General features: G+C 33.4%; 7 protein-coding genes and 1 long non-coding RNA gene across 20 annotated transcripts in view; 4 read left to right on the top strand and 4 right to left on the bottom strand.

The window, feature by feature from the left end:
- Nucleotides 1-20,188, bottom strand: part of LOC130629385 (uncharacterized) — a 22,914-nt gene extending 2,726 nt beyond the window's left edge. For 2 of the 4 annotated variants that reach the window (XR_008981951.1, XM_057442545.1), the window contains exons 1-9: nucleotides 20,026-20,187; nucleotides 17,851-17,979; nucleotides 17,656-17,736; nucleotides 9,873-9,964; nucleotides 8,425-9,685; nucleotides 7,627-7,895; nucleotides 4,655-7,163; nucleotides 3,974-4,240; nucleotides 3,844-3,875 (exon numbers count right to left, since the gene is read on the bottom strand). Coding sequence is in view for 3 of the 4 variants with exons in the window: in XM_057442545.1 (XP_057298528.1) it covers nucleotides 3,844-3,875; nucleotides 3,974-4,240; nucleotides 4,655-7,163; nucleotides 7,627-7,895; nucleotides 8,425-9,674 (4,327 nt within the window). In the remaining variant the exon portion in view is untranslated. Of the gene's footprint in view, nucleotides 1-3,843; nucleotides 3,876-3,973; nucleotides 4,241-4,654; nucleotides 7,164-7,626; nucleotides 7,896-8,424; nucleotides 9,686-9,872; nucleotides 11,993-17,655; nucleotides 17,737-17,850; nucleotides 17,980-20,025 lie in introns of those variants that run through there. The other 2 variants (XM_057442548.1, XM_057442547.1) reach the window with 2 other exon arrangements.
- Nucleotides 20,189-22,724: 2,536 nt separating this feature from the next.
- LOC130629396 (uncharacterized) lies at nucleotides 22,725-26,896 on the bottom strand. Its single transcript, XR_008981955.1, has 2 exons — nucleotides 26,799-26,896; nucleotides 22,725-23,238 (listed from the first exon to the last, which is right to left on the bottom strand). It is a non-coding gene; the product is annotated as an uncharacterized LOC130629396 (long non-coding RNA).
- Nucleotides 26,897-51,559: 24,663 nt separating this feature from the next.
- LOC130629393 (splicing regulatory glutamine/lysine-rich protein 1-like) lies at nucleotides 51,560-52,349 on the top strand. Its single transcript, XM_057442568.1, has 3 exons — nucleotides 51,560-51,663; nucleotides 51,935-52,048; nucleotides 52,246-52,349. Exons 1-3 carry the CDS (start codon nucleotides 51,619-51,621, stop codon nucleotides 52,330-52,332), a joined length of 246 nt encoding a protein of 81 aa, XP_057298551.1. The 5' UTR covers nucleotides 51,560-51,618; the 3' UTR covers nucleotides 52,333-52,349.
- Nucleotides 52,350-53,871: 1,522 nt separating this feature from the next.
- LOC130629390 (splicing regulatory glutamine/lysine-rich protein 1-like) lies at nucleotides 53,872-66,928 on the top strand. Of its 8 annotated transcripts, none has more exons than XM_057442563.1 (16): nucleotides 53,874-53,967; nucleotides 54,059-54,168; nucleotides 54,665-54,680; nucleotides 55,136-55,213; nucleotides 56,049-56,084; nucleotides 56,721-56,753; nucleotides 56,932-56,958; nucleotides 57,345-57,392; nucleotides 57,676-57,702; nucleotides 58,206-58,253; nucleotides 59,052-59,087; nucleotides 59,364-59,429; nucleotides 59,611-59,697; nucleotides 61,401-61,519; nucleotides 65,784-65,825; nucleotides 66,691-66,925. In XM_057442563.1, the coding sequence occupies exons 1-16, from the start codon at nucleotides 53,903-53,905 to the stop codon at nucleotides 66,774-66,776; spliced, it is 924 nt and encodes a 307-aa protein (XP_057298546.1). In that variant the 5' UTR covers nucleotides 53,874-53,902; the 3' UTR covers nucleotides 66,777-66,925. The 8 variants fall into 8 exon arrangements, with proteins under 8 accessions (XP_057298545.1, XP_057298546.1, XP_057298548.1 ...); XM_057442565.1 differs by having other exon boundaries at nucleotides 53,875-53,967; nucleotides 55,088-55,213; nucleotides 65,784-65,853; nucleotides 66,691-66,819; XM_057442559.1 differs by having other exon boundaries at nucleotides 53,876-53,967; nucleotides 55,088-55,213; nucleotides 66,691-66,921.
- Nucleotides 66,929-69,179: 2,251 nt separating this feature from the next.
- Nucleotides 69,180-89,377, bottom strand: LOC130629384 (uncharacterized). Of its 2 annotated transcripts, XM_057442544.1 has the most exons (10): nucleotides 89,254-89,377; nucleotides 89,059-89,139; nucleotides 80,224-81,610; nucleotides 79,408-79,676; nucleotides 76,387-78,943; nucleotides 75,707-75,973; nucleotides 75,577-75,608; nucleotides 70,875-71,353; nucleotides 69,858-69,918; nucleotides 69,180-69,769 (listed from the first exon to the last, which is right to left on the bottom strand). In XM_057442544.1, the coding sequence occupies exons 3-9, from the start codon at nucleotides 81,597-81,599 to the stop codon at nucleotides 69,904-69,906; spliced, it is 4,995 nt and encodes a 1,664-aa protein (XP_057298527.1). In that variant the 5' UTR covers nucleotides 81,600-81,610; nucleotides 89,059-89,139; nucleotides 89,254-89,377; the 3' UTR covers nucleotides 69,180-69,769; nucleotides 69,858-69,903. The 2 variants fall into 2 exon arrangements, with proteins under 2 accessions (XP_057298527.1, XP_057298526.1); XM_057442543.1 differs by lacking the exons at nucleotides 89,059-89,139; nucleotides 89,254-89,377 and having other exon boundaries at nucleotides 80,224-82,046.
- Nucleotides 89,378-91,419: 2,042 nt separating this feature from the next.
- On the top strand, nucleotides 91,420-93,570 carry LOC130629383 (uncharacterized). The gene is made up of 3 exons (XM_057442542.1): nucleotides 91,420-92,007; nucleotides 92,208-92,306; nucleotides 92,416-93,570. Exons 1-3 carry the CDS (start codon nucleotides 91,686-91,688, stop codon nucleotides 93,474-93,476), a joined length of 1,482 nt encoding a protein of 493 aa, XP_057298525.1. The 5' UTR covers nucleotides 91,420-91,685; the 3' UTR covers nucleotides 93,477-93,570.
- A 642-nt stretch (nucleotides 93,571-94,212) lies between these two features.
- LOC130629381 (uncharacterized) lies at nucleotides 94,213-98,715 on the bottom strand. 2 transcript variants are annotated; one of them, XM_057442540.1, is made up of 3 exons: nucleotides 96,011-98,715; nucleotides 95,819-95,937; nucleotides 94,213-95,044 (listed from the first exon to the last, which is right to left on the bottom strand). In XM_057442540.1, the coding sequence occupies exons 1-3, from the start codon at nucleotides 97,895-97,897 to the stop codon at nucleotides 94,690-94,692; spliced, it is 2,361 nt and encodes a 786-aa protein (XP_057298523.1). In that variant the 5' UTR covers nucleotides 97,898-98,715; the 3' UTR covers nucleotides 94,213-94,689. The 2 variants fall into 2 exon arrangements, with proteins under 2 accessions (XP_057298523.1, XP_057298524.1); XM_057442541.1 differs by lacking the exon at nucleotides 94,213-95,044 and adding an exon at nucleotides 95,445-95,604 and having other exon boundaries at nucleotides 95,777-95,937; nucleotides 96,011-98,714.
- A 3,425-nt stretch (nucleotides 98,716-102,140) lies between these two features.
- On the top strand, nucleotides 102,141-122,691 carry LOC130629380 (mucolipin-3-like). The gene is made up of 14 exons (XM_057442539.1): nucleotides 102,141-102,286; nucleotides 111,836-112,106; nucleotides 112,912-113,073; nucleotides 115,178-115,373; nucleotides 115,821-115,914; nucleotides 116,258-116,351; nucleotides 117,301-117,406; nucleotides 118,185-118,300; nucleotides 118,879-119,028; nucleotides 119,259-119,363; nucleotides 119,856-119,978; nucleotides 120,625-120,831; nucleotides 121,921-122,084; nucleotides 122,471-122,691. The coding sequence occupies exons 2-14, from the start codon at nucleotides 111,858-111,860 to the stop codon at nucleotides 122,481-122,483; spliced, it is 1,779 nt and encodes a 592-aa protein (XP_057298522.1). The 5' UTR covers nucleotides 102,141-102,286; nucleotides 111,836-111,857; the 3' UTR covers nucleotides 122,484-122,691.
- The last annotated feature ends 968 nt before the right edge of the window (nucleotides 122,692-123,659 follow it).

Below are 123,659 nucleotides of genomic sequence, written 5' to 3'. Positions count from 1 at the left end.
TAATGCGTTTTTATAAACCAACCTAGTCTAGCACTTTCGTTCCCAGGGATTTTTTATCTATTTCTTATGCCGGAAAATAACAAAAAGATAAATCTGGGCTAGATCTGGAAACGAGGCTGGATAGTCTGCTTATTTCATGAATCTTCAATTAGCTTTTTAAAACAAAGGAAAAATTTTACCAAATATTAGTATTGTCTAATCTAGCACTCTTGTCCCTAGGAATTTTTTATCTATATGGCATGTGGGAAGACGGCGATGAATCCCTAAAACCGAGGCTGGCTAGTATGCTTATTCCATGACTTTATTTAGTTTCTTACGAACAAAGAAAAAACTTCACTAAATATTAATATTGAACAACGCTTTTTCAGATTGTATGGAGAAAATTGCAAGACAGAGCATAATCTCAAGCACGCAAAAAGAGTTTGTTAGTTTTTTCAGTTTAAATTCTAAAAAAAAATTAAAATTACACAGCTCTTAGTAAATACTCCGTTAATTGTGAACAGACTTCTCATGAATAAAAATAATGTATAATAAAAACTAGCTACTGCTTTTATCAAAATTAAATTTTCTCTCACCTCACACATTTTATCAACATTATTTGCTGAATGAAACATATTCGTTTTGGTTGAGTATGATATAGTGATAAAAATAGAACAAATTGTACTCAATATATTCGATTTCGTCTGCACGAATATTTTAAAGATTGTTTCTCTGACACGCGATCGGTTCTTTATAAGAACAAGTTCTAAAGAACACGAGAGTTAGGTACACAGCTCTTAGTAAATACTCCATTAATTGTAAACGGGTTTCTCATGAATAAAAATAATGTATAATAAAAACTAGCTACTTCTTTTATCAAAATTAAATTTTCTCTCACCTCAAACGACCAGTTTCTATCAACATTATTTCTTGAATGAAACATATTCGTTTTGGTTGAGTATGATATAGTGATAAAAATAGAACGACTGTACTCAATATATTCGATTTCGTCTGCACGAACATTTCAAAGATGTTTCTCTGACACACGATCGATTAAAAACTGTGCGGGTTTCTTTATAAGAACAAAAAAGAGCACGAGCCTTAGATATTGCAAAAATTCAAACTCAACAGCTTTAGGAAAAAGATATTGTTAAAACAAAAAACCAACCGAGTCTAAATTTTACGATGAAATGACTTTTGATTTGCTTATGATTGTTTTTTTCCCGCCGGATGGTTAGTATTAGCAATAATTTTTAAAAAATGTGGAAAACTTGAAAACGAGGTTATTCATTACTATATTGTAACTAAATTGAAAAACAGGCTTTCCCTCTGCAAATTTCTAATGTAATTTTTACAAAATCAAATCACATAGAAACGAGGCTGTAGTCGTTATAAGAGTTTTGCTGTTAATAGTAAGCCATGCGAGTTACAGTGAGAAATCGCATCATATAACATTGACCAACTTTGTACAAAGTGATCAACTTCAGGAAAGCCACTTTGTATGGAACAGTAAAGTGGTACGAGGCATCTTGCTTGAAAAGTATTCAGCAAAATTTAAGTATGGCCGAGAGCCATGTGTTCAAAAACGAAAGGTAAATGTAAATAGTGTTTCCGAACTTGGTGCAAAATTCGGTATATTAAGCCAGCTTTAGAGTATGTGTTGGAGTAAAATTGAATCTATGATGTATATTTACAAAATATGCGCTTTAAATATCAAAATCAACTGCCTAACACTAACTCAGACTCACACGCTACACTATAAATTTGGGGAGTTTGTTCGTTCTAGTCAGAACAAGGAAAGAAAAAATCAGTCTAAATTTTACGACGAAATGATTTGATTTGCTTATGATTGTTTGTTTTTTCTCACCGGGTGGTTACTATTAGCAATATTTTTCAAATGTGGGTAACTTGAAAACAAGGCTTTTCATTACTAACTTGAATAACAGGCTTTTCCCTCTGCAAAGTCCATATAACATAGAGACGAGGCTGTAGTCGTTATAAGAGTTTTACTGTAAATAGTGCGCCAAGCGACTTACAGGGAGGATTCGCATCATACAACATTGTCCAACTTTGCACAAAGTGATCAACTTTCAAATTATTATGCGAAATTTAAGTATGACCGAGAGCTAGCTACGGGTTCAAAAAGAAAAGGCAAAAGGGAATAGTTTTTTTAAACTTGGTGTGAAATTTGGTAAGTCAGCAAGCTTTAGTGTTGTATTGGAGTAAACTTGAAGCTTGAAGGTACATTTACAATATATACGCTTATATTCGTTACAGCCTGAAATGTTCCTTATTATAACATGTACCGGTAAAAGTAGTTTTTATTTTGTTATTCATTTCAAAGATTCATAAAAACATTTGCGATTGATTCTGCTAAAATTTCTTTTTGCCAAATGTATTTCTCTCGGGAGTAGAGAGAAAATTGGTGTTTTAGTCTTGCCGATGTTCTTATTTTGTTTTCTTTTCCTCAGCCTCATTGTTTGTATTGCTAAACGAGTTCGCCAACTAAATATATCTGAGCATGCAAAGTTTTGTTTGTTTTGATTTTGCTTTGAAAAATTCTCTTCCCCGAAAAGTAGAAATATTTTATAAAATATCTTTTAACCAATAAGAAAACTGTTTATTTAGAATTCAAAATAACTATCCGGTTTTTAATACCAGAAAAAGTGCTTACACTCAGAATGTTAAATTGGTCACATGTTTTTTTTGTTTCCCGTGAAAATCAAATAGATATTTCGCTGGTAATTAGCCGCCGAATTCGCTATTCCCAATTCGCTTCGTAAAAATATCCCTTTTGCAGGTAAATGTAGGTCTCAAAAGGACGTTCTCACTTTGCATACACTTGTTGAGCAGTTTATCTTTGCTTCTTTAACTATGCCCAGCAAAGTACGATATAGCCATAAATAATGCGTGGTTTGAATTTAAATTTAAGGGAATTGCTCTACATTTGTTTGCGTCTAAACTTTCGTTTGAGAAAAACTGAATTAGATATCCGAGAAAAAACTTAGCTAACTAGGCTAAACTACACCAGAAATTATGCAAAAAATATGTATTACTTTTAAATTATTAATAATCTATACTAAACAAATGATTTGAATAAATCGAGCAACCACGAGATAGTAATAAAATTAATGGCAATATTTGAACAAAATTTTTTCTATTGACAAAGTTTGAAAACTTTATTAATACCAAGTGAGAAGTTTTGTATCACTTTTATTGACACAACAGCAACATCAGCACACTACATTTTAGCGGAAGTACTTTTGCCTTTGATGTTTTGTCACTCCAAAGCCTCCTTTTAGGATATATATTACCAATGTGCAGAGTAGATTTATTTTTACTTGATAACACTTAGTTTCTCTTAATTAATGTCATATGACCGAGAAACAAAACATTGTCGAAATTTTACAAAAGGAAAACAAAAACGTCTAATAACCTCTTACGTTTTTAGTAAAGATCTGTTTTAAAAGCAACACCAGATGGAAAAAAAATTCTTAAAAGGTTCTAGGACTAAATTTGTTTCAGACAATAGTGTCATTAAATTGACTTTGCGTGTCCCATGGTATAAGTACAGTAATAAATTAAATGTTTAACAAATAATTAGAATAATTTGTTTGTTGTAATATGGGTAACGAAGAAAGCAAATATTTAACTATTCCGCATTCTTTTTGTAACAGGTAAATAACAACATGAACAAGAAAATTTTTTAATAAATGTTAATTTTTTTAAATCACACAATTAGTCAACACTTATTTCTGTCTATTTTGTCAAGCTAATTTTTTTATGCCTATTTTGTGACAAAGAGTGTTGTGGTGATTTTCTAGCTTAAAATTATGCTGATAAAACGATAACTATTTCTCTTACCTTTAAATTGGACACCCATGACGTTTGGAAGTCTAAAAAAATTGAGCACATGTTAATATTCCTGAAGCCTGACATACTTTTTAACACATGGCTATAAAATGTTTTTAATAGAAGTTGAATAAAATCTTACTCGTGACGATAAGACACAGTGCTGTCATCAGATACACCAAGATGATTTTTAGCAACAACACAAAACTTGCACGATTCACCAATTTCCATGTCATCAACGATGTATTGATTGCAAGAAATGTTAGTTGCTAAGTTATTCCAGGTTAAACTTTTACTTTCTTGTCTACTAACGGTGTATTTATTAGCGTGCTGTTGCCATCTCAATATACATGATGTACTTGACAAATATGAGCAAATTATATTGCTCACTTTTCCAGGAGGATAAAGGCTAAAATTATTAATATTGCATTTATATCATATTTTTTAACAAAACTAATGACTTTTACTTAATAAAATAAATTAAAAGATGATCAAAATTTTGTCTAATAATATTTTTTTTTTTTCATGCTTAGCAGCAGGTTAACATTTTTAACATCAGAAAACTCTTACAATGTTTTTATTAAGTACAGAATAGGTCCTGATACATATGTCGTGATTTTTTTGCCTCTCTAGAACAAATTTCACAAAAGAAAGGAGAGAGGATTGCGAATGATCACACTTTGGTCATCTCGTGGGGTTTTTTTTATTTTAATATAACACAACCCTTACCATCCAATTCTTTAATATGAATCACTGAATTTAAATTTTTTAAAGAACTATTCAAAAGAGAATTTGTTCTCTATTGTTTAAAAATTTTACTTACTTTTTCATAACGATCTCATGCGCATTTAGGCGTTCATCCGTTGCCTGAAAACCAACATGTTCCAAATCTTTTATCATTTCTTTGAATTTCCAATATTGTGGTTTAATGTTAAAAACTATTTTATTGTTACTTTTCATAGACTTTTTGAACGGTATTTCCGTATCTTCATCGTTTGAGACTTCTAGATTGTATTCAACCAGATGTTCAGTTAACAGTTTACTGATGATATGACCAGTTGATGATTTTACTGTACCTGATTGGTAAACGTTGGACGTTGAAACAAGGACTAGATTTTGTGTCGCTCTGGACATTGCTTCTAATGTCAAATGTTTTAACTTGCAATCATTGCTTTCAATTATACAGATGCATTCGGCTGCTTCAACTCCACGACTTCCCTCGATAGTAGTGAGCAGGTTATAATTTTGGCTCTGCAAGGGATTTTTAACTATGATATCATCACAATTTAAAACTTTCCAGTCAGTGTACTTGTCGTAGTGAAGAAAATCAATTTTTAACAGTTTTAGTAATCTGTAAAAAATATCCTTTTGAGGGAATGTGTTATATATGAACAAACGTTTAGTGGCATGATGTAAACATACATCTTGTAAAACAAGCGCTAACATCGGTATAAACTCTTTGTCTGTTGTTGGAGTATTTGCCGGATGTATCAATAACGGTTTTGTTCCTTCGATATTATGACCGATTGAATACGCTGTATTAAATTTTAATGAAATGTCAATTCTAACATTACCCGAAAGATCCCCATCTTGTATTGAAGCTGCAACGACATCAATATCAACCGGTGTTTCAAAACTTTCTTCTTCTCCTTTTATTATCGGCGTGACATTGCTACTGGTAGTTTGTCCTTGTTGTTGCGGTGGTGGTGGTGGTTGCTGCTGTCGCTGCTGCTGTTGTTGTTGTTGTCGCCGTTGTGGCTCTTGCTGCTGTTGTGGTTGTTTGGTGGACAATCCTTCTTTTGATTGCTGATCGGGAAGCTTCATTGTTACCTTGTTTTGTTCTACTTCATTTTCAAAAGCCTTTAAAAACTGAAAGATTATCCGTGTTGTTCTCATTGCTCTGTTCAGTTTTAAAACTTTCATTCCTGTTTCTTCATACTTGTACTTGTCATGTATTGTGACTCTTTGGTGTGAAATTAATGTTCTATGTTTCTCAATGGATTGTGGGAAAAAGATGATGAAAGAGTTATTTAATTTGTCTTCAGTTTCCAGATAGTGTTTAAGCAAAGATGATTCTTCCTTGTTAAATAACTCTCCATTTAATTCATCAATTATTAGATGCAGGTTTTGGTCAACATGTTTCTTAACCAATGACTCTAATAACTGGTATGGTGTTGGCACTTCATTCATTTTCAAATCCTTAGCTAACTCGACATTATCCTTTACAACAACTTCGACAGCGGCTTTGAAATTAAATCTTTTAGTATGATTGACAATATCCCGTTTAAGCAATGTGTTGCCGTCCCAAATAACGTAGTATATGACTGATCTATTCTCAGAGCGCTCGTAAGCTATTTCCAAATGTGCTAAAGCTAGCACTGTCTTACCACTGCCTAGAGGACCGATTATAATTTTTTTTAAAGAGTTGTTGTATAAATGACGGAGTTGCTGTGGAGAAAGTATTAACGAGCTTATTTGTTCGTGGACGTTTTTACTGAGTGAAGGAACAGAATAGAGTGCTTTTCTTGTAGCCATAAAACACATGACTTTACCAACCATGTTGATATACCGTTCCTTGTTGTCCTGAACATTATTTTGTACTTGTGAGCTTTGCAAAATATTTGAAAAGAACTTCGTCATACTTCTATCCTCAGCCAAAGTTTTTTTGGAGAGTAAGTTGCAGTCTACACAAAGGTGGATATTTTCGATATCTTTGAAATGTGGTGCAGCTACAACATTAACCATTGTCAGGTGACCATTTTTAAGATATTTTTTAGTGATGATAGATAGCTCCTTCAAGTCTTCTTCGCCCGCTTTGACTTCATCTTGTATTCTTACTGCGTCGGTTGTTTCTGTGTATCTAATGTTGACGATATAATTTGGCAACACAAGTAGAATTCTTTTGTTATCAGTAATTGTGCTTTCCAAACTCAAAGAAAATTCTTTATCCAGTTTTAGAAATCGAATATGTTCCTTTGTGTTATAATGAGTAAATATTGTAAACAAACGAGGTTGTAATTCGATTATAACATACTTTATCTTTTGTGCAAATAAGGAATGTGTGACTTTTGGCATTGGGGGTGGAATTTGGAGTGGTTCTTCCATGCATTCTTCATTCACGGTGAAATAACGTTGGATGTATTCCTTTCCAAGTGCTTCGTACTCCTTAGGCTCCATTGTTTGTAGACTACCTCCACATATAAATTCAATATCTTCTTCTTCTATTTTTGCTTTTACAATGCATTTTATATGTTCAGATATTCTTCCACTGTTGTGGGTTCTAACATCAAAATAGCTGGTTGTACACATATGTGCTCGGACCAGTGCAATATCTAATTAAAAAAATTATTTTACTTTGCAACATTTCTACTCAACCAATTTTAATCTAAAGTGCTGTACAAAACAACGCGCTAGAGACGTTAAATTTTTTGTGTAGAATACTAAACGTTATTATTCAAGAATCTTTGCAATAATTTTTATATATTTTTGCGTTCTCATAGCCAAAGTAAAACTTTTGTCGAGGTAAATGGCTTGCATCGTTGAAATGATTGCTATTCTAACAAAATCTTGACAATGTTTTTTTTTATGGTTCGAATAATATTTTAAATAAACCCTTAAGATTAAATTTGTTCTACTTGTAAATATAGCTTTCCCAACTTGTTTAATTGTGCTCTGCCCCCATGCACAGCTACATTAGTAAGTAATGTATTTTTTTGTTCTGTTTTGTTTTTATTGTTCCAACTCCTTATTCATTTTTTCCGTACTAGATAGAATACATTATCTAAATTTACTCACTTTTAATTGGAATCAAATGAGTTTTACTTTCACTGTCAACTAACGTAACTGATAACCCATTAATAGATTCGGCAATGTGATTGTAAATAATCAGGATTAGTTTCCCTTCTTCTTCTTCCACAATGTAATCGTTGTCGACATGAAGTTCTTTTGATTGTATCGCAAAATTTTCAGTAATGATGACTTGTACACTTTTCATAGACCAGTGGGAGCAGCCATCCTCAAATTGTATTAGAAAATCTCCTCGGAAATTTTTTAATAGTATATAACTAAAATAAACATTTAAATATAAATTAGAATAATAAGTAACTGTATGAAATATTGTCCTAAAAAACGATAAAATCTTATTTTTTGAAAGAAAGGTATCTTCTTTCTAGGCCGTTTTAAGTGACAAGTTTTTGAACGACACGATGACAACAAAGGACTTTACTGTTCCCATTCCGTCTTTCAATCATAATCGTTTTGAATGTTCCTAACTCCGTTTTGGTTTTTTTTTACATCAACTTGAATATAAATAGTTCATTCTTTAAGTTATTTAGATTTTACTTAATGTTGTCTTTGTTTTTATTTACTTTACATTTTTGTATTTCAATCAGTGCTGTCATAATTTCAATCTGATGTACTCTTATTGCTGATGACTCTCCTATGCATTGAAATCATTACAGAAAAGTGATTTAGTTACACCAAGATAAAGTGGAATTTAATTGAATGAAAATTTTACTTTACCATATTTGTCTTTTATGTTAAGTTGACAGAATCAATTTAATAATAGAACAATATAGAAAAAGAATTACACACCTGGGTTGTTCTTTTATAGTTTCTTCCAACTGAGAACTCTTCTGATCACATGATGATGAAGAATTAGTTTGCTTTACTATTTCCACTTCGGCTGCTAATCGCTTATAATTCTCTTTATTCTCTTTAATACCATCTTTGTTTTGCTGAATATTGTCTTTATTTGCTTTGATGTCATCTTGATTTTGTTTAATACCATCTTCGTTTTGATGAATATTGTCTTTATTTGCTTTGATGTCATCTTGATTTTGTTTAATACCATCTTCGTTTTGATGAATATTGTCTTTATTTGCTTTGATGTCATCTTGATATTGTGTAATACCATCTTCGTTTTGCTGAATACTGTCTTTATTTGCTTTGATGTCATCTTGATTTTGTTTAATACCATCTTCGTTTTGATGAATACTGTCTTTATTTGCTTTGATGTCATCTTGATTTTGTTTAATACCATCTTCGTTTTGCTGAATATTGTCTTTATTTGCTTTGATGTCATCTTGATTTTGTTTAATACCATCTTCGTTTCGCTGAATACTGTCTTTATTTGCTTCGATGTCATCTTGATTTTGTTTAATACCATCTTCGTTTTGATGAATACTGTCTTTATTTGCTTTGATGTCATCTTGATTTTGTTTTATATTGTCTTGGTTTTTGTTAACATTGAAATTTAAAATTTCAGTAACTGCTTTCATAATTTCAATCTTAAATAAGTCCAAGTCTTTTAAACAACCAGACTTCAAATCTCTAATTTTCGTTATGTCATATCCGAGTCTTCTTAATATACCTTCTATGGCGTTCCACAACCGATTATATTGTGCTGAAGTCATTGCTCTTCCATGCATAACAATATTTCGCTCATTTCTGATTCGAATGATGTCAGCACCGACACTGAAATCATTTGGTTGCGGTGTTCTGGTCCTCCATCCACCAATTGGTGCTTGTATACCGTGACAACAATTAATTAGAACGTCACATAAAATAGTGATGTCAAACAATCCCGAATCTGTTTCCTTATCTTGTGGAAAAACGATTTCCAGCTGATCTCTTTTCAAATGGTTTAAATGTTTCTTATATTGTTTTAATGACAGATATAATTGTTTCTTATCCCTTGGCATGTTGCCACGGGCAGGATCATGTAAAATTTCACGTAAGTGGTCACAACATTCATTGAGAAGCGTGACCAATTTAATTTGATATTCATTGTTTGCAATCAATGCATGGTGAGAAGATCCTGTTGGAGGTACTGCCGTTGCCATGACTATAATATCTATAAGATAATTTCAATTTCAATTCAAGAAATATCAATAAAAGTTTTTCATACTGTTTATCAACAAAATTACTAGAAGTTCATGGAAATTCGCCTATCGCAACAAAGTCGATAGAGATACATTGCATTTGTTATTTTGTGTCCTGTAGCAACATTAGATCAATTAATTAAAAGAACAAAAACACACCCGCGTTGACGTTCTTTCTTCAAAAATGCTCTTAACAGAACGTTTCTTCTGTTTCTACATATAATGTTTATTAGTGCGTTTGTTCGTTGTTTCTACGAAAAAAATCATAGTTTTAATACTACTCACTTAGTTATTCAGTATATAGGTTGTAATACACCGATAAACAATTTGCAAAATGGCTATTTTTAATTTTACCGTATTGCTTTATTTGTTTGTGAGATCTGAAATGTGAGATCACATTTTTTTACTTTCTCTTACAATAATATTAGAGAAAGGGAGACTATTTAACGAATTCTTTACAATTTAAGACTTCACAGGTCCTAATTTGTTTTTAAGATATAATTTTGCGGGTTAAAGTTTTGTATAACTGATTTTTGATTGGTTTGAAAAAACAAAAGATAAGATTGGAATTTGAAGTACGTTTTCGAATTTTGCTCCACTCTACCCCTCTTTACTTCTTCAGTCTGAATGGAAACACTCCAGCTTGTGCTTTAACACCCATGTGTTACCACAGTCTATTTACGCAACGCTATCAGTAAGGAAAACAGCCCAAGGCTTTTAAAAATATACATAAACTTAAATTCCGACATAGTGCGAGTATAATAAGACATTTGGCTATCAAGCAGGCCAGTCAACTGATCATGCAATCATTCAGTTAAGTCAAGAAATATTTCAAACCTTATTGATCTCAGCACAGCATTCGATACAGTTTGTCATAAAATTCTATTATTATGGCATCATAATCATTATCATCATCATTCTCGGCTTAACGTCTGTTTTCCATGCTAGCATGGGTTGGACGGGGTATATTAATGACCCTCTTCCAATCTGATCTAGACTGTGTTAGATCTAAACTCAACTTCCTCTCTATCAAGTCTGTCCTTATAACCTCCTGCCAAGTCTTTCTCGGTCTGCCTCTGGGCTTTGCCCCAGGAACTATCAAGTCTCTACACTTTCTTACCCAATTATCCTCCTCCATTCTTTCCAAGTGCCCCAGCCAATTTAATCTTCTTATCTAGATAACATCTTTAAATACATGATTAATATATTTGGTGTTATATTGAATCGCCGGTGGTTCTTGGATTTTTCCACGGAATGCCAACAAGTGTAATTAACAACAGCCATATTCTGCGTGCATGTCGCAAAAAACATATCGTGTTACGGGCACACAAAGTAACGTGTAACTTAAAGACGGGACACCTCGTGTGTTTTTTATGGGTTAACGACTAGTCTATATTAGGATACTCACTGTGTCAAATGGTAGCTGCAAATGGTGACGGGAATATTTTCGTGGATATTCCTGGCAGATGAATTCTTGTGAATTTTTTCACGGGATAACGACTAGTTTGTAGTAATAAGCACACTTCGAGAGAACTAATTTACTTATTTAATCCTTTATCATAATATGGTGACAGTGTATAAGAAGAATGGGTTGTTTTCATTTTCTTTTGAAGCCGCTAAAACCGTTATGTATAATTTGTTAACTTTATCGACGTTACGTCAAGACGTTAAAGCCTTTTAGACTGCCGTCAATCCGTTATAAAATTAGCGAAGCCATTGCATTGCACTTTTGAGTGTGAGGCTAAAAAAGGGAAATCTTTTAGACGCAACTGGCATCAGCTGCTCCACCCTAGGTAACTGGGGATTACCTACATTTAAAACTTGATTAATTAACCAGCGCTGTTATCGACAAAAAGCAGACATCTCTGTTCACTTTCCCTTTTTTATCACGTCCAACACAAAATTTGATGAAAATTCAAAAGGTGTCTAATAAAAATTCGAAAAATAAATAAAACTACAATAATACTATTTAATAGTTATTATACTGTTCGCATTTCGTGTTTCCGCAACACGACTTTTTTTCTCGCGTGCAAGCAGACAAATAGAATACGGCTTTTATTAAAGAGATCAAAGAATGTTGACATAAATGTCTGTGGTCTGGTGAGTACTCTTTACAGATGACGCATGTGATTAAAATAAACCTTCGCAAGTAAACCACATAAATATTTGTGATAAAAAAAACTTATAGACAGTTAACCTGAAATAGCTGACTGGTAAATGATAAAAATGATCATAAAGCAAAATAAATTCAAAACTAGACTTATTTAACCCTATTCAATCCGGGGTTTTTCGAACATACTATGACCGGGGGGGGGGGGGGGGGGCGGATTCCGCCCCACCCTCAATAACTTTTCATAAGATTGTTCAAATTGAATCAAACTTGGCACACTTATAGTACGTCATAAAAGGAACAAAATGGTGGCAAAAATTTTTTGCTTGCGTCAGCACATTTTCTGTGACGTCATCAGAGGCTTGCAAATTGTTAAAAATGCCACTATCTGCTTAAAATATAATTACTTTTGTTCTAGAGCGAATTTTTACATTCTGTTTGAAGTTTCTGAAAGCTAAATAAAATTTTTTTAACATATCTTCCGGTTTTTACATGGATCGAATAAAAAATAGCCAAAAATTGCCCGACAATCCGTTTTTTCTGGATTTTCGGGTAAAATCCGACAAAATCGGGAAATCGGAATAGTCACGTGTCAAAATTATTCGAAATGATTCTTCTTGATGAAAAAAAGTAGTGTTGCAAGTTTCAAGTTCTAAGGATAATCCTAACAGGAGTTATTATATTTTCCCCATTATAAGGAATTCATAGAGATTTTAGGGGTAGTTTCGAGTAATGGCCAATATCAAAGCCTCTGAAAGGTATGGGACCTAACAATTTAGCATGCAGGTGTCTAATAGATAAATGGTGACACTCAGTAAGTATCATAGCCATATAAGAAAGCAATCAGGAGTTATTAAAAAAAATTTGTCAAGGGGGGGCGGAATCCGCCCCCCCCCCAGACCGAATAGGGTTAAACCGAAGTTGCGCAAAATTTCTCAAAAAGGTTTTTACGCGTTATAAAGGTACTGCCCGGTAAAAAATCAAAACTTGATATTAGTTACATGGAAAAGTAAATAAAAAAGTATTTAAATACAACCAAAATTGTCTTTCATAAAGGTGGGTTTCCATTAGAGCGAATCTTCCTATAGCTCTAAAATTACACAAAATTTTAGTGCGACAGGAGTTCTACGCTGTAAATGAGTTTCAAATTATTATTCAAATTATTATTTGTGCGAAATTTTCTTATGTGAACACACGCATTTCAAGATGGCAGACAGTTCAGAAAAAAGAAGAAGCTGTGGCCTTAATAGTAAAAAAAAGAGACGAAGAAAATCGCCATTTTCTCGTGTTCGTCAAATTTATAGAGAAAGAGAATTGAAATTGCACAATCAGGGCAATAGTTGTCATCTTGGCCAAACTTGGTGATTTTGTTGTAGGGTCATTCTTGTTATTTAAATAATTTCAACCGCCGCCTCCGAATAAGAATCAATATCCTCCTCATCCTCCGGAGCCGTTATATTTGATTTTGTGTCTCTAATTTGAATACTTATCAAGCCAAGACAAAAAACAGTATTCCTTTAAAATTTGACACACGATTCAACGTCAGCCAAACCTGATCCCGATGCAAATTTCCTTCTTAGGTTATTCCTTTCCTTGCTGTATCTTTTTTTAAGTTGTCCCATCTTCGAAAAGCTTAGCCTTAAAACACTTGAATTTAAAAACATTTTTTCTAATTAAGTAATAGAAGAAGCTGAATACGCTCAAGATTTAACAGCGCAAAAATATAGCGCATTGAACTGACGAAAAAGGATAAACTTTACCCTCTTCGCATCCTAATTCATCCTTAACTTTCCTCCAAGCATTTGCCACTCGATCTTTTTTCTCGATACTCCTTTGCAACTTTTGTCGTATAGACATAATAAAATTTCAAACAGCCTCTGCTAAGTACTCATCTTTTCTTTAAGTTGCACCTATTTGTTTTTCCCATTTAATAAAAACTTGTTTTACAACACTGCTCGCTTCATAACACAAACTATTTCTTGTGCTCAACACGTGTAAGCATGTGCTGAAGTTACACTTCAATAGAATCTATTTAATTTCTTTAAAAGGACATTCGATATTTCGTTGAAGTTGCACTTTCGGGCGAAAACTCAGAGCGATAAATATTAAAACTTTGTGATAATTGTCGCTCTAACTATCGCACTGAAATTGGGCGATAAGAGCAAAAAAATTGTCGCTCTGGAATTTCCACCAGTGCGAAAAAAAATCAATGGGTCAAAAAAGCCAGAGCGATAAGAGAACTCGCACTGATGGAAATCCAGCTTAAGTTTAAACTGAATTTGTTTACTTGACCATGCCATTCTCAATCCTCATCTTTACTGAACTTCGAAAGCGAAAAAGGACTGGGTAAAAACATTAATATGCGCAATTTATGCAATGACGTATTCATTGATTTACCCCGTGTAGAGATTGGCGCATGCAGTTAGAGAAATAACGAAAAAATGTTAATGATATTTCCAATAGAATTTTTTTACAATTATCAATCATGTTCACAAACAGAAATGTAAACACAATTGAATTTCAGTTTGAGCCAGAACGACTCAATAACAAACAACAAATTCCCTCTTATAATGACAATGAAGCAGACACACCAGATCAGTGAGTGGTGCCTATGTGCAAAAGTGCGAAAGGATGCCTATAGCTGTTGACTGTTTATGCTGTAACGAGGTGGACACTATAAATTACTTCCAGCTACGCTACCTATAAAATTTGACCTCACATTTTTCTTTTGGTTGTATTATAAATGAGCGCCTGGGTATAAGGTTTCTGTTGTGTTTTTGATAAGAAATGTATAACAGAGCACGAAGATTTCAACGCTGTTGTGATTTTAAACAACACTTTGTGGACAGCGATAGTCGCTCTTCACAATCAGGAAAGCCGTAGACTTAAAAAAAGGACGAAGTTTCTAATAAATAGGTCGCAAGCACTCTTGCTTCCAATCTTTTTTGAAGATGATATTTTTAGATCTTATCGATATGCGGCATACCGCCAATTTTATTGGTTTGTTCATAACCACTTGGGAAAAGGTGTTCGTCGGGTGATACAATCTTGTGTCGTGTCTAGGATACGTAGAGAATATCCAGGTCCGAATGGGGGTGTATACTGGCTTCAAAGAAAGTGAATAAATACCTGAAATTGATTTTTCTCACACAAATTAAGTTGACGACGAGAATAATTGATTGTAAATTAAAAGTAACAGGCTTTTTCAGAAGATGCCATGGCACACGCGTAAAACACGTGCGATGGCAACCTTCGAAATAATTTTTTGGAGACTCGTCAGACAAAATGCCCGCCACATTTCCAGTTTGTTCGGAGATGTCCTTAGCTCGTTTAGAACGTTCATCGGACAAAACGTCGATAGATTTCCGTCTTGGTCAAACACTTTTCATCCATTAGCAAGCCTATTCATAGCCAACCTGACCATCCTAGCTAATTCACCGACTCCTGACTTAGTTAAAAGAACTACGTAGACATGAATCTCTTTTGCCTGACCCCTTCGTCGTTGGTAACCAGGTCTTACACAAGAAATCCAGCCATGCGGTTCTTAACTAATGCGGAGGTGAACGCCGACGAAGCACGGATGAATCAAGTCTGCAAAACTGCACTTACAGGCGGAACAGACATTTTATCATGGATTTAATTGTAGATAATTTCTTCATTTGACAAAACAATTGAAAACCATAGCAAGTCCGAATTTACCGGATTTTTTTCTTCATGCCCCAAGTGTTATTTAAACAATATAAATTGGCAAATGTGAAATGTTGCTACGGCTATTTTTTTAATTAAAAACAACACATCTACTTTGCTTGTTACAGACAGACTAGAACTAGCGTAGTAATGTACTAATTTTTAAACCCGTGGAAGAAACAACGTGCAGAAATTTTTTTTAATTTGTTGTTTCTTATCATAAAAGGTTTGTTAATTCAATGAAAAAGATTTAAACAAAATAGGCAACGTGAATATGTCCCAACATAAATTTGTGACAAAGTATTTACATTCATTGTAGTTACACAACCCGCCAGTAAGATTAAATTGGCAGACAATGAAATTCCTAGCAAGTGAAATGACTTTAATTTTGTAACGTGATTTGTTCTAACCAATCAAGAATGTAAATGGATGTTTTTAGGGGGATGCTTTTTATAGTCGCTTTTGTAGAAGAAATATTCTTACATACAAAAATAACATGCAATTATATATTATTAATGATTATATCTAATTACAAATAAGGTCGTTCTGCATAGACATAATTACAAACTTAAATTTATGGAATATATAGCTTCATCCACGACTAATCTATATTATTAATACCCGTCTACGTCTGTCTGTTACGCAAAATAGACTGGACTAGCTTTAAATAGTCTCTTCACCGAAGAAGGTTTCAGTAAACAATAAAAAGTGATGTCAGAAAGATACAAGATGCCCTGGGGACGAGGTTGCTCCTAGTCAGGAGGTTAGGAAGTCGAACTGGCTTAACTTACATAAAGGCTGAAATGCACGATTGTATTTTAATATCTTTTATTTATTTCCATATTAACATTTGACGTCAATAAATCAATACACGTCCATTTTTATTTAATTACTCTCATTCTCCTATCGCTATCACTTTCGTCTACCTCACATGATATGTCCAAAGTTCATATCGCTCTACTTTTGTAAACAACAAAATCCATGGTTTTAATTAAATCCATGGTTATAATTATCTTCTTTACTGTAATGCTCTGGATAAACGCTCGCTACGTTTACTTAAATTCTTTCTCAATTTATTGTTTTGTCCTTTCAGTATTTTCTTTTAATAAACGCTCATCTAATAAGACCACCGCCTTTTTCTTTAAAGAGCTGTTTCAAACTCGTCCCAGCGCCTTTTGTCTGTTCATTAAAAAAAAGACACAAAAGGCGCTGGGGACGAGTTTGGGGCTGTTTAATAATGATATTCATGAAGCCCACTTTAAACATAGGAATGAAGGAAGGAATAAGATATGATAAATGCTGCACTAGCTTTTAATATAATGATAGAGATAAATTAAAATTGTAAAATTTTATCAAAAGTTTCTTTCTTAAACCTTCATCTCCAGTTCTAAATTGGACGCCCCTAAAGATACACACCCGGGCGTTTTTAAAGCATTGTAGTATATGTATTGAATTCCTTTATATTAGTACTAAAAGTATTAGTACTAAATATTACTACTTAATACGTCGTCGAAGGAGAGATATTATTACAAAGGAATGCAAATATTTTCAAGTATTTATTTATTTAGTTGCACGCATCTTGTCATGAGAAGAACATGGCTCATCATTTTTTACTTGTTAACAGTCTTGCCAAGTTCTATACTTCACCAAAGTTTTTGTCATCAACTCAATTTTTCTTGAACATTTAAGGTTACATCATTAACATTTTCCAAATTTTATCTGGCAATATATATTTACTAGGTATTGCTGTTAACCTCGCTCCAAGGCCTCTAATTGCTGTCCCAGACTTTGGGAAGAAGTAAATTGTCGGATGAGGTTGGTTTTACTGAAAAGGGTTTGTTTGATAAGAAACATGTTTATAAGAAAGTCATATGTGAGTCTTCGTATTAAAAAATTAAGAAACATTTGCTACTAGATTGCTAAATGAAACTAAAGGTTAAAAACAACCTGAGTCAGACTGGAAATTCTTACATCAACATTCTATCTGTTATATAGATTACAAAAATGCAAGTAAACAAACATAATGCAACATGGGAAAAAATAAAAAGACAGGAAGATAAGGAAAGATGAAAACAAACAGCATTATAAAATTGAAAGTATCACCACAATAATATTTAAAAAAGATGAAGAAGTGACTAAACTTACCCGTGTAACGTGATTTTTTGTAAATATATATGTAATTATATTTTCCGTTCTGAGATTCTTTCAACGTTTAATGTTGTTCAACTAAAAAAACCAAAAATCATCTTTGAAGAACCAAGGAGACTAAATATCGATAATATCAGTCAATGATATTATAAACATAATTATCAAAAAAGATGGAGAACTGACTAAACTCACCCGTGAAACAGATTTCATATATAAATATTTGTATCTAAATATATATTTATCTTTTTTTAAAAATTGTGCTGACGTTAAAAGCTGTTGAACTTTCTTCGCTGAAATCTAAAAGTTTATGACAAACCAACCCTAAAATATAATATGTTGTCTTATTGGTAATCGTCATGCAACATTGATTACATATATACTTATTCTTTTGTTCAAAATAAAACAAATTATTTATATAGTCATGGTGTAATACAAAGAGTATTGTAATTATATTAACCAATCATATTTCTTTTCGTGTTTACGTAAGTGTTTTTTCTCTCTCTAAACGACGCAAATGTAATCACATGACTACTTAGTTGCTTAGAGCTTTCACAAGAAACTCTTTCTTATTGTGTTCTTTAATTAGGTCATAACACACTTTGACTGTGTGTTACAAGATGTTTTGATCGTTGCGTTAACGGTAGAATCAGAAATATTCTCTCTTTGTTTGTGTAAAAACTAATATCGGTAGAGAACGATCTTGTAGGTGTTTTTCAAGTAGTAGAGCAAAGCGGATCTTTCTGTCGCGATGTAACGTTACGCACACACTTTGTTCGATGAATGTCCCGGGACAATACTGATGCAATGTGAACGAGTGAAAACACGGCTTATCGGCACCCTCGTGGTTTTTATTCCATAAAATAACTTTGCAAGTAATTGATTGTAGTATACGTTCTCATTATATAGTAGACATTTAATAAATGATTTAGGCAGTAAACAACTTTTTGATTTTATTAAAATACTGCGCTTAAACTTAAACTTTTGCAGTTTTGTGAATAAATTATTCGTAAATTGAAATAACCGGATATGATTGGCTTTGTGCACCGATTACAGTATTTTTGATCTGATTAATTTCTGAAGTACATACCGAATTTGCAACTTCATAGTGATGTAATTATATTATAACAAATACATAATTAGCAACGACATCATGTGCTATATACCGTTGTTAACAAACTAAATAATTTCTAGAATCGGATCTTATTTTATCAGTAAAAATAAGGATTAATATTCCACATGTTTTGTCAACTTTTGTCCGGCTCATTTTTATCGGTACTTTTTTATATGATCAGTTAACTATACTCTAGCTTTTCTAAAAAGCTTATTATTCCAGCTTTATAAATATTTTGAAACTCTTTGTTAAACCTTTTGCATGCAATGCTTACCAACATATATTCAGTATTTTGTCCGTCCAAATTTTACTACACAGCGATGTTTCAGAGCCAGACTTTCACAGAATAAAGAAATTCCAATTAAAGGAGATTTTAGAACTTGATTAATTTTTCGCTGAAAACAATTGGTCGAGCACTTCGCGCACTGATTCTTTTGAAATTAAAAGCAACAGAAAATTCAATACATTTGAAGCATACATAAAATAGTTATTTCTCCTTCTGCCTTTCTTCCTCCAAGATTGTAACAACAATTTGTTGAGAAACATTGCTGGATAAAAATGTTTGTTTTGACGAGCGTAATTATATTATATTTCCTGTTTCTAGAACTTGTTTGAGGGAACCATAGAATCTGTTGTTTATTGTTACGGCCGCAATTTGCAATAACTAATCCAATGTATTGAAAGTTCAAAGTAAACAAATATTTAGAATACTTAGTGGTATTTTATTAATTAATGATACTTTTATTGGTTGATATTATAACAACCAAGGTGTGTAATGCATATAGGGGAAGATTAAACCGCCCTCTTGTAAAAAAATATTTTACTGCAGATTAAAAGTCATTTTCATAATGCCAATGCGGGTTTTACAGTATGTGAAGGTAATCGGGTAGACGTACTAATTTTTCGTTAAATTTTTTTTTTTTTAATTCAAAAGAAATGTTTCGCTTAAACAAAACAATTCACACATAATACACATTTGGATATACTATATAGTCGAGAACACATATTCATAAATATTATGGCGTCATACGTAAGAGACTGCGTGATTACCGGGCGAGTTACTTTATATGTTGTTTCATTAGAACGCACAAAATTTAATTATTGATTCATTCAATTACATAATTCACGGTGGGAATAGTAGTGTAAACCTCTAATTATATCTGGACGCATTTTGACGTACTTTCAAATTTCGCTGCATAATGGGGAAAAATACAAAACAAAAAACAGTAAAATGAATAACAACTTATAATACTTACTTTGCCTTCTTTTTCTGCTTCCTATCTCAACCAAAACCTTTTCCTTAATGGTCGCCTAAACCTTACTACTAGATATTAAACACCTTTAATACGGACATGATTTTTAACAATACGTCTTTTAAAATAGAATAGGACACGCATTATTGACATAAACAATTCTGAGTAAATTGATTAGTTCTCTTATGTATAAGTTATTTATGAAGTAAATCTTATTAAAAACCATCAAAAACAGTTTTTTTAAGCACTTCGGTACCACATATATAGTTAGTTCATTTTATTTTTTATACTTTTTTAAATAATTTGTGGTGAATTATTGAGTGTTTTTTTGGTGAATATTTTTTGTTTGTTCAAGCATTGTTCGGTTCTTTGTGGGTTTTTTCAGGCAAATACCTATTTTTTTTCAAAACGCATAACTCGCCAGAAAACACCCGCACTTTTAACGGTGTATGCGGCTTATCGGCACCCTCGTGGTTTCTATTCCATAAAATAACTTTGCAAAAATGCAAGTAAACAAAGTGGAAATTTTTCCCGGTTGAATTAGCTAAAACGTCCTAATTTCGTGATTTACGTCTTAATTCTGTGATGTACTTTTTTTCCAATGTCAAATATGCTAGGCTCTACATATACATACTAAATAATATAAAAGCTCCTACGCAGCCTATTTCTCTTCGATTTGAAAAATCTCAACAACCTAACAAATGCAAAATCCTGGACTTCATTGGGGATAAATTTGTGATGTAACCAATGATGTTGTTGTCTATAAATAAGTGAAACCTTGTGTTTACAATTATATTTGATTGATGTCAAGACTTTTGGGCTGAAGAATCATCTGAAATGAAAATTTTCAAGATGATCGTATCATCATAATAAAGATACAAAATCATTAGCAACACTGGTAAAAACTTTAGAAATAAAATAAAATGGAATAAAAAATAGAATCAATGTCTGCAGAATGAATTTCCAAAATGCACGTAATTTAGTTATAGCTAGCTATAAGTTCCTTATAATTGATGCAATCAATATGTTTTAAGATAAGAACTAAATACATACATTAAAATCCACGACAAGTAACAACCAACCATCCAACATCCAATACATATGATATAAGACTCATAATGATTGAAAAAATCAAAGGGAAATATGCGCTTTTTCACAAAAATGAATAAACGGCGCGTCATTAAACAACTTTTCGTTCCTGAAGTTTCGTTTCCAAACACTAGCCACCTAAGGTGTGACTCGGTAACTTGTCTCGGAATATGAAATACGTTTATCTTAAGCTAGACTTAACTACACTATAATAAATACAACATTATGAGCACTAGATCTTAAGACATTCTTTTGAAAATCAATGTCAACCCACTTTATAAATAAAACTTTTACCGCCTCAGCTAGTGTCTCATGTAATCTCGCACATAAATTGGCTCCGTGTAAAATATTCACCAATGTGTTCATTTTTTATTCCGAGACGAAGAAAGGCTAAACGAAACACACATTCCTGCGTATGGTGTAAACAAAGAGCAGTAAAAGTCAAATTGAATGAAGGAGTTTACATTTTTAAAGTTCTTTTTGATGTTTTAACATTTTGCAGTGGAAATGGTAAACTTTATAAAATTATATGGCGTGCATGAAAAATGTGGAATGGAACAAAAGGCCTTTATGGCTTTATCAAAATCACATGTTGTGATAACTAATTCACTGTGGTGAAAGTTCAAAGTAAAGAAATATTTGAAATACTTGTTTTTTATTAATTACTATGACAACACGAATTGTTGTTTAAACCCAATTTTCCTAGATGAATTTTCACATATTGATCAATCCTATTTTTAAATTACACATGCGGGCATTGGGTGGTATGTCCCGTGTTGATTTAACAATTTTGTCGCGGTAGAAACGGTCCTTTTTGAGACATTTTATTTGCACTGAATTTGAGTTGATTAAAGTTTTGCATTTTATTATAATCTGAGTTCTTTACAATTCTTAGTGTAAAAATATGCTGATGTTGTTTTCCTGTCAGCTGCGAGAATTGGCTTAAAATTAACTAATCAATTAAAGTATTGTTGTACACACAAGGGTATTATAATACAAAATTGCACAACTAATAGGATTGTTGATGTATACCTGTTGTCATATTTAAAGTTTCATGAGTGATACATGCAAAATAATGCTTGTAAATGGAAAGAAAAAGTTGCTTGGGAACTTTGAATTGGAAGACACTTTGCTATGGCACGTTTTAGACGTCAATTAATGGTTATTAAACGTGTTTAATATTAGCCTACTAAAAAAGATAATGGTATAGTTTAAGTTATTTTGTGGAAAAGCCCGAAAAATGGAAGAAAATCATTTCCGTTCTAAATTTGATCGAATGTAGTAACAAAAAAGATTGACATGCTTTCTTTAATATTCTAAATAAATTGATATTTATCTAAAAGGAGTAATTTCAAACCTTTCTGATAGAATTTACTTTTGCATGAGGCATAACAAAATTACATAGTTTTTTTGTTAAAGATTATATACCTATAAATTTTATGTTAATACTGAAAAAAGTAAAAAGATTTTTTGTAAAACGATTCTTGCTTGACCTAAGAAGACGCTATGAAGAAATTTCACGTAAATCGAACACAATCATTTTTTAAGGCACACCTAGATTGAGCGCTCAACCTGACATGTGATTCAAACCCAGGATCCACTAACAATAGTAGTAGATATCAAACATATATTATCTCATGACTTTTAATACTAATTACAAAGCAGTGAACATAAGAAATCCACAAAATAAGGCTAAACCGGGTATTATAGTGTCCTTTTACTTAAAAGTTCCATACTCCAATATTAACCTATTGACTTGACATTTGGTCTGATATGGTTTTGGGCTGGTTCGATGAAATTTAACCAAATAAATGTTTTGTTATCATCATACTTTCTTATATTCCAGAATTTACCCATTTTCAGAAACGCCCATAAGCTCAGGCTCAGAAAATATTAAAGGCAAACCTTACAGTTATGCCAGTCAATTATGCCATTGAAAGAAAAATTTAAAACAAATTTTTGCTGATTTATTTTTGTGATTAGATGCTCTTGTGGTGAGAATACTGAATTAATCTTTAAAGTTGGTTTGCCATTGCCAATTGTGAGCGCGATGTTACGGTCACACTCTTCATATAGAGGAGCCTTCTGAAAGTAGCCTTGTTTCCAAAATAGTTATGTTCTTCAAATCTAAATATAATTTAACAGGAATATTATATTGATCTAAAAACTTCAGTTCGTTGAACCATTATAAAATTTCGGAAACGTCATAATTATTATGATTTTTGATATTTGAGAATAATGTACTCAACAGTTTTCTGCAAGTAAAGCTGAATTTATAACATAAAACGAAAAAATAAGAGTATAATTCATTAATTTTCACATCGCGTAGGATCGTGTTTTCTCTTTCTCTGCTCTTAAAATAGTTATTACATATTTACATTTATGTTATATAATAATAACTAGTTCAAGAAAAAGTTGTAAAGAATTGTTTATTAATCAAAGAAAGCGTTTGAATATCGTTTATGACTAAAGCTTTTAATGCACTCAATTTTGCATAAAACTGTTTCTAATATAGCAGCTCCATTCTATGATATTTCAAATGTCATATTAATTATCCACCAGGCAAGTGTATTTGTTAGCATATAATGTTTCTCAAAAAGGAATATTGTGTTTCCAAAAAGCTGAATTTTTAATAAAACCTGAAAGCATTTTCTTATACAGTATTCTGTCCAATTAGGGGACACTCTAAAAGGCAAAGACATCTTATTAGCGGACATTTTGCTCATACACTGACCGTTTTATAGTCAAAGACTCATAAAAACTTTCCAAAAAGCGGACACTTAATTAGGGGACACTCTAATTAGCAGACAATATTTTTTGCACCAAAGAGCAAATATGGTTTTTTTTCTCTCCAATTAGCGGACAGTTCAAAAAAAATAAACGATCTCAATAGAGGCTAAAGATCGTCAAGATAAATAGCAGAAAACAAAAAATAATTAAAAACATTTCGAAATAAAATCTGTAATCCTCCGTCATTTGTTAAAATTTGTTTGAAAGACTTTAAAGATCTGTAAAGATTGAAAGTTTGTTTCGTTATAATTATGTTAATATTATATTATAATTTGTTATTTTTCCTTTGTGATAGAAAAATCGGCCTTATTTTCTAATTTGCGGCTTAAAATGTAAAACTTTCCAAACGTTAGACACTTTAATGATTTACCGATGGTGTCCGCTAATTGGAGAGTATACTGTACATCGGTATAAAACATAAAATAATAAATTTGCTCTCTGGAAGCTTCAGGAAATGAAGGTTCATATCTTCAAATTATTTTAATTTTTTTAACAAGAAAAATGAATCGCATGACTTAATCTCGACTTTACTGTTCCGTCAACATATAAAAACTTAAAATTCAGTGCACTCAAACCAATTAAAATGCACTTTTGTTCCTATGTTATATGTAAGGTACGGATGGAATTAAGGGCAAATAATTATTTTTTTTAAAAAAGTTTTAGTTCAACAATTCCGGACAAAATATTATTAAGACTGATTTTTCTGCGTTTCCTTGAAACATTGCAACGCCCGCACTAAAAACAAAGTTCATCCGTACAATGACATAAGTATTTTGCTTTTCTCTTCCAGGAAACACAATTTTAGGCGAATACGAATTCTCCTAAAACATGAAAAAATAGTTTAACTTAATAGTTATACTTAAAAGAAGAATAAATCCTTTTATCAATTAAGTTATGGAAATTCGTGAAGGGCTCTTACTTTAATTGTTACTTTAACTTTTTGAATCTCCTAGCCTTAAAGTAATTGTAAATAATTAAGAAAACGTTTTTCATTTTCTTTAAATGTGATCCAGTAAATACATTTTCTAACAGCTAGCTATATATTGTTTATGAAATTTTCAGACATCTATTTAACATTGTATATAAAAATCCCAATCATTTACGCAAACATGCAGTATATTATTTAAATTAAATCAGTCAAATACGTTTGCGTTTGAATGCTTTTGTCTGACGTCGTAAAGTATTTAATACCCTAATTTAAATTTGGTATAAAGATAATCTGTTATTCTGAAGTGCTCATAAGGTTCTATGGGCTACAAAACAAGCTGCTGTTTTTAGAATACAGTCTACAATATACTTCTTTTTTTAATAAACTTGCTGACAGCTAATTTAGACGCAGTTTCACTTCAATAATGAATTTTTTGACTGCTAACCCAAACACAACAACTAGAATTAGACGCAGTATGTTTTTTTAAAATAGATCAATCAAAATCGTTGGTGTTGGAATTCTATTGTCTGTAATTGTTAATTAGAAATTTGAGATTTTTATCTTTATCACGAAATGTGCTCATCTTATTTTATATTCCTTTTTGAACAGTATCAACTTTGTTAATAAGTCTACGCACAACTTTGTCCCCAGAGGTTCTTTCGTCTTGACTTGGAGACCGGGCGCTAGCTGCTTTGACATATCAGGCAACATATCCAGGGGACGAAAATGGTCCAAGCAGCTGGCTGTTTCTTACCTGTTGGAAGGCCTTTGAAGCAAGAATGCTTTCTGGCACTACTTCCCTTTTTCTTAGACAAGTGTGTTATAATTACTCACAAAAATAAATTTAGTTTCAATAATTTCATCTTCATTTTTTTCGCCAAGAATTGTTTCAGGAGTTTTAGGGCAGTATGTTTATGGTGCTACTTTTTGGAAAACGGGAGATGAAGTCAAACTGCGAATAATACGAAAAATCAATGATCACAAAATGGCGGCTTTTGTGATGTGTAAACACAAAAAAATGTGTCTTTATATTTGTTTTATTGTTTCGAGTTTTACTTTATAACTGTTATGTTACTATTCTTCAGTATAATCAGGATAAGACTGGAAAGTATAGCTACTTCAACATTAAAACAGCCATCATGTGACCATGCGTTCTAAATGAGAGACAATGCGTCAATTTGTACATAACTCACATTATAACGCGAAATTTGTGCAATCTCTATGCAAAAATGCAAAATAATTTCGGATTACGAAACATCGTGACATTCTGTATTTAAATTTTTTAAATAACTTTTTATTTAATTATTTTTAGATCTATAATAATCAATTCATGCTTTCAATGATAACAATCAATTTCAGAAGATGTAAAATATAAATCAGTCTGGGTACGAAATTGTATTTTGACTTCTTCTCTGTTCTTTTAGATTTATTTTTTTTAATTTCATTATAATTTTTTATTTTAAAAAATAATAAGAACGACAAAATCTACGACATATCCAAATATATCTTTCAGCAAGCTTTCGCCAACGCCCAGGTTGGCATGTTCACACACATCACACTTTATCTCTTTTTTATTCCGCTGTCTCTGTTCATTATTTCTACATACATAAAAAATCAAAGCTGTCAGAATTATTAAAACTATAAGTATTCACTATTTTTAACCTCCGCACTTTATTCACTACATTCAATTTGTTAATTAGTTTACTCCGTTTAAAAATATCATCTTTTTCTCATCGCGAATCATTACATCCGTTTTTTCACTATTATTTCTCCTTATTGTTATGAAATTTTAAAAAATAAAACTTTACTCTTAATTTATCTTTTAATTTCTTATACCACGCACAAAAATTTAAAAAAATAAAAACATTCCATACCTAAATATTTATTTAAAAATTTATTTAATCCTTATTATTTTCAAATTAAAATAAAATACAAATTTATTCTTTTCCAATTTATTTAAATAACTTACTTCGTATTCTTTTAATTTTCGTCTTATTATTTCCCAGTTTTGTTTTTTCAACCTCCCTCCAGCACAATCATAAGCTGTTCCTCCATGATTATCTTTGATCATCACATCAATATTTTTCTGACGCAACAAAACGTCCACACATGAGATGTTACCATACAATTCAGCATAATGTAATGGTGTGCGGTTGTTAACATTTACAGGGTTGATGTTTGTTGCATCATGTCGACATAACATATCTAATATTGAGTGACGATCATATGATGCAGCCAAATGATAACTGTTGAATTTTGATCTATTTTCCGCCCAAACATCACTCCCATGTGAGATGAGAATTTCCACCATTGATGTATTGTTGGTGTTTCGTACTGTCCACAACAATGGTGTGTATTCATCTTCATCGCTCTTGTGAACGATGTTAGAATGGATGAATAGTAATTGTTTTAGTTCGAGGATATCGTTAGTCTCTGGATATCTAAAAATAAAAATACTAAATGAATGAATGAAAAAAATGAATTTATAAATTCGTGAAATATGACATCATTAAATACATTTTAATTATAAAACATTTTATAAACAAAGTTAATGTATTAAACATCAAATAATTAATTGCAAAATTTATTTCTATTCAAGTTAATATTAATATGTTGACGTCATCATGTATAGCATAAATTCAGGAGAAAATATTATACTTGTATGAACCACGGAAATGTTTTAGTTAAATTCGAAACTCAAAAATTTTTCGCCTGTTAAAATAATTTCACATGACATTTTTAATAAAAATCTCTGAAGTAAATATAGCTATTCCTACAATTACTACGATAACATAATGCGTTTTTATAAACCAACCTAGTCTAGCACTTTCGTCCCCAGGGATTTTTTATCTATTTCTTATGCGGGAAAAGAACGAACAGGTAATGATCCCTGGAGAATAGGATGGCTAGCTGTTTATTCCATGACTTATTTAGCCTTTTATAAAACAAGGGGAACAAATTTACCAAATATTAATACTGCCTAGTCTAGCACTTTCGACCCCAGTGATTTTTATATATATCTGTTTTTCTGGAGAATAGCATGACCAGCTGTTTATATCTTGGCTTTATTTAGTTTTTCTTAGAAGGAAGAAAAAAATTTCCAAATATCAATATTGCCTTATCTAGCACTCTCGTCCCTAGGTTTTTTTTTTTATCTATATGGCATGCTGCAAGACCGCAAAAAAAGGTGAACAGGAAAAACAAAGAACCAACGGAGTTTAAATTTTACCATAAAATGAATTGTTGATTTGCTTTTTTAAGAAAGAGCAACTTAAAAAAGAGTTTATTCATTACTATATTGTAACGAACTTAAAAAGGAGGCTTTATCTTTGCGAAGTTCTGATGTAATATTTCTTCTTTATAAAATTATTTTCACAATAATTAAATATCGTAGAAACGAGGCTATAGTCGTTATAAGAGTTTCTCTGTAATTATTACGCCACGTGACTTACAGTAAAGAATGGCATCATACAACCTGCAAAGCCGCTCAGTTTTGTAAGGAGCAGTGAACCAGTACAAAGCATCTTTCTTGCAAAGTATTATGGAAAATTTAAGTATGGTCAAGAGGTGCGTGTTGGAAAACGAAAAGTAGAGTCGAATAGTGTTTTTAAATTTGGTGCGAAATTCGAAATCAACTGCCTAACTATTAACTCAGACTCAGACGCTACACTATATTTTCAATTAACTCCTAAATCTTGGAGGTTTGTTGGTTATACTCAGAACAAAGAAATAAAAATCTGACCTAGTTAACTAAGCATTCTTCTTCCAGGTTAATAAAATGAGTTTCTCTCAAACAAAAGCTTAGAGACAAACGAATGACTCAGCGGAAACACCAAGTTTATATTAAACAATGTCCGCTTCAGTGGCCATTTTAATTTATTTGAAAGTTGTTTACCAAGTTTGGTCGCATCTTACTATGGTAAAATCTTCATAGTTTAGTAATGTTTGTTAGGGTGAAAGAAACCACTTCCCCAATATTCGGATGAAATGGGCTATCCCTGATATGGACCACGTGGGCAAAGAACAATAGAATTAGCCAATCAAAAAGCTCGGCCAGTTTCTGGCCGCAAAAAAATCGCTTGAAACCCAGCAAAAGTTTTCCCAAATTAACTACTCCAATTTCGCAGTAAGTCTCAGTTTTTTTTAAAAAATAATTTCCGTATATCATTAAGTTGAACTACTTTTCAACGTGATTTGCTCGTACTTTGCTCTTGATATAAAAACACAACTTAACATTATTAGCCCTATTATTTTTGAATTTTCCTTCTATATATCTGTTATAATAATACGGAGAGTGTGTCTGTGTGTCTGTAACAGGCAAAGTTGATATCGTCATTTTCTTTTGATGTTGCCGAAATTCTTTTTGAAGTCGCCGAAAGAAATATGTCCATTTTGCTAGCTGGTTTACTTTGTCTACATCACGTGATCAAAATGGAACAACTTGATTTGCTGAAATAAATTTAACGGCTTTCTTTACAAAAATGGTGTCCCCCGACACCGAAAAAAACAACAACAAAAGAACGTCTTTTTCTTTTAAAAAACAATCATTTCCGTATATTATTATAGTAAAAATAGCCTCACTTAATATATTGTATTAAGTGAGGCTACTTTTCAACGTGGTTTGTTCGTACTTTGTTCTTGATATAAAAACACAACTTAACTTCATTAGCCCTATTATCTTTGAATTTTCCTCCTATATATTTTGAAGATATTATGACCAGTTGAGGACTGATACCGTCTCTTCTTCATAACTTTTGATAGGCTTTTTCAGTCTTATTACGTCATTTATAAAAAAAGTCATTTATTATTAATATTAATATTATTCCGAATATTTATACAGGATATAGCCACTTCAATGTGGGTCCTGTGTTCGGAATGTATATAATAAGTATACACCGGAATTACCAACCCAATTTCTCTCACATGGCATGGGTTGAACCGTAGCTGTAGTAAACACACTTGCTAAACATTCCTGCCCTGTGGACCGAACAACGGACCTTGCAATTACGAATCAAACTCCATAACCACAAGCTCACGCGCCATCAATTTTTTTATTTACATTAACAAAGTCTGGAATTAAATTACTCTTCTTTTAAAACAAATCTTAAATTCTGTTTAAAGGTTCTGATAACAGGTATGCTTTTTTTCCTCTTAAATAACTGGAATATAAAGATGCCAAAAAGTTTTTCCACGAATTTTGAATTGTAATTAAAGTCGGAAAAATCAGAATAGAGAGGTTATAAAATTTCCTACATTAACGGCAGAATTTTTCTTGGTGAAATAAAGTTCTGTCGCGAGGTTAATTTCTAAAGTTAATATTGAGGAAATTCATTATATTATCCTGATTAAAATTATTTTACTGAAATTTAAGAGGCATTTTGAAGGAATAGCCAATGTCAAAGATTAAAGAGGTATAGAACCTAAAAATTGGATATATGTGTCAAAGAGATCAGCATAAAAAGTCAGTAAATATCATACCCATGCAAATTAAGAAAAAGAAACACGGTGTAACTGTCAATAATTACTTCCCTGGAATAATTTCAGGAAATAAATACTCCCCCATTACTTATATCCTATGAAAAAAGTACTCCCTCTAGGCAATAAGGACTTTTCTGTTTTTCGACTTGGGGAGTCCTTATTTCCTTGGAAAAAAGGACTCCTGCTGTGATGACTCTTCATAGCTATTTCATTCCATCGAATTTTCAAGCAATTTGAATATTTTTTTATGGTAAACTCTCCTTTATGCGCGTTGTTAGTAATCAAAAATCAAAGTGACGAAATATAAATATGTAAAGGTCCAGTGTCTAAATTAACCAGAATCGTTGAAGATCTGTGTCTAAATCAACCAGAATGGTTTGAGATTCCGTGTCTCCACCAACAAGATGTTAAAAATACCGTGTCTCAACTAACCAGAATCTTTAAAAATCTTGTGTCTCAACCAACCAGAATCGTTGAATATCCAGTGTCTCAACCAGCCAGAACCATTGAAGACCCCGTCTCTCAACCAACCAAAATCGTTGAAGCAGTCGGAATCGTCGGATTTCAAACAACAACAAAAGGCATCGAAGAAACATTTTGATCAGCTTCCAAATAAAATAGTTTTAATGATTTTAGAACTAGCAACAAAAAACCAAGATGTGATCACATATAACGCGTTATTGAATATTGTTAACCATCTGGATTTTGCAAGCGGCCAATACGGACTTTTAGGCATTCTGATTGGCTTAGCGCTCTTGACGACGGGCCGGTATGGATTCGTATTGCCCGTCATCCAAAAATGATACCTTATAATGTAAACAATCTCGAAAAAAATGTTTTAAGAAGCATTGGAAATGATTATATATTAACTTCTACAATACATTTGTCAATAAAAACATTTTCATTGGATAGAAACAACAACAATGGTAAGTTTAGCAGTTAAATTAACCAGTTTCAGCAGCATTTCTTCTCGCTGTTCTTCAACATAGCTAGTTAACTAGCTACATTGCCCATAGAAAAGGATGATCTCATACTCAGTTTTATCAAAACTACTAAATACAGGAAGACGAAATTGTAACAAATACAGTCTCCTCACCCTGTAACGCGACGTAGTAAAAAAATGAACCCAATGTTACGCTGCAGTGTACGAGAAATATTTTCCGAAATAAATCCCAGGGTTTTCAAATTATACCTGGAATCTCAAGTACTTCTACTTCATAGTTTGCTTTGCGCTATCTACTATATCACAACGCGAATTAAATGAACTGATGTTAGCCTAAATCTATTTTATGTCAGACTGTTAGCATATATTTCATAGCAAACAAACCCTGACAAGGTTGTTTCTAGTTATTACTATGATATGTCCTTCCGTAAGACAGGGTGTCAGGGTTTATGCGCTAGACCTTATAGCGCATAAACCCTGTCAAGGTTTTTTATCACTGCAGTATGTTTTCTCGTAAGTTTAATTCTGGCGTTTATTTTGGTAAACTAAATTCATCATTTTTTTTTTAGATGTTTTTGATTAGAAGAGAGATAGGTATCCTTTGTACTTATAACTACTGTCCACAAATTTAGCACATTTTGTTACCAACAAGTTGTAAAATGTTGACATTCTAATTAGGCATCAAGCTAAAAAAATTCGTTGAGTTTTTTTAAATCTTCTATACAGTGTTAAGCACATTATTTGTTTTGTTAGCTTGGCGGATTATAGTACGTAAAACTCGTTCCAGTAACAAAAGATTCTGAAGCTATCGCGTTGAACACGCCAGCCTTGTTTCTCTATATTTAACGCTCTGACATAATAAGAAAATTGGCTAGGTCCGCCCCTGCCGTTCATTCGGTTTCTTGGTTACTCAGCCAATATAAAAGTCGTTGAAGCCCATGTTATTTTTGGCTAGCTAGCTAGCTAGTTGAAAGTTTGCTTCAATATTCGCTGTAATTAAATTTTAGTTGAACATTTAACTTTTTATATTCTTCTGTGAGTGTCGAACATCTTATTGTTTTGTTTACAAAGATTTACTTCATAGGAAATTTTGAATTCTAAATAAAATATTTGTTTTTAGACAGGATTGTTTCGAATTTCGACCTCGAGTATTAACGAAAGTAGTACTAGTGGATTATATTATTCTAAGAACATTAAACCAAAATTCTTATTTTTTATTTATCTAACTAAAACGGTTAACTAATACAATAATAACCTATTACCTCGTGCTGTACCGAAAATATCGCCCTCAGTCATTGCATCGAAGTCGCAAGCTCGGTCGGCACTTAGGCCTCCGACGGTATTTTGCAAAGGAAAGGTATATTTTGTCATCCAGGCCACGCGTGTCTACTATTCGCTTCACGCAAGCTTACATGTAAATAGCTAGCTAGAAAGCCGAGCCCAGTATTGTGCATTTTTTAAATGTAGAATAGCATATACACAATAATGCATTGCACACGCACTGCATGCAAGTAGTATAGAAGAATCGCGCATCGCTCTTAATAATTGACTTGGTAGCATTGTTGTACAAATTCTATGTTCAATTTAGCATTATCAGTTGTGATATTTAAATACCGCAATACCGTAATGATCCAAATAAGCGGCTTGAGCACTTATTTAAGTTTTGACAGGGGCGCTGAACCAAGGGGTGTGCTTAAGAACTATTCTAAGCATTGTATAAATTAAGAAAAATATGTACAAAAGATGTAAAGAAAATTTGCGATTTATGCTCTATAGAAATGTTCACGACATAAGATGCATGTTTTTTTATTCCCAATAAAATAGAGAAATGTTTTCTAATAAGCACCTAGTTCCTCAAGGCAGTCTTTGATTAAGTGCCCCCTTTATATGGACTTAATTAAAGAAGGTGCTTAATTGCAGGGCGCTTATTGAACAGTAAGGAAATTAACTGGACGCTTATTCAAGGAAGTGCTTAAAAAACGTTGAGCGCTTATTTAAATCATTACGGAATACACAAGGCAGATTCCACGATAGCAAATTATAATTGTTGAATCTTTCTTACTGGGATATAAAATTTTTCTGTGGATCAGCCTATTTTCGACTTTTTGTGGGGATTAATTCTCTCAAATTATCCTAAGTTAAGCGCAATCATAAAGAAATGTGACGATAGAAGTAATTGGATTTAATCAGTTTTCAGCAAACAATCATGGGGGAAACAAGAATTTGTGAGAATGAACGTAACGAAAATCGGAATATTAATGATGTGGATGAAAACGAAAGTCATGAAAACGAAGATTAGGCGCTATCATACTGCGAAATGTGTGGAAAAAGATGCAAGTCTGCCCGCGGGGTCCTGCAGCATCTACGTTTCCGTAAATCAAGCGAGGTGCATGAATACGAAGTTAGTCAACTTCCACCACAAGCTTCAAGCAACTCGTTGGCGAAATGGAGACTTTCTAAAGCTACTTGCTGAGGCAGCGGCTATAGAGTCAAGAATGTCTAGCAAAAATACAAAAAGCGACATCAACACTATATCTCGGAGGTTTGAAGATTTAATGCAGAAAGGTAACGTGAATGGAGCGATTAAACTGACAACGAACAATATGCCACTAAATAATCAGACTATCGATCTGCTACGGATGAAGCAACCCATAGCAAAAGAGGCTGGCGAAGACGCGATAATGCAAGGACAACGAAAACGGTCGAGCCGGTTATCTATGGCGTGATAGATAAAGCCATGGTTTTAAAAGCTGCACTATTGACGAAAGGTGGTGCAGAACCTTCTGGTATGGACGCCGATTGCTGGAGAAAGATCCTCACATCCAAAATATATGGTAAAGTTGGAAAAGATCTTCGAACTGCATTTGCAAATGTAGTCAAGAAGATGCGCATTGAAGAAATTGATGATGGTACATTGGAAGCTTTGCTAGCTTCAAGACTTGTCTTGTCAAGTCTAAGACCATTTGGAGTTGGAGAAGTTTTGAGGCGAGTTGCAGGGGAAATTGTTATGAGTGTTGTTAAACAAGATGTTGTTGCTGCATCATCTAAATCTCAAATGCGTGGACAAAAAGCAGGTAGCGAAGCAGCAATCCACGCAATGAAAGTGATGTTTGAAGATGATAACTCAGATGCAGTTTTACTTGTAGATGCAGCGAATACTTTTAACAGCTTGAATAGATCGGTATTACTACACAACATTGGAATTATCTGTCCTGAAATATCGACTTTTGTAAAATATTGCTACACGCGACCACCACGACTCTTCGTCATTGGAGGTGCTGAATTGCATATCTAAAGAAGGTAAAAAACAAGGCGACCCTGTTGGTATGGCGATATATGCAATAGGAATTACACCCCATTCTCTATTCTCCGATGTATCTCATTGGTACAGATCATAACAAAACAATGGCTTTTGCTGATGACCTCACCCCATCCGGCAATCTTGAGTCAATACGAAAATGGTGGCACAATCTGACGCGAATCCGTCCCAGTTTCGGATACTTCCTACAACCATTAAAATCTTGGCTGATCGTGAAATCAAGCAAACTTGAACAAGCCAGAAAGCAGTTCGAAGGTACATGCATTTAAAATACAGTTGAGGGTGAAAGACACATGGGTGCTGTAATAGGAAGCGTTGAATACAAAGAGACGTATGTAAAAGCTATGGTGACCAAATGGGTCAGGGAGATCAATCTACTGTCAGACATAGTAGTAACGCAACCGCAAGCTGCATACCACGCAGAAGGCTACAAGAACAAATTTACATACTTTCTAGGAACGATCTTTGGAATAGAAGAGTTCCTGACACCTGTCGATGAAGTTATTCGCACACAAGTTTATCCTTGCGGTAACTGGTGGTCACATCGTTAACGATAATGAAAGGAAACTTTTAGCACTCCCCACGAGGCTTGGTGGATTGGGAATTGATGTGTTTTGTAAAAATGCAACGATCGAGTATTAGAACTCGAGAAAATGACAGCCTCGCTGAGAAATCAAATTCTCCTGGTGAACAATGAAGAAGGTGACAAATCCAAGCAACAAATTCAATCAGAACAACGCAGACGCTTTCAAGAAGATCTTAAAACATTGCGAGCTGAGATGACAGACGAGGAGAAACAAATCAATGAATCTAATATGCGAACGGGAGTCTCAAATTGGTTGACAACGCTTCCACAACAAGATTTTCAACATAACTGCAGACCTTCTCAAGGAAGTATGTAAAGATGTATGAGTAGAGCTGAGTCTTCTTCAAATCAATGGCGAAAGGTTCCAAAAACGCATGGCAAACGACGGAAATGAATCAAGAGTGGATGTGAGTGCACGCAGTTTCTGGATTCCTGACCAAAGAGTATATTTAGACAGAAGGGTATTCAATGCCTACGCTCAGAGCTACAGGGATATGGAAATAAGCAGAACATTCCAGAAAAACGAAACGGTAAATAAGAAGTATTCGCGACAAATGGTGCGATGGGTGATGAGTGCAAAGCCTTCTTTAAACGTTTAGTCGATATAATTGCTGAAAAAAGGTCCATTCAAGTATCTTTAGCAACGAATGTTATAAGAACCAAGATATGCTTCTCGTTGGTACGGTCGACAATTCGATGTGCTCGGGGTTCTAGATCGACGCTAGATAGGGATATTAATCTCAATGACTTTGCGTTGGGGAATAGAGCGTCCATTTACAATTGCATCCAAATGTACTATTAAATCAGTTATATGTCGTTTCGTATTGTAATGTCACCCTTTCAATGTTCAAAGTGTTATCTTTCCACGTATAATGTCTTTAGTCATTTGTGTTTTATATTGTAAATTCTAGGTTGGTTTATGTTAATAAATCTGACTTTCATCTTTAAAAAAAATCATAAAGAAATCTTGAAACCAGTAACTGATTTCACGAAGTTTTTTTCCCCAAAAATCTCAAAAAAATTGAACAGAATATGTCCAAAAGATTTCGAAAAAAAAAGCAAAACAGAACAGGGTTTCTATGCATGTATATGGATACTGACAGTCAGGAAAAATTAAAAATTAAGCTATTCCGTTTTCAAATAAGCTGAGTTAATCACAGTGATGTTAAACCAAATCGATATTTAGATAAACGTCACGATCGAAGCCCGTCCCCACGCCACGTCGAAATAACGATATTTGATCCTTCTCTTTAACTATGAAAACTGTTCTAATTGAGCCACTAGCTAGCGTACTCAAACAAAATAGTCGTATTTAACGTTTTCCCTGACTGTCTGATCAAAATAATAGCTAGCTAGCTAGCTAGCTAAAGAGCTAACACCAGCTCTAACCCAAAGGTTAAAACTAAATGTTGGCAAAAAAGATTATGGCAACCCGTACTGTAAGAAGGTGTAGCTGTATATGGGAGTAGACAGTACGGTTTTACTGAAGAAGCAAATCAACGTTTTAGCTTATGGCTGTAGTTAATGCAATCACATAAAAGTTTGAAATCGCGATCTTGATTATATTATAACATATGGAAGCCACCTGTATGTAAATCTCCATCACGAGTCCAATTTCCTTGATATGGATGAACTTCCAACAAATATTATGCTTGAAGGTGAACGCGTTGAAATGAGTAGGCAAATTTGAATCATTTTTTTTAGGAAATATGCCGAATATACTAACAAAACTTCATACAGCTTAGAAATAAATTCCGAGAAAGGGACAATATATATTTTACCGTGATTTTCTTATAAGATTTGTACAAAAATCTACAAAGTCCTTTACACAGGCAATGAATATATAAATATATGATTATGATGAATGTGTTTTAACTAAAAACAACGTTTTTAGCTAACATATATTTATTATAACAAAAACATGTTTAGGGCGGGCAGATCTAAAAGCGTCGGTTTGCATTTCAGAGTAAATTTTGCAATTTGTGCGTAATTCCTCTTACCATATCATATTGTAAAATACCTTAAAGATTATCTATTTTTCATTGGGCGCTAACCTTTAGGCGATAAGACCTATTGATTTATTTTTTCCACAGCCTCCTTATTCGCCATGCTAGAGTCACGTGGCGGGCATTACGAGGGATTTCACGAAGCTAATTGGACGACGAACTCGTCCACGAAACAAAAGATTATAGTTATTGTTATTGATCATTTCACTGGAGCAAAAATTCTCTACAATTTTCTCGCGTAAAGAGAAAGCTAATGCTGTTGTGCTTTCCTGATATAAAGTTAAGGACTTCATTTTTACCTGTTTTTATTGAAGTATGGCCGTTAATTAAGATGAAGAAATAAGTTGTTGCTGCCGTGCCATCTATACATGACTTAAAAGGAGGCTATCTTTAAAAAAACGTTGTAGAGTTCCTTATAGTTAGTTAGAATTCAGAAAGTTTATGTAGAGAAGTTTTTCATTGCAGCGAAAGAAACGAACAAGCAAACAAACAAACAAACAAACGGGGCTTTATTAAATATCTTATTCAGAATATCAGAGTTTGGCTTTATTCTTCACTAATTTTTTTTTCTCCTTTGACACACAATGTTCTAGTTATTTCTATGAATATTTACTACCCCACTTGCCATCCCCCTAATACAGAATTTATATGGACATACAATCGAGGAAACTGGATACAGCTAATTAATTTCTCCAATAATATCCAGATCGGTATCCTAGCGACACATTATTCTGTTCTTGACCGGAATGCGTACACTGAAATGTTTCTTGTGACCGCGGTTTCTTGTTTGTTTTGCCTTTGCTTGGAAAAATTCGCTTTCCCGTAACATTTCCTACTTCCCAGCCACAAAATGTTGTGCTGTAAACTTTAAACTAATTAGAATGCAATATTTAGTGTTTATTCTTAAAAATCAATTCACTACTTTTAGGAATTGAAAATAATTGTCTTGTTTTTAATACCCATGAGAGCGCTGAAATACAGTAACTTAAATTCGCCAAACGTTTTTTGTTTCTCGTAACAATCAAAAAGATATTTCGCTGCTAATTTTCTACCAAATTGGGTTTCTCGGTCAAGATATGGCTCAAAAGGATGTTGTCCCTTTATATACACCTTAACAACGCCCACATTGTGCTCATTGCTTCATTGTAATCCATGGTTTGCTGTGAGGTAGATTTGAATTTTAGACGTCTGCTCTCACATTTATCTGCCTCTAAGCTTTCGTTCAAGAGAACATGAATTTGGTATCTGCGAAAAAAGCTTAGTTAACTAGTCTAAACTACACCAGAACTTACTTTTAAATTATTAATAATTTGTGCTAAAAATATGATTCGAATAAATCGAGCAACCACGAGATAGTAAAAAAATTAATGGCAATATTTGAACAAAATTTCTTCTATCGACAAATAATGAAAAGTATGGGTCAATATGGGAAATATACATTATTAATAACAAGTGAGAGGTTTCGTATCACTTTTCTTGACAGTGTGTGTAACAGGCAAAGTTGGTTTGACGATTTTATAAAAATGCGTTCGATTTATTATGTGGGTCAGTAAATAATATGTTGTTGTCACATATTCTTGTAAGAAAAACACACTGGTTGTTTTTTCTTATAACAAGAAATGGCTTACACAAAGGGGTGGGTTATCTAATGTTGTTGGAGTTTCTGATATCTTAATTAACTGCAGTCGCGGCTTATATGAAATGAGGTTCATATGACGGAAATACGGTATGCATTTTTTCATACGAAACAGAATATTATTGTTTTCCTTTGTTTAAGCTGTGTGTTAGAATTGAAAATTCCTTAAACAAATGTTCACTGCCATCTGATAGCTGTTAAAAATTGAAAAGAATTTACTTCAGTAAAGGTAAAATAATTAACTTTTACTAGTGTTATTTTAAAAGAGTTAGCTTATTTTCAACATCTTTGCACCCAAATTGGACTACATTTAGATTTAGAAAATTTTATTTACTTTTATTAGAGCGTTCTAATGATTTAATCGATTATTTGCATTATCGCATCTCATTTTTAAGCACCCGTTTCTGTTGACTGTGATTTATAGACATCGGTAACAGTTGCGTACTGTGATACGATGGCTTTCGCTTACAGCGGCATGTCTGTATCTCTGGATACAACTGATACCGATTCCCATCGCTTTAGAGTTGAACCAAGTTTACCGAAGAAGCTTCATTCCGGAAACTATACATCCAGGAAAAGTAAAGTAAAAAAAGACGACAGCCAACCCATTCCCAACGAGCGTGTTCAGTTTTATTTTCCACATTTATCTGCCTTAATTATTCGCTTTATCTTCACAAATACAGAATAGCTCGATGCTAGCTAGCTAGTTAGACTATAATTCTTTAAGAAGTTTTTACCACAGGCTTTCCACAGGCTTCTCAACAACACCAGGGTTAAGGGTTCCCTTAATTGAAAACTGAAAATTTATTTAATTTTCTTTAATCGTGTTTTTCTCATAAAAGCATTTGGAAGCTAATACAGTTCCATGTGGTGTGATGTCCACTCCTTTTTTATGCTTGTTTTCACTTAAGTCGCAGTTTTATACAAAACTTTTACTTGTGGTTTACATCTAAAGCGTTTATCAAGCGCATTTCTTTAATTGTGCGACTGCATCTAACGGAGATTCTTTTCTTGCTTCACATTGGATGAACACAAATGCTACAGAGGTCGCCTGGTGCTGACCAATCAGAAATCCTGATCTGGAGGGAGGGAGGGAGGAGTAGAGGAGGTAGGTCATAAGGATAAGGACAGAAAGACTATAACTACTATTTGAGATGGTGTAGTGGTAGCGCATTCGAGTTGTAATCATAAAGTTTCATTTAGGTTCGAGTCCCCACTGCGGTGCTCTTTGAATGCGGTGTTGTCAGGCCATTTGGTGCCATCTACTGACCGCTAACCAGTTTGTGTGTCAGGCATGCAAGTTAGAGCAATGCTATACCTATCTCTGCCGGTAATGTAACATAGTAACAGTCGGAGGGGAGGAAGAGCTAACCGCTAGAATAGAATCCCCAAGCACAATAAAACTTACAGATACTTACTTACTAAATAGGAGGATGAAAACTTAAATAGCCTTATCTCAGATCTTAAGATGGATGGAATTTTCAGTAAGAAGGTGAACAAGAAACTAACAGTGCAATTCATCTGGGAAAGACACATCTCCGAAGAAAAATTTAAAAAAAAAACTTGATGAATACCACCGCCTAGAGAGTTGCACAGCGCTTATCACTCAGAAAGTTAATCTGGAGTTATTTAATAATTCTATTCTACAGTTTTGGTCGAAAAGATGGCTTTAGTGGTATGATTTTAATCTCTAAAAACACAAAATCTGAGTAGATAGAATATATTTTTGAGTTAACCTAAAGCCTTGTTGCATTTTCCGCCATGGCGCAAAAGTTTTTGTGTTAGTGCGTGCGCACTTAAACAAATTAGAGATTTTTACCAAATGCGCAGTCATTAACAATGCGCAATAGCGAAAACCCAGTGAAATGGAAACGAGCCTAAAGTTACAATGATCTTGTTCAATGTCGACTTTGCTGTGAACTGGACAATGCGTGAGCTACGTGACCGGAAAACAATAAACATAATGGGACGAATTGCAATGCCTATTGTCAGGATCAAAACAGTCATTGGAATATGTGTTATATTATGTATTTCATATAAAGATAGGATCTTATATAAGTGACATAACTCAGGCGCACTAGGCATCACATAACAGCCATCTTTAATGCTAATTTGAACGAACCTGTGCCTTGTGGTTCGCAGGTATAGCCAATATAGTAATATAAATGGTAGGCGAGCTGTAGCTGTACCGCGATACTACAGTTATTATAGTGCGCTTGTTAGAAAGACACTGTTAAGAAGTTTTGAATACCATAAGGCGTCCATCACAAAATTATTCTCGGAAGTGTTTGGTAGCATCCATAATGTTTGTTTCAACCTACGGAAACAACAGTAATTCGTGCCTTTTTTTAAACTGATGTTTGCACACCATGGGGAGTGGGTTTTAAATGCGGATAGTAGTAGAAAACCGCTTCGTAGTTTTTCATATTAGAAACAAAAAATGTTGTACTGAAAGAGAACTACTTTGTTCATCACTAACATACTGCCTGGCCGTGAGCGGGATTCGATCCGCGGTCGCCATAACCGGGAGCCGCAGGCGAGCCAACTACACTACATGCGGCAATATGTTAGTGATGAACTCAGATAGTTTATCCGGATGGTGTGTATACATAGGTGAATATTTATCATAGCATATCCGTATTTCATTGTTGTATTTTTAAAAAGCGTTTTTGGGGGATTTTTTAGCCTAAAATATTTTGCGAAATAGACATGAATTTCAACATTTTAACATTCATCACCAAAACACTTGACGTGCATTTGTGCTATTTCATCCAATCGTATCTTTACAACAATTCCATTTCTATCGTTTTTACAGAAGTTTGGTAAGTTTCTACTTTAAAATGTCAAGTAACGGAAGCGTAAACAATTTCTTTGGACTGGAATATTTGGCATACTCTTTTCCGATTTGTTCCTGCTAAGTGCTTTGTGACTTAATAGTCCTTTCTATCTAATTTTTCTCTTTGCCGTTTTAGACCAAATTTGTTAGCCATTCCCTTCTTATGTGTTGCAATCATTCTAAAATGTGTTCTTTTTTCTTGAAGTCTACTATATCAATTAAGTTGGCATTGTATTGGTTCTTTGGTCGCTGCAATAACGTCCCATGCTTCATTTTTCGGTCGATCTTGTTATTCAGCTTTTTTAGCCAATCTAGCGAAGTTTAATTCACGATTTTTGCGAAACAATTGAGCTTCGCGAGCGAAGCAAAATTGTGAAGTACTTTTGCTACACGCGAGCTATACCAAGAGAATTATCGAGATTCTCAAAATTTCGATAGAACAAAAATCATATAAAATCAGGGTAAAGAAATAAGAATGATATTTTTCACGAAAAAGTAGGTTATTTTTTTTGTCTACTAGAACAAATCAGTTTGGACCGAACAGCTCTATTAAAAGTTAGCTAAAAATGACAATAAATAGGCTTTGTACCCCCCTGCCCCCGTCTTTCGTACACCACCCCCCGTGATTTCCCGGTTTTCCGTTTGCCGGGAGCGAAAGAACGGGAAGTACACTCAAGCAATCAGAAAACGGCTATCGGCTAATTTGACTTATCGTGTATTTTACAGACCTAAAACAAATACATAGTTTATACTAAGTCCTGATAAAAATTGGCTTATCTGGCATGCTATTTCTCTTATTACTTCGGGTTGGAAAGCTTGTACCTTTTCTTTGAAGGCACACTATATTAATTTGAACGTTTATAATGCGCAAAAACGTGTTTTATTTATGGGTTCATTAAAAAGAAGACTTTAAAGTACCAAATTATCAGCTTGAATTGGCATGTTTGTGGTATCCTTTTCATGCAGCAGAAGAAAAGTGAGCTGCGAAGGTATGGATGATTTGAAAGTTACTTTTACGTTTTTTTCTTGTTTTGATGTAGCTAGCTAACTGAATTACTTTGTGGTGCCTGTGACCACCTTGGAAAATGCTGTCATCCTTCAATGGAATCATTACCTAGCTAGCTACCTCTAGCTGCAGTGAGAAGAAGAAATTTCAATCCATAAAGTATTAACAAAACTCTTTCTTTTTAAATTTTATGATACAATTTTTAAATATTTCCTAAAGCTCAAGTTGCTTCTTTCTTTCCTTGTATCGTGGAAATAACTTTAGGTCACCAATCCAAAACTAACAGGGGAAAGTATACACGATAAGCCACCAATGGTTCAAAAAACTATAAAAATTAAAATAAACTTACTATGTGGTAGCGAAGTTCTTAAAAGAACTGTTTTTGATGATTAGATAAGATTTAATTTATAAATTATATATAAACTTTATTAACTCCTTTCTCTTCAAGCGCCTTCTTGCAACTGTCGTCCGCATGATGGTATATTACAAGACATTGCATTTCGGGAATGCTCCGGGCGACTTTGGAGGGCAACCGCCACTTGTATTTGCAAAGTCGCCCGAACTCGCCCTTGTATATGCGTGCGTTTGCGGCTTATCAGCACCCTCTTAAATATACCTCTTTATTCTTTAAGGTATTTGCTCATTTGTGGTTAAAAACTTTGTACTGTTGTTGCTACTAGCATCTTTTTACTGATATATGTTCTAAATCTGAAATATTTTATCAAACGGTGCCTTTACCTGGACGTTCTACTTTGTTTACCTACTCTCGCATGTTGTTAAATTCTTTAACACTCGAACCTTGCAATAATTTTTTCAAGAAGAAAGCTATGTACTACGTGTGAAGTCACGAATGACCAAGTGAACTTTTGTTCGATAATGGTGGCGACCGTTAATGTAATTATTGTTTTTGGGAGATTAAGTTTAGACATATAAAAATATTTAAAAAAAAAAAAACAATTAGGGCTTCATCATTTTCTTTACAACCCTATGTTTTTGCATTGTGTTTCATGAGCTTACAATAATGTGGTATAGTTAAGTTATGATACGTAAAAACTACTCTTGAATGACCCTTTAACCCTATTCGGTCCGGGGTTTTTCGAACATACTATGACCGGAGGGGGCGGATTCCGCCCCCTTAATAAGTCTCCATAGGGTTGTTCAAATTAAATCAAACTTGGTACACTTATAGTACGTCATAAAAGGAACAAAATGGCGCCAAGAAAAATTTGCTTGCGTCAGCACATTTTCTGTGACGTCATCAAAAGCTTGAAAATTGTTAAAAATGTCACTATTTGTTCTAGTGCGAATTTTTACATTCTGTTTGAAGTTTCTGAAAGCTAAATAAAAGTTATTTAACATATCTTCCGGTTTTTACATGGATCGGATGAAAAATTGCCAAAAATTGCCCGAAAATCCGTTTTTTCCGATTTTCGGGTAAAATCTGACAAAATCGGGAAATCGGATTAGTCACGTGTTCAAATTATTTAAAATGATTTTTCTTGATGAAACAAAGTTGTGTTGCAAGTTTCAAGTTCTAAGAATAATCCTAACAGGAGTTATTATATTTTCCCCATTATAAGGATTTCATAGAGATTTTTAGGGGTAGTTTCGAGTAATGGCCAATATCAAAGCCTCTGAAAAGTATGGGACCTAAAAAATTAGCATGCAGGTGTCTAATAGATAAATGTTGAAACTCAGTAAGTATCATAGCCATATAACAAAGCAATCAGGAGTTATTAAAAGAAAACCGTCAGGGGGGGCGGAATCCGCCCCCCCCCCCGGACCGAATAGGGTTAAGAAACCACATAATAGACCTTAATCAAAGTTCTTGTTTTTCGTAACGTTTGTGTTCAGTATGGTAGATTAGTATGCGTGTCAATTGGCCAAAAAAGCCATAAGTATGAGGGCAAGCTTGGGCAACTTTTGAAATACAATTTGTACTTTCCAAATGAAAAACAGTGCTTTCAATTCTGTTGTCTTGGCCACAAAAAGTAGTGATCTATATTTTATGTGGTTAGTCATTAATTCCAATAAATTTACCCTGTCAATTTTTTCCAGGAGGGACAACATAGACGGTTATAGACTGTTAAAAAGCTTCCATTTGAGCTACAGAAACCTTTTAAATTTCTGTTCAATAAGCAACAACCGTTACGTGGGATTGAGCCCACATGAATATGAAGTGAATGCCCTACCGACTGAGCTACCAATCCCCAAAAGAGGAGAACCCTCAAAGTAAACAGAGTTGTGTGACTTTATTAATTATATCAAGCATATTGTATCTAGTAAACATACTTTTTGAGCACTCTGTCCCAGAAAATGATATATATATTTGTAGTTTAAAAATGTAACTCTAAATATCGTTCTCAAAGGCACTGGATTTTAATGTATTTAAAGACTTTGCTATATATATAATATAATATACTATATAAAAATGTTTTCTGTTTATTTTTAGATTGCGTACAATGAAAGCCAGAGATGTTATCTTTCGATACGTGAGATAAAAAGAAGAAAGTGAAATCTCACTCCGCGTTGTTATAGTTTTTCCGTCAAAAATTTGAAGCTGTCTTATAAATCTTCATAAAGTTAATAAATTGTTTTCGTTCCTGTAGATTGTTTGTTTTTGTTTATTGTTTCCCGTGAGTTTTCGAAATTCATTGCAGCAGATTCTGTGGCTTCAAGAAAGCGGTTTTCATAACTAATGCCGTTATTTTTGCGTGAAAAAGAACCCACAAGCTGCTCTCGTTAACGCCAAAGTCTCTACTATTATTAGCGTTCCGAGTATTATTTTCCAGTTGAAAGAGTGTACCTTAAGACGCGCATTTCCTTAATTCGTGACATTTTCGCACATTACGGATTGCACAACTCGATATATTGCATTTCTTTCGAAATAAGGGTTTTAACTTTATAAAAGTATAACTTTGCATGGATTTTTGGCGCTAAAAGCTTCATCAATGTTGGATCTACGTCGGCCAACACTGACAATGTTTTGATTATTATCAATATTTAATTATATAATTGTGTGGAAAAAGGTTTTACGAAATTTCTCCGTAATCGATTTTCTTTAGTTTCGCCCGTTCTAAACTTCTCGTACTTTCTGAAAAGTAATATTCCGCATATATATATTTATATTGTATTTTTGCCAGAAAATCACTACTTTTGCGCTACGAGTTGTTGTTGTTCCGCGTTGAGTTTATTTTACAACCTCGTACCCAGGGTTTTTTACGTCTATGACATTCAGTGTTGGTGTATTCTCAGAAGTCAGCTGCAGTAAGGTGTTAGCACGTTGCCGTATTATATCAAAGAGAAACAAAAAGCACTAGGAACCAACCTCAATCCCAGGACATGTTGTCTCTTTTTGCATATCGGACGGCGAAACGAACATGGCCCTGGTGGATGCTGGTCAAAAATCTTTGATTTTTGCAGATTTTTAATTAATGCACTCGTGTCTCGTTTATCCAGCATTTTTTACTTCTTATCGTGATCGTTAAAAATGGAAATTTTTAGTGAGGACTGCACTGTGAAGACTAAGTAGTTGTCGAGGTGGCTCTAAAGTACATATTGTTGGTTTAAAGCAAGTATATGTTTTTGAATATTGCCTGACAACAACACAAATCATATATTTTATCGCTTTGTTAAAGGCAGTTTTGCCTATGTATTTGGAAAATTAATTATTTTTCATTTAATTGCTGATCTCTTTCCAGTTAAAAATAAAAAGAATATTGTCTTGGCCATCACCTCTAAGCTTCCTTTGTAAATGATCGGGTAATATAATTAATGGAATTGTTTTTTCTGCTGCTCTATTAAACTTGGAACATGGGAAGTTTGAAGCAGATGAGAGCTTGCTTGGAAGTGGTGATGCAGTGGAAGGAACTCAAACGGAAATATTAAGATTTTATTTGACCATCCAGAGTCCTCTTTACCTATCCCAGTTAACTCCGTTAACGTTAAGTTGAAAACAGAGGTGATACGTTATGAAACTTCGTAGAGAATTGCAGCTCATCCGCGTGTTCTCCCCGGAGAATGGTAGCTACAGAAATCGTTAATAGCACTTAGATAGATAACATATTTTACATGGACACACCTGTTACATTGGACACATGCTCGACAAAACTTAGACTGTAAATAATGAATTTGGTACATCATACAAAAAAGGTATATACAAATCGCATTTATATAATGGTAAAACTTCGATCTTATTTCCCCCAGGTTGCAGCTATTCGAAATTTCTGTATTTCCAATCCTTCCAATATTGACGTATATATACAAACATGGTAAGGCTGCATCTCACAAGAACACAGTTGTATAAAATGAGATCATTGGAACAATGTGTATATTCTTGGGGTAGGAAGCCGTTGGTCTCCGATGGGGTACAAGTTAGACATTTCACGGTCAAACCTTCACAGTAGCAACCTTAATTAAACAGAATTTACAAGCAAAACGGCGTTGAAATGTTGCAAAAGGACAAAAATTAAGCAGTATATATCTAAAACATATTGCGTAATGCTTCGCAACCTTTTTTTAATTTCTAGTAAAAAACAGCCTAAATACACTATTTTGATTTAAAAAAAGATGGCGGATGGTTAGGCTATGATGTCCTAATTACGCTATCATAGACGAAATAAGCTATTTGGACAATCTCGCCCAGGACCTTGTTCTAGTCGATTAAAAACGATTTTGGTTGGTGGGCACGTTTACATGTAACTTTTATATCCGCCATGCAAATTCTATGAAATTTGAACTAAGCAAGATGACTAAGCCAGCAAGTAGTACAGGAAAATGATGGCGCGATTGACAAAGATTGCGAAGATATCGTCGATTAAATTTTCAATCTCCTTAGACTATTCTCTCCAAGTTAAGCTATTAAAAATCTCCTAATTTATCTACTACCTTATTTATGAGAAATAATCTAATTTGCAGTTGTCCCTAACGTCTAATGCAGGAGGAAATGATAGTGTTTTGGTATCCTTAGATATTTTTGAGGATGACACTTTGAATATATTATTGAAGTTTTAAACGAAGATGAACATTTAAATGAATTCTCAAACGATCTATGTGAAGACGTAAGTAATTTTTTGTTTTTTTTGTGCTGTTTTGATAGAAAAAGTAAGACTAACAAGCTAGGCTGCTGGGGGGAGGGAGGGAAAGCCTTTTGTATGTCACAGATATGACCACATTATTATCATATAGGATCGAACTTGGCAACTTTTCCTGTATGTATGTGACAAAGTGTGCAAAAGTAAAGGTGGATTAAAACTTCCTTAAGAAGCACAATAATAATGAGTTTGAGGCTAAAAAGGAAGATGAACAAAAGGACGAACTAGTTGACGAAGAATTTATACCTAAACTTTTAAGAAAGGCATTGGAAAATGTAGTAACTAGTACAATGATTTCTCAGAAATTATTTCAAAAGAATTTCAAGCATATGAAGAGTATGGTTTTGACAGAGCTATCTCACAAAAAACAGTACATCAACTTCTCCAACATAAAAGTGGCCATAACAAATCATCATAAAAATTCTATTCTTCATACTATACAAATATTGTTACACATGCTATAAATCTATGCTCCTGAAACAAAAAAACAATGTTCTGTGGACGACATTTGTATACTGTCACTAAATAGTTATTTAGAAATACATATTTATTTTTGATGTTAATAAACATAAGTTATGATATGTTTTTGCTACTTCCTTGTCTTCTAGAAATGACAGTTCTAGGACGGAGATATTTTAAACAGGGCCTGTTCTGTCGACCTCAAGATTATACACAGACTGTCTCTGTTAAAGATTGAATTTGTAATGTATTATACTTATTTTTTGTAGAGAAAAAGATAGAAGCGAAAAAGTCGACAAAGAATCAAGTGACGAATCATGACAAAAGTTAAAGAAAAAAAAAATCATGAATACTTTACACGAACTCGTGTTCTGTGTGTGGAATATAAACGTAGTTCTTTCATTGTATCGCGATATTTAAAATAATTTACATAAAAGAAAGTTCGTGAATACTTTACACGAACTCGTGTTCTGTGTGTGAAATATAAACGTAGTTCTTGTATTTTATCGTGATATTTCAAATAATTTACACAAAAGAAAATTCGTGAATACTTTACACGAACTCGTGTTCTGTGTGTGAAATATCAACGTAGTTCTTACATTGTATCGGGATATTTCAAAGAATTTACAGAAAAGAAAGTTCGTGTCTACTTTACACGAACTCGTGTTCTGTGTGTGAAATATCAACGTAGTTCTTACATTGTATCGTGATATTTCAAATAATTTACACAAAAGAAAGTTTGTGAATACTTCACATGAAATCGTGTTCTTTGCATGGAATATAAAAGTTATTTTTGCACTGACGTTGCAAAGATTTAAAACGAATATGGTACCAAATTTTGTTAACATAAACTCATAAACTCCAAATAACTAACCATAAATGCACAATAACTGTTCATTAGGAGAATGTGAATGTAGTAATCCGGAAGTATTCAAAAGAGCACAATCGCGTCTCCTACCCTTCGTAGGTCCATACAAACTCACAATTTAAGCGTTTGGTGCAACAACGCTTTAAAATTTAAAAGAATAAACCTGTTTATTGCCATTGTATATAGCTTGTTGACGTCATTTGGGTCGACATATTGGACGGATAGTTCCGTCAACAAATAATTCCCAGCAGAATGTTACTCCTGAACAGCATCAGGATACTCTCTTAACTTTATTAGAGCTAACTAAGTTTGACTGAGATCGTGCAATTTGTACTTAAAATGCTGATAAATCAAATTAACACGAAGGAAGGAATCATACTTAGTTCTAAAACGGATCTCCCAAATCGATGGAACATGTTGCCATACCCATATGGATTAGCCGTTTTCTATATATCATGCGGTTGTTTTGTTTTGTTTGAAGATGAGATTGTAACAGGTACTGGAGATGTGCAATAACTTATTTTGCTACTTCCCTCACGGAAAAGTCCGCCAAAGAGTAGAAAATGTATAGCAATGCCCACACGGACAGAGTTTTTGTTGTTTACACAGTTTAACTCAGGAAGCGTTTTTGATTCAGAAAGCGTTGATCATCACGACATGTCCTGTGATCGAGGATGGAATTTACGCAAACAGGCTAAGGTTCCGGCAAGCAAAATTAATGCGCAGATCATAATAGAAGTCCGTAAATTCCCGTTTATAATAAGGGAAGCCTTAGGTGCAACGTAAAAGACGAGTGCGTATTGAAATTTGCGCAGAATCTGTGCTGAAATTTGCGCAGGACTCCATTTACTTTTTGACATCTTTGATCAAAATCCGATCCGATGAAAAGTGTTCATCTTTTATTATACTCGTCTTGAAAAAGTATCTACTCTGTCAACAACCTCGTCTTCAGGGGTTCTTGACTTTTTGAGATGTAGCCCAAGCGCTAGCGGCTTTGACTTATCAGGTAACAAATTCTGGAGACGGGGATGGTTCACGCAGCTCGTTGATTCTTACCTGTTGGGAGACTGAAAAGAAAGATTGCTTTCTGGCACAACTTCTATTTGTCTTAGACATTAATTTTATAATTATTTACCAAAATGTTTTATGAGTTTTGCCGCAACATGTTCATGGGGTTTCTTTTACCATCTAGGAGATGTCGTCAAACTGGATTTCATGCCACAAAGAAAATTACCACATAATGGCGGCTTTTGACGAGTATCATGTAAACACAAAAAAATATGTCTTTATATTTGCTTTATTATTTCGAATTTTACTTAATAAATGTTAAATTGCTATTCTTCAGTATAATCAGGATAAGAGGAACTTTTTTAAAATGGGAAGAAGTTTTAAAAAAAGGGGAGAAGTACTGGAAATTAAAAACAGGTACGCAAGTGTGAATGTTTAATATATTATACAATATTTATTAACAGTTCTTTTATACATTAAAAAATATTATTACAAATAAATAAAAATAATTTTTACAATATAAAAATATTTATATAAAAATATTTATATAAAAATATATATAATTTATTTCTTATTAATATTATTTTAACCATTCTAAATAATTGTGTCAATTCTTTCATTTTTTTCTCGACTGCTTGTGTATATTATGGAAGAGCGAGACAAATAATTATTTTCAAAATACCCACTATACGTGGGTATTCTGTCGTCACGTGAACAGCCAGGGCCTTCAAAATATAAAAGGCCTAACCAGACTTGGGGACGAGGTTGAGAAAGTATATCAGTTGATGTTTGTAATAAGATTCACTCTACATTGCACCATGTGCATGTTTGAGACAGTTTAAAAAACACGTGACCTTTGACATGTGTCGCTTCTTGAATGAAATAAAAACGAAAATATTTTATTTGAAATGATCTCTACACGATTTTAAAATTAAATTTGAAAATAATTTTTACAAAAAAAAAAATGTTTCAATTTTGTTCCAATTAGTTTCAAAAAGTTTTAAATCGCTTCGTTGAATTAAAAATCATTTCGTAATCGTTTCCAAATCGCTTTTAGTGCAACACATGTATATTAACACAATTTTTGAAGAAATTAATTATTATTTGATAATTGATATATTCAATATCTTTATTCTTTATCACAAAGCTAACAAAACCACATCATATAGGAAGCAAAAACATCACAGTAACTTTGTTTAAAAAAAATATCAAAACAGGATCCTGGGAAGTTAAATCATCAACGTAGCTCATTTTAACACCATCAAAATATAATTGTACAAAGCAAAAACAGAGGGAATCATACAAAGTCTAAGTCAAACAAACAATTGGTTTCAAAACTATCAATACGTCTAACTTGTTTAAAATCAAACGTTGTATTGAAAAAATATTTAAATTTATTGATATCCCACCTTCCCCATCATAACCCCCCCCCCCCCCCTGCCTTATATTTAACCACTGCTAGTTTTATGAATAATCTTTGTTTTTTTAGAGGAAATTCCAGAGGAGGTTGAATGTCAGCATTTACTCAACACAACAAACGCATATGCCCAAATGACAGCAAATGGGTACTTATCACAAGCCTTCCCTGTTGAAGATGTAATACCATTTTTATGTTTTTTTATGATAAAAACAGGGTATTCATTTACAACTTTAACAAAACAGACAATGGCAGACTTCTTGAAGATTTTTGCATATGTGCATCAAATAGGTTAGGTACTAAATTGGCACATGTGGTATTGATAGCACATCTTACTTGACTTATATGTCTGTGGGTAGGTGTGTAGATGCTTCGATTTTTACAAATTTTGTATTGATTCTTAATATTGCAGTTTTGTTAACCCAAATGTTTTTTTTTGGGATAATTTAGGTACCCACAAATATACCAGGTTTGCCTCCACCACCGGTGATAACATGCACCACAGATCCGATGGAGTTGGAAGAAATTAAAAGGACAATATTTGTAGAAAACATTCACGACTCGGTATGTCTGCAATGTTGCTTTAATTTCATATATGTTTGCTGATACATGCAGCACTTTTGATTGGCTTTTTAAAGAAAGATTTTTAGCGCTTTTCCTAACTTTGATTCATTATCAACTATTTGGTTTTTGCTGGAAATTCCTTATTTGTGGTATAAAGCGAATGTTATTTTTGTTCACTTGTTGATCTCTTTTTCTAGATTACCTCTGAACAGTTAATGGCATTTTTTTCTGGAGTTGGTGAAGTTAAATATATGCGACTTTGTAAATCTGAAGAACAAAAGTAAGTTGATTCGAAGTTAAATTTTTCATAAAACTTACAGTACTGTAAAAAAGTTTGTTAACATCATGGTTCGTATTTTTACCGCGCTGCACACGAACCACGAAAGTCCACAGTGCATATTTTTTTACTAATCATGGACTCCACGAACGTTACATCGTGGCTTACACGATTAAAGATTAAACTTTACATTGTGGCGTCCACAATAGATTTGTTGTATTGTTACAACAACAAAGAATAAATTACTTAACAATTAAATAAATTTAAAACCAGCAGCGATAAAAATGTTTAACATTTTTTTTATTTGTTGGTAGATGTAGTTATATTAGATTTTGATCCTTCGTCAATTGAGCGACGACAAAAAGTTGTTTTAAAATTATAAAAACAGGATTGTAGAAAGCGAAAAGATCGTTGTAGATCGTTTAGATCGTAGAAAGCCAGACTATTGCCTCAGGTCATTTAAAAATCGTGAAAACGGGATGGTAAGACGCTAAAAGATCGCTATAGATCTATAGGATATAGATTTATAGGAAAACGGCATTGTAGAAAGCAAAAATATTGCTGTAGATTGTTTAAAATTCATGAAAAAGCACAAACAAAAAGGTCACTGTAGAACGTTTAAATATCATGGAAACAGCATTGTAGAAAGCGAAAAGATCGTTGCACATCGTTTAGAAACAGTAAAAACGGGATCGCAGAAAGAGAAAAGATCGCCATAGATTGTGTAACAATCATAAAAACGGGATAGTAGAAATATATCAAGCAAGAGCAAAAAACATGCTTCGTTGAACGGAATAAAAGCTGAAATAAACAAATTAACTGTCATAACATATTTTTTTGAAAGAAACAATTAAATTATAATTGCTATACAATAACAAGAAATCATGGATCTCTCGAAAATGATCGTGGGACACACGATCCTTTGTGAAGATAATGATTTTAGCATGGAGGCCACGATGCAATGTTGGAATTTTTGGTAATCGTGGAGACCACAATGGCATTGTGGTTCGCATGCACCACAATCGTTACACGAACACAATGTTAACAAACCTTATGACAGTACTGTATGTTGTTTTTGCCTTTCTGTCAACCAAAAATTTGTTTAATGCATATTAATTTTCTGACAAACAAATTGTTTAGGAAGTCATTTTCTGTAGAAATCAGGAATACTGAAATAAGTGAGATAAACAAGTTTTCCCAAAATTTTACTTATGTTAAAGACATTATGGTTTTAAGAATTTTCAGAAAATTTTGTTCGATTTTGATTAGTGTTTAAGATTTTATGGCCCTATTTTGGGGCCTGTTTTAACAAATTTCTGAGTCTTATGTTTGAAATTATATACTTCATGAAATTAGTGTTACATCTACTTTAATTTCATATGGATTCTGAACTCTGTTAAGTCCAATTGTGTACCAGTTTTTCTTCAACTTATGCAAAATTCAAGGTACAAAACCCATCTTTTATACTGAGTGGCTGACTGAAAAGAAAACTGCTTTTAAGTATTGATTGAAGTCTGTAACAGTTGTGTAAAAAATTGTTATTAATTCTTCTTATATATGCCTTCATTGAATTTTCCATGGTTGAATCTGTACCTACTGCTCTGCAGTATAATGGAGTTTTATTTGGAAATCGTTCTCTTAAGTATAATAATTATTATTGTTTTTATACCTTTATCTATCTAGTCTAAAATTTAACCTCTTGCAATAAAATTCATGCAATGGTTTATTTTTAGAGTAACTCATGCAAAGAGCCCTGTTGTGAAGCCCGAGAGTGAACGGATTGCAACAGGTAGATCTACAATAAGAACTATGCGTGATGTTGTAAAACGCCCCACTTTCGACCGTAAGTTGTTTTTTGTAGTTTCTTTCTTATTAGCAATAATTTGTTTTCTTTAGAAGAACTTTAGTTCCTAATGAGGAATGTAAGGCTCAAGTTGTGCTATAAATAATCTGTAATCCTTGTATTTTCTAATTATATGTACCGTAAAAACATTTTTTTGAATTACTCAACTCGAGTACAACAATATGTATTATTTGCTGTTAGATCGACCATTACTGAGATGTAGGTTAAGATATCTCAGGCATTGAATCGTACAGCACTCCATCGATGATGTAATTTTGTTGGAAATATATAACATACATATTTTATTTTATTTCTAACATATCACAGAAATACTAAAACAGGAATTTTCATGTTTACATTTTGTTGCAGTACCAATTAGGTATGATGAAAATTAGCCAGCTATAATCCCAAACAATTGTGCGTACTATTATTTACAAAACCGAAATAAATGATGAAATGAAAGTTTTCACTGAGAAATATTTACTACTTTTTTTAGGTGAAACAAGATCAAGGTATGATATTTTAAAGTTATTTTTCAATCTTTTCCTATCACTTTTTCCCAAATGCATTTTTTCTTATTTGTGTTAATTTAAATTGGGGAACTGAGGACGAAGATTCGATCCTAAAGATTTGACATGAGTACTTGGAATAAGACAAGTTGTAACGTGTTATATTAATTTATAATCGATTGCTATTACTATCATTCTAAAACAGACTGTAAAAATAGAATTGATTGTATATGAATCTTGTTGTAAAATAAGATAAGTAAAAACATTTTTGCCTATAAATGTGATTCTGTAGTTCATTATTTTTGCCATATTGTTTAAGATACAAAAACTTTGTCATCTCAACCTCACTTCCTCAACTTTTTCTTTCTTTTTTAATAAGATTTTTGGGGACAGTTTTTTCATAATTTTAGTTTATTTGATGTTAAGTCGATTCCAAACGACTCCACTGGTAATTATAGATCGCCTACAAGAAGACGCAGTCGATCCCGAACCCGACGATCCAGATCTCGGTCCCGTTCTAGACGTCGCAAGTCAAGGTACTTGACCTGTCTGGATCAGATGTATTTAGGATCAATTCCAAAATGTTTCTACACATTGCATTATTCATATTGTTTGATTATATTAATTTATTTTGAAGATATGTAGAACAAATTAGATCAACAAGCAGTTTTAACTACAATTTTTAATAGATTTGCAAAATGTGAATAAAACAAATATCCCCGTGAAAACAGGAATTGTGTAAATTTCTTTTCTTTCTTATACCATTGCTTTAGGATAAATGTAATGACAGTTTTTTCTATTTTCCACTCTACTTTTTGAATTAACTGTATGAAGTTCATTGCTTAAAATACCGTGACTGCTGAGAAATTAAAATGACAGGTCAAGTCAATTTTTGGGGAATCAAAAAAAAGTCTGAGAAGCAATGTGGAAATCTTTAATTAAATTTTGAAACTACTTAAACATATGAAATTTAACCATTGGCGAGGAAAACAGCATAATAATTAAGTAAAAATTGACGTGTTTTTCACAATTTAATTTGCCCACAAGTGATATATGAAACTTTTTTTTGAAGCTTGTTGTAAATGTTAATTGTTTATTCGCTTTGAGTTTTAGCGGTTATACACTTTACGCTTTGCCATATAGCTACACTCTTGTTGAACTATGTGTTATTTTTGTTGCGAGAATTTTAGGAGCGTCTTTATTTTTACTCGTGGAAGGCACAATAAGCTGCCAGTGAATTTTACCGTTCCTTTTTTGTATCTTGATAGTCAAATGCTAAATTTCGGCAGTCATTGACCGTTGACAGTCCGTTATTTTAAGCGCTTGTAGTTGTTAAGAATTTATGGTGTCCAATGTTTTGATATTTTTTAGGTCTAGATCTCCAAAGCGTAGAAGGTCCCGTACTAGGTATTAAGTCTATCATTTTTCTATTGATGTATATTAGTTTAGTAAATTGAGATACATTCTTAGGCCATGATTCATTTCTGCATAAATTAGTCCCCACTTCAACAATTTTATGATCTTTATTAAATGGACTATATGACCATGCAGTCTTATTGCCGTATGTTCTGCCTCTTGTGACAGATCTTTACCTGTGGCACGAATAATTTTTGAAGCTATAAAATGGTATGATTGCAGAAATGTAGAATGTAATTGGCTAAAAATAAGTTGCCCTAAGTCCATGTGTATTAACGAAGCTTGGGCACTATGTTTTTTATTTGTTTATATATATATTTAAATATATGTTTTCAATTAGTCCCGATCTGTTGTGCCTTTAAATTATTTTTTACTTACCTTTACTTACATACTCCAAGCTAATATTTTATTTTTGATCTTTAATTAAAACAAACGTGACCATTTTCATGTTTCTAGACATGATCACCTGAATGAAAAATAATATAATACATGACTTTGAATAGAAAAGCACGTTATACAGTGTAAAAGTTCTAAATCCCTATTAATGCAGTTTTCAAGTTGTTATTCAGTTTTTGTGCTCCTGCTGTTGTTTGAACAATTCAAAATTTGTTTTTTATTAATTTTTAGATCTCCAGTGCGGCGAAGAAGAAGCTATTCAAGGTAGTATATACTATTGTTTATTAACAAACTAAGATCTAAAGAGAGGGAGATTTTTTTTTAACCCTAACTTTTTGCCAAGATAATGCAACTTTCTGTGTTGTCAATGAACAAAATTTAATAATACTTAATAATTATTTTATTAGGTGAGTTTTTGAATCTTGTTCTTCTTATCATTTAGTGCAGCTTTGGACAAAACAAAAACAGGGTATTATAATAATTCCTCTATTACGTGTCCCTGTGTTGTACGAGTACCTTTTAAATCTATTGTTTTTTGTGAAAATCTTAATAGAAAATGAGTTTTTATTTACCTTTGTGGATAAAAAACTTGGGTGGTAATTAGAATCATTAGACCAAATAGTTCTCTTAATAGAAACTGCGACAGTAACTGTTAAGAACTTATTTATTGTTGTATCATGTGCAACAAACCAGCTTATATTAGCTGTTATTTATGATTGAAGGTACCAAAAGCCAGATTGATTGAACAAGGACTTTTATTTTATGTCTAAAATGTTAAAATCAACACATCGGTAAATGTAATTTTACATTTGTTGTGTAAGCATCTAATTTCGGATATTGTTTATTATTTCACAGATCACCAAGACGCAGTAGTAGACGAAGTCGCAGTCCATCTCGTTCAAGGTATTTAAATTTTGTTGTTGTTGTTTTTCCTGTCACTTAAATATCTGAATTGTTCAACTGACTTCTAGACTTCTTATAAAAGATATGATAAAAGATTTAAGTAAAAAATGAAATAAAAATGCATATCCATATAGTTTCCCAACCAAATGTTGTTTTCCATTGTGGAAATTTAATTTCGATGTAAGTTTCTGTATTTTTAAACCAACTTAATGTTATTTTACTTTTTTGAATGGACGTAATTACAACCATTGGTGAATTGTTGCATTGTGTTTTTATCATTTAGTGCGGCTTTGGACAAAACAAAGGCTGGGTATTATGATAATTCATCTATTATGTTTTCCTCTGGTTGTATACCATTCTCTGTCTAATTAACCTAACTTAAAGGAGTTTGGGGGAGTGTTAGCCTGCAAGCACAATAGGGCCAATGCTTACAATAAAAAAGGAAAATGTCATATATTCAAAATTTTTCCTATTATTCAAATCTGATCATGGTCATTAATAATATTTCCAGAAATTTTTGTAATTATTCACATAATAATGCTTGGTGTTATATTTTTGGTTTAATTTTCTTTATCCTGACTTAGCAAAGGGTGTTTTTATGAATGATATTTATTGCTCAGAGTGTGGCGATTGAGTGACACAAAACATCAATCAACTTTAAAGTCATTCATCAAAACTTAAATTACATCAGTTCATCTGATTTAAAAATATTGGTTCTAGCATTGAATTAATATGGCACTAACTATATTAAATTTAACATAGTTACCAGGTATTTGCAAATCGCATCAGATTCATGATATCCCTTCTTTATAGATCTCCCAGACGAAGCAGTAGACGAAGTCGAAGTAGATCCCGCTCAAGGTATTTACGTTCTTTTAAATCTTCCGTGCTTGAAATTACAGTTTTTTAACTTCCAGTGAATTGATCTTTTTTGTTTGTTTTTGTACACTTTTGGTTGTTTCACACCACACACTGCAGCACTTTTTGAATGAATTCATACTTCCTCTAAAAATTCACGCTGTGCCATAATGAATGCAAACTCACACTTTTCAGTTTCTTCAATATGTTTGTGGCTGATTAATTTGCTTAGTAATTTTTTGTTCACTTCATTTTGAGTTACCTTTACCAGTCTTTTAATATATGACAGCCACGTGAAATAGAATTTTAGGGAAAGCAAGTTTGTACTTTCCATATTTGTGTCTGATCAGTTTCCTCCATAATTTTTTGTTCACTTCTTTTTAAGTTACCTTAAACAGACTTAAAATATGGAAGCTACGTGGAACAGAATTTTTAGCAAAGCAATTTTATACTTTTTACATTTTGTGGCTGATCAGTTTCCTTAACAATTCTTTGTTCACTTCACTTCCACACCCTCCAAAACCTTCAGTAAAACCTGTTTAAATCTTCCAGCTTTGGTGTTAATCAATTCCCTCGATCAATTATAATCTCATATAACAAAACTTTGGCAAATTACCGAGCTATAAATTGCCCCATACTATTCAAATTAGTTGTTAACAGCTAATTAACATCTTCTATAAGGTAGGGTTAGAATCAATAGGTTTAGTACACAAAATTAAAGATCTGCAATGAATAATGTGTATCTACAAAATAATTTTATAAAAAGAGACAAAATTGTAACTCGGGTATTTGTTATTTCAGGTCTCCAAAACGTCGAAAATCAAGATCTCGTTCCAGGTAAGTTATAAGTTAGATTTTTGTTCTAGAAGCCGCTTATATTTCTTTCACATCACATTCACAAAAATAAATACATTCAGTATTTATTTTTATTACACCAATGTTTTCCTAAAATCGTTCAAACAAAAATATATCTAACATTGGTTAATTTATTTACTGGTGTCAGGTATAATGCCCTTAATAAGGTATTTAACTTATGACGCACAGTGTTTACTTCTACCCATTAATTTATGTGGATAATGAAAATAAATAAATTTATAAATAACTGCTATTTAGAGATCGACGCAAAAGACGAAAGTCTGTTTCCAAATCTTCATCGCGGTCTCCTAGAAGACGATCCAGGTATGAAAACACTTTTATTTATCACGAATGAAGTGTTTTTGATTGGGAAGCCCTGCATGGAGAACTGCATCTATAACAGATGTCAAATCTTTACTTTTTGTAAATTTACTTCATAAAAAGAACTGCTTGAAAAAGAGATTTTAAACTTCTTTTGAACTTCATTTTTATTAAATTCATTTAGAAAAAAATCAAAATCAAGATCTCGTTCTCCTGCAAGAAGAAAATCCCGGAAATCAACTTCCAAGTCTCCTGATAGATCATCCTCCAAGTATGTATATGATCACTGACTTGTTATTTGTCACTTGATACAAGTTGTTGTCAGAATTTGTTTAAATTACGATTTCTTCATTATCTAATAAAGAAATACTGTATGTTGGCAATATCACAGATACTAATGTGTTCCATTTTTCCCAAATAGACTAGAAATGTAATTTGCGAAATTCCTATCTTGAAAATATGATAGTTCTTGCGTGCTTGTATATTGGATTCTTTGTTACCTTGGTTGTTTCTTTATCTATTTTTGGTTTTGTCAATTCTGAATTGCTTAATTATACAAATTGTATAATTAAGATCTTCCTCTTCTTGTTTTTTCAAACTTCATTACCCAATTGTAGATAAATGTTGATTCTACATGGTTGCTTTAATGATTTCAAGAGAATAAAGTAACATAAATAAGTTAGATAGCAATTTTGCAGCATTAGCTTCAAAGTATTGTGGATCCGCCTGTTCAACCTTATTAAATATTATTCGTATTTTTTAATTAAATTAATAAAAATGTTTTGCCAGGACTGATTTCTGCTCTAAAGAGGATAAAAACATGGCAAAAAGTGCGCACCTGACTGGAAATAAAACTGAACAAAGCAAAAACAGACTGAAACGTTAAAGAATTGTTGTATTTCCTCAATTTAAAGTTGATTTTACTGCCGTTTGCTACGAGATGTTGGAAGCAGATTCGATTAAAAAAGAACAAATGTTTGTTAAAATAATCACCTCAAAGTTTTTATTTAAGATTTTTTTTTTTTATAATCCAAATCCTGAAGTCAATGTTGTTTTCGTGGTTGTCAAAATTAAATGGCTACTTATTTGAATCTAGATACTAAAAATATAATTTTAACAATGGATATCTAAATTATTTTGTAGTTGACACTCAAGTTAACAATTAAAATATTGACGTTTTCCTTAATCTGACTTTTACAGCGGACAGTTATAGCTAGCTAGCTATTTACAGAGATATGCAAAAAAATCACAAGTAAAAAGTTACCCTAAAATAAATTGTCACGTTACCTATCCAAACTGAATATTGTTTGTAGTAGCCATCTGCTATTGAATTTTTTAGAATTTATTACTTTAAGAGGATTTGGTGTGGATTTATTAGGTGAAATGGAAAATGGTGTAACAATCTTTTTATAATATGCTATGAATATTCTCACTTACTGTTCACTTATATTATAGTTATATATCATTATAAAACGTATTTTTTCTATTTTTATGTTTTTATTCCATACATTTGCAACATTTGATACCTATATTCTCCAAAAATATTAAACTCAAAATTATTTGTGCATCGTTTTTTTTTGAATAATGGAAATATAATGGTAACAAACATGTGTCAGATATAATAAAAAAGTAGCTAGGAAAAGTTGTTTGCAGGCTGGTCACTTAGTTTACCTTAATACCAACTTAAAAGAATGCATCAGGGTGAATAATTTTTTTTTATGTTATAAGCTAAAGTTACTCATTCACAACCAAAAAGCACTGATATTTTGTAGCATGTTTTCAAAAGCATTGACGAGTGCTTACGTTTCGGTGTGTTTAAAAGTAGAAGTATTTGATGCTGCTTTTACAATGCCGGATCAGATGTTTCAAATTATTGTTTAATTTGTGCATGCAGTATTTTTTACCATTGATAATCCTCTCAACCTATATTACTTGATCCATTTTTTTTTTAAAGTCAGCAATGCATTTTCTTAGGAAAAAAAAGAAAGAGAAAGATCGAGAAAAAGAGAAAAAGGAAGGGAAAAGCAAGAAAAAAGAGGAAGGAGAAGTCAAAGAAAAAAATAAAGACAAGGAAGCAGAGGCTGATGACCAAGGTAATGCAGAATTTCATAAATATTCTCATTTTGAGACAACACGTTCTTTGGAAATGTGTTCGAAACATCTTGGAATTACTTGACTATTTACTTGTTGTATTAATTCACAGCTTACCCACTAGCTTAAATAGCCCCACAGTCAAAGACCATGGACACTCAATCAGAGTGAATTCATACTTGGGCATTAGGTGCTTTTCGACACTAAGTTAAAGCGGTGTTTCTTCAGATTGAGCGGTTAATTAAGCACTGGGTGCTTAATCGGTCATTGTGGTATACTGGAAGTAAATACAATCAAACTTGTACTAAGAATCAATAAAGAATCAAAATGGCCATTTTTGTCATATTTTTTATTTTTGTATTCTTGAAAAACTTATAGAGCTTGTAACTCCTACAACAGATAAAAAATGGGAAAATAAATGGGACCTTTTCTCAAAAAATTTAAATCTTGATATCTCAAAAGCATTGTTACCTGGTATACCTTAGTATGTTTGGGGATTAAAAGTAAACGAAGTTATAAATAAAATATTAAACATGCTTAACCCTCAACGACTGGTGTCCCTGAGGCAGAGCGTTCACCATAAAATGGTGGGTTTGTGGTAGAGCTTTTGCCTCCAGTGCGGAAGATTGTGGGTTCAATCGATGATCAAGTCATGTCAGGGGCTATAAAAGTGTAATTCGATCCTTTCTGCTAACGTTCCGCCAATGAAAAAAACAAATTCACTTTTATTATAAAATGTTCTTTTTAAAACCTTAAATACGTGTTTCTAAAGCGTATTTATCTCGAAAATTCTTACACTGTATGTTTTGCAACTCATATTTGCATAAAAATATCAGTATTCCTTTGATGTTTCTTTATTTCATGAAGTAACGAGGAACAGTACCAAAAAAATTAGATGTCAAGTTCACGTTGTTTCATGAAACTTGAAGTTTTGAGTTTGAAATAACACAAACTAAACATGTTTCCACTTTGAACTAAGAAATTATGTTCAAAAATTAATTATGTTATTTCGCATTAGTCACCATTGAAAACGAAGCTTAACCCTATTCGGTCCGGGGTTTTCGAACATATTATGACCGGGTGGGATTCCCTCTTCCCCTCCCCCTCAATAACCTTTCATAGGATTGTCTAAATTGAATAAAACTTGGCACACTTATAGTATGTCAAAAGGAACAAAATGGCAGCAATAAATTTTTGCTTGCATTAGCACTTTTTCTGTGACGTAATCAAAAGCTTGAAATTTGTTCAAAATACCACTATCTGCTTAAAATTCAATTACTTTAGTTCTAGAGCGAATTTTTACATTCAGTTTGAAGTTTCTGAAAGCTAAATGAAAGTTATCTAACATATTTTCCGGTTTTTACATAGATCGTATGAAAAATTGCCAAATATTGCCCGACAATCCGTTTTTTCCGATTTTCGGGTAAAAATTTAAAATTTTACCCGAAAAAAATCGATAAATCGGATTAACTACGTGACTAAAACATGCAAAATGTTTCTTCTTGATAAAACAAAGTTGTGTTGTAAGTTTCAAGTTCTAAACAAAATCCTAACAAGAGTTTCCCCATTAAAAGGGTTTCAAAGAGATTTTTAGGGGTAGTTTCGAGTAATAGCCAATATCAAAGCCTCTGAAATATATGGGACCTAAACATTTTGCATGCTGGTGTCTAATGCTTTACACGGCACAAGTACTGCTTTAAAAGAAAATGAGCAATTTTTCGTTACTTTTTTCCTTAATTTTTATTCTTATCATTTTGTTACTTTTATTATTATTATTTTGAGTCCGAAAATGTAACGAGTCCGTCCTCAACTTTAATATACTTTTCATATAAAAAATTATTTTTTCAAATTAGTCGATTGCCACGCTCGCAAATTAAGAGGAAGTATCTCTTGAAATAAAACGGCTAAAACACCTTTCCTGAATTTTATAATCTATATAATAATACGCCAGTTCTGTCTGTCTGTCTGTCTGTCTGTCTGTCTGTCTGTCTGTCTGTCTGTCTGTCTGTCTGTCTGTCTGTCTGTCTGTCTGTGACTTTTGCAAAGTGGATAAAATTTCTTTAATAAAGTCTATAAAACATCGTCTATAAATTTGTTCTGTAAATTAGCAAACTTTGACGTTAGAGCAATATTGACGCCAAAGGAAAGTATATTAAGATTAGTGTAGCCACTGCATTGCACTTTTAAATTTAAGGCTAAATAACTTGGAAACGAGTGGAAATAACTGACGTCATCTTCTGCGTAGGTAACTAGGGACCACTTTGGGTAAGTTTCCCAAACTTAGGTCCCCGAATCCGTTTCGGAATGGACGGGTTGATGACATCGCCAAAAACCTTCAAACCCTAATATCTCTGCAACCGTTTGTCAAAAATACGCGATCCTATACATTTTCTTGATCAGCGTTTCAAGACGTATATAAAAAAAGCAGCAGGTATACAAATTTTTTTAAAAAAATTTTGGGGGGTTTGACTGGCCATTGTTGACGTCAGCAAAGTTTTAAAACCGTTATATCTCATTAACCGCTTATTAAAAAGACATGATCATATACATTTTCTTAGTCAGCGTTTATACCTCTGCACAGTACAGGCAACGAATAAACAAAATTTCGCCAAAAATTTTTGTAATTGCACTGCTGACGTCAGCAAAAAATCTAAAGCAACCTATTTTTCCATTGTCCTTCTGCCTAAGTGGATTTTTCCACGGGCCTTATCGACTAGTAATCAATAAACAGCTTGATTTTTTCATGACATGCTCTTTAATACCAAGCTAATAAACGGTGTATAGCTTTATGTACTATTTTGTACATTTTTTACTGATGAAAGCTAGCTAGCTTTATCTTATATTCTGATATAAGGAAAAAAGAAAAGATGTAGCTAGTCTCTTATAATAATACAGAGACTGTCTCTGTTTGTAACAGGCAAAGTGGATGTCTTCATTTTCCTTTGATGTTGCCGAAAAACTTATGTCTAATATGTTAAATTTTCTGACGTTACGGCGCGACGTCAATAACACTACTTTAACGTCAATATCCTATATTAAATTAATGAAGCCATTACAGTGCAGCTAAAACTTAGAGGCCAAATAACTTGGAAGTGAGGTGGTGACGTCAATGATTTTTCACTGCGTAGGTAACTAGAGAAAACCTAGGACCAATTTGTGTGAGTTTTCCAAACCTGGGTCCCCAAATCCGGACGGGTTGATGACGTCATCAAAAAACCTTTAAACCTTGATATCTCTGCAACCGTTTGTCAAAAGTACTTAATCCTATACATTTTTTGATCAGCGTTTCAAGATCTATACGATGAAGGCAATAGGTATATAAATTTATAAAAAAATTTTTTCGATCTTGATGAGGCCATTGCTGATTTAAATTTTTAAAACTCTCCTTATATCTCATTAACTGCTCATATCAAAAGCACATGATCATATACCTTTTCTTGATCAGCGCTTTAATCTCTACACGATAGATGCAACGTGAAAACAAAACTTCTAAATTATTAATGGTAGGTTGCTGACGTCATCAAAATTTTTATCCTGCCTCAGTGGATTTTTCCACGGGCCTTATCGACTAGTTTGTAATAATTATGACGTTATTCAAAATTTTATAATAGTTCTATGCTTTTCAAATAAGGATATTCAGATAGAATATCAAATTATCATGACAAAATTTGCATGCAGGTGTCTAATAGATAAATATTGAAACTCAATAAGTATTCTAGCCATGCAACATAACATTAAAGAGTTATTAAAAAAAAACCCGGACCGAATAGGGTTAAACAAGCAGCTATTGTGCTTAAATGTTTTTCATAGCTCAAATTAGAGCTTTAAAAGCAAAATAGCACATTTAGCATTATTAGAAACTGAAAAGGCTATCCTGGGTAAATAATAACTGTGCTTTAAAATGAAATTGTTCTCATACAACAGACAAGAAAAGTAAAAACCTTTTTGGTACAAATTCGGAACTAGACCTTATTACTGTAGAGATTGTGAAGGTTGTGGTTTTTCTGTTTGTTCTTCTGAGCCTTGAGAGTCGGTAAGTCGAAATACTATTCGATAACAAATTTATCTTACATAGTTTTATTTTACATCAATTTGGGTAATGCGTGTTTCATATATCCTGGGTACCTTAACACGTGCATAGTAAATGCTTTCCATTTCAAATGGCGCGTATTAATGTGCAGGATAGATTGTAATCATATATAGAGATGAAAATCGCTAATTTGTTTTTGTAGGAAGTAATATGTTGTTGTTTTTGTTGTTATTTAGAGCTAAACAGCCTACTCACAAAAATCTACACGTTTGAAGAAGGTATTACGAATTTATTCATCTAGAATTTGTGAGTTTGTATAACCCCCTCAAAATGTTTTTTTATATTCTGGAAAATACCTTAGAAAGTACTGGTTCACACAAAAAGTTATTTCCAAGTCGCCATTTAGGAGTTTTTTTTCTTTCTCAAGTAAATCTATTTTCTTTCTTTAACATAATATTTCGAAATGTATCTAGACCAACTTTAACCAAAGCTTTGGGTATTTTCCACCTAAGGCTAGGTAACTTCTGTAACAGATTTACCAAAGCTATGAGTGTATACCATTTTAAAAGAATAACAGATTTACCAAAGCTATGAGTATATACCATTTTAAGAGAATAAACTTTTGCAACTTTTTTATCCTGCAATATATTGAAATCAGATACTAACTGGTTTGTGGAAACATATTGAAAATCACAACAAATAGAATTTCACAGCACACAAAGAACTGTGTAATTGTGTCATCACGCAAAACCGTTTTGTCTTTATTCGCTTAAACAAATGACGTTTTGGGTAAAGGTTAACTTTGAACGATGTTTGTATTCCTATAGTACCCGATGTTGTGTATATAAAGTAAGCTAGGTGACAGCACCAGCTGCAATTTATCTATACTCGTGAAACAAAAAAAACAATGTTCTGTGGACGACATTTGTATACTGTCACTAAATAGTTATTTAGAAACACATATTTATTTTTGATATTAATAAACATAAGTTATGATATGTTTTTGCTACTTCCTTGTCTTCTAGAAATGACAGTTCTAGGGCAGAGATATTTTAAACAGGGTCTGTTCTGTCGACCTCAAAATTCTAAACAGATTTTCTGGTAAAGATTGACTTTGTAATGTATTTTACTTATTTTTGGTAGAGAAAAAGAGCGAAGCGAAAAAGTCGAAAGATAAAGAATCAAGTGACGAATCATCACAAAAGTTAAAGAAAAAAGAAAGTTCGTGAATACTTTACACGAACTCGTGTACTGTGTGTAAAATATAAACGTAGTTCTTACATTGTATCGTGATATTTCAAATAATTTACACAAAAGAAAGTTCGTGAATACTTTACACGAACTCGTGTTCTGTGTGTAAAATATAAACGTAGTTCTTACATTGTATCGTTATATTTCAAAAAATATCCACAAAAGAAAGTTTGTGAATACTTTACACGAACTCGTGTTCTGTGTGTAAAATATAAACGTAGTTCTTTCATTGTATCGTGATATTTCAAATAATTTACACAATAGAAAGTTCGTGAATACTTTACACGAACTCGTGTTCTGTGTGTAAAATATAAACGTAGTTCTTACATTGTATCGTTATATTTCAAAAAATTCCCACAAAAGAAAGTTTGTGAATACTTTACACGAACTCGTGTTCTGTGTGTAAAATATAAACGTAGTTTTTACATTGTATCGTGATATTTCAAATAATTTACACAATAGAAAGTTCGTGAATACTTTACACGAACTCGTGTTCTGTGTGTAAAATATAAACGTAGTTCTTACATTGTATCGTGATATTTCAAAGAATTTACACAAAAGAAAGTTTGTGAATACTTTACATGAAATCGTGTTCTTTGCATGGAATATAAAAGTTATTTTTGCACTGACGTTGCAAAGATTTTAAACGAATATGGTACAAAATTTTCTTAACATAAACTCATAAACTCCAGAGAACTTTGAGAATTCTGAATTCATCATGAAGTGCACAAAGTGAATTCATTTTTCCAGCAGCACTCAAGCCTATCTTCAACTTTTTCTAAAAATGCGAGTAATTCACAATGTCACCAAATATACATTCCACAGATATTCTCACTTTGCTCATGGCCTCATTTAACGGTCTTTGATTAGTAGTATATTCGCATCCTTAAAGGGCCATAAGTATTTGTGGACGAATGAGGTATGCAGGATAACCATAAATGCACAATAACTGTTCATGAGGAGAATGTGAATGTTGTAAACTTTGAAGTAATCCGGAAGTATTCAAAAGAGCACAATCGCGTCTCCTACCCTCCGTAGGTCCATACAAACTCGCAATTTAACCGTTTAGTCCAACAACGCTTTAAAATTTAAAAGAATAGATCTGTTTATTGCCATTATATATAGCTTGTTGACACCTTTTGGTTCGACATATTGGACAGATAGTTCCAACAACAAATAATCCCCAGCAGAATTTTACTCATGACCAGCATCAGCATACTCTCTGAGCTTTATTAAAGCTAACCAATTTTGAGTCAGGTCGCGCAATTTGTACTTAAAATGCTGATAAATCAAATTTACACGAAGTTTGAAATCATACTTAGTTCTAGAACGGATCTCCCAAATCTATGGATCATGTCACCATACCCACATAGATAAGCGGTTTTATATATATCATACGGTTGTTTTGTTTTGTTTGAAGATGAGATTGTAACAGGTACTGGAGATGAGAAATAACTTATTTTGCTACTTCCCTCTCGGAAAAGTCCGCAAACGTGTAGAAAATGTATAGCAATGCCCACATGGACATAGTTTTTGTTGTTTACACAGTTTAACTCAGCAAGCGTTTTTGATTCAGAAAGCGTTGATCATAACGACATGTCCTGTGATCGAGGATGGAATTCACGCAAACGGGCTAAGGTTCCGGCAAGCAAAATTAATGCGCAGATCATAATAGAAGTCCGTAAATTCCTGTATTATAATAAGGGAAGCCCTAGGTGCAACGTAAAAGACGAATGCGTATTGAAATTTGCGCAGAATCTGTGCTGAAATTTGCGCAGGACTCCATTTACTATGATTAAAATTTACCACAGGCTTTTTGACAGCGTTGATCAAAACATCCGATGAAAAGTGTTCATCTTTTATTATACTCGTTTTGAAAAAGTATCTACTCTGTCAACAACCTCGTCTCCAGGGGTTCTTGACTTTTTGAGATGTAGACCGAGCGCTAGCGGCTTTGACTTATCAGGTAACAAATTCTGGGGACGGGGATGGTTCACGCAGCTCGTTGATTCTGACCTGTTGGGAGACTGAAACGAAAGAATGCTTTCTGGTACTACTTCTATTTGTCTTAGACATTAATTATTCACAAGAATGTTTTATGAGTTTTGTGGCAACATTTTCATGGGCTTTCTTTTACCATCTAGGAGATGACGTCAAACTGGGTTTCATCCTACAAAAAAAATTCCATATAATGGCGGCTTTTGACGAGTATCATGTAAACACAAGAAAATGTGTCTTTATATTTGCTTTATTATTTCGAACTTTACTTAATATATGTTAATTTGCTGTTCTTCAGTATAATCAGGATAAGATGAACTTTTTTAAAATGGGAAGAAGTTTTAAAAAAAGGGGAGAAGTACTGGAAATTAAAAACAGGTAAGCAAGTGTGAATGTTTAATATATTATACAATATTTATTAACAGTTCTTTTATACATTAAAAAATATTATTATAAATAAATAAAAATAATTTTTACAATATAAAAATATTTATATAAAAATATTTATATAAAAATATTTATATAAAAATATATATAATTTTTTTCTTATTAATATTATTTTAACCATTCTAAATAATTGTGTCAGTTCTTTCATTTTTTTCTTGACTGCTTGTGTATATTTTGGAAGAGCGAGACAAATAATTATTTTCAAAATACCCACTATACGTGGGTATTCTGTCGTCACGTGACCAGCCAGGGCCTTCAAAATATAACGGCCTAACAAGACTTGGGGACGAGGTTGAGAAAGTATATCAGTTAACGTTTGTAATAAATAAGATTCACTCTACATTGCACCATGCGGCAAGTTTGAGACAGTTTAAAAAAACACGTGACCTTTGACATGTGTCGCTTCCTGAATGAAATATAAACGAAGGCTTGATAAAAATCGAACAGAAAAATGTTTCAGTACGTTTTACTACAAATAAATTTATTACAATATAAAATAAAACTAAAAACTGGACTCGTTCCTCATCTAAAAAATAAATAAATTTCATGAAAGAAAGTTAAAAATAGAAAAAACAAAAGATAAATATATCCAATTGTATAAAGTACCGTCTCACCTCACAAACTGATTGTTGTTTTTCAAAACAAAATCATTTGAAATATTTACTTCGTCCTGTCCTAAAAGATAAAAAGATTTGTTCTTTTAAAGTATAGCTACTTAAGTATTAGAACAGCCATCGTCATGGCCATGTCTTCTAAATGAGAGACAATCTGTCAATGTGTTCATAAAATCCTTTTATAACGCGAAATTTGTACAATCGCTGTGCAAAAAATAAAATAATTTCGGATTACGAAAAAAAAGTTTAACATCGTGGCATTCTTATTTTTGAATGTTTTAAATATCTTTTATTTTAAATATTTTAACATCTATAATATTTAATTCATGCTAACAATAATAACAATCAATTTCAGAAGATGTAAAATAAAAAACAGTCTGGGTACGAAATTGTATTTTTACTTCTTCTTTTTCTCTTATAAAATTTATCATTTTTAATTTCGTTATAATATATACTTATCTCTTACAGTATCTCCTCTCATTATTTTTACATACATAAAAATTAATGCTGTCAGAATTATTAACAGCTATAATAATTCACTATTTTTTATTAAAAATACTTTCTACTTTGGACTGTCACAATAATCTACTTGACAACCTCAACATTTTATTCTTAAGTATTTTATTCATTTTATCCAATTTGTTATAAAAAAATATTTTTGACATTCAACATTTTATTCTTAAGTTTCTTAAATTTGAATTTATTATATCCTTCAATTTGTTAATTAGTTTACTCCACTCAAATAAAAATCATCCATTCTTTTATTATTGCAAATCATTTCATTCGTTTTTTAACTTTCATTTATCATCATTATTATCAAATTAAAAGAAATAAAAAATTCATTCTTCTTTCTAATTTTTTAACTTTTAATTACTTCGCACCAAAATTTAAAAAAATAAAAACATTCCATACCTAAATATTTATTTAAACATTTATTTAATCCTTATTATTTTCAAATTAAAATAAAATACAAATTTATTCTTCTTTCTAATTTATTAAATCAACTTAATAACTTACTTCGTATTCTTTTATTTTTCGTCTTATTATTTCCCGGGTTTGTTTATCAAATTCTCCAGCACAATCATAAGCTGTGTCTCCATCTATATCTTCGATCGTCACATCAATATTTTCATTACGCAACAAAACATCAACACATGAGATGTGACCAAGCGCTGCAGCACGATGTAATGGTGTGAGGTTGTAATCATCTCCACGGTTGATGTTTGTTACATCATGTCGACATAACATATCTAATATTGTGTGACGATCTTGAAATGCAGCCAAATGATAACTGTTTTGTTTCCATCTATTTTCCGCCCAAACATCACTCCCATATGAGATGAGTATTTCCACCATTGATGTATTGTCGGTGTAATATACTGTCCACAACAATGGTGTGCTTTCATCTCCACCTCTCATGTGAACGATGTTTGGATGAATGGATAGTAATTTTTGCAGTTTCTCGATATCGTTAGATTCAATAATTTCCTCGATATCTAAATATAAAATAGTAAATGAATAAAAATTATAAATTTATAAATTAATGAAACATGATAACGAAAAACTTATGACATCATTAAATACTTTTTTTATTGTAAAACATTTTATAATGTATTAAACATAAAAAAGTAATTGTGAAAACACAGAAACAAAAAGTATAGTAATAATTTATTTTTATTCAAATTAATATTAATATGTTGACGTCATCATGTATAGGATAATTTGCATCAGGAGAAAATTATTCTACTTGTATGAACCACGGAAATGTTTCAGTTAAAGTCGAGACCCTAAAATTTTTCGCCTGTTAAAATAATTTCACATAACATTTTTAATAAAAATCTCGGAAGTAAATATAGCTATTCCTACAATTATTACGATAACATAATGCGTTTTTATAAACCAACCTAGTCTAGCACTTTCGTTCCCAGGGATTTTTTATCTATTTCTTATGCCGGAAAATAACAAAAAGATAAATCTGGGCTAGATCTGGAAACGAGGCTGGATAGTCTGCTTATTTCATGAATCTTCAATTAGTTTTTTAAAACAAAGGAAAAATTTTACCAAATATTAGTATTGTCTAATCTAGCACTCTTGTCCCTAGGGATTTTTTATCTATATGGCATGTGGGAAGACGGCGATGAATCCCTAAAACCGAGGCTGGCTAGTATGCTTATTCCATGACTTTATTTAGTTTCTTACGAACAAAGAAAAAACTTCACTAAATATTAATATTGAACAAATAACGCTTTTTCAGATTGTATGGAGAAAATTGCAAGACAGAGCATAATCTCAAGCACGCAAAAAGAGTTTGTTAGTTTTTTCAGTTTAAATTCTAAAAAAAAATTAAAATTACACAGCTCTTAGTAAATACTCCGTTAATTGTGAACAGACTTCTCATGAATAAAAATAATGTATAATAAAAACTAGCTACTGCTTTTATCAAAATTAAATTTTCTCTCACCTCACACGACCTATCAACATTATTTGTTGAATGAAACATATTCGTTTTGGTTGAGTATGATATAGTGATAAAAATAGAACGACTGTACTCAATATATTCGATTTCGTCTGCACGAATATTTTAAAGATTGTTTCTCTGACACGCGATCGGTTTTTTATAAGAACAAATTCTAAAGAACACGAGACTTAGGTACACAGCTCTTAGTAAATACTCCAATAATTGTAAACGGGTTTCTCATGAATAAAAATAATGTATAATAAAAACTAGCTACTGCTTTTATCAAAATTAAATTTTCTCTCACCTCAAACGACCAGTTTCTATTAACATTATTTGCTGAATGAAACATATTCGTTTTGGTTGAGTATGATATAGTGATAAAAATAGAATGACTGTACTCAATATATTCGATTTCGTCTGCACGAACATTTCAAAGATGTTTCTCTGACACGCGATCGATTAAAAACTGTGCGGGTTTCTTTATAAGAACAAAAAAGAGCACGAGCCTTAGATATTGCAAAAATTCAAACTCAACAGCTTTAGGAAAAAGATATTGTTAAAACAAAAAACCAACCGAGTCTAAATTTTACGATGAAATGACTTTTGATTTGCTTATGATTGTTTTTTTCCCGCCGGATGGTTAGTATTAGCAATAATTTTTAAAAAATGTGGAAAACTTGAAAACGAGGTTATTCAATACTATATTGTAACTAACTTGAAAAACAGGCTTTCCCTCTGCAAATTTCTAATGTAATTTTTACAAAAATCAAATCACATAGAAACGAGGCTGTAGTCGTTATAAGAGTTTTGCTGTTAATAGTAAGCCATGCGAGTTACAGTGAGAAATCGCATCATATAACATTGACCAACTTTGTACAAAGTGATCAACTTCAGGAAAGCCACTTTGTATGGAACAGTAAAGTGGTACGAGGCATCTTGCTTGAAAAGTATTCAGCAAAATTTAAGTATGGCCGAGAGCCACGTGTTCCAAAACGAAAGGTAAATGTAAATAGTGTTTCCGAACTTGGTGCAAAATTCGGTATGTTAAGCCAGCTTTAGAGTTTGTGTTGGAGTAAAATTGAATCTATGATGTATATTTACAAAATATGCGCTTTAAATATCAAAATCAACTGCCTAACACTAACTCAGACTCACACGCTACACTATAAATTTGGGGAGTTTGTTCGTTCTAGTCAGAACAAGGAAAGAAAAAATCAGTCTAAATTTTACGACGAAATGATTTGATTTGCTTATGATTGTTTGTTTTCTCTCACCGGGTGGTTACTATTAGCAATATTTTTCAAATGTGGGTAACTTGAAAACAAGGCTTTTCATTACTAACTTGAATAACAGGCTTTTCCCTCTGCAAAGTCCATATAACATAGAAACGAGGCTGTAGTCGTTATAAGAGTTTTACAGTAAATAGTGCGCCAAGCGACTTACAGGGAGAATTTGCATCATACAACATTGTCCAACTTTGCACAAAGTGATCAACTTTCAAATTATTTTGCGAAATTTAAGTATGACCGAGAGCTAGCTACGGGTTCAAAAAGGAAAGGCAAAAGGGAATAGTTTTTTTAAACTTGGTGTGAAATTTGGTATGTCAGCAAGCTTTAGTGTTGTATTGGAGTAAACTTGAAGCTTGAAGGTACATTTACAAAATATACGCTTATATTCGTTACAGCCTGAAATGTTCCTTATTATAACATGTACCGGTAAAAGTAGTTTTTATTTTGTTATTCATTTCAAAGATTCATAAAAACATTTGCGATTGATTCTGCTAAAATTTCTTTTTGTCAAATGTATTTCTCTCGGGAGTAGAGAGAAAATTGGTGTTTTAGTCTTGCCGATGTTCTTATTTTGTTTTCTTTTCTCCAGCCTCATTGTTTGTATTGCTAAACGAGTTTGCCAACTAAATATATCTGAGCAAGTTTTGTTTGTTTTGATTTTGCTTTGAAAAATTCGCTTCCCCGAAAAGTAGAAATATTTTATAAAATATCTTTTAACCAATAAGAAAACTGTTTATTTAGAATTCAAAATAACTATCCGGTTTTTAATACCAGAAAAAGTGCTGTTAAATTGGTCACATGTTTTTTTTGTTTCCCGTGAAAATCAAATAGATATTTCGCTGGTAATTAGCCGCTGAATTCGCTATTCCCAATTCGCTTCGTAAAAATCCCCCTTTTGCAGGTAAATGTAGGTCTCAAAAGGACGTTCTCATTTTGCATACACTTGTTGAGCAGTTTATCTTCTTTAACTCAGCAAAGCACGATATAGCCATAAATAATGCGTGGTTTGAATTTAAATTTTAGGGATTTGCTCTGACATTTGTTTGCGTCTAAACTTTCAGTTGAGAAAAATTGAATTAGATATCCGAGAAAAAAGCTTAGCTAACTAGGCTAAACTACACCAGAAATTATGCAGAAAATATGTATTACTTTTAAATTATTAATAATCTATGCTAAACAAATGATTTGAATAAATCGAGCAACCACGAGATAGTAATAAAATTAATGGCAATATTTGAACAAAATTTTTTCTATTGACAAAGCTTGAAAACTTTATTAATACCAAGTGAGAAGTTTTGTATCACTTTTATTGACACAACAGCAACATCAGCACACTACATTTTAGCGGAAGTACTTTTGCCTTTGATGTTTTGTTACTCCAAAGCCTCCTTTTAGGATATATATTACCAATGTGCAGAGTAGCTTTATTTTCACTTGATAACACTTAGTTTCTCTTAATTAATGTCATATGACCGAGAAAGAAAACATTGTCGAAATTTTACAAAAGGAAAACAAAAACGTCTAATAACCTCTTACGTTTTTAGTAAAGATCTGTTTTAAAAGCAACACCAGATGGAAAAAAAATTCTTAAAAGGTTCTAGGACTAAATTCGTTTCAGACAATAGTGTCATTAAATTGACTTTGCGTGTCCCATGGTATAAGTACAGTAAATGTAACTTTAAAATAAATTAAATGTTTAACAAATAATTAGAATAATTTATTTGTTGTAATATGGGTAACGAAGAAAGCAAATATTTAACTATTCCGCATTCTTTTTGTAACAGGTAAATAATAACATGAACAACAAAATTTTTTAATAAATGTTAATTTTTTTAAATCACACAATTAGTCAACACTTATTTCTGTCTATTTTGTCACGCTAATTTTTTTTATGCCTATTTTGTGACAAAGAGTGTTGTGGTGAATTTCTAGCTTAAAATTATGCTGATAAAACGATAACTATTTCTCTTACCTTCAAATTGGACACCCATGACGTTTGGACGTCTAAAAAAATTGAGCACATGTTAATATTCCTGAAGCCTGACATACTTTTTAACACATGGCTATAAAATGTTTTTAATAGAAGTTGAATATAATCTTACTCGTGACGATAAGACACAATGCTGTCATCAGATATACCAAGATGATTTTTAGCAACAACACAAAACTTGCACGTTTCACCAATTTCCATGTCATCAACGATGTATTGATTGCAAGAAATGTCAGTTGCTAAGTTATTCCAGGTTGAATTTTTACTTTCTTGTCTACTAACGGTGTATTTATTAGCGTGCTGTTGCCATCTCAATATACATGATGTACTTGACAAATATGAGCAAATTATATTGCTCACTTTTCCAGGAGGATAAAGGCTAAAATTATTAATATTGCATTTATATCATATTTTTTAACAAAACTAATGACTTTTACTTAATAAAATAAATTAAAAGATGATCAAAATTTTGTTTAATAATTTTTTTTATTTTCATGCTTAGCAGCAGGTTAACATTTTTAACATCAGAAAACTCTTACAATGTTTTTATTAAGTACAGAATAGGCCCTGAAACATATGTCGTGATTTTTTTGCCTCTCTAGAACAAATTTCACAAAAGAAAGGAGAGAGGATTGTAAAATGATCACACTTTAGTCATTTCGTGGGAGCTTTTTATTTTAATATAACACAACCATTACCATCCAATTCTTTAATATGAATCACTAAATTTAAAATCTTTTAGGAACTATTCAGAAGAGAATTTGTTCTCTATTGTTTAAAAATTTTACTTACTTTTTCCTAACGATCTCGTGCGCATTTAGGCGTTCATCCGTTGCCTGACAACCAACATGTTCCAAATCTTTTATCATTTCTTTGAATTTCCAATATTGTGGTTTTATGTTAAAAACTATTTTATTGTTACTTTTCATAGACTTTGTGAACGGTATTTCCGTATCTTTATCGTTTGAGACTTCTACATTGTATTCAACCAAATGTTCAGCTAACAGTTTACTTATGATATGACCAGTCGATGATTTTACTGTATCTAATTGGTAAACGTTGGACGTTGAAACAAGGACCAGATTTTGTGTTGCTCTGGACATTGCTTCTAACGTCAAATGTTTTAACTTGCAATCATTGCTTTCAATTATACAGATGCATTCGGCTGCTTCAACTCCACGACTTCCCTCAATAGTAGTGAGCAGGTTATAAGTTTGACTCTGCAAGGGATTTTTAACTGTGATATCATCACAATTTAAAACTTTCCAGTCAGTGTACTTGTCGTAGCGAAGAAAATCAATTTTTAACAGTTTCAGTAATCTGTAAAAAATATCCTTTTGAGGGAATGTGTTATATATGAACAAACGTTTAGTGGCATGATGTAAACATACATCTTGTAAAACAAGTGCTAACATTGGTATAAACTCTTTGTCTGTTGTTGGAGTTTTTGCCGGATGTATCAATAACGGTTTTGTTCCTTTGATATTATGACCGATTGAATACGCTGTATTAAATTTTAATGAAGTGTCAATTCTAACATTACCCGAAAGATCCCCATCTGGTATGGAAGCTGCAACGACATCAATATCAACAGGTGTTTCAAAACTTTCTTCTTCTCCTTTTATTATCGGCGTGACATTGCTACTGGTAGTTTGTCCTTGTTGTTGCGGTGGTGGTGGTGGTTGCTGCTGCCGCTGCTGCTGTTGTTGTTGTTGTCGCCGTTGTGGCTCTTGCTGCTGTTGTGGTTGCTTTTTCCAAATTTTGGAAAAGAAATTCAGTATTTTTTCGATATTTTTTTTGGTGGACATTCCTTCTTTTGATTGCTGATCGGGAAGCTTCATTGTTACCTTGTCTTGTTCTACTTCATTTTCAAAAGCCTTTAAAAACTGAAAGATTATCCGGGTTGTTCTCATTGCTCTGTTCAGTTTTAAAACTTTCATTCCTGTTTCTTTATACTTGTACTTGTCATGTATTGTGACTCTTTGGTGTGAAATTAATGTTCTATGTTTCTCAATGGATTGTGGGAAAAAAATGATGAAAGAGTTATTTAATTTGTCTTCAGTTTCCAGATAGTGTTTAAGCAAAGATGATTCTTCCTTGTTAAATAACTCTCCATTTAATTCATCAATTATTAGATGCAGGTTTTGGTCAACATGTTTCTTAACCAATGACTCTAATAACTGGTATGGTGTTGGCACTTCATTCATTTTCAAATCCTTAGCTAACTGGACATTATCCTTTACAACAACTTCGACAGCGGCTTTGTAATTAAATCTTTTAGTATGATTGACAATATCCCGTTTAAGCAATGTGTTGCCGTCCCAAATAACGTAGTATATGACCGATCTATTCTCAGAGCGCTCGTAAGCTATTTCCAAATGTGCTAAAGCTAGCACTGTCTTACCACTGCCTAGAGGACCGATTATAATTTTTTTTAAAGAGTTGTTGTATAAATGACGGAGTTGCTGTGGAGAAAGTATTAACGAGCTTATTTGTTCGTGGACGTTTTTACTGAGTGAAGGAACAGAATAGAGTGCTTTTCTTGTAGCCATAAAACACATGACTTTACCAACTATGTTGATATACCGTTCCTTGTTGTCCTGAACATTATTTTGTACTTGTGAGCTTTGCAAAATATTTGAAAAGAACTTCGTCATATTTCTATCCTCAGCCAAAGTTTTTTTGGAGAGTAAGTCGCAATCTACACAAAGGTGGATATTTTCGATATCTTCGAAATGTGGTGCAGCTACAACATTAACCATTGTCAGGTGACCATTTTTAAGATGTTTTTTAGTGATGATAGATAGCTCCTTCAAGTCTTCTTCGCCCGCTTTGACTTCATCTTGTATTCTTACTGCGTCGGTTGTTTCTGTGTATCTAATGTTGATGATATAATTTGGCAACACAAGTAGAATTCTTTTGTTATCAGTAATTGTGCTTTCCAAACTCAAAGAAAATTCTTTATCCAGTTTTAGAAATCGAATATGTTCCTTCGTGTTATAATGAGTAAATATTGTAAACAAACGAGGTTGTAATTCGATTATAACATCCTTTATCTTTTGTGCGAATAAGGAATGTGTGACTTTTGGCATTGGGGGTGGAATTTGGAGTGGTTCTTCCATGCATTTACCATTGACGGTGAAATAACGCTGGATGTAATCTCTTTTAAATGCTTCGTACTCCTTAGGTTCCATTGTTTGCAGGCTACCACCACATATAAATTCAATATTTGTTTCTTCTCTTTCTGCTCCTACAATGCATTTTATCTGTTCAGATATTCTTCCACTGTTGTGGGTTCTAACATCAAAATAGCTGGTTGTACACATATGTGCTCGGACCAGTGCAATATCTAATTAAAAAAATTATTTTACTTTGCAACATTTCTACTCAAACAATTTTAATCTAAAGTGCTGTACAAAACAACGCGCTAGAGACGTAAAAGTTTTTTGTGTAGAATACTAAACGTTATTATTCAAGAAACTTTGCAATAATTTTTATATATTTTTGCGTTCGCATAGCCAAAGTAAAACTTTTGTCGAGGTAAATGGCTTGCATCGTTGAAATGATTGCTATTCTAACAAAATCTTGACAATGTTTTCTTTATGGTTCGAATAATATTTTAAATAAACCCTTAAGATTAAATTTGTTCTACTTGTAAATATAGCTTTCCCAACTTGTTTTACTTGTGCTCTGCCCCCATGCACAGCTACATTAGTAAGTAATGTATTTTTTTGTTCTGTTTTGTTTTTATTGTTCCAACTCCTTATTCATTTTTTCCGTACTAGATAGAAAACATTATCTAAATTTACTCACCTTCAATTGGAATCAAATGAGTTTTACTTTCACTGTCAACTAACTTAACTGATAACCCATTAATCGATTTGGCAATGTGATTGTAAATAATCACGATTAGTGTCCCTTCTTCTTCTTCCACAATGTAATCGTTGTCGACATGAAGTTCTTTTGATTCTATCACAAAATTTTCAGTAATGATGACTTGTACACTTTTCATAGACCAGTGGGAGCAGCCATCTTCAAATTGTATTAGAAAATCTCCTCGGAAATTTTTTAATAGTATATAACTAAAATAAACATTAAAATATAAATTAGAATAATAAGTAACTGTATGAAATATTGTCCTAAAAAACGATAAAATCTTATTTTCTGAAAGAAAGGTATCTTCTTTCTAGGCCGTTTTAAGTCAATAGTGTTTAAGTGACAAGTTTTTGAACGACACGATGACAACAAAGGACTTTACTGTTCCCATTCCGTCTTTCAATCATAATCGTTTTGAATGTTCCTAACTCCGTTTTGGGTTTTTTTTACATCAACTTGAATATAAATAGTCCATTCTTAAAGTTATATAGATTTTACTTAATGTTGTCTTTGTTTTTATTTACTTTACATTTTTGTATTTCAATCAGTGCTGTCATAATTTCAATCTGATGTACTCTTATTGCTGATGACTCTCCTATGCATTGAAATCATTACAGAAAAGTGATTTAGTTACACCAAGATAAAGTGGAATTTAATTGAATGGTAACTTATTTACTTTACCATATTTGCCTTTTATGTTAAGTTGACAGAATCAATTTAATGATAGAACAATATAGAAAAAGAATTACACACCTGGGTTGTTCTTTTATAGTTTCTTCCAACTGAGAACTCTTCTGATCACATGATGATGAAGAAATAGTTTGCTTTACTATTTCCACTTCGGCTGCTAATCGATTATAATTCTCTTTATTCTCTTTAATACCACCTTTGTTTTGCAGAATATTGTCTTTATTTGCTTTAATGTCATCTTGATTTTGTTTAATACCATCTTCGTTTTGCTGAATACTGTCTTTATTTGCTTTGATGTCATCTTGATTTTGTTTCATACCATCTTCGTTTTGCTGAATACTGTCTTTATTTGCTTTGATGTCATCTTGATTTTGTTTAATACCATCTTCGTTTTGATAAATATTGTCTTTATTTGCTTTGATGTCATCTTGATTTTGTTTAATACCATCTTCGTTTTGCTGAATACTGTCTTTATTTGCTTTGATGTCATCTTGATTTTGTTTAATACCATCTTCGTTTTGCTGAATACTGTCTTTATTTGCTTTGATGTCACCATGATTTTGTTTAATACCATCTTCGTTTTGATGAATATTGTCTTTATTTGCTTTGATGTCACCTTGATTTTGTGTAATACCATCTTCGTTTTGCTGAATACTGTCTTTATTTGCTTTGATGTCACCTTGATTTTGTTTAATACCATCTTCGTTTTGCTGAATACTATCTTTATTTGCTTTGATGTCACCTTGATTTTGTTTAATACCATCTTCGTTTTGCTGAATACTGTCTTTATTTGCTTTGATGTCATCTTGATTTTGTTTTATATTGTCTTGGTTTTTGTTAACATTGAAATTTAAAATTTCAGTAAATGCTTTCATAATTTCAATCTTAAATAAGTCCAAGTCTTTTAAACAACCAGACTTCAAATCTCTAATTTTCGTTATGTCATATCCGAGTCTTCTTAATATACCTTCTATGGCGTTCCACAACCGATTATATTGTGCTGAAGTCATTGCTCTTCCATGCATAACAATATTCCGCTCATTTCTGATTCGAATGATGTCAGCACCGACACTGAAATCATTTGGTTGCGGTGTTCTGGTCCTCCATCCACCAATTGGTGCTTGTATACCGTGACAACAATTAATTAGAACGTCACATAAAATAGTGATGTCAAACAATCCCGAATCTGTTTCCTTATCTTGTGGAAAAACGATTTCCAGCTGATCTCTTTTCAAATGGTTTAAACGTTTCTTATATTGTTTTAATGACAGATATAATTGTTTCTTATCCCTTGGCATGTTGCCACGGGCAGGATCATGTAAAATTTCACGTAAGTGGTCACAACATTCATTGAGAAGCGTGACCAATTTAATTTGATATTCATTGTTTGCGATCAATGCGTGGTGAGAAGATCCTGTTGGAGGTACTGCCATTGCCATGACTATAATATCTATAAGATAATTTCAATTTCAATTCAAGAAATATCAATACAAGTTTTTCATACTGTTTATCAACAAAATTACTAGAAGTTCATGGAAATTCGCCTATCGCAACAAAGTCGATAGAGATACATTGCATTTGTTATTTTGTGTCCTGTAGCAACATTAGATCAATTAATTAAAAGAACAACAACACACCCGCGTTGACGTTCTTTCTTCAAAAATGCTCTTAACAGAACGTTTCTTCTGTTTCTAAATATAATGTTTATTAGTGCGTTTGTTCGTTGTTTCTACGAAGCAAATTATAGTTTTAATACTACTAAATTAATTATTCAGCATACAGGTTGTAGTATACCGATAAACAATTTGTAAAATGGCTATTTTTAATTTTACCGTATTGCTTTATTTGTTTTTCATCACAACTTTTTAAAACTGATGTGAGATCACACTTTTTTACTTTCTCTTACAATAATATTAGAGAAAGGGAGACTATAAACGAATTCTTTACAACTTAAAACTTCACAGTGTCCCAATTTGTTTTTAAGATATAATTTTGCGGGTTAAAGTTTTGTATAACTGATTTTTGATTGGTTTGAAAAAACAAAAGATAAGATTGGAATTTGAAGTCCGTTTTCGAATTTTGTTCCACTCTACCCCTCTTTACTTCTTCAGTCTGAATGGAAATACTCCAGATTGTGCTTTAACACCCATGTGTTACTACAGTCTATTTACGCAACGTTATCAGTAAGGAAAACAGCCCAAGACTTTTAAAAATATACATAAACTTAAATTCCGACAAAGTGCGAGTATAATAAGACATTTGGCTGTTTGGCAGGCCAGTCAAATGATCATGTAATCATTCAGTTGAGTCAAGAGATATATCAAACCTTATTGATCTCAGCACAGCATTCGCTACAGTTAGTCATGAAATTCTATTATTATGGCATCATAAATACATGATTAATATATTTGGTGTTATATTGATTCACCTGTGGTTCTTGGATTTTTCCACGGAATGCCAACAAGTGTAATTAACAACAGACATATTCTGCATGCATGTCGCAAAAAAATTATCGTGTTACGGGCACACAAAGTAACGTGTAACTTAAAGACGAGACACCTCGTGTGTTTTTTATGGGTTAACGACTAGTCTATATTAGGATACTCACTGTGTCAAATGGTAGCTGCAAATGGTGACGGGAATATTTTTGTGGATATTCCTGGCAGATGAATTCTTGTGAATTTTTTCACGGGATAACGACTAGTTTGTAGTAATAAGCACACTTCGAGAGAACTAATTTACTTATTTAATCCTTTATCTAAGAAGAATGGGTTGTTTTCATTTAATTTTGAAGCCGCTAAAACCGTTATGTATAATTTGTTAACTTTATCGACGTTACGTCAAGACGTTAAAGCCTTTTAGACTGCCGTCAATCCGTTATAAAATTAGCGAAGCCATTGCATTGCACTTTTGAGTGTGAGACTAAAAAAGGGAAATCTTTTAGACGCAACTGGCATCAGCTGCTCCACCCTAGGTAACTGGGGATTACCTACATTCAAAACTTGATTAATTAACCAGCGCTGTTATCGACAAAAAGCAGACATCTCTGTTCACTTTCCCTTTTTTATCACGTCCAACACAAAATTTGATGAAAATTCAAAAGGTGTCTAATAAAAATTCGAAAAATAAATAAAACTACCATAATACTCTTTAAGAATTATTATACTGGTAGCATTTCATGTTCCGCAACACGACTTTTTTTCTCGTGCGCAAACAGACAGATAGAATACGGCTTTTATTAAAGAGATCAAAGAATGTTGACATAAATGTCTGTGGTCTGGTGAGTATTCTTCACAGATGACGCATGTGATCAAAATAAATCTCTGCAAGTAAACCATATATAAATATTTGTGTTAAAAAAAACTTATAGACAGTTAACCTGAAATAGCTGACTGGTAAATGATAAAAATGATCATAAAGCAAAATAAATTCAAAACTAGACTTATTTAAACCGAAGTTGCGCAAAATTTTTCAAAGAGGTTTTTACGCGTTATAAAGGTATTGTCTGGTAAAAAATTAAAACTTGATATTAGTTACATCTTGGTAGAAAAGTAAAGAAAAAAGTATTAAAATACAACCTTCCTATCGCTCTAAAATTACACAAAAATTTAGTGCGACAGGAGTTCTACGCTGCAAATGAGTTTCAGTGCGACAGCATCCCAATACAAATTATTATTTGTGCGAAATTTTCTTATGTGTACACACGCATTTCAAGATGGCAGACAGTTCAGAAAAAAGAAGAAGCTGTGGCCTTAATAGTAAAAAAAAAGAGACGAAGAAAATCGCCATTTTCTCGTGTTCGTCAAATTTATAGAGAAAGAGAATTGAAAGGAGTGCATAATCAACTGCTTTAAGAAGTGAAATTGCACAATGAGGTCAATAGTTGTCATCTAGGCCAAACTTGGTGATTTTGTTGTAGGGTCATTCTTGTTAATTAAATAATTTCAACCGCCGCCTCCAAATAAGAATCAATATCCTCCTCATCCTTTGGAGCCGTTATATTTGATTTTGTGTCTAATTTAAATGCTTATCAAGCCAAGACAAAAAAGAGTATTCCTTTAAAATTTGACACACGATTCAACGTCAGCCAAACCTGATCCTGATGCAGATTTCCTTTTTAGGTTATTCCTTTCCTTGCTGTATCTTTTTTTAAGTTGTCTCATCTTTGAAAAGCTTAACTTTAAAACAGTTGAATTTAAAAACATTTTTTCCAATTAAGTAATAGAACAAGCTGAATACGCGCAAGGTTTAACAGCGCAAAAATATAGCGCATTAAACTGACGAAAAAGGATAAACTTTACCCTCTTCACATCCTAATTCATCCTCAACTTTCCTCCAAGCATTTGCCACTCGATCTTTTTTCTCGATACTCCTTTGCAACTTTTGTCGTATAGACATAATAAAATTTCGAAAAGCCTCTGCTAAATACTCATCTTCCCTTTAAGTTCCACCTATTTGTTTTTCCCATTTAATAAAACTTGTTTTACAACACTGCTCGCTTCATAACACATGTGAAACTATTTCTTGTGCTCAACACGTGTAAGCATGTGCTGAAGTTACACTTCAATAGAATCTATTCAATTTCTTTAAAAGGGCATTCGGTATTTCGTTGAAGTTGCACTTTTGAGAGAAAACCCAGAGCGATAAATATCACAACTTTGTGATAATTGTCGCTCTATCGCACTGAAATTGAGTGATAGATAGATAGATAGATGTGCATATTTTACATGGCTAGCCTCACATATATCGAGGGATATACCCTGTCTATTACTTCTAGGAGGGGCCATGGCTTAGATGGAGAGTCCTAGAGTATTTAATGCTCATTTTGAGCGACGCAGACCCAATTAGGGCCCGCGCTCTACTAGACAACTCCCGGCAACATCCAACGGCCCACACAGTGTGCCATCTTCCCAATTTCCCTCACATGGCTTGGGTTAACCCGGGGCTATGGTAACATTCACTCGCCCATGTTGAATCCCCGTCAAGAGGAATCGAACCCCGGTCTCCCGCACAGAGTACGAGAGCTATAACCACTAATCTACGGCGCCATAAACCACTAATCTACGGCGCCATGATAAGAGCAAAAAAAAGTGTCGCTCTGGAATTTCCACCAGAGCGAAAAAATATCAATGGTTCAAAAAAGCCAGAGCGATAAGAGAAGTTGCACTGATGGAAATCCAGCTTAAGTTAAAACTGAATTTGTTTACTTGACCATGCCATTTTCAATCCTCATCTTTCCTGAACTTCGAACGCGGAAAAGGACTGGGTAAAACATTAATATGCGCAATTTATGCAATGACGTATTTATTGATTTACCCCCGTGTAGAGGTTGGCGCATGCAGTTAGAGAAATAAAGAAAAAACGTTAATGATATTCCCAACAGAATTTTTTTACGTTTATCAATTATGTTCACAAACAGAAATGTAAACATAATTGGATTTCAGTTTGAGCCAAAACGACTCAAAAACGAACAACAAATTCCCCTTTTATAATGACGATGAAGCAGACACACCAGGTCAGTGAGTGGTGCCTATGTGCAAGTGCGAAAGGATGCCTATAGCTGTTGACTGTTTGTGCTGTAACGAGGTGGACCCTATAAATTACTTCCAGCTACGCTACTTATATAATTTGACCTCACCTTTTTCTTTCGGTTGTATTATAAATGAGCGCCTGGGTATAAGGTTTCTATTGTGTTTTTGATAAGAAATTTATAACAGAGCACGAAGATTTCAATGCTGTTGTGATTTTAAAGAACACTTTGTGGACAGCGTTAGTCGCTCTTCACAATCAGGAAAGCTGTGGACTTAAAAAAAAGGACGAAGTTTCTAACAAATAAGTCGCTAGCACTCTTGCTTCGAATCTTTTTTGAAGATGATATTTTTAGATCTTATCGATATGCGGCATACCGCAAATTTTGTTGGTTTGTTCATAACCACTTGGGAAAAGGTGTTCGTCGGGTGATACCATCTTGTGTCGTGTCTAGCATACGTAGAGAATCTCCAAATCCGAATGGAAATACCTGAATTTGATTTTTCTCAGACTAATTAAGTTGACGACGAGAATATTTGATTGTAAATTAAAAACAACAGGCATGCCTTGGCACACGCGTAAATCACGTGCGATGGCAGCCCTCCAAATAATTTTTGGAGACTCGTCAGGCAAAATGCCCGCCACATTTCCAGTTTGTTCAGAGATGTCCTTAGCTCGTTTAGAACGTTCATCGGACAAAACGTCGATAGATTTCCGTCTTGGTCGAACACTTTTAGATCTCAGAATTATCGATTAGTCCTGGTCCTTTTTATCCATGAGCAAGCCTATTCATAGCCAACCTGACCATCCTAGATGATTCACCGACTCCTGACTTAGTTAAAAGAACTAGGTAGATATGAATCTCTTTTGCCTGACCCCTTCGTCGTTGGTAACCAGGTCTTACACAAGAAATCCAGCCATGCGGTTCTTAACTAATGCGGAGGTGAACGCCGACGGAGCACGGATGAATCAAGTCTACAAAACTGCACTTACAGGCGGAACAGACATTTTATCATGGATTTAATTGTATATAATTTCTTCATTTGACAAAACAATTGGAAACCATAGCAAGTCCGAATTTACTGGATTTTTTTCTTCATGCCCCAAGTGTTATTTAAACAATATAAATTGGCAAATGTCAAATGTTGCTACGGCTATTTTTTTAATCAAAAACAACACATCTACTTTGCTTGTTACAGACAGACTGGAACTAGCGTAGTAATATACTCATTTTTAAACCCGTGAAAGAAACCACGTGCAGAATTTTTTTTTAATTTGTTGTTTCTTATCCTAAAACGTTTGTTAATTCAATGAAAAAGATTTAAACAAAGTAGGCAACGTGAATATGTCCCAACATAAATTTGTGACAAAGTATTTACATTCATTGTAGTTACACAACCCGCCATTGAGATTAAGTTGGCAGACAATGAAATTCCTAGCAAGTGAAATGACTTTAATTTTGTCATGTGATTTGTTCTAGCCAATCAAAAAGGTATAGGGGGATGTTTTATATAGTCGCTTTTGTAGAAGAAATATTCTTACATACAAAAAATAACATGCAATCATATCTAATTACAGATAAGAGCGTTCTACGTACACATAATTACAAACATATATTTTATGGAATATATGGGTTTATCCACGGGCTACCGAGTAATTTATATTATTAATACCCGTCTACATGTGTCTGTCACGCAAAATAGTACCGTAAGTAGCAAGACGCAAGCAAAGCGGTGTAAAAAGAGCAAAAAAAACCCGTGGATTTTTTAACGGGACTAGCTTTAAATAGTCTCTTCCCCAAAGAGGTTTTCGGTAAATATAAAAATTGATGTCAGAAAGATACAAGATGCCCTGGGGACGAGGTTGCTTCTAGTCCGGAGGTTAGGAAGTAACTAGCTTAACTTACATAAAGACTGAATTGCACCATCATAATTTAATGTCTTTATTTATTTTAACTTCAAACTTTGACGTCAATAAATCAATACACGTCTATTTTTATTTAATTACTCTCATTCTCCTATCGCTATCACATTCGTCTACTTCATATGATATGTCTAAAGTTCATATCGCTCTACTTACGTAAACAACAAAATCCATGATTTTAATTAAAATTATCTTCTTTTTACTTTTGTCTATCTGACCACGAAATTGTTTATATGTAATATGCACAAACACACTCCTCCCTATTATTATAAAATTATCGTTTTAGTACACCCCTATCTTTAATTTTTTGTGAGAAAACTACTGAAATTCCTTGAATAAACGCTCGCTACGTTTATTTAAATTCTTTCTCAATTTATTGTTTTGTCCTTCCAGTATTTTCTTTTAATAAACGCTCATCTAATAACGCCACCGCCTTTGTTTTAAAGGGCTGTTTCAATCTCGTCCCCAGCGCCTTTTGTCTGTTCAGTAAAAAAAAAAGAGAAAAAACCCTCTTTAAACATAGGAATGAAGGAAGGAAGAACATATGATAAATGCTCCACTAGCTTTTAATATGATGATAGAGATATAAAATTGTAAAATTTAATAAAATTTTCTTTTTTAGACCTTCATCCCCAGCTCTAAGTTAGACGCCCCTAAAGATACACACTGAGATATACGCCCGAGCATTTTTCAACGCTTTCTAGTATATGTATTGAATTCCTTTATATTAGTACTGAAAATATTATTACTAAAAACGTCGACGAAGGAGAGTTTTTGTTACAAAAGAGTAGTTTGGAATGCAAATATTTTCAAGTATTTATTTATTTAATTACACGCATCTTGTCATGAGAAGAACATGAGTCATCATTTTTTACTTTTTTACACTCTCTTGCCAAGTTCTATACTTCACCAAAGTTTTTGTCATCAACTATTTGAGGTTACATCATTAACATTTTCTAAATTTTATTTTGCAAAATATATTATTAGGTATTGCCGTCAACCTCTTTCCAAGCCCTCTAATTGCTGTCCTAGACTGTGGGAAGAAATATTGTCGGTTGAGTTCAACCTCGTCCCCAGGGCATCTTGTATCTTTGCTGACCCTGGGACGGCGATACAAGATGCCCTGGGGACGAGGCTGAGATGGGTTTGGTTATATTGAATAGCATTTGTTTTATAAGAAACATGTTGCTGAAGAAACATGTGATTCTTTGTATTAAAAAAAAACATTTGCTACTTGATGGCTGTGATTAATTTTAAAATAAAAGGTTAGAAAAACCTGCGTCAGACTGACAAAAATGCAAGTGAACAAACTTAATGCAAGAAAGCAAAATAAAAAGACAAGAAAATAAGGAAACAAAAAAGTAAACATGAAAACAAACAGCATTATAAAATCGAAAGTATCACCACGATAATATTTAAAAAAGATGAAGAAGTGACTAAACTTACCTGTGTAACGTGATTTCTTGTAAATATATATATAACTATATTTTCCGTTCTGAAATTCTTTCAACGTTAAATGTTGTTCAACTAAAAAAAACAAAAATCATCTTTGAAGAACCAAGGAGACTAAATATCGATAATATCAGTCAATGATATTTTAAACATAATTATCAAAAAAGATGGAGAACTGACTAAACTCACCCGTGAAACAGATTTGATATATAAATAATTGTATATAAATATATATTGATCTTTTTTAAAAATTGTGCTGCGTTAAAAGCTGTTGAACTTTCTTTGCTGAAATCTAAAAGTGTATGACAAACCAAGCCCAAACTATATTATGTTGTCTTATTGGTAATCGTCATGCAACATTGATTACATATATAATTATTCTTTTGTTCAACATAAAACAAATTATTTATATAGTCATGGTGTAATATAAAAAGTATTGTAATTATAATAACCAATCATATTTCTTTTCGTGTTTAGGTAAGCGTTTTTTTTTTCTCTAAACGACGTAAATCCAATCACATGACTACCAAGTTACCGAATTCTTTTTCATGGCATTCTTTAAGTAGATCACAATAGACTTTAGCTACATACAGGGTGTTTTGATCATTTCGTTCACCGTAGAATCAGAACTATGCTCTGTTTGTTAGCTATCGACCGGTAATAACGGCTTTCAAGAAGCGGAACAAAAAGCCAGTGATGTGATTACCTTGCACATCAAGAAACAAAATTGTACAACGAGTATCAAGTGCTTCGTTATTTCAACCTGCTTTTATTCCAAGAATACAAGGCTGCGCGACCCGTCTATCTGCGTGATTGTCCTGGTATGAGAAATGTGGCGAAGGGTGTTTGTGTGTCTGAGAACAGCAGAATATACCTGTAAAAAGCATCAGTGATGCTTCCGCCCTTGTACTGTTCACAATCTATAGGGGAGAAGGTTGGCTCATTGTGTCTTTGTGGCAAATAAAAAAACGCTGCAGTGAACATGCTAGTAGCATTTTTTGCTTTTTTAAAAATTTGGGAGCAGTTCCCGATTTTGGGAACCTGTAGAAATTCTCGCAAATGTTGGTAGAGAACAATCTGGTATGTCTTTTGGAGGTTTTAAAACGCTTTGTTTTGTATCTGATGAGATGTAGTAATGCTACGCACACATATTGCAGTCAAGTTTTTCCAATGGGTGTCAAGTTTGTCCGATGGGTGTCAAATTTGTCCGATGGGTGTCAAGTTTGTCCGATGGGTGTCATACTTGTCTATGTGTAGAAGTGAAAATATGACTAAAAGTAATAACCCTATAATAACTGTTTATGAGCGCAATACTGGAGAATATTGACCGACGTCAAAGTATTGCACAAGCTTGCGAGGGAAATACGTGAGAGAGGTCAATATTCGAAGGTATTGCACAAAATAAACAGTTATTATATGGATTATTATCCGGTTGCTGCATTTTACGACAAAAACTATAACATTATAAGCAGGATGTAGAAACCATGTCTTTACATTCTCTACTTTTACATTCGAACGAAAAATACTTTTTTTAAGTATAATATCGTGTAAACATTACAGGTTTTTATTGCAGCTACAACCTAGAATTCCTTAAAAGATGAAAGTAAGTTTCACTTCCGTTTCGCGTTTTGTTTACTTTTTTCCGTGTTTATTTACATTTAATGATACCATATTTACACTTTAAACACGGTTGCTATGGTAGCGGGCAATACCATAGAATATTGCTCGCTATGACGTAAGTTCTAACCATAGTTGATAGACTAAAACTATCAACTATGTTGTAACCAATTGCATTGCGCGATTGATGCCGCCCTTTTAGCCGGGTAATAATGGATAAACATTGTCATTATGTACTAGGCATTTAATAAATGATCGAGACAGTAAGCGTAGATGTGTCAATGCGGTAGGCTGGAGTATAAGCACTACAACGGTTTTTTCCAAGAATATATAAACTGCATGTAGGTGACGCCGGTTTTTACCTCAAAGGTGTACTCAAGTGTGAGCAGGCCCGGCCAAATACCGTTCTATTAATTAAACAAGGGCTTGATTTCTTTTTTGGGAGATCTATTAGAATATTCGAAAGGAAAGATGTGCAATGCACTGTCGATTCTCTTAACGAGTAATGGCACAAAGTACACCGCAGTCTGCGATTTGCAAAACGAAGGTTGCTATTCCCGTGCCGGTACAGCAGGAGTTGTTTAAATAGGTTGTGACTCTTAGCATGTTTGCTCATCTTAACATTTGTATACATTGTGAGCGCCGCCTTTTCACGTCTTTCATGTGTTTGTCTCTACGGCGTACCAAGGGCGTATACAAACTCATTTTGACACTTTGGAACTCTAAGAGATATATGTGAACAAGGAGGTTTAAAAAGAAGGAGAGAGAACTCTTTTATTTCTATTGAAATCATCCGTGTCTCATGTTTACTTTTCTCTATTGTTCTTACATCGAATTCTGTCAATCAAAATTTGAAATCTCGCGCTTAAATTAATAAATTAGCCGTTGTCTTTTGTTACTATTTGCATAAATTATGAGCCCGCGGCTATTTTTCTCTCAGCGGTAAATGCTTGTTAGTTGATAAATTTGTCGTTTTTACATATCATAAACAAGCAAGAAGCGAAATGGCAGGCGAAGACGTTAAAAATATAATAGAATTGGATGATGACTTTTTTGTGACGGAAGAAATGTTGTCAGATTTTACTGTTTACGAAAGTTGTGAGGTGGAAGTATCGTTTGTGGAAGATCTGTTGGAAGAAGAAAATGAAGTAGATGCTGGATATTTGGGTATTCCTCAAATAGTATTCGTTGATGAAGAAGATGTGGACATGGTGGTTGATAACAACAGTACCAAAAATGTGAAGTTTGTGTGCAGCAAGTGCAAAAAACAGTATTTTAAAGAAGCTTACTACAAGAAACATACTCTGATATGTAAAAAGCCAACAGGTAATGCTTCAGTTTAATAAAGTCATGTTTTCTTTAAAACACCATTAGCTAGCTAGCTATAATGTTTTGTTTTTTGACTCTGCATGTAGATTTCATGGAAAAGCTATTGTATTATCATCATTTGATATGCTTTTTGTTGTTGTTGTCTTGTTTTGTTATCACAACTGTGTTCTGATGTCAACTCTGTATTCCAATAATAGATCCAGAAACAACAACAGTGGCAAGAAAAACTCTTGATGACTCAAAAAATAAATCAACTACAACAATTTCCACAAAACAAGTTAAATCAAAATCGAATCGTAAGTATTCATTCATAAACTCTGAGAACATAAGGAATTTTTTTTTGCTATATATAGAGCAAAATATTGTGAACTGGTGGTATAAACCTTTTTTTTTGCACCCTTTTAGAATCTTTATCCATCACCGATCATGAGCTGCAGCAAGAAAAAATGAATTTTGTTCGTGATGCTATGGTTAAAATTTCAAAAGACCCAATCAATAACATTGTTGTGAAAGGATTCAAAACACCTGGAAATCGTGTCAAAGAATTAGCCAACTCAATTTTGAATGCTGGGAGTGATGTTTTGGACATTATTTCTGAAAATGTAGTGTGTCGCATATTTAAAGAATTGCAAAAATCTAACCTACTGACTGGTTCAGGAAAAGAATCTCTTTGGAGAAAAGTGCATGAACTTGCACAAGACGATAAATTCAGACAACATTGGAAACATGTATTACCTAAAGGATACTGCATTGACAGTCAAGAATTCTCTATGTTGTTGCAGAAATTTGTTATGGAGTTAATAAAAATACTAGTAGCTCATGAAAACAAAAATCGACATGTCGAAAAAAGTCTTGACTTGAAACTCACAACTGAGGAACAAACTGTTCTGTATTATGTTTCAGGATACATAATTTTCTCGCTACGTAAAAAATACCAAAGATTAGCAGATTCGAAAAACAAAGTTGTTGCTGTGGCTGCATTGCAGTTTCTGAACTCATTGAAAGTTTCAGGTGATGATAAACTGCAGGTATATAGTTTTCTGGATTATACAAGATCTTGGGTGGACCAAGTCAGCAGAGGATACCTGATAAAAGTCAATGATGACATGTTTATTTTTTGCAGAAGAATTGAAAACGTTATTAGAAAAGTTTTAAATTTGAACATGTTGAAAAAATATAAAGGAGAAGATATACGGGAACTTTTCGAAAATGAACTTATGAAGGACTCTTTAATTGATCAAGCCTGGGTCATACTTTCACGGTATCTTGGAAATGAGAAGTTATCGAAAATTCTCAAAGCTCAGATCATTAAAAAATGGTGTGACATCAGAGCAAAAGCATATGTCACTGCATATATACAAGTAGTTCGACGCAAACTTGCTTCTCTAGCATCGGAGAAAAAAGAGAAGTTGACTGTAGTCTTATCTAAAAAAGGTGAACCAGCAATGAGAAAAAAACTTAACTAATTGTCATAACATTTTTACCTATAACTTGTTTTAATTTCTATATATCTTTTCCATGTATATAACTGTGTTTCTTAGTAAAATAATCATACCCTTATTATGTTTGTACTATTTTAAGGGTTTTTTTCGGATTGAGTAAGGATTCAATCTCGCTGAAGCTGTTTATTTTAAATCTAAATTTTTGCCAAGATTTGTGAACTTCACTCTCATTTCTTTTTTTTGTGCTACTTCTTTGTTCAGTTATGCACATTGGCAAGCGTTAAACTGAATAATGCTGCGAGATCAAAACTCTGCGCGCTTTGCTAGAAATTTAATAGATCATAAAAACGCGGAGAAATGGTCGATGGATAGGCTAATCAAGATGGTATGAAACAACATGCTTTTTATCAGCTGGAGGGACCCTGAAAAATAAGTTGCGCGTGCATAATTACCGACGCAAATATTCTTACGCGAGAATCGCTACTTAAAGCTGACCGCAACCTCGGACCTAGGATTGCCGCATCGGATGCTCTATGCCTGACTGTGGCCTGATGAAATCAACTCACTTTTTGATTATTCCATTTGATTAAATTTTTTGCAAACAAGTTTTATATCTCACACGGGTATCGAACTCTCTTTGCAAACAAGTTTTACATCTCACACGGGTATCGGGTATGTTTTATTGTGGTTTGTATACACCCTTACACCAAGAGGCCTTTGTCACGTTCTTTTTTTAAATCAACATAGTCCCGAATAGCGAATATTAATTTCGACACTCCTTCGCATGAATTCTTGTTGGGAATATAATGAAACTTGTCCCCAGGGTTGTTCTACATATCGCGAAGTGAGTATGTAAAAAAGCAAAACAAAACTGTAATATTTATTCACGTATGGCGGATCCATTCGAAATGAAGATAAAAGAAATTCCGTAATAGTTGTAATTTCCCGATGACATAAATAAAAATTACATAGCAATAATAAAGTAGCAATCCTAAATTTTTTTAATCTCAATTATTTTCTAAGATTTGATGTTTTCAAAAAAATGTTTCAAATCAAAGTCAAAATCGTACTCCACTAAAAATATTTGCAAAAGATGTGACTCAAAAGACAAGGCACTAATAACAAAACAACTTCTATGTTGAAAAAGCGTAATGGAAAAAATGTCTGACATACTCAGAAAAAATATAAATAAAATAGTCAAACAATCATGTTTCCAAAAGTATCAATATATAAATAACTATCTCTTTCTTTTCTGTTGAAGTTTCCTCATATCATTTACGTCTAGGTGAATCTGATTTTGATTACCACGTCGAGTGTTTCCACGTAGATCTCTGATCAACTCAGATTTCATAACAAGCAAAGAAAGTTCTTGTTGGCCAAATTGATAAAGTGTTGGGTTGTCACATGTACCACCACTTCGTCTTTGACGAGCGAAATGTTCCTCCAATGGATCTTGTGAGAATTTCTCGCTCAAAATCATCTTGACATTTGGACTCTGGAGAAGTAATTTGGTCAGTTCCACGAATGATTTCACTATGGACAAAGATAAAAAAAATATACATTTATAGAACAACACCGTTTGTCCATGAAACATTGCCTGGAACCACAATTGCAGAAAAATGTAGATTTTTTACCTGTTATTTTCCAACCATTTATCGTCTGTTTGCTCAATAACAATTTATTTTTTTCATCTTGGGATAAATTAGGTGTGTCATTGGCTTGTTCTTCCCACCTTCCCAGGTAATGTTCGAGGAATTCTTTCTCTAAAAACTGAATTTTACATGTTGATGTGAAAAAAATGAAAAATGAAAATGGAAATATTTGCACACCCTTTTACATGGAGATCAAGTTCTTTAGGACTGGTTTACAAATATGCAAAATGAACTTGAGCTTTTTGAGGGAAAAATGTTGTGTTTCTGAATTCCGTTACAAAATAATTGAATGTATTTCGAATGATACTACTAACCTCAAAACGCCAATCGTTAACATCTCTATATGCTGCAAGAGCTATTTTTCCGCCACGATCTTGATTAATTGAAGATACATTCAAGCAATCAAAAACTTGGTCAAACATACGCACAAACTTTATTGTACTTTTCGTATAATGCAGCCCCTGAACCTCAAGTGCATCAGCAGTTGTTTTACTCAAAACCTAAATGCAAAATCATAATTTACATGAGCAATGATAAACACATTATCAGAAGTATATCATTATTTGCAACTCCCACAAAATAATCAAACTGTGAATCCACTATCACTCAGAAAACACTAATACAAACAAGCAGACAAATAAATAATAAAAAAAGAAAAGAAAAATATCTCACTTGGGTAGCCAACTTAACTTGCATCCTCAACCTGGAGTTAACTTTATGTGATCCTCTTTTAGTTTATAAAGTTTCCTTAATCCAGGTGCTGCTCCATGTAAATTCAGATCCCATTCATAAACATTGACAAGATGGTTCCAGCTGATATCCATGTGATCGAGCTAATAAATAGAAAATTGATATATGTATACAGATATACTTTAAAATTGAAACAAACAAACAAAAAACACTTACAAAAAGATTGCGTGTATTATTGTTTCCATGAGAGTTCTCGAAACAGTTTCTCGTTGTTTTAATGAGATGAGGGACATCGGATATAAAAAAGATCTTTCTGTCCAATGATAATAAGTTGTTGGTCCAATATGTGTTACCAATATCAGGTGTCACCATAATTTTGTAAAACTTCCTATTGGGAGAAGCACCATCTGAAATAAATGCTCGAACATAAAAACCAATTGCCTCCAATACATATGTCGCCTCCCATACACATGGATAGAGCTGATCAGAGGTAAATCCCAATGATGCGAAATATCCAAAAGGATACACCAGAGATGAAACAATTCCTCGAACCATAAACACTATCACATAGGAAGCAAAGTGACGATCATTCTCTGATGATCCCTCAGCACGTTTTTGAAATTCAACTAACTCATCGTTAATATCCCCCATATCAGTGAAACCAACCAATTGTCCAGTTGACTGTCTGAACACCAAGTCAGCTTTTATTTTCATCTCATCATAAATAAGCGAAACGTTTTTTTGGTGATCATCCAGAGTTGCAATTTTACTATCCACTATTAATCTTTCAATGACATCTGGATTGAATCCACACATTGGATCAGTGAAGTTTATGTATTTTTTAAGTGTGTCAATATGTGGGAGTTTTAAAAAATTCAAATTCGGATTTCGCAAATGTTTATATGCTGCTGGTGAATGGTGGTATAAACTGAGGCACCACCTAATAATTAGTGGGTGCCATCTCATGCCATTAGGTGAACTTTTGGAAGCCATTTCTTTTTGTTGCTCCCATAACAACCACTGGGGACTGCCTTCGGGTATTTCAGGACATGTTTCCTCATTGCAAACAATATTTTTTATAAATTCGTGTTGCTCATCATCAACATGGATGCATTCTTTCTCAGTAATTTTTCTTACCCAAGATGATAATTGGGCAACTTTCTTTATTGCTCTCTGTTTTTCTCCCTGAGTATTGCGATATCTTTCCTCTAGTTCTTCTCTGGAAAGATATCGAATGTTTGTATGTGAGGAATCAAGCACAGAATCATCACTTTTCCGTCTACTTCTAACTTTTTTAACTGTTGGTTTAAAAGAATTGCACATACTACATACAGATGAAGGTTTTTCAGCTAAAAAATGACAGTTGGTATGGCGTATTGTTTTAAAATTGTCTTCATCAAATCTGACCATTTTATCGTCTTCAACAAAAGCTACTGGAAATGTTCCACTCTGATTCATGAATGGCTGTTCGAAATTACATCTCGACTTGATTACATCTTCATAACCTTGTAACCCCGTGCAAACACTGACTGACTTCCAGAATGACGAGAAAGTTGAAATATCATCATTTTTCAAAACACATGGCAGAGTTTTTGTTAGTTGTATTGTTTCTTTCTCCATAGGTTTCCCATATATGGAGAAATCCCAACCATTGCTGTTGTCTATACGTATTGTAAGCAAATGGTTTAATTCTTTTTCATTTTGACAAAGGGTATAGACACGTTTATAGTTATCCGATTTATCACATATACTAAAACCAACTTTCTTCATACTCACATCTAATTCCAGTATTTTTAAGCTGTCTTTTCTGTTTACAGCATAATTCATGCACACACAATTTTCATCCACATGAGGGTAAAATGATGCAGCAGTACCAATTATTTTTTTTGACGTTTTCATCTCATCTAATTTTCTTCTACATCCATTACAAGTAAATTTAGGAAATACACAAGGATCTTCTTGTTCACAATTTATTCCATATATAGATTGAAACACTTCACTGTAAATATCACAAGATTTAAAATTAACGTAATGTTTACTTTTCACAATTTTCTTCCACAATCTACATAGCTTTTGAATATACTCTGAATGTGAAGCAGACATGTTGACACAGCAAAATTCAAATATGAATACTTTATTTTTCAAAAAAACTTCATAAAAAACCCACAAAGGTGTCAAGGGAATTAAAAAAAAATGTGAACCACTTGCCAGCTGGTTATGTAACACCTAATAAAAAAACAATTATAAACTCAATTCAATATATATTCAAAACATACAGCTGGTGTGAGAGAAAGAAAGAATATACATAAACAGAAAATCTACTCCCACTGGGGAAAAAAGAAAAAAAGTTGCTTAAAACTTTTACCTAAATATACATAATTAGAACTAATAATTATTTTCTTTTGTTCCATGACAATGGAAAACATCACCGAGTACTGCGACGTGCTGCGACACCCTACCGAGAATTCGTCTACTTCGAGAGTAAAAAAAACAATTTTATAAATAACCCCTCCTGACGAGACCTGCACAAAAACGTTAATCAACCCTTTAACTAACATTTTCCCAGGAGGGGACATACGAAATAGTTTATAAGTTGTAAAACTTTACGATCTCCCAAGGCAGCTTTTCGCACTTTGAAGGCACTTTACTCCTTCCGCGTCCTTATGGAAGTGGAAAAACAAACTTCACCCTCATTGAATCTTGTAGTTTAACTAAACTACATGTTTTCCTGCTCTTCCGCATTGCTGTAAGTGTGATTTTTAAGATTTATCTTTTCTCGTTAAAACACTCGTTTCAGAGTCGGTAGGTAAATATTGAGCCAAATCAGAGACACGGATCAGTTCAAAGGGGCGCCGAAACAATAAAAAATTGAATAGAAAATTTAAAGGGACGCCGCGAGTTCTCTCTCCTTCTTTTTAAACCTCCTTGATGTGAATTACATCTTTTAGAACACTTCATATGCCATAGAGCCTGTTACAAAATTCAAACGATGTTGGATGGACAATTTGACAAATCAATATAAAATGGAATTCTTTCCGTATCTATTTGGCACTAGCGACTCAAAAATCCAAAAATTAACAAGCAAGCATTTTATGCAGAAGGTTGAAAGCCCTAGTTTGTGTTTCTTATGCGTAACCACACCATGATCATGTACACTGAAACCTGTTTTTTTCCCAGTATCACGGTGCCTCATAAAGACGTTTACATACCGCTACCAAGTCAATTCATTTTGTCTTTTCTACTTGTCCTTCCATATGAATTTTGTGACTTCTTTTCCTGCTACTAAGTAGTACTTGGCTATTAAGTCAATCATTCTAACGTCCATAAAATTTGCTTTAAACACATCATCGACTAGAAAGCTCCTCGTTCATAAGCGTATTTTATACGTACTTTCATCTACCTTTAGACGTTTCTGGCGTATTAAATGGCACAGTTTTTCTCCTGGGATTGGAAAATAATCCACATCAGTACCATGTAGATATACTCAAACCTAACGGTCTGCATATTTGAGGAGATAATCATATAGTAAATTCCAGTATGAGAAGCTACTCAACTTGTGCTCACTTGATTATGTAATCAACGCTTACCCAGACAACACCTTGAAGGTACAAGCATTTGTCATCTCATTTCCTTTGATTCAGCTTAGCCGTATCTCTAGCTATAACTAGCCTGATCTGCAGAAGAAGGTGGACTGTTATGACTTAAAAGTTGAAAACTTATTTTGATTGGTTGATGTTGTATATATTGTGTTTGTATTGTTTTTATTATTAATGTGATTGGCTAGTTCTTCTTCTGTATTGTTATGTAAATTTGTTGCCGCATGGTTTTTTTTAACCTCGTGTTTTTTGAAGAAGAAGCCAGTTGGTAGTTTTGAACGAACGAAATGTGTCCGTCTTCTCCGAGTCCCTTTATAAATTTTATATTACAATTTCCGAATTGTAAATTGGCGCCCGATGATGGACTCGAGAGAGAAAAAAAACATCGCATTCAGTAAATGAGTTTTTGTCATTTTTTGGTTGAAAGAGAACCGCTATAAAAAACAAAAAAGAGATATTTATTTTCTCTGGTGGAAGAACTTAGGCCAACCTCGATCGCAGGGCTCTTTTCTCTCTTTTTGATATAAGGATGTCGACGCAGAAATCGTCCTTATATTAAAAAGAGAGAAAAGAGCCCTGGGATCGAGGTTGAGCTTAGGCATGTTTTTTGTTGTTACAGGTTTCTTGTGTGTTTAAACAATTTAAAACGAAACATTTTTCAGTTACGGATTTCTATATTTTCTATATTTAATAAGACACTATGTCAACAGCCGTTGTGGCAAGAAAAAGGGCTAGGCGTAAGGGTTTGCGTACGGAGCTAGATGTAGTTTTGTCACGGTGCGAGAGTGCAGTTAGTGATACAACTAGTACCCAGGCCGGATTGCTAGGTTGCAAAAACGGTTTAGTGCGGATTTTAGACCAGTTGAATGTTATAGACGAGGAAATTTTAAGCGTTTTAGACTCTGCTGACGACATTGAAGCAAATGTGTCAGAAGGTGGCAATAACTTAAGACCTACCATAGAGACCTGCATGGACCTACTGATGAAATTTTAGCCTCTTTGACTCTAAAGTTGGAAAGTTTATGTATGTCTGAAAGGTCTCACCCGTCATTAACTTCATCTGCGACTAGTTCTAATTGTAAGTTGCCTAAGTTAGAACTCCCAGTGTTTACAAGGGAACGATTTTAGAATGGAGGGGGTTTTGGAATCAAACTTATCTATCAGTAAGAACGAGTCCTTAACTGATATCGATAAGTTTAATTATTTAAAGCTTTACTTATCCGGAGAAGCGCTCCACTGTGTCCGGGTTAGCGTTGAATTCGGACCCGTACAAAGAAGCAATTGAACGTTTGCATAAGCGATATGCCAATCCTCAGGTAATAATTTCAGCCTATATGGAGGCTCTGTGGAAATTAGGCAAGGTCAAAAGTAGGGATATTTTAAGAGGTTTGCGAAAGCTGTGCAATGAAGTGAAGAATTGTGTCAGAAATTTGAGATCTATCAAATTTGACACAAACTCATACGGTAGCCTAATTTCTCGGCGTTTTGGGTTAGGTATTTGGACGTTAGATTTATTTTTAAAATATTTTCAAGAAGAGTTATTAACTGTTGAAAATTGTTTTGTCGCTAAGGGGTCAGAAAACGAAAGATCAAACTTCACTACTAGTAGTTTTTACGGACAGGTGACTGATCGACAGGGTGGTGCATTTAAGCCTTGCGCATATTGTGAAAGGCCTAATCACTCTTCTCCACAGTGTCAAACTATAATAACCAACATCCGGTCACGCAAGGATATTTTAAGAAAGGCTTCTGGATGTTTCATTTGTGTATCGAAAAATCTCTATGCGATAGAGTGCTCATCAACCTCGATCGCAGGGCCCGTAGCGTTTTTTGATATGAGGATGAAACGCGTAAGAGGCCCTGGTACAACAGACCAATGAGATTGCGTGCACGGCTTTTTAAATTATGTTAAAAAGTTAATTAATGCAGACGTTTTTTATGGCCACTTGAGTTGCTCATTCTGACCCTGAGTCTTCCTGTAAGTCTTCTTTGACAAACAGGTATTTAGGTATCCTGTACATCCTTTCTATCTCTGCTTGTCTTTTTTCTAGATCTGCCACAAACAGTTTTATCAGCGGTTTTAGATCGTCGTGCTCTCGTGGAACGTTGTTGTCATTTATATCGAAACTCACTGGCACATCCTTTGACTTTTGGCAAAAAAATTAGCCGTTTTAAGTTCCTTCAAAATTGGTGACTTTCGTGCTTCCGTGTTGTGTCTGGATTATACCCAAACTTACTTATACTCTTCTCCTAATCTATTGAAATGCTAAAAAGCTAAAGTTTTTACAATAGAAAACCTTCTTAGATTCGTTAGACAAACGATTACGTTTTCCTTTGTAACTGAATGTCGTCTTGTGTCCAGCATTTATGCAGTTGGAGATAACATTCTTGTGTCAAGATTCGATATATTCCGGACTTTTTGTCAAAACATTTCTCTTCTCAGGAAGCGTAAATCGATCTTTCCTACACCAGCTTCGAATTGTTGTTTTTCACTTTTGCGTCAGTTGTTTTGTCCCAGACTATCAGTACAAGAAACGTTCTATAAAAGAAAGAGAAATCTTTGAGGCGGGAAAAATTAAACTTACCTTTAATCCCTATACCTGATTGTTTAGAAACCTTGTTTCCAGAGCATTCGATCGTACGTGTAATTAATCTCGGGGCAAGGGATCAAGGGAACCCGGGGACCAAAAATCAAGTTGCTTTTGTTTTCTTCCAAGAATTTTGACAAGCCTCGTTTCAAAAACGTGATAACGAGGATCCTTAAATATTGTGGCAGAAGTAGCGTCACATGATTTCGATTTCGTATTTTGATGTTGTGATGTGAAGAAAATAGCAGATAACTGTTTATACATACCTAGCTAGTATAGCTAGCTAGCTGGTGAAAGAAAATAGCTTGGTAGGTTGTTACTTGTTGTTAATGTGAAGATAGATAGATAGATGTGCATATTACACATAACTAGCCTCACAAATATTGAGGGATATACCCTGTCTATTATTTCCAGGAGGAGCCATGGCTTAGATGGAGGAGCCATGGCTTAGATGCTCATTTTGAGCGACGCAGAGTCAATTAGGGCCCGCGCTCTATTGGACAACTCTCGGCAACATCCAACAGCCCACACCCGGGGCTATGGTAACATTCACTCACCCATGTTGAATCGCGCCCATCAAGGGGAATCGAACCCCAGTCTCCCGCACAGAGTACCAATCCACGTCGCGACAAAGCAATTTTTTTTGTCCCAACAAAGTCAGGCATTCTCTATTATTTTTTAGCTAGCTAGCTTTTCTTAATACTTTTTTCCACGATCAAAAAGAAGTTGCTAGCTACAGTGCTGATCGCGAGTAAAGCTACACATCTTGGAGAGTACAAGTGCAAATAAATGTGAGTTAAATAATTCACAGTGAGAGTACAATGCGAGTGGGAGTGAAATAAACAAGAGTAATCTTTTTAAACCTTACCTTCCGAGAAAAATCAAGTTGACCTAAATCGATTCATAACATCTTCAGAAAAAACAATTTAATGTTTATTTTGTTAAAATCGCTACAGTATTCAAGAAACCAAACAATGTTTACCTCGTTTGTGAGTGAGCATTTAACAGTATAATTTATGCGTCTTACGTCACTAGTTAGAAGCTCACATTCAGAGCCACGGGATGAGAGGCGAAACTTTGTGCATAGGATGTGATTTGTAAAAGAAAAGCTCCACACGTTTGATGAATAAGGACGAATTTTTTTTGCTTCATAACTTCTTATGATGATTACTCAACCGAAGTCAGTCTTTTTCAGGAGAGGCGTGCAATAGCACGCGCACGCCTTGGCACACGCCTAAATCGTTTCAGGCGTGTGATTAATCGCACTCCTGAAAAATAAATATTGAGTTTTCAAAACCAACCTTTAAAATCCATTTTGTAGCGTGCGATGGCAGCCCTCGAAAGAATTTTTGGAGATTCGTCAGACAAAATGTCCGATACATTTCCGTCATGGTCGGACACTTTCAGATCTCAGAAATTATTGAATAATCCTGGTCCTTTTAATCCACGAGCAAGCCTATTCATAGCCAACCTGACCATCCTAGCTAATTTACCAACTCCTGACTTAGTTAAAAGAATTACGTAGACATAGATCTCTTTTGCTTGGCCCCTTCGTCGTTGGTAACCAGGTCTTACACAAAAAATCCAGCCATCCGGTTCTTAACTAATGCGGAGGTGAACGCCGACGGAGCACGGATGAAGCAAGTCTGCAAAACTGCACTTACAGGCGGAATAGACATTTTATCATGGATTTAATTTTAGATAATTTCTTCAGGTCCGAATTTAATGGATTTTTTCTTTATGCCTGTAAAAACGTAACCCACGTGCTGTGTAAATTTTTTTGTCCACAACGTGAATAAAGATTTTTTTTAACTTGAAAACAAAGCATATTTTTGCCTATTTGCTTGTGGTGAACTGAAAAGTGAACAATAAATATAAAAATTACAGTAAGGTCATGCATACTATTTCGGACATGTAGAAAAGGAAGTTAAGATTGAGAGAGTCGCTATACCAGTAGACGCTCGATCATCGTGTTTGGGGTTCACGATTTAAAACGTCCCCCACTTTTCTACTGCAAAATGAGTGCGCAACAAAAAATAACCTCGGAGCCCGTGTCATATGCGTAACATTCTTTGCACGTGCGCTTTACATTGTATGCGTTGATTTACACGTGCGAATCATCGCACACCTACTCAAAAATTCCTGAAAAAGACTGCGAAGTTAGTATTCATTTTCAAAGTTTCCTGAAATTTTCACGGGGGTAAACATACTCATCACCAATGAATTTCACTAGTAAAGTTTGAGTAAAAAATTCCAATGCGGAAGGTGATTTACGATCTTCTAACAGGTGACGTCAGAGCACTCAAAGGTGAAGAAATTCAATATGGTGGATGATTTACCTCGTGTCGAAGGTGAATTTTAAATCTTTGAATAGGCATTATTAACTTATAAGTGCAAATTAAGGAAAAAAAACTTTATATTCGTAAATCACGTATGAATATGAGCCATTTTAGGTCAACTTGATTTTTCTTGGGAGGTAAGCTTTAATACCGCGAGTACACAATAATTAAACTACCGGGGAGTAAATCTTTAAAATATATATCATGTTACTCGCGAGTTATATTAAAGAAAAACATAAGACATTAATTTTAATTCACCATTTTTTTTTAATTTAGTTTATAATTAAAAAATAAATTTTTAAGTTCAACTTTTCCGTCTCTTCTTTAAATGCTTTCGCTACTTTCATAATGTGAAATCACTTCCAGCATGTTCTTTGGCAAACACCTTCGATAAATTTTGCGGATAAGGCAATTGCATTCCCTTCCAACGCAGCTATTCGCTTTTCTAGTCTTTCAATGACTTGTCGCATAGCAGCACAATCGCACGTGCACTGCTTTGTTTGCTTGGGATAATTCAGAAATGTGTTGTTCTAATGGCAGGTGTTGATTGCAGAGGTCTGGCTGGTGAAGGCGGAGAAAAAGGTAGGTCGGAAGAATAGAAGTGGATAGTGTCGAAGTAGGTGGCAAAAATGATGGCAGTGGTTTTCCGGGTGAAACCAATAACTTTAGAAAGGAGAATGTGTTTTCAACTTCATTGTTTTGCGTCTTTGGTGTTTCTTCGGCGTTGTTTTTTACTTTACCATTTTGTGCCTTTGGCGGTTCTCTTAAAACATCACTAAAATCAACTTGGTAATTTAGTTGTGGGACTTAGTAATTTATTTCTACTAATGAAGGTTGTCTTTTATCAACAGCTGTACTCTGAAAGAAAGTAAATTGACAAATAATAAAATTTATGTGCTGATTCTTACGACAATTTTTTTATAAACTAACATCCTTTTTAATGAACTTCTTCCGAGGTTTTACTAATATTTCGCCTGATGTCCACGTTTTATTGTTTTTAATGTATTTTATTTTTTATTCTTTTTTTTCTCCAACCTCTTCGATGATAAATGTTTTCTCATTGTTCAACCAATCTCTTTCAAACTGTGTGCAATTTGACCATTCATCTAAAAAGAAAGAAAAAAATCCTTATTACTAACAGTGAAATTTATCTTAGTCTCTGTTTTTCTTTAGGTCGTTTACAAAACTATACTTACTGTTTAAAATTGTAGCTTTGTGATTTTTTATATTCTTTCCGCTACCCCATCGCACAAATACATTGTCGTCAACGCTCAGTAACTTTTCTTCCCTATTTACAATATTTTTAGTTTTGACAGAACCAATACATTTATTTTCATCGAAGAAGACGCATGCATATTTGTATGTTTTAACTCTTATTTGACTGAAAAACGATGATGCCATAATGAACTCAGATAAATAAAGACACTTAAAATGAATTCCTAAGGAAGCAAACTCTTTTATAGCTAGTTTTCGGCTTTTTCATTTCTTACTCTCATTGTACTCGGGAGTGCAAAAATAGAGTCATTAAATAAAGAATTTGATTTTCGGCTTTTTTGATTCTCACTCTAACTATACTCGGGAGTACAAAAACAAAGGTTATTAAATGATAAATGAAATGTTCGGCTTTTTTTTATTTCCTACTCTCATTGTACTCGGAAGTGCAAAAACAAGTTATTATAATAGAAATTTAATTACCTGCTTTGTTTTATATTCTTACTATACTCGAGAGTACAAAAACTAAAATGTTCAACTTTTTTTATTTCCTACTATCATTGTACTCGGGAGCGCAAAAACAGAGTCATTAAATAAGAAATTCGATTTTCGGCTTTTTTATCCCTTACTCTAACCATACTCAGGAGTACAAAAACAAAGGTTATTAAATCATCATCATCATCATTCTCGGCTTAACGTCCGTTTTCCATGCTAGCATGGGTTGGACGGGGTATATTAATGACCCTCTTCCAATCTGATCTAGACTGTGTTAGATCTAAACTCAACTTCCTCTCTATCAAGTCTGTCCTTATAACCTGCCAAGTCTTTCTCGGTCTGCCTCTGGGCTTTGCCCCAGGAACTATCAAGTCTCTACACTTTCTTACCCAATTATCCTCCTCCATTCTTTCCAAGTGCCCCAGCCAATTCAATCTTCTTATCTGGATAACATCTTTAATTCTACAGAGACTTAGCCTGCTTCTTAGCTCATCTGAACTCTTTCTGTCTCTCAGACTGGCATTACACATCCACCTAACCATTCTCATATCATTCCTTTCTAAACGGTCAAGATCTTCCTGCTTCACTGCCCATGTCTCACTACCGTACAACATAACACTTCTTACACAGGCCTCATACAACCTACCTTTTACCTCAATTGACAGGACTCTGCTAGTCAATAAAGGAAGTAACTCTCTAAACTTTTTCCAAGCAGAACCTATCCTGCAAGTAACACTTCTTCCAACACCCCCTTCACTGCCCAATATATCACCTAAGTAACAGAAGTTCTTAACTATCTCTAACGAGCCACTGTTGTACATTATTAAAGCTGGAAATACTTCATTCTCTATAATCTCACCTTTGCAACGCTTGCATACAAACTGTATGCCAGCTCTTAACCTTCCACTAATACTACTGCACTTCTTATGTACCCAATGCTTGCAAGTCTGACAAAAAATTGAGTTACTACCAACCCCTTTCCTGCAAACTCCACAAGGCCACTTTCCAACTACAAGGTCACACTTGGCTGCAATGCTACTTATCATGACTTTAGACTTTGCTGTGTTTACCTTCATCCCTTTCTCTTCTAGTCCTTTCTTCCACTTCTCAAACTTTTCAACTAATTCTTCCATCGACTCTGCTATGAGAACCAAATCATCTGCATACAATAAATCCCATGGGCAACCTGTTCTGAACTCCATCGACAGCGCTTCTAAGACTAGAATAAACAACAAAGGACTAAGTACAGAACCCTGATGTACACCAACATTTACACTAAATTCATCACTAAATGAATCGTTAATCCTGACACAACTTCTAGCATTGCTGTACATAGACTGAACCATCGTAACTAGCCACTCATCCACACCTATAATTTTCTCATAGCCCACCAAATAACTTTACGTGGCACTCTATCAAAAGCTTTCTCTAAATCTACAAAGGCAAAATAGAGATTCTTTCTCTTTCCTAAATACTTTTCCTGAAGCTGTCTGAGTAAAAATATTGCATCTGTAGTGCCACACCCTGGAACAAAACCAAATTGCATCTTATCTATATCAATTCTTTCTCTAAGTAACTTATCAATCACTCTTTCAATAACTTTCATTACTTGATCAACCAACTTCAAACCTCTATAGTTACCCCTTTCTAATGCATCACCCTTGCCCTTGAAACAATTCACTACTCGGAATAGCACCATCCTTTATAATCTGGTTAGCAAGACTTGTAATAAGCTCAACTCCAATATATCCAGATGCTTTTACCATCTCTGCAACAATACCTGATACTCCTGCAGCCTTGCCAATCTTCATTTTCCTAATAGCCTCCACTACCCATTCTGTCTTGATCTGCATGGCTGGCCCTTCCACGACATCATCATCAGACAAATTATCCTCGTCCCAATCAAACTCAGTGTTAAGCAACCTCTGATAATGATTCTTCCAAGCTACCCTTTTCTCCTCCTCTGTGCTAGCCAAAACACCTTCATCATTACGTATACACTTCTCACCTACAATATCTTGATTAGTCTTCTTCATTTGCTTTGCTATCTTGAATACCTCATTGCGCTGGTCTTCCCTTCTTAACACATCTGCAAATCTGTTTCTCTCTGCTTCTGATTTTGCCTTATACACTGCTGTACGAGCCCGACGCTTAGCTTCTAAGTAAATATTTTTACTACCACCTGACTTCCACTCTTTCCAAAGTTTCCTCTTTTCCTTTATACACTGGTCAACCTCATTATTCCACCACCAGGTCTGTCTATGTCTAGCTGGTCCTTTCGTCCACCCACAGGTATCATCAGAAGCTTCTAGAAGACAATTCTTCAAAGTAGTCCAAGTACTTTCAACATTGTCACTATCACATTGACCATTGTGGGCTAACTGCTGAACTTTTGCACTAAATTGTCTCGCTACAATCTCTTCCTTCAGCTTCCAGACTTTACAACGGGGCCTGTAGTTTCCCTTGGCTTCTTTAACATTCTTCAAGATAATATCACAAACCAGCAACCTATGCTGGGAAACACACTCTTCCCCCGATATAACTTTCACGTCCTTCCCCACTTTCTTGTCTGACTTTCTAACCAAAAAGTAATCTATCTGTGTCTTACAACCACCTGACTCATATGTTATCAGCCTACTCTGTCTCTTACTGAATGATGTGTTGCAAACCACCATGTCCGTTGCCATTCCAAACTCAAGCAATCTCTCCCCTTCCTTATTTCTGCTCCCAAATCCATAGCCTCCATGCACACCTCTATAACCTTCAGATGACTTCCCAACATGACCATTAAAGTCGCCGCCCACCGTGACAAGTTCAGTGTCTCCAAACTTTGATGTGACTGCTATTAACTCATCATAAAACTTATCTTTATCTTCCTCACTGAGTCCACACTGTGGAGCATAAACTGACAGAAAAGTGACAATCCTATTACCTATCAAAAACTTTATCACTATAATACGACTATTAACTCGCATAACATCTATTACTTTTTCTACCCACTTCTCTGCAACGAATATGCAACTCCTCCATATCCATCACTATTACCAATCCAAAAAAGCTTATACTTTGCCCTCCTACCTTCCACAAATCTCACTGAAGCTCCTCTCCACCTAACTTCCTGAACACAACACATATCAACAGATCTACGTTCTAACATTTCAACTACTTCACCTGCTCTACCTCTCAGAGTACCAACATTTACACTAGCCATCCTCAACCTAGTGTTATCTACCTTGTGATGTGATAGCTGGGTAACGGTCTGACAATGCTCACATCTGACATCTGTCCTACCGTGCCCGGCACCTTCACTCCTTAGAGTTCCAGCCCCGTTTACGCAGTTTGTCTGATTAACTATTCTTACGGCCATTAATAAAGAGTTTTGGCATTGTTTTACAGCTGGATGCCCTTCCTAGCGCCAACCGTTCACAGACCGGACTGGGTGTTTTTTAAAGTGACACCATCACTATGTGGCATTTCATGGGACTTCCACAATCGCCCCTTTAAACTAAGGTATGGTGGAGGACGTTTAACTCCTCTCTTGTCTCTTAAGGAGACCCTTCACCGTATACGGAGACCCTTCACCGTATATATTAAATGACGAATGAAATTTTCGGCTCTTTTATTTCTTACTCTAACTGTACTCAGGAGTGAAAAAACAGAAGTGATTAATAGAGAATTTGAGTTTCGGTTTTGTATTTCTTATCAACAAATCAAAAAGAAGGAGCACTGGAAATAGGGAAACAATTACCTGATCATGTTCGTCAAAGAATTATCAATTTAAAAAATGAAAACCTTGGTGTCACTAAAATTAAGAAAAGACTTAAAAGTGAAAGATATAATGTTGGAAGGTCAGCGATATATCGTCTTTTTCAAAAGTGGGCCAAGCATCATTCTATTGCAAATCTTCCAAGGAAACCGAAATCACCAATAAATGTTACAAACCCCATTTTCGATTTTATCGACACCTGCATGGAGAAAAACGATGAACTCACTGCTAACAAACTTGGACAACTTTTGCTTCAGCAATATAATGTTAGCTTTTCTACAAGTAAAATCAAAAGATTAAGACGTGGTCTCGGTTGGTACTCCACTGGGACAAAGTACTGTCAACTTGTAAGGGAATTAAATCGTCAAAAAAGGCTTATCTTCGCTAAAAAAGTACAAGAAATGAAAGATGATTTCGGCAATGTTTTATGGACAGACGAGAGTTGCATTCAAATGGACTGGAACGCAAAGGTATCTTTTCATCGCTGGTGGGAGCCAGTAAAATTAAAAGAAAAACCAAAACATTCTTTTAAACTTAACGTTTGGGGATGCATATCAAAACGTGGCACATCTTCAATTTTAATTTTTCACTGCATAATGGACAAAGAGTTCTACTCTGAAGAAATTTTAAAAAATATGTTAAAACCGTTTATTTCCGATGTATTTCCAGATGGGCACAACCCAAAAACGCAATATTTTGAAAGCGTCACAAGTGATGCAGGAAAATCAAATAAACTGGTGGAAAACCCCGCCTGAATCACCAGACATGAACCCTATAGAAAACTTTTGGCATGAAATGAAGGAAAAAATTCGAAATGATTATAAACCGCCTACGAAAGAAGAATTGGTAAATGCAATTTCGGAAATATGGTCAACTGTGACGCCAGAAAAATGCTGAAAGTATATTTGACACTTACGCAAGGTAATTCTGAAAGTCATTAAAACCAACAGAAAGGAGAAAGGCATCTGGTTTTTAAAGAACTACTTTATATAATAAAACTGAACATTCTTGCTGTATAAATTTTGAAACAGCACAAGAAATATTCTTGCTGTATAACTTTCAAAACAGCACAAGAAATATTTTTGCTGCATCTATAAAAAACAAGTTTTTAAGCATCTAAGTGTTTGGCGTTGCTGTCACAGTATCTTCCGCAAAATCATTATTGTCAACTCAGTCTCTGAAGGATGGTCTACTAATTTAACTAAGGTAGTGATAGACATGACCATAGTTAAACATGGTTGGAATATTTAGAGACGGGAACTCTTTCCAGCCTTGAACAGGAAAGGCACTTCAATCCCACAATGCCCGGTAAAAATAAATTGTGACGTCGGCCGGCTGGAGCATTATTCATTTATATAATGATTCGAAGCTTAAATATTGCTGTTATTTGTTCTAAAATGATTAGAAAAACATCTCTAGCGAGAGAATGCCCTAAATCTCTCTATTTTGTTATAAAAAGAATGCAACCGAAACTGCTATTTTAATTGCAGTAAAAGTGTTTCAAACGCAGTTGTTGTGAAATATATTTTTTACATAAACATGTACATGTGAATAGCAGTATATTAAAAACTTGCAAACAATTTTGTTTTTTGTTTTTGGTACAAAAGGTATTTCAATATATATATTTAGGCACTAAACCTTTGTCAGTCATAGATATATGTGTAGGGACGAGATCATTAATTCACACATTTTATTTATAAAGTTGTAAAGGCTTTTGGTGGCTTCTGAAAAATTAAATAATTTAAATTGTTCTTGGTAAAAACTAAGGTTTCTTCTGTAAAAATATGTTTTTTTAATAAGAAGTCGTATTAAGTAAGTATTTCGTATTTTTAATATAGGAATTAATATTTTTAAAATTATGTGTTTCAAAAGATACTAAATCCATATTTTGTATTTTAAAAATAGAATAGTCAGTGAAGTGGAAGAGCATCACATTTTTCATGCACTATCCCAGTATGTATGATCTTGCACCAAACAATAGTTGTCCCATCAGACCAGAGACATTATATTTTTGAGAAAAATGAATATCTGGTTGTTTCTTTTAGAGTTGTTGCTTCTTCTAAAAACATGAGCCACAACAGACAATACTCTGCCAGTGAGCCACTGCTTGGGGAAGGTATTTCGTATTCATCTTATGCTCGTTCAAAAAGCATTTCGAGTATTTCAAGCATTGACAATGCTATAAATGAGGAAGAACAAATTAAAAACAAACTGAAATGGTATTTTAAAAACCCATATCAAAAGTATAAAGATCGTGGAAGGAAACCAGTGAAGTTAATATTGCAAATTATAAAGATTATACTGGTCACTGTGCAGGTAATGATGTCTTGTTTATACCATTTACATTCTGTTCAAAAACTGTATGTATTTGATTATTTCTAAAATATTTCAATGAATATTTGTATTACTTTGTCAAGTAAGCCTTTAATCTTTCACAATAGAAGCACTAAATCAGGACGTTGAACACCTAAGATCTATCACCTATAGTCTCAGATCTCAAAAGCTAACGAGTTCAATTCTCAGGACAAACTGTTAAGTCTGCCTTATATAGTCACTTGTAGTGTAACTTAATTTAACATTTCTTCACACAAAAGTAAACTAGTTGGAGAGCTACTTTCTCAGTGGAAATGATTTCTATAATTGTAGCTACTGTAAAACTAACTTTTTCCGCTTGCAAAAAAAACATTGGAATAATTTTACATCTTTTGGAAAAGTACAGTCCTTGAATCAGTACAGTACACAAGGTGCATTGCTAATGATGCATGTACACGTGATAGTGCATATCATATAGTTGTATTGCAATCCTCATTACATTGTGTATTTTTTTATAAAAAAATACACAATGTAATGGGATGGGATTTATGACAAGCAAGATTAGTATGATTTTCCTATCAACAGAAAAGACTCAATTTCGTATCCTTACCAAAAGTTTAATTACCAAGCTAGATTGACACAGAATAAGGCAATGGAAACTCAATGTCTATTTTATGATATTTTAAAAAAAAAGAATCCTAGTTCAATTGATTTTGTTTTCAATTTTTTTTCAGTTACTGTAAGATCAAGGCAAAATGAAATACAGCAAACATATTTGTGATTTCTCTTGTCCTTGTTGCTCTTTCAGGTAACGCTATTTGCGGTAGATGAATTCTCTGTGGTGCAATTCAACACAGACAATATTGAAACGTTTCGAAACTTGTTTTTGGTAGATTATACTGGACAACGATATCATGAACTTTTCACCAAGAAGCAAATTTATGAACACATCTTTTTTACTTGGCAACAGGTTGGCTAACTTCAGCATCTCATTTTGTTAGTTGTTTGAAAATGTTGAAATAATAAAGAAGTTTTTTTGGCTGTAATAGTTTTGTATTTAGTTTTATATCTACTTCAAAAGAACTGAACCTTCACATATTGAATTTATGTTGAATGTTAAAAAAGATCACAAAATTATTTTCCCAAGCAATGGCCTACCACTTCCTGGCATATGCTAAAAATCGGTTGAAATAAATAAATAAAAAATGATCAACTTGGTATTCAGAGATTTTAAAACTTAATTACTATGTTGTTTCTTTTCGACTTTTTTGCCAATGTCAACAATCACAATTTGTATCGATGACATAAACTCTTTTAGGGCTATTGTTTTATCATTTTCAACTAATAATGAAATAACAGCTAGAATTTTTAAGGAGGCTGGTTTTTCTTGACCATACGTAATGACTTTTGTTAAAGTTTTTTCAAGCTTCAAATTTCCTTTGCAATTTTGGTTAATTTTATTGAATTTTTTTTTATTCAAAATGTTCAAGGGTGAGCACGTATAAGGAATCGCACAGCGGTACTTCCTTCCACTTTAACTTCGGCATGAAATCTAATTATAGAATTAACAGGCGCGAGTTCTGCATTATTAATGGGTTTAGCGAGGGTGGTTTCTGAACTTTCTGTACTAACTTCTGACTTTTTATGAATGATGTCATTTACAGTAGAACAACACAAAAACTCAGTTGAGTTAGCATAATCAAACAATGTAAATAAGTGATAGTCCTCATCATCATTAATATCAGTAGAGTCGAAGGAATTAGAAGTAGCCAATTTGTTCACCGACCTGTTACCCCTTAGTTTCTTTCCCTCAGAACTTTTGCAGTATCTAGCAAAATGTCCGATTTTGTGACACTTGTTGCACTCTTTCCCTTCTGCTGCACATAGATTTTGATGTGGATATGTACCTCCACAGCAAAAACAGGTGTTTTTGTTTTTTAAATGGCTATTTCTAGTTCCTGGATAATTTTTGATACTTGTCTTGTAAGCTTTTTAACTTCTTCTTGCTGTCTGTTTGTTTTCTCTACTTCGCCTGCTTTCTGTTCCGAATCTTCTAGCTGTTTCACGTATATAAGAAAATCAGTTAACGTAACTTTCGAATCTTCGTAGTTTATTTTTGTTTGTTGATAAAACTAATTGCTGCTTAATTTCTTTTTCTAAATTTGCATCAAAGTCACATTTTTTTCCTTGCTGTTTAACTCGTACATAGAATTGATGCATGTTTTCATCTTGTTCTTGTTTTAACCTGCGAAATATATATACCTCATAATCAGGGTTTTTTTGGGGGGTTCAAATGTCAATCGAGTAACGCAACTGCAGTATCGTTAGCCTAGTTAACTAAACTTTCTTCTTCGAGTTGATAAAATGAGTTTCTCTCAAACTAAAGCTTAGACGCGAACGAATGACTCAGCGGAAACCCCAAGTTTAAATTGGACAATGTGACTAATCCCTTCGGAGGCCATTTTAATTTATCTGTGAGTAGTTTACCAAGCTTGGTCACATCTTACTGTGGTAAAAACTTTATAGTTTACTTATGTTTGTTAGGTTGAGTGAAACCACTCGCTAGAATATTTGGATAAAAAGGGCTTTCCCCGACATGCACCACGTGAGCAAAGAACAATAGAATAAGCCAATAAAAAAAGCGCGGCCAGATTTTGGCCGCAGAAAAATCATTTGAGACCCAGCCTAATTTTTCCCACCCTAACTACTCCGATTTCCCGGTGGTAAGAAAAATTATGCTGGGTCTCCTGGCTATATTAATGGTTGAGTTTGAGTCAGAAAACTTGACTGCAAGATAAGGCCTTGTATATTTAAAAGTTTTTTTTATCAAGCACCAGGTTTTGGATTGCCAATGTTTTGCTTGAAATATTCTGTCATAAAAAAATATTGATTTTTGTTTGGTCATCAACTTGTGAGGCAATCATATCAAAAAACCACTTATTGAGACCAATATACAACCTCTACAAAGTCTGGGATGATAAGAGACTATAATTCCATCACATCTATCACATCCGCCATTTTTGTTTGAAGCTATAGAAGGAACTTTTAAAATGTATGTTGTTTTTGTTTTTTAGTATTACAATTTTAACCACATTATGATTGGTTCATATGAGTTACAAGATCAAAACAAAACATACCCGCCAATGGTGTTATGTATTGATTCAAATGGAAAAAGCCGAGGTGCTTTGAAGAGAGACAAAAACTTCAATGGTTTTTCTAGGAGTGAGGATGGTTACTACATTGTTGATAAGAGTGAAAGTGCCGAAAATGGTGTGTATATATGTTATAGGAACATTGTTTACATGTGATATATATCTTCAATCTTCAGAACTGGAAGCCACAAACAAACCCACTCCGCTACATACAGCAATATGCGATATGTGGTGCACGCAGATTTTGGCCTTTATAAATAGGTGAATCCGATCGCGACAGCCCAGTATCATTGCTGTACATCATATTGAAGTGGAACTATCTTGAGCATCACTATGATTATTACTATGCTATAGATGAAGAATTATTTGTTTTAAATTTGATGCCTTCAAAAGTTTGTCAACAAGATAGATTTATAGAATCTTGTTTTCATTTTATTTGATTTACACTAGAAAAATAATGATATATAAATACAAGTAATTGGTGTGTTAAATATAGAACACAAACATGTTTTAATCTTGCTGAAGAAACGATTAGATTCTTATGTACTTTAAAATTTTCTCTTAGCATGTCATAAGTTAAAACCACCAGAAGGATTGGCAAATGAAACTCTTCTTCAAGATTTTATCAGGGGTAATAACTTGACATCAAACTTTCAATGGTAAGATTTTATTCATCAGTTGTTTAATCTTTTTCGCCTCTGGCTGTTTTCTATAAAAATTAAAGCTGAGAAGATTTACTATGTAGCTTTTATTGATTTTAAAAATGAAAAAATACTATAAAAAATCCCTCTTTTTACATAACAATTATGCTTCTTGCTTCCAATAGCAGAACATTCATAGTTTCAATTAATTTATGCCTGTAAAAATTGTAGTTCTTAAAAACCTTTTTTTATGTAAAAATTGTAGTTCTTTGTTCTCAAATCGGTAACATTTATTGTTTTAGTTAAGCAAAGATACACTTGAAATATATTTCAGTCTGGGTAACATGTTTTTATTGTGTAGGATTCTCAGTTTGACACTAAAGTTCTCATTTACAATGAATTACACAGTTGTTCATCGCACTAATTCTCCTGATTGTTACAAATTTGATTTAAAGGTTTGTTTGTTTGTTTGTTTTTCCTACTTGCCTGTCTGCCTTGCTCTGTTTTTGTGTTTTTACAACACATTTTGCATCAACTCTACTACACTTTTGCAAGTTTCAATGTTTAAAATAATATCCCTGGTTAAGTGAGTCTGGAATATCAAGAAAAATAATATCTCTGGCTAAGTGAGTCTGAAAAATCCGAGAAAATATTTCTTCAGTATTTTAAGTTCAGCGAAGGCAAAAAATAATACTAACCAAATATGTTTTTAATACATTTCTCATCTCACAGTTTTATACAAATAAATGGATTCATAATGGCATAATTATATTTTACTGCATTAGAATATTTGTCAATTTATTTAGTTCAGACTCTAGCAATCATATACCGTTAAACTAAATAGTTAGGGTCTGGGAATTCCCTTGATAGTCTGTCAGAGGATAGCCAATAGTAGCGTCCAACGAAACAATTTTGTAAAACTTGTAATCTCGGATGGCCAAAACAGCTTTCCCAAGATCAAAGGTTTTAAATCATTAAATTAAAGTCGCTTCAGTGAATTTGCATAAAGTCAGGAAAATTAGTATTTTCTAGAGCTTATGGGTTGGGAAATTGTTTTTGAGTAACTGCTATGAACTCTAAAGTAAATTGAAGATCTATCAATCTATCTATCAATTCGTAAAACTCCTTGCAGGCACAATTTGCATATGACATCTTAAAAACTTTCAGTGCCTTTAAGAGTCTAGGTTGCACTATGTCTTAACAATGTCTATGGTATAGGTAAGAAAATTTTAAGCCTACCAGAGTGTAATACCAAAGCGAAAGAAAACTCTCACTAGGTATCAATTTTCGAGTTGTCATAAGAGACCTGGCATGTTATGTAATTGAAGAATCACCTAAAGTTTAGTAAAAGAATTGACTGACAACATTTTAATGAATTCATCTTATTTTGTGTTTTTTTGTTAGGTTATATTTGATAATTCTGATTTGGATGGTATTATGAAGGTGCGGCTAGAAAGTGATGTAGACTTTCATATCTGTCGTCAAAATTCTGGAAAGCTTCACATAAGGGGTAAGTTGTGTGTAATTTTTTTGTATTCATAAATTATGTGTAATACTTCGATATTCATAGTGGTAAAGCATTGCATATTCATAGTAGTGACGACATCATCTGACTTAAGAAAGTATGAAAACCCACAGAACGTGTTACTAATTATTAGAAATGTTTTTATGAGTGCGTTGTAGCGTTAAGCAGTTACAGGATGTTTTCTTTCTTTCTAATTCTTTATATTCATAGTCAAGGATGAACATATACGTGTTAAATCATGTTTAGGAAGAAAATATTTTTGACATTAAGACTCAGAAAAAAACTGAAAATTTTTTCAATTCTATCTAAACCTTGACTATAATACAATATTACCATCTCAGGCACATGAACTAAATCATTTTTCCGTTATGGAGAAAGTTAATTTTGAAAATGCAATATTTTGATACAAAATTTCAACAGGAAAATCATCAGAGTTTCTTTGGTACTGTTACTGCAGAAAAAGCATAGAATTAAGTTAAGACATTTTGCACGTACCTTTTAATTTTAAAGAGCTTCTTACAAATAAACTAATGACTTTATTTTTAAAAAAACGCTCAATTTATCCAAATTGCCTTCAATTTATGCAAAATACGTTCAATTTATGTAAATTTTCTTCAATTTATGCAAAATACGTTTATTTTTGCACAATACGTTCAATATACGCAAAGTACGTTCAATTCATGAAAATTGCGCCGTCTAACATGAAACATGTGTTACCTGACTTCAAACTTAATTGTTAGTGGTTTGTTGTTCTTTCTTGTAGAATATAACTCGACCAAAATACTTTGGACCGTTTTTGATCTGTTTATCATAATAATATGCGTGTTCTCCTTTATACTTTGCGTGCGATCTTTTAAAAGACATTTTAAATTGTCCCAGGTTAGTATCTAATTTACTTTTATGACTGTTGTCTTACTGTCGTACTATTGTTTGTTGTTGTTGTTTGTTGTTGTTATTTCTTCTCCTTCTCCTTCTACTTCTTGCTGTTGTCGATTACACATTATTTCTTTATAAGGTACTATTGTTTGTTTTATTGTTTTTGTTGTTGTTGTTGTTGTTGTTGTTGTTGTTGTTGTTGTTGTTGTTTCTCCTCCTCCTTCTCATTCTTCTCCTTCTTCTCGTTGTTGTTGTTATTGTTTTTGTTGTTGTTGCTGTTGTTGTTGTTGCTTCTCCTCCTCCTTCTCATTCTTCTCCTCCTTCTTGTTGTTTTTATTGTTGTTGTTGTTAAATACACATTATTTCTTTATAAAGTAAGGGGTGAAAGGCTGAGTACCAAGAAACCGCTCAACAACTGATCAGGCTGGAAAGATTTGGAACGTTTTGCAACTGTGCCTCAGAACTTGCCTCTAAAATCTAAATGTTATGCTTAGCAACCTTTGAGACTGAAATGGGAATCAAATATGGAGTCTACTGCTGTAACTTTTTATTTTGTTGTATTGTTATATTTTATTTTATAGGATGTTGGAAAGTTTTTCACTGAATTTCGTCATGAGCGCTTTACTCTTTCGGATCGGTTAAACTTTTTAAGTTTTTGGTTAATGCTAATTACTTTGTCTGATATCTGTTCGACTTGTGGTTCAATCATAAAACTACTCGTGGATTGGCTGGTAGGTGTTTCTTTGTTTTTTATTTATTTTTTATTTATTAGGGTTGTAGTTTTTTTAATGAAACATGGCCTACAAAGTTGTCTATTAAGATATCGCTTGAAAAAAAAAATTTACTTAGTATTTTTAGATTAAATTTCTATCTGTTAATTTTTTTAAAGATTTTTCGTTTCGTGTCTAATATTTCAATAATTTTAAGCTAAAGAAACCTCATGATGCATCTATCGTTCTAGGAGCGACCAGAATTATACACCTCGTGCAGCCTGTTCTTTGGAATGGCTGCTTTGTTTTCTTGGATTGGTATCTTAAGATATCTTGGCTTCATGCAAGGTTATAATGTAAGTTTAGAGAACTAAGTTGCAAATAAAGAACAATATGTTCAGTATGTCGTGATTAACGAGTGTTGAACAGCCAACGAGTGTTCAGTATGTCGCAATTAGCGAGTGTTAAAACGGACAATCAGCATTCGTTATGTCGGGATTACCGAATGTTGAACAGCCAACGAGTGTTGATTAACGAGAATGTTCAGTATGTCCCAATTAACGAATTTTGAATGAACAACGAGAATTCTGTAAGCCTTGATTAATAATGTATTACGCGAAAACGAGTATTCAGTAGTGAATATGAACATTTCAAAAAAAAAGCAGTTGTAAAGTAGAGGCTTGGGCTGTTAAAATAGCTTTTGGTCGTTTGCGTATAAATTTTTATCTATCGCTATTCTCTATAAAAGCTTCAGAAGGCCTTTTTCAACAAAAAAATTATTTGGAGCTCCTCCCTGTTTTTATGTTAGTATATGTAACTGTTAAGGTTTTCCTGATATCTCTATTTAGACTTTACTGGTGACGTTGAAGACAGCCTTTCCCACCATGATTCGATTTGTCTTTTGTGTTTCTTTCATTTATTTGGGATTCACCGTGTGTGGATGGATTATGTTTGGTCCTTACCACGAAAAGGTGTGAAACAGTTTTTATTTTTTCGTTTGTTTGTTCGTTCGTTCGTTTGTTTAACGTTCAATACGTCAATAAAAGGGATGAAAATTTTGAACATTATTTACATTTTTTATATCCTTGACTCAAAGTAGCAATTTTTGCAGCCATTTTGATCAAAATTGCGTTAAAATAGGCTAGTCGTTAGCTTATAAAAAATCCACAGTTTCGCCCGTCCCATATATTCTGATCTTCCCGGGCGTTCGTAATTCATGCAGCTTCTTTGGACAGACCATTCCCCATCCTTTTCTTCTCCCCCTAACAGATTGACATCTTCCTTCTTCTTGGACAATGCGAATGTGAATCCTCTATAAAATCAACCCCCGAAAACCCTGACCCTTGGAATCCTTTATTACACAATCTATTGTATCCAGAGTCACGGCTTGAGCTTTGGAAAGTGGCTTGATAAAGTATTTTCGAGCTGTATCTCTAACGATATTTTTACTATCATCAAATCGTCCAAATACAATTTCAACCCAGACTAGCATTATAAACAAAATGCTGGTATTACTAAATTTGATATTATTTTCTAATTGTTATAAGCATTTAATTAAAGAAGGAAAGTTCTTACAATTCATCGTTTTTTGAAGCGGGTCTATTTCTTTTATTCTAGTTCCGCAATCTTTTCGTGACGTCAGAGTGTTTATTTGCACTCATTAACGGTGATGATATGTTCACAACATTCAGTGAGATGGATGATTCGGATAGTTTGATTTGGTACTTCAGTAAAATCTACCTCTACACATTCATCTCGTTGTTTATATTCGTTGTGTTGAGTTTATTCATCGGTATAATGGCGGATACATACGAACGCATTAAGGTAAGAAGAGGGAACGTGTTATATCTTGCTGTGTTTTACTTTTTTAAAAATTATTCAAAATTGCAATAATTTCGTTTCTATTAATTTATTTTTTTACAAGATTTGATAGGTAGGTACCTTTTTTTCAATGCTGTTCAATTCGATTATTTTCTTATTTATTGTTTCATGCAACAAACAACAAAGTTTGTACAAAAAAAACAAGTTGGCTTCATATGAAAGAGCTTGAAAAGTTATCCATGATTCTTTTGAGCTTTTTGAAAAATCTTATATAGTCAAGAGTTTTGACTTAAAATATGATAATTATTTCATGACGTCATCGATTAGAAAAAATGAGGTGTCGTCAAATTTTACTCCCGGTATACCAGGAGTAAAATTTCCCCATATGATTTCTCCTGTTGGTTTCATCGAGACAAGGGTTTACTAATGCGCATGCGTGTTTGTTGCTCATTTAAAATGGCGATCGAGGGCTCAAAATACACTATGCTTTATAAGGAAAAAAGAGGATATATTTCGATCATTTGTAAATTAAGTCTTCGTAAATTCTCATTTTAAACATGTTTTCGTTCCAGCTTGTGATCATGTACAGGGTAAAGTGATCTTGTCTCTCTATGTTGCTTCAATGCAGTGTTTTTACTCCCTTTATTTCACAAGTTTGTGAAGCGATACCACAGTGTGTCAAACTTAAATAACATATCATCGCATGCTTAAACATGTTTTCGACACCCTCGTCTGTGCATTGTCTATTTAGAAAATTAAGGCTCGCTTCAGCTTTGAAACCCACAAAGATATATATGTACGACTTTTAGGTTAATTTTTAGCATAAGTAGCGAATTTTGATTTAAAATCGCCAAACAAGATTTGTGTTGTGGGAAGATTTCTAGGAATAACTTATTCAGTAAAATAAATCTCGATTTTATTCTTATGTGTTTTTCTGGTAACTGATTGTGTGACTGATAAAAATAATAGTCCACTTTTGTGATATGAGCAAGTTCAATTAAAGGCTACCTCAATAAAATAGATGCTAGTAAATTAGGGGAAGTATTTTAGAAAAATTTTTTTGGCATTTAAAAAGTTTTTTGCTTCCTACAGGATTATGGTCACGCGCCAAAGTCGCGTATGGAATTGTTCATGGAAGGAAAAGAATATCACGCCGGTGGAGAGCAACAACATCGACATGGAACCAACATGTGTTCTCATCGTGGTGGGGAAAATTTCAGTGGTGTGGAAAGGGGGGATGACGATGACCCAAATGCGTAAGTAGACTCTTTGACGATCGGTTCGTGTATCACTTTCTGGATGATTTCGAATGTGGCTTTTAGAGAGGCAACTTTATTTTTCGGAGTTTTTGTTTCTTGAACATTTTGTGGTACTATTGTCAGCAAAGCTTCCATTCCATTTATAAGCAAATATTTTACCAAATACTTTTCGATGTTTCAATTTTTTTCCGCAATAAAAATGTTTCTTAAGTTAGATTGCTTATTTTTTATTTGAACAAGGGATTTTCTGATCCCTGATTCGTATATCCGCGAAAATTAGTTCCGCGAATTTCAGTTAGCGGTAGAGGTTATAATATATTCCTTAGGGTATATTTTAATTTTATCAATCAATTGTTTTAAAAATCTTCCTACTCATTTTTCAGGCTTACCGCTTAGCTATACCCAAGCTGTGTGAAGTTGTACATGTGAAAAACACGTCATTTTTTATTTAAAACAAATCGCACAGCACAATTAGCATAAGTTGTAAATCTAGTTAGTCACGTGATTTCAACATTATTTAAGTGAAAAATTAAAACACTTTTATACGAAGTTGTGTATATTTTATAGCCGTTAAATTTTGTAATTAGCATATTGTAAAAAAAATTGTGTTTCTGTATTCGAATGTAAATATATAAATTTTTACACAATCATTATTCTCTGTGTCCTGCTTAATTGGTAAATCACGCCACGAGGGAGTACTTTTTTAAAACATGCTTCTGCAGTTATGATAAGATCTTCTTTGTAACCTCACTTTTTAATATGCCTCGTTTGTATAAAGCGCTGGTTTCGACTTAGTGAACTGGAACTCGTTACCGTCCTGAACAAAAAAAACATCATGTTGTGACAAAATGATTGGCCAAACTGGTCCAAAAATTGACTAAAACCTAACTTCGATGAAATGAAAATTGGCATGATAATCAAACAAGCATGCATGTTGAAGGTGACGTCAAAATCTTAAATTTTTTTTGGTGCTTGCGGTAAAAAAATGATCATTTTACTTCTAAATTTGAAATTTACCTATTTTCATTTGCGCGTGTCGAAAATATCCACGAAATTGTGAAGCGATTATGGTTGTCTTTTTTGCGCGCTTAGTTTTTTAAACTCGCCTTAAACTCGCCTGCACGAATGCTGCTTTCGTGGCAACTTGTCATAGGTGGTTTACTTCTACTTTGTAGTGCCCCATTTCATGACATCAGTCGAAAAGATAAAACTACTTCTTTTTCTGCAAAACTGACACTGTGAGAGTGGCTTTTCTTCCCAGGTATTTTAGACGGGGAAAGGGACATAACATAACTGCTTTGTTTTTAATAACATCCTGAACATGGCACCACAAGCCATGTAAACACGTGTGTACGTAAAAAAATTAAGATCCTAGATACTGCAGCACTCTGGACACGTACATCCCTCTGGACGCGCACAGCACTCTGGACACGTACATCACTCTGGACACGTACATCACTCTAGACACTGGACGCGCACAGCACTCTGGACACGTACATCACTCTAGACGCGCACAGCACTCTGGACGCGCACAGCACTCTGGACACGTACATCACTCTGGACACGTACATC

The sequence above is a fragment of the Hydractinia symbiolongicarpus genome, chromosome 2 (assembly GCF_029227915.1).
Source record: "Hydractinia symbiolongicarpus strain clone_291-10 chromosome 2, HSymV2.1, whole genome shotgun sequence".
NCBI lineage: Eukaryota > Metazoa > Cnidaria > Hydrozoa > Anthoathecata > Hydractiniidae > Hydractinia > Hydractinia symbiolongicarpus.
The sequence above is the reverse complement of the archived record's forward strand: the minus strand, read 5'-3'. Positions and strand labels throughout refer to the sequence as shown.

Bases quoted from the DNA above. Each gene is read 5' to 3' on its own strand.
- LOC130629393 (XM_057442568.1), top strand. From the start codon at position 51,619: ATGACAGCAAATGGGTACTTATCACAAGCCTTCCCTGTTGAAGAT. The intron at 51,664-51,934 runs GTAATACCATTT...GGGATAATTTAG, and splicing joins AAGCCTTCCCTGTTGAAGAT to GTACCCACAAATATACCAGG. The intron at 52,049-52,245 runs GTATGTCTGCAA...CTCTTTTTCTAG, and splicing joins TAGAAAACATTCACGACTCG to ATTACCTCTGAACAGTTAAT.
- LOC130629390 (XM_057442559.1), top strand. From the start codon at position 53,903: ATGGTTGAATCTGTACCTACTGCTCTGCAGTATAATGGAGTTTTATTT. The intron at 56,754-56,931 runs GTAGTATATACT...CTTATCATTTAG, and splicing joins CGAAGAAGAAGCTATTCAAG to TGCAGCTTTGGACAAAACAA. The intron at 59,430-59,610 runs GTATGAAAACAC...AAATTCATTTAG, and splicing joins TCTCCTAGAAGACGATCCAG to AAAAAAATCAAAATCAAGAT.
- LOC130629384 (XM_057442544.1), bottom strand. From the start codon at position 81,599: ATGGCAATGGCAGTACCTCCAACAGGATCTTCTCACCACGCATTGATC. The intron at 78,944-79,407 runs GTGAGTAAATTT...TTTTTTAATTAG, and splicing joins TCATTTGATTCCAATTGAAG to ATATTGCACTGGTCCGAGCA. The intron at 75,609-75,706 runs GTAAGATTATAT...CAATTTTTTTAG, and splicing joins ATTGTGTCTTATCGTCACGA to ACGTCCAAACGTCATGGGTG.
- LOC130629383 (XM_057442542.1), top strand. From the start codon at position 91,686: ATGGCAGGCGAAGACGTTAAAAATATAATAGAATTGGATGATGACTTT. The intron at 92,008-92,207 runs GTAATGCTTCAG...TTCCAATAATAG, and splicing joins GATATGTAAAAAGCCAACAG to ATCCAGAAACAACAACAGTG. The intron at 92,307-92,415 runs GTAAGTATTCAT...GCACCCTTTTAG, and splicing joins AGTTAAATCAAAATCGAATC to AATCTTTATCCATCACCGAT.
- LOC130629381 (XM_057442540.1), bottom strand. From the start codon at position 97,897: ATGTCTGCTTCACATTCAGAGTATATTCAAAAGCTATGTAGATTGTGG. The intron at 95,938-96,010 runs GTAAGTGTTTTT...TCTATTTATTAG, and splicing joins ATAATACACGCAATCTTTTT to CTCGATCACATGGATATCAG. The intron at 95,045-95,818 runs GTTAACTCCAGG...GTTCCAGGCAAT, and splicing joins CTAAAAGAGGATCACATAAA to GTTTCATGGACAAACGGTGT.
- LOC130629380 (XM_057442539.1), top strand. From the start codon at position 111,858: ATGAGCCACAACAGACAATACTCTGCCAGTGAGCCACTGCTTGGGGAA. The intron at 115,374-115,820 runs GTGTGTATATAT...ATTTTCTCTTAG, and splicing joins GAGTGAAAGTGCCGAAAATG to CATGTCATAAGTTAAAACCA. The intron at 117,407-118,184 runs GTAAGTTGTGTG...TCTTTCTTGTAG, and splicing joins TGGAAAGCTTCACATAAGGG to AATATAACTCGACCAAAATA.